General features: G+C 41.7%; 1 protein-coding gene across 3 annotated transcripts; it reads right to left on the bottom strand.

Annotated features, from left to right (window-relative positions):
- Nucleotides 1-10565: 10565 nt before the first annotated feature.
- Nucleotides 10566-115902, bottom strand: ARNT2 (aryl hydrocarbon receptor nuclear translocator 2). Of its 3 annotated transcripts, none has more exons than XM_086757381.1 (20): nt 115812-115902; nt 91305-91416; nt 83945-83992; nt 80799-80843; nt 77873-78086; nt 75446-75659; nt 55510-55612; nt 53458-53523; nt 52913-52998; nt 43962-44038; nt 42335-42469; nt 41383-41457; nt 37295-37446; nt 29844-29916; nt 29564-29687; nt 25438-25537; nt 22501-22639; nt 20194-20359; nt 17640-17776; nt 10566-15223 (listed from the first exon to the last, which is right to left on the bottom strand). In XM_086757381.1, the coding sequence occupies exons 1-20, from the start codon at nt 115840-115842 to the stop codon at nt 15125-15127; spliced, it is 2196 nt and encodes a 731-aa protein (XP_086613507.1). In that variant the 5' UTR covers nt 115843-115902; the 3' UTR covers nt 10566-15124. The 3 variants fall into 3 exon arrangements, with proteins under 3 accessions (XP_086613507.1, XP_086613508.1, XP_086613509.1); XM_086757382.1 differs by lacking the exon at nt 115812-115902 and adding an exon at nt 97537-97664; XM_086757383.1 differs by lacking the exon at nt 80799-80843.
- Between the last annotated feature and the right edge of the window lie 2206 nt (nt 115903-118108).

Genomic DNA, 118108 nt, shown 5'->3' with positions numbered 1-118108 from the left:
GGTGCAGCGAGGAGAGCCGGCAAGGACAGGCAGAAGAATACGCAGAGGCTCTGCCCGTGCCAAGCGCTGCCTGTGCTGATCCACCCCTGCAAGCAGCGTCAGCGTGAGCCAGATGCTGAGCATACAGCCACTTGTGGCCGCCTGGATCTGGCATCCTCCTCCAGTCCGAAGCAGGGCACCGGGGCAGAAGTATCTGCCCTCGGGATCAGTCAAAGACATGCATTAAGTGGCTGTACCAAGGTGTTTATCAGTCCCTCGTTACTAAAGATTATTCTCCAACGTCTGCACCACTTGCAAAACGTGGAACTGGCTGGGTCTGTTCCTCTCCCGTTCCTCCCAGGAGGTATACGCGCAGTCAGCACTATTTACCCATTCCCAGGAAGAGATGAGCTTTCCTGAGAGGAAATCAGTGTTTCATCCCCACCCAGAAAAATCAGCAGGACTGGATGAAATCTGCAGTCTGAAGTCTGTACGCAGGGACATGGTTAGTGAGCATGGCTCGTATGAGCCCTTTCAGTCCAAATGAAACGTTCATTGAAAGAAAGAAGAGTTTCCGTACATTCAGCATGAAACAGCAGAAGCCCAGCCTGGTTGTGCTCCCCCCAATCCCTTTCTTTCCCCTTGGCTTCCTGCCATTGTCTTTGGCAGAGGTGGGGCAGCTGCAGGAGCCCAGGGAAAGGGGGGCCACTTTCTTCTCTTGGCCACCGTACCAATTATTTGGAAACTTTTTGGGTATTTCCAGCCCATATATGTTCTGCTGGAGTGTCTGTATACACACAGACACGTGTATACATTTATACTTGCACACGCGCCTACTTCAGACATACATTCCTGCATATACACACACGTATGATGACCTTGGTCCTTCAGAAAGTGCGTCAGACTCATTTCTGCCATGCTCATATATTTCCATCAACAAATGTGCAACTCCCACCTCTTTTCCTGCAGAGTGATGACACAGAAGGGTAGGATGAACGCGCCACGGGAGCATAGCCCAGCGCTGCCTCGCATACTGGCACGACAACACAAAAGCAGGGGGCAACGGGTGGCCGAACTGGGCTTGTCTTTGACGGCTGTGTAACACAGCCCGTCACAGCTCAGCTCCTAATCGCTGCCTTCATCCAGGAAGGACCCGAAACACCTACGCAGCTTTTGCAACAGCAGGCCTTCAGGCCAGGCTCTTGGGTTCGTCAGGCCTTGGGTGCCCTGAAGCGGCTTCCAACATCCTCCCTCCCCTCCGGGCAAATCCTGGAAGCAGTTCAGCCCCTGGAAGCTGCTTCACTTTGTGTCAGCCGTACCGGTCCCCTCCGCTGCCTGCATGCATGGTGTTTTGGTGGCACAAACACGTGCCCTTCCCGGACTCCTCTGTTGCTTGGTCCTGGAGCAGGTTCCTGTAACTGTAGATTTTCAGGCTGCTGAGGTTGGCTTTTCTTCCCTTTCCTGTTCCTGAGACAGGCCAAGGCATCTGGCTTTCATTAGTTTTCGGTGCTCTACTTTAGGAAGCAAATTCTAGTTTGAGAAGGACTTTTTGCTTTTCATATCTTGCTTTGAAGAAACTACTGTTTTAAAAAAAAAAAAAGTTTTCCCATCCAATCTCATCACTGGTAATGTGAAAGGCTGCTTTCAGCCTGCTGGAAACTGGCCTCAGGGGGGACATCAACACCTGCTAAAATCCTGCCCTGAGCAGGGGCCTCAACAAAAACCCTCCACCGCAGCCCCCATCGGCAAAATTCAGAGCCAGTCCCTTGCCTCGGACAGCTTATGAAGCAGCTGCGTCCTCTTTCTCCAGCCTCTGCGTAACAGAGCAGAGGAGCTTCACGTGAGAAGGCCAAGTCTGACAGACCCACCAGCAGCTGCCAGCAGGCGCCTGGTTGGCATGGGATGGGTGAACCAAACGTCATCTCCTCGTGAACCCGGCACAGCTCCCCCAGCCCACCCGCTGCACGGCCACACCGCGTAAGGCTTCGCGCCCAAGAAAAGCTCATCTTTGTTCTGGTCTGACGCACAGGAGAGGCCCAGGCCTGCCCACGCGGGTGCAGTGAACAACTCCACCAACCTACCAAGGCCAGGTAAGAGGTTACATCCACTGTGTCGCTAACACCGGGGCCCAGGAGAGCCAGAGTCAGCCCCAAATCCCGGTACACGGGGCACGTATCAATTGAATGCACCCAGAGAGGCATTTTCTCACCCACTGGACAGAGTTACCCTCCAGAGACAAATCCACACCAGAAAGGGCTGGGGATGGGAAAGGAGAGGGCAAGGAAGAAGGGGAAAATCATGGAAGTGATGGTCCCAGCAGGAAACCCAGACAAGAAATAAGCCATGAAAACTCCCTACCCAGGATTTGCTCTGTGAGAAGTACCTGCTCTGAGCCTTGCCAACATGGGTATTTTCTTTATTATCCAACATTCAAATTTTCTTCCTGTCTGCACTAGGAATTCCTGCTTAATTAACATACCTGAACTTTCTGAACCACCTTTCGTTTGCTTCACTAGAAGAGCCTAACACGATAGCGTGAGCAGGGCTCACAGGCTCCAGCACAATCCCACTGAACAAAGAATAAATTAATACATGATCAATAATCAGAGCCATCGCTGAGCTGAGCCGTCCCGCTGTGCCTTTTCGCAGTGCTCGGCTCATTACTTACTGCTGTCACTCAGTCTCCAGCCCGAGAAGATGTCCGTGGACCTCGAAGACCTTGTGGGGTGAGCTTGCTCCAAGTGACACAGACGGTGAATGTTCCTCTTTCGCGTTGTCACCGTGCAGCCGGCAGCACAGGAGCGGCGCGCTGGATCTCCAGCCCTGCACGGGCAGAGCTCCCTGGGGAACCCAGAGAGGAACACAGAAAATACCGCTGCTAAACGCTGCAGAAACAGCGTGATACATGGCTACGAGCACAGCCGAGAGCTGAAACTCGCTGTCACAGCCTGCTCCCACGGATAAAGCTTTCTGCTGCTTTAGAGCAGAGTATGGAGCGGGGAAATGCTGTCACTTAGCACCTGCATTAACACCACAACTTGAAACAAACTGTTCAGAAGGGAGAAATTTCACTGTTGTTTGATGCAGCTGTGCCCACACGCTGGAGCAAAGGGAAGGGATTTGAGTCCTGGAGTGCCTGTGCCACCTGCACAGCCCAGAGAAGGTCCCTTGGTGGTGACCTAGGAAGTGAGTACAGCAGTGATTTTTCTTTTAAGACACACGAGTCCCACTGAAGCCTGAAACATTTTATCAGAGAGGAATCAGCTCAAGCCAAAAATACTGGGGCACTTTACTTAACCAAACCTGCCACTTTTGATCCTCTTGGAGTGGGAATAAATCCTCTGGTTTTTTTTTTATAACAAAAACCAGCAAAAATTCGTACCATCAGATGTTGCTACAACTGCATTTGGGAGGATGGGTCACATTGGTGTTAAATCCATCACTTGTTCTTCTGTACCCTGCAATGCTCAGGCAGAAAAGGGTGATTTTATGAAGAGTAAAGACCTCTTGTTGGGTGGTTGGATGCTTCCTACTCTGGCCAAAGTTTTGTCTTCCCATCAGCCAAAATTAGAAAACACAAAACTGAACAGGAGTTTCAGCCCTCGTTAACTGATAGCTTTGATTCTTACAGCAATGTATTTTCAAGCAGGGGAGAGGTTGTTTGATGGCTGAGGAAACCTTCTAAGGTGAAAAGAGAGGTGCCTTCCCCATCTGCCATATCGGCATCAGCCCACCCGTCCCCAAAACTAGCTATCAAACAAGAAGCCAGGTTGGAAAGTAGAGTCTGGTAGAGCGGCAGAGGCTCACTGTTCAAGGGGAAATGAGCTTGATCATCTCACCCACAGCCCCAAACACAAAATTATCTGGAATTATTTTGGTTTTCCTCATTTCCCTATTTTTTGTTTGCAAAAATATGATTTTGGAGGAGGGGTTTAGGATTTTTGCTTACAAATAAAATAGACTATAACTTGCATAATGGGAGCAGTTCAGTTTTACATGGTTGTCTCTTGACGTGTTTACACAGCTGGTCAGATACCATTAAAACATATTTTCTCAGGAGGCAGTGTGGTCTAGCGGAATGAGCACGGGCCTAGGAGTCAGGAACTCCCACGTTGTAATTTTGGGTCACCAGTGATTCGCTTTGGTGCACAGACCAAGTCATTTAACCCCTGTGTGCTTCAGCATCCCGAAAAGACATCTCCTTGTCACAGCTTGATGTTGAGGATCAATGCGTTAATCCTGGGGTGGGAGAGGATTAGGGTCTTGATGTGGTACCCAGGGTTGAAAACACTCAAAGAAAGACTACGGAGGGGTGCATTGGCTCCAGCTTTCTTCTCCATCTTCACCTGTCATGAGTTTGGGTTAGCCAGTCTCTAAATCAGAACTGATGCACCTGACATGGTTTTGTGCAAGTCTTTCTGCTCCACACTGAGATCATCCATAAGCACGCTGCAACAGTTTGTCACTTTTCCTAGCAGTAAAGGAACACAAGTCGTCTTGGTGAGACCACCACAGCGTGGCACATCCTCAGTGAAGTGAAAAAGTGACCAAGCAGCAGTGCTAACTTTAACCCCAGGAACATTAGTGATTAAAAAGCTTCAATTTCCAAAAAGCTGATGAACGTACTGCGTATTTCATCTGAACAGGAGCTTGCACAGTGATGGGACTGTAAGGGCTGTGAAATGACTGGCTCTAGTTCTAGCTCAGACAGTTAAAAATCAAATAAAACCTAAATTGCTGTTGAACTAGGGCCTGTGCTGTGACACCGTGTGAAATTAGTCTCCCTTCTTAGATTCCTTCAATTTGGGGTACTTCTGCCATAGCATCGAGATTACTGAGTAGACTTCACATTTGACCTAGAAACTGCATGCACATCACTCCATATCGCTTCTGGGGGACAGTGATGGAAGTAATCCTACTGGAAGATATCGTAGCTGGTAGTTCAATTGCGATCTTACCCACTAAATATCCTCGTTGTTTAGTTCTCCCACTGCTACGTCTGGTAACTGCCGTGTTTGCCTTTCACTGTGCTGTTAATAAGGGTTTTATTTGATGGAATATTGGAGATCATCCAGCAAAAAACGCTCCAAATCAGGCAATAGCTATTTTGTTGCTTCACTCTGGTTCCTTTCTTCCCTCTCTCAGTTTCTCAGGGCCTGTAATAAAAAGGAGAAGTTGCTTGTAAAACTCAGAGACTGGCCCTGCTGATAGACTGTATCTCTGGGGTTTTGTCAGCAGCTTGAGGGGATTTTTGTCAACAACTTGAGTCATTTTAGAGAACTGGTCTGCTCTTTGTAAGGCAAATTTCTGCAAAGGAGGATGGGTGTGGGAACAGCTAGGCGACACATCTGACAGGCAGTGTGGCACAAAGCACTTTCTCAGGGCTTCTGGATATGGGGAGAGGATGTGTCAGGGCATGAAGGAGACAGAGCTGCAGGTGGCCGCAGCCAGAGAAAGTCTTGTGGCTGTGTATGTTCAGTCCTGCGGCTGCTCTAAATGCTGAGGAGGCCAGCTGGCCTTTTAAACTGACTCAGGGTCAGTGACCACGTAAGGGTCTCGGTGCCTTCTCTGACTCTGGTTGTGCTGAGGGCTGGAGCTGACCCCGCTGAATCCCGGGAACATTGGAGGTACAGGACCCACAGAGACCACCTCGTCCACCTCCTGGAGAAGCAGGGCTCTCCCCAGTTTGGTACCTGCTCAACCAAGGCTCTGTCCAGCCAAGGATGGAGACAGCAGGACCCCTCGGCAGCCTGTTCCCACGCTGCACAAGCTCTCCGAGTGACGATATTTGTCCGCGTGTCCAAACCGAACCTCCTGAGCCACAGGCTGTGGCTGCAAAGCCTGGCTGAGACCTGCGGTTCAGGAATCAGACCTTCTCCTTTACTGCTGAGGTAAAGACCATGTAGTGCACGTTCTCTTCATGAGAAACAACTGAAAGAAACAGAAAGTGTAATTTTTTTTTTTCCTCTCCCCAGAGAGAGATTGGTCTCTTCTGGATGGCAGACAAAGCAAAGAAATTTGAGCCTTCAGGCTATCTTTAACCCAATTTTAGAACCTCCTGGAAGTAGGAGTTATTAATGGACTTGCTGCTGGAAGCTCAGCTGCAGTGTTTTAAAATGGCTGTGAAACATGCTCCTGATGGGAGAAGAGCACATAAACAAGAGAAAATCAGGAATCTGTTACCTGATATCCCCATCTCTGCTAATAAAGTTCTCTTTTCAATGCTGAAGTCTTGGTTGGTTTTAAAACAGTCCTGTAAAATTGCCTTGACACCTTATTAACACGGGTACAAGAATCTAGTCACCCACACTTTGCTGACACAGTGCTGCAAGGGAGAAAATGGGGATTTTTACAAACCCGTCAAAGGAAATCTGCTGCCTGAGCTCAGAGCGGGTGTACACGCTGCGGTAAGTGCCATGCATATCTGTAGTGATCCATAAATACCAAATATCACCACTTACTGAATTAGCACTTTTGTCTTTTAGTAGCCTTATTTATTTAATTGCCACTTGCTTCAGTGGGTTTGCTCCAGCATTTCATTACCGGATGATATATCCAGGGCAGCCCTCGTAGGTTAGTGCAGAACCCCGCTCCCTCAGCAGGATCTGAAAATTTAGGTCAATTTGCATAACTTTGATGAATCTTTAGAACGAAAATGATTAAAGTGACAGCTTCCATTGACTTCCCGCTGAGGTCTCTGACCTTAAATCATGGAGGTCACAAAAAATATGTTAAGAATCCAAATAAACTCCAATTCAGAACCCCTTTAGAATAAGCATCTCTGTGCAGTGAGGGCATCGATATGACTTAAAGGAAGTGCACAACACTTTATAAATGTCTCAATAATTAAAACTTTTCATAGGAATTTCACAGATTTCAATGCATAGCTTTTTTTTTCCCCCTCAATCCCAACAAATACTTTTTAAAAACATTTTTAAGACAATGGAAAAGATAAACACTTCAGGTTAACAAAGTACCAGTTCTGCAAATTCTTCATAAAGCTGGAACCATCTCGTTTCAGGGTTGCACAGAAGGAAATCAAGACATTTTTCCACACCGTATCGGGAGAGATGCAAGCATTCAGTGTTTGAGCTCCATGGGCACAATGACAAAGGCCCCTTCGTACATCACTGAATAAATCATCAGGCAAGAACTTTTCCTGACTACATGAGACAACCACGATGACACATGTGCTTGGTATTAAAGGAAGAGGCCATGATTAGTTGATGCTGCGTAAAATCAATGTCCAAACCCAGATTTTCTTTTACGATAGCATAATTTGTTCCACTTTGAAGAGCTCTCCAGGAGCTCTGTGGGGCTGAGCAGTCACATTCTGGAGAGCACTGGGGGGAACAGGGAGCTGCAGGGAGGACTGTGAGTCCACCTCTGCAAGCTGGTGCTAAGGGGACTCTGCAAGGGGGGTCAGGAGCTGTTTTTTATAGGCACCTCTGTTATGAAGAAAGATGCTCCATGTGCACTTACACTTCCCATGGCAGATCACGCTGAGGCAAGCAGACTGCTTGCATCTTCCCCTCAAGTGTAAAGACCAGCCCAGATTCCTCAGCCAACCCTAAATCCTTACACAGAGTACTCTGCACTCTTTTGGTGGCTGGGGAAGGCGGTAGGTAATGGAGGAAGGATGTGATGTATCCATCAAGAGTTCCTTTAAAAAAAAGACAATTTTTCAGTCACTGGCACTGTCCAGTGTTGCCTCCTGATGTCTTTTGCTCAGAGTTACGTGAACCAGAAACAAAGCTGTGACGTTTGGTTAAAAGAGTGTGATTTATACGAAGGAAGGCATCCCACAGTGTTTACGTCTCCTCTGAGTCATGTTCTGGTGTCTCTCATCCTTCACACACATTTGGCCCTGGACACATTGAATTTGCATGCAACGAGGGAGATCAAGGGAGAGGAGGGCTGCTTTTGAGATAAGTGCCACAGCACAAATTCCTTCATTAAATGGAAAGTATTACAACCCAGTCTTCGCCTCCTGCTACACGAACTGAAGAGAAGGCAGCGTGGGTTGCATGTATGCGTGCCAGGGCAGCGTTTTCTCGTGTGTTTATTTAGCAAAGTGGAGGTCTCAAAACTACAAAGAAAGCAGCAACTTAGGCCTTCAAAATCTTTGCTCCTCAGTGACAATGGGCCTATCTGGCCAGTAATTCCAGTGTTAAGTGGAAAATAACTATACTGTGATTTTGTTTTGCAGAGCAAAGCTGCCTCCTGTCAGGGCCACACACAGAACTGCTGTGGGCTCCAAGGGTCACAGCAACCAGGGATGGGCAGCGTCTGGCGGGGAGGCTCTGTGAGCATCCAAAACGTGGTTAGGATGATAGGGTGCACCAAAGTAATTCAACGCCGCAGTGCTTCCATGCCTCAAGTCCTGTTTTTAAATGCATTTCAAGTATTTAAAACCTCACCTTCTTAGCTAAGAAGAGGAACTTGCTATTTGCAAGACGGCAGCACCGTGCTGAAGCATTAGGTGATTTAGCCTTCTTAACAGAGTGCGTGCGCTGGGGCAGTTTCCAAGCTGCAGTTGGGGCTTTCTTCTGTCCCTCAGAGTTGTGCCTGTATATTTATAATTACAGCAATGTGCGTACAGCTGTTACATTTTTGTCTGCAAGAGCCATGGTAATTGCACTTAACCATGTCTGCATCTTCCATGTGTGAGCCTTGCGTTGACATTTTTTCAACTGAATCCCAAATGGCACATTTGGTATATTAGTATTTAGTGCCAGTCTATAATTAGAAGATAATTTTTTTTCCAGAGCTAATGAAAAGATGCCCTAGCAACCTCTGGATCTGATCCCAAATCCACTAATACAGTTCAAGTGAGTCCATTTTATTTTATGTGGGCCAGATCAAGAAGTTTGAAGAAAGATGCTGCCAAGTATTTCCAATCAGGAATATGCTGAAACTTGGTGAAAAAAGACAGAATTCATCCTGTATCTGTCCCTGTTACATCCAACTTGGAGAGAAACTGGGAAAATTAAATGAGTAATACTTCCTGAACCATGATGGTATATTGATGGAAATGTGGCTAAGATTTAGCTCCCATGGAAAAATTAAGAAAAATGTATTTCTATCATCGTAATGAAGACTTAAGCTGCTGCTGTTAGTCATTAGTGCCAGTTAATAGAGCCAAAGATGAGAAATGCAGGGATACAACAAGCCTCAACTGCGTTTCTTTCCTGTATGCCAGCCTTTCTGTGTGGATATCTACCACAGCATCCTGCCATGCTGAGCTGCAGCGATTACTTGTCACCAAACATTTGGCTCCATTTCACATCCAGTATCATTAAGTCCGGATTCCATACCAAAATTAATAGCTCCCAGCACTTCCACACGCAGTTGCCACCCTGGTGCCCAGAAGTACGCTTGATTTAGCACATGAGAGCACAGGTTAATGGTGATCAATCTGACAGGAGTGCTAAGAAGGATCCCAAACCAGCCAACGACACCATGCTCTGCTTGGCATCGGTGCAACACCTGTCTTTCTGTTTAGATAATGTTCTTTAAAAGCAACCAAGAGCCTATTAAAATGCACCAAAAAAAAGCACCAAACAGCTCGCATTACGAAGGTACGGTGGATTTCCAAATGAGATTCATGGTCTCGGGCATATCCATTCATCAAAGACTTTCACAAGTATCTGGGGAAATGCTGAAAGAACATCACTTCGTTGAAAACCCAGTTTTCACAGCAAAACAGTGCTAATGGAACATTTTCACTGACCAACCTCTCTCTTTGGGATGAGCACTTAGTGAGCAGAGCCCGACAGAGCAGGTGGGTCTGGTGGCTGCGTCTCACAAAGCACATCCCAACGCTCTGCTCTGACCGCAGGTTTCCCCGTCAGGTCCCAGCAGAGCCCACGTCTGCTCTCCACAGGCAGAGCCCTGAAAATGGAGTAGGAGCTGTGAAAACAGTTGCCCTGCACCAGGAACGCACACCCTCAAGCAGAGTGTGTACAGCTCCTGCCATGGTCCAGTCATCAGCTTTTTGCATTTATTAGCAAGGTAAATCCTGTTCACAAACTACCAGGTCGACAAAGAAACACAGTGTGAATACAATGAAGAACCATTGTGAAAGGCAAATGCACTTTACAGAAGAAAGTCTGAGAAGGTCACCAGAATGTTTGTGGGAAGAACACAAGTTTTTTTAAACTTTGAACAATGAGACCAAAAGGTGGACAAAGAAACCCCTGTGTTACCACCTCGGAGAGTGAAGACAAATTGCCACAGACTATTAATTAATTCTAAATCAATTGTGCCCTAATGAAACCCTCTACAATACAGATACCAATTCACACACCTCAGCATCAGAACAGGGCTGTTAATGAATGTTTTTCTGGAACTTCTTTTAAAAGTTGAGATCTCAAGCTATCATACCTCTCCCACTCCCCTCGGACAGCCTTTATACATGACAGATAAAAGGAAAACTTCTCGTCCATGACCACAGAGCACAGAAGATTTCAAAGACGAAGACAGAATGCCTGATTTTTGGCATGAATCTTATAATTCAGGATTATTTCCTTCTTGATGATTCCCAACTTATCTACAGAAATTACTTATTTACAGAAAGACAGGAATTAACAACAGCTCATGACATTTTTATTTTAATGAAATTTAAAAAGGCAGTTATTAGTTATACATACACACAACTGATTCTGTACTTGTTAGTCATAAATATAGAACATTCAGAAGTACAAAATACACTTTATCCACAGCACAACTTCACATCAATATGAAGAGTTTAAACAGATAAGTAACCAAGTGCCTAACAATGACAGAAGCCCATTTTTAGAGTTGTTTTCTTTTTTTTTTTTTTTTTTTAATTTTTTTTTTTTAAGACCATTAATCTACTCAAAGTAATCAGTGCCCACAGGCATCAGTTCCATGAAATGCACTCTGGTTTAGAGTAGGAAAAGACTGACCTTTTGAAAACAATTAGATGCCATCACCTTTTCTTTGCTCCATTAATAGAAACAAAACAAAGCCCAAATTCTCCTCCTCTCACAGCTAACAACTGTGAAAAATGGGACTCTGGCAAAAATCACCTGAAGCCAAACTTGAGCACTGCCAGGAAAAGTGAAAATATCTGAACTAGAAATTAGTCCACTCGATACCTTGCAAACAAAGAGCAACAGCAGTATGACACCGGTAAGGCATTAATGACAGAATGGCTGTATTATTCTCGAAAAAAGAGTACACCTATGTATAAAAATATATGTCATAGCAATTGGGTAAATCCAACACTATTTAACACTGTGCCAAAAGTAATTCAGAGTTAAAAAGGCAGTACTGCAAGAAGTATTTACAGTTTCCTACTGTACTTCAAAAGAAAAAAAAAGGCAACAAACCTACAAATGGGACTATCTGGTTAAAGCATCACCGTAGGTACTGCCAGTAGCACTTGTAACAAGTAATGTGATGGATCTCTCTTGTTAAACAAGATTGCTTGTCTGAATAAATGAATGTAAATATTTCAGTATCTAAAATCTTCCCAGTCTACATGCCCGCTCATTGAAATAACTCACCCAGACCATTGCTATTTGCAGTTTCTTGCTCCATCAGTTTAAAAACCCAAAGATTCAGTTTCAAGAAACACTGTGTTTGCAACACAGTTGATCAGAAATCACAGCTTTACTTCCAGCATAAAAACCACAAGAATCAAGAAATCCACTACCTGTGAAATTCTGGAAACCAGAAGCCAAAGTGCCAGCAAAGCTACACGAAGGGCACACAATAAAAACGTTAGCATTCCAAATGCACTTCAGCTATAGGATAAGTAAGTTGCTTTAGTAATGAAACACATGACAAAAAGATACAGCACAGCCAACGCTACGCAGCTTTTTTGGCCACAAGACCTGGGCTAAGGCTGTTTCAGAGGAGCAAGCCACTGACACGACGGCAGCACAGGGCGAGGGCAGCGGTAGCAAATGCTGAAATTGCTCGTTGGCTCGGTCGGAAGCACAGTTGCCAAACTTTAAGCCCGTTAAGCTCTCCCTCCTCGCTGGCTCACGAACGGCAACCCAATGTCTCCCACACGGGCGTGGGAAGCACTGCAGAGATGAGATGGCCAGGAATGGGAGGGGAGGTAAAGAAACGTCAAGAAGAAAGCACTGGCTGGGGATGGCAGAGCAGAAACGTGGGACAGTAACAGCTCACAGGGAAAACCCAAACCTGGCACTATCCAGACTGCCCCGTAACAGAGCAGCCATCCCCTTTCCCAACCAGAACAGCAGGAGTGGTCTACAAGGTGAGCAGCAGTCCATGCTCTGACACCTCAGGCATATTGGATTCAAAAAGATAATAAGATAATACTCTATTTAAAAAGAACAACAAAAAAAAAAAAAAAGAGAGGTGTGCTTGAAATTCCTCTAACAGTGCACTTCCACCTGTACAACCAAATTTTGTACATGAGAAGTCTTCTACAGTAGTATAAAAACCATGACACACTGAGGAAGTTATCATTGCTGATGTTAGGAGAAAAAATTACTTTAAAAATTATTTTTAGATTGAATTCAGGAACAGAAGTAAATTATAAACATTCTTAGAGCAGTCTGTTGGGTAAAATAAAACAGAGGAACATCTTTTTTTCAATTCATTTTTTCCCTTTACAGAGAAAATGTTTTTTAAAAATTTTAGAAAAACTGACTTTTATCACGTCAGGTGTCTTCTGTGCAGAGATACAAGCTGCCCGTCCACTGCTCTCTCCCTGGTGCATGTCCTGCTGTACAGACGCTGACTGCCTCGCTCAGCTGGCGCAGGGGCACCTTTTACAGACATCAAGGAATTTCATTCTGGGACAGCAGAGCTTTGCCTATCTAATTCAATGAGCAGTCATTCGTCTGCACAGCGTGAGCGGAAGGAGAGAAGGCTCCTAGAGAATAAACATCCATGTATTTAAAAGAATAGTTGGGTAAGCGTGTGGCTTGCTCACCTAAGAAGGTAATTTCCCAGTCTCTGGGAGAGAAGAGATATGAGGTTTTTTGTTTGTTTTCAGTATGATTTTGGTGAGGCAAGTACAGATCAGGAGATCTGAGGCCTCTCCAGTACTGCATCTAGAGTTATAAAAAAAATTTCTAAAAAAAAGAGTCCCTAGCCTTAATTGCACGTAGGGCAAGAGATTGGTCCCAGACTGAGTGAGAGAAACAGTAGGAAGGACTCTTCCTGGACAGTGAAAACTACATGCTGTTCTTGGAGAAGGCCAGGGAAGCAAAGTCAGATGGAACCACCACCACGTGGTTAACTGTTAAAGTCACACCCCTGGGTCATGCTTGCTGCAGCCCAGCCGCCTGCATTGCTTGTCAGCATGAAACTTGTGTGGCCAGAGCAGGCTGCAGGACAGGGGCCTGCCTGCTTTTCAGGATACCATCCTGACAAGATGGACTGCACGGGTGTGCACAATACCTCCTGTCAGATGCACCCCAGAACTCAAGAGGAGCTACGAGAAGGCAGACCTTAGTGCTTCGAGGTCTAAGAATTGCTGCAGTCATCGAGACCTTCTAGATGGGCGCTATGCCCTGGGGTTGGCTCTTTCAAGGTCTGTGATGGCCCCTGACTATGCAGAAACTGAGGAAGCTGCCCTCTTCCTCCTCTGCAAAGGCTGGCTACCATCGTCCAACCTCAAAGGTTATGAACAGCCTGCATGAAAGAACTCTTGGCTCCTTATCCTTCATTCCTTCTCCTCCCATTCCAGAAGAAATGATCTGGATAAAAATGTTGACCTTACAATCCAACCTCTGTAACTCATCATGCATATGAAATATTGAGTAAAAACTCTTCTAGCACATTTCTGATGAAGACATATGGTAGGTGACTCACCCAAGAGGAAGGTGATTAACTTACTCTGCAGAAAAGCATACAGCATTCAGAACAGTCAAGAGTCCTCAACATACTCGGTAAGCTGAAAATCCCATATTTAACAGAACAGGGTTAACAGGGTTTAACAGAAGTGATTGCTTGGGAATCCAAGCAAAAATTCAAGTTATCACTGTGTACGCAGTGGACAATAGTCCAATTCATATCTATTACCAACTCACTCTAAAAAAAATTATACACTACAAAACCATCTCACTGCTTGCAGCAAATGAGCTTGAATGATTTCCTAGTAACAGGCCACCACCTTGCACTGTTAAAGTGTGAGGTTTCACAGTATAAAAAAGTACTTCACAGAAAGCAAATGCAGCTAATATAGAAAATGCAGTCTTGATGCGTTTACAGTCATTTTTTTTAAGAGGCAATATTTTTGGGAAAGCAAGAACAATAGAAATTAAAGCAGCCAGTGAGAAACGTACAGAGTTATAGGCCTCAATTCAGTGCAAAACCAGACTAATAGCTTATGTAAATAAATGTTTGTTCTGAATAGAGAACCACCTGAATTAAAAGTAAGAACACCTATGTGAAGTGATGGAGACTCTCACGGTATCTAAATCCTCCACATACATAGGCAACCTTTTCAGTACACTCCAGAATGGACCCTTTGTGAAGGCAAAAGAAACCAGTACAGGAAATCACTTCATACAGCACAAGATATACATAAAGTACCAAAATGTACACACATTCAAGTTTAAGTTAGAAAAGGCGGAGCTGAATCTTCTGGCGAGAGAGGCCTACGTTACGTTGCTTAATCTCACATTTAAAGTGACCTAAATACTACAAGAATCAACGAAAACAGAATATTGTGTCTGCTTCCAGAAACTTAAGCTTAAAGCAAGGCATCGAAATTGAGCGGTAGGCACTGTAACAAGACACTACCTTACCTTTTCTCTGTTAGTCATTGTTACTTCATTATCTATTTAAAAATTACCATTCAAAGGAAATATTAGATATCTTTCACATTCAAATATTTAAGACTCAGAGATTTTTTTTTTTAAATCAAGCAAAGCTTTTCATCTCTGAGGTAGATGACAGTAAAATTAAAAAAAAATAATGGAGCTGTCAATGAACACTAACAAGTGCTGGAGCTCCTCAGTCGGCACTGACGCACCCCAAGGAGGAGAGAGCAAGCCCTACACCACTATCTGAAACATGAGAAATCTGTCTTCTGGTTTAGTAGCTTCTACAGAAATGCAACACAGAAAAAGCAGAGCCAAAATTACACTGAAATGGCCTTGGAGAAGAACTTCCATTTCTGCTTCACAAGCTACTCAGAAAATGGTGGAAACATGCCCAGGTCAGCAAAATCTTCAATGTTGTAATTGCCAGTACCCTGCGTCGGATCCCCCGCCATCGGCAGCATGTCCTGCGTGATAAGGAAAAATCAAAGTGAAGTGTCACTTGCTAACGCATTATCCAGACACAAACTGTTTCCTGTTCATCTTTTCAATATCAAACCAGAAAAGGCCAAAAGTTAGATAAATAAGGTGAAAGCTGGACATGTGCTGCTTGCGTTTTGCTGGAGCGTTTCTGAATGGGAGATGGCACTTCAGCAGGGCAGAATTTTTGGATTGTTCCCCTGAATAAGGCACATTTGAGCTGCCCAATAGTCCTCCCAGGCTGAAACAGCTCCCCTTGGAACAGGTAGCTACATCTGGAGAGAAGCAAACTGTCTGGTTTCACTATATGGGAAGTATCCAACATCCCACACACCCCTGCACCCTACAGAAAGGAGCTCCTGCTTTATAAACAAGGGTTTGGAGAGAGTCTCACCACCTCACCAGCAAGTGAATGTATCACTGCTCTTTGACCTCTGAGGAACACTAAAGACTGGACATCCATCCCAGCTAACAAGATGCCCAAGCAGCCTTCATGCACGTACAATGGCAGAGGAAATAGCAGGAGCTTCTCAGGAGAAATAGGATTTCATGATAATTTCTCCCACGTGTCTTGAGCCAAGTGAGGTCCCTGCAGGAGGTCTCAAAAATACTCAACCTTTCCTCTCAGCCGGAGACCAAAGCCACAGGGAAAAGATATCCCTTGCTGAGAAAACCAGAGTTTACGCTTGCTTTTCCTGTCAGTCCTTACAATAATAAGCTCTTACTACAAAGCCAAATTTTGCCAGGGATGGCTCATTATCCTTACAATAAAACAAAACCTAAAGAGCAAATAAGAAGGCTCACAGGATCTGCTCTGTGAAGGAGTAACTACTGAGAGCTGCTGTGTACTGAGAAGTCACCCCAAAATAAAGACAGATTAAAATCCATCTGAGGTCTCTACAGCATCCCTGTCGATGGTGGTGAAAGAGGCTGTGAACATAACTGGCAGTTTCTCAGCTGCCAGGGTCAGCCCTAATTTTCTGCCCAAAAACTTGCACTTTATGTTTTCCCACATTCTTCCCCAGCCAAGGGGAAGTTGTAGCTATCCCCACGTGTTTAAATTTCCATCTCTGAAGGTATTCCTGCTGCTGGGGCCTCTGAGGCAAGGGGGCCTCAGGGACAGACCCGGTAGAGTAGCTCCCCCCTCAAGTCTGCCTCTCTCCGTATGTCCAGCTAACCCAGCGCTGGTTTCAGGCACAGACAGTCCAAGCAACTTCTTGAAGGCCTCTGAACTGAGCTCATCCGAGCTTCTCATGACATCCAGCTATTATCCTAATTCCCTCCCAATGCACAGTCACCTCCAAGAGCTCTGCAGGTGAGCCCCATTCTCCCTTGGCCCTCCTTCCCACTAATTTGACAGGACATTTACTGGGACATAGCACTTGCCCGAGACACAAGCAAGATGATGCGTGGAGCCCCATGTCTCTGTGGGCCACTGAACCACGCTGCCATGGCTCCATCAGAATTACCCTGAATATGCTTTTGGGTTAAAGTACATCCAAATTGATTAAACTTAGTGCTAACAAAGAGAGATGCAATAGTTTAATCGTGCCTGGGCCATGGGTAAGAGTTATTCCAGATGCAGTGATGTTATTTGTTCCTGTTTGAAGTGACAGTTTGCTCACACAGGAATATTTTCAGGCTAATCTCTCTCATGCAGTGTTCCTATGAGCAACTGAGCACCAGTCCAGTCTTGCAGGTAAATTTACTTTCTAAAAGATAACAAGGTGCCCCACTTCTAAACCTTGCTTGAGGCTTCAACTGTCTTTTCTGCATTTATCTGCATTGTTTTGCTGCAAACTGTCATCTTGATCTCATTTAAAAACAGGTTATACAAGGCCAGAGACATTATTAGTTAACTGGTAAAGTCCCACTCCATCTGTAGTGAAGGCCCAAAATTATACTTAATATTACAAAATTAGGCAGTTAAAGAGGGTTGTTTATCAGCTACCTGATATCTGACTGGTTTTAACCTTAAAAAAATTATTGGCTACTATCTTCTAGACAGTATCAGACTCCTTTGATGCTTGAACTATGGAAAAGAATCACACTGATGTCTAATGGACCTGACTGGCAGTCTGGAGGCCAGCAGCAGGATAAGACAGACATTCTATTTGGGACCATCTCACTGCTTCCCTGCTAAACACATACACCCCAAGTATAGGGTGCAAAGGGAAGGGAGAATAGCATTTTAAATCAGGAAAGATGCTGTTTTTCAGCAGAAAAACAAAACCATCTCAGTTGTAGCCAATACCAGCTAACAGCAGTGCAAACCTCCGGCAGCACACAGCAAGAGGGAACTGCTCCAAGCCCTGCTAGCAGCCTGGTAACTGAGGGCCATGGTTTTAAACTCAGCAGTGAGAAGCTGTCAGATGGAATTCGGGCTCACTGAACTCTCCTCACCTGGAAAACCTCGGTCTGACTGGGCTGCGGGTGCGAATGCTGGTCGCCGCTTTGCTGGTTGTGATGTTGGCTCTGCCACTGGGACCAGACTTCAGAAGGTCTCCCCTGGAACTGGCTGCTGCTCTGGCCACCTTCAGCTGGACGGGGGAAGAAAGGGCAGAAGTTAAGAGAGCAGCTCCTTCAAAATGCCTGCGCCTGCTTTTGAGGCTTCATCCATCAATGCTTGTGTCTGCAAATGAGTCTTAGAAAAAAGACAGTGAGTGACCCCAGCCCCTGTGGGGTGGGAGCCAAAGGGAATTTCAGCCCTGATTGCAGACTGCGGGCCAACCCCAGAGCAAGACTCATTGCCGCGGCTGCACAGATACAGCAGGTGAATACAGCAAAATGCACAGTCACTAGAAGACAATTTTCAAGCATCCCCCTATGGTTTTTTATCACTAATAAGGAATATTTGCCATTTCAGTTAAAATCCAAACTGCATCATCTGAATACTCTTTCTCTTTAAAAAACTAATTCTGGCAGAGCAGTGGGTGCAGTTACCAACTCATCGAAGAAACACGCTTTCAGATTCTGTAAGCAGATGCAGAAACAATAAGATCAATAGACAACAGCCTTGCTGTACTAAATGCAGACATTGCTGTATTAAATACAGAGTGTTGTTTGCTGGAGTATCTTGCCCTCCAATATTACAGCTGCAAAATGATGTATTTAACATGCAGCTTACAGCAGATTATTATTATGTCCGTATGGTGATGGTTTCTTTAAAGTCTCAGGTCATTTAGATATCGCAGAGTAACGCGAACAGCAAGGTTTTACAGTAAATACCCTTAAAATGATGATTTCAGGGAGATGGATTTCTTCTGAATAGTCTACCAGAAAAAAACCACAATGCCACACACATTAGTTTGGTCACCCATTACACTGCACTTTCCATGAGTACAGTTACAGGTCACACTGAAGCTGGACTCATTTTACCCTGTATTTCTACAGACTGGCCCTAGATGTATAAAATTTGGGGGTAATTTTCCTTCAATTATTTACATTATTTACAATGTCTCCTTCTAAGAATTAGCATTTTAGAAAGCTTGCCACCAGGCTTATGCTTATCCTCCAAACATTTTCTCCTTTTTTTTTTTTTTTTTTTTCCTTTCTCCTTTCTTTATAACTACTCCTACTATTTTTGTCTTTTTCCCCCTCTCACTGCAGAAAATCAAGCTGGGTAGATCTCGTTCTCCCCGATTATCAATGCCTTCTGCCAATGATGCCAAATTTCCTGTGCCAAACTTCCACACACGTGCTACGTCAGGTCTCCGATAACCAGACTCGATCATGTCAAATCAGTCACTACCCATAGCAACGGCTTCAGAAAATACGGAAACACGTGCTTAATCCAATCTTCTTGGCTACCAGCTAAATCATGCAAAACAGATAAAATGAAGATTTTACAGGAGAGTAAACAGATTGTAGTGACATATCTCTGTCACATCTGAAGTAGATAATTACAGCGCTTCCCTGACCGACATTACCACAACCAATAAGTCTGCTGACTCAGAAACCCTGTAGCCATTTCATGGGCCAAAACAAAATCCATCTAAGTTACCCTTTAAAAGAAAGCTGCAAGTTTGTTGTGTTTTTTTCTTTTTTTCTTTTTTGGAACAATACACTGAAATTAACTCAGTGAGGCAAATGATGCTTCTTTTCAGCAAAATGGTTACTGCCAGCCGGAGGTTCAAGACATTTGTCTCTGTGAAAGCTGTGTTATTAATAGTATCCAAACTGATGTAGGTCAGGAAATGTTTCTCATTAGGTGAAAGGGTTCTTGCCAAGTAGCTTAGGCCTGAAATGCAAGGCGCTCTCATAAACAAATGTACAAAGGCTGGTGGAAATGGAGGCATGAATAAGCTCTGTGAGAAGAGCTCCATTTCAATGCACTTTTTCTAGGCAACGCAGTGCAGGTTTGCACTCCGTGAGGCTGATCTGCAACAGTTCTCTGCCAATTTTATTCTCAAGGGATAACAGAAAGATGGCACATGTTAGCGTGCTGCTACCTATGCTTTTTGGAATTGCACAATGTTATCAGTCAGCAATATTTTTCATGGACTCCACGCATGTTTATCACTGATGGATTAAAATTTTTTTAACTCTTGAACATTATTCCGCTGGTAGAGGGCAGAAAACTTATCAAGGAGTCAACCACTGGGTCATGGTCTGAAAGCCACTAAATGAGCACGTAATAGGAAAAGAAAACCATTTCAAAACACGGCACCTACTCTGATTAGGTTAGTGGCAGTGTGGGTACAAAAAATCCCACCTCCAGCCACCTCTGGGCAAGAGGACACCAGTCAGGGAAGTTGAAAAATGAAAACAATGTAAATTTATGCCATTAAAGCACAAGATCTCAGTCCACTCTGCTCAATGGGAGAAAACAAACCCCTTTCACCCCGGGCTTCACAACCAACTCACCAAAATAACAGGGTGGAGAATTTCTAGTGAAGTTAATGCTGGAGAGTTTCATTTTTAAGTGCGTTTTTGTGTTATGTCATTTAAAACTTACCAAACCCCGTACTTCGGTTTGCTAAGCTGGAGTAGGCATTCCCACTTGGAGAAGAGGTGGCTGGGCTGGAAAGGGGGCTGTATGATGATGGATCGGCTGGGTAGGTGTGACTTGTTCCAATCCCAAAGGGAGATGACTGAGCCTTGCCAGACTGAGATGGAATTTGCTGAGGAATAAGGGGTAAAAGAAAGGAATGAGTTTTATTGTTGAGGAACAGCACAGCAGACTCATTTTTAACAATGTAAAGACTTCATAAATTCTGCAGATGCAAACAGGCACGTTATTCCTGTCTCAGCCATATTTCATTTCTGTCAAAGACAACTTATGGCTGCATAAGGAACACAACAGACTATAAACCAACACTTACAGCTCTCCTGCTGATTAACTCACCTGTACTCAATATCAGAGCTTTTTGGAAAACCATTACTTTCTTCACCTCTATTACAAGGATTAATTCAAACTGAACAGGTATAAAGAATCCACCTTTATTTGCCAGGTGTTTTGATTTTGCAGTGCCACAGTAAAGTCACTGTTATCTGAATGTCTTGCAGAATATATGCAGTTCTCAGATGACCAGTCTCTCCAGTGCTTGGGGATAAATGGTCAAAGAAGTTTCAAAGCTAATGAGTTGCTTCCTCTCCCTAAGAAGTACAGGCAGCAAAGTTGTTTTGCCTTGTAAAAAGCTTGGGAGGGAATGTGAATCACCAGCCCTGGGATGAGGGAAGAAGCAGTCTAACTTTGCTTTTAACTAAGCAGCTGAATTAATTCAAGGGTATTAAAAAACACCTTGCTATCATTTTCATCTACATAATGGCTTCATCATAGGATCTCCAAATGATCACACAAAATACACAGATGATTAAACACCGCAAGACTGCTTTGAGACAGAGACAACATACACTGAGACCAAGGGAGGTGAAGTGTCTCATCCCAAGTCATGTGCTACAGTAACGTGTAATGCTACAGACAGAATCTACTTATAAACCATTTCCCGCATTATGAACAAACCCAGCAGTTCCAATAAAAACTCACTGCCTAACCAATTCCACAAATAGAAATGAAAGGTGATTACATCTCTGGATACTTCTAACGATGTGCACTGTTACTGGCAATCAATGCACTCAAGTGAAGCTATCTTCTTGGGCAAATGCAGGGGAGCTGGGGGAAGAAAACAGATCCCAACAGACATACAACATGATGAAGATGCTATTAAGCCTTCAGCTTAATAGCTGAAGTTCCAAGCTAAGAAATCGTACATTTCTAAAGCTTTCCACAGTGACAGTGGGTGTATGATGTGTCACTTACGCAAGGCTTAACTCTATTTTACTTTACTTATGATGGATGAATGGATTCCAGTTTCCCTACACTCCCATACAAACTCTGACTTGGACAGAATTCAGATAGTAAGAGAGATCAGTAATTTTTTTTTTTTAAAGTAATTTTTAGTATCCTCTGTAGAATTAAAAAAAAAACCCCTTATGTTATGACTGGATTGCAGTAACAGGTATACAGGTGTGACAGAATAACCACAGCACACTGAGGGCTGGGAAGAATCAGTGTTTTATGTGGAAATAATTCAGTTACTGAAAAATTCTTTAGTGCTCACCCCAACATGCCATTCTAGCCTACCGAACAATGGAAAGTCAAGAGTGATTAAGAGCAGCATTAATGATAGATCAAATGTGATTATTTCATATTATTTGTCTTTAATAGAGTTTCAAAACAGTTTTTTTAATTGTTACAAAGAACAAGAGGTGATTTCTGGGCTAAGACTGTCAAGCATGGGGCATCTGATGGAGGGCTGTGCTGTTTCTTCCAGCACACAACACAACTGGGCAGTGTTAACGGGGCAACAGGCTAAGCAGCCTCTCCTCTGAATTCATGCCTGGATTTCTACGCGCCCCTTTCTGATAACAATGCTAACTTTGGGTAACATCACTGGGTGCAAGGTCTTAATCCAAGAAAGACTTAATTCTCAAGCTTAATACTAAAGCCTAAGAGCTGTCCTCTTTTATTTCATTCAGTGCACATAGAAGAAAAAGTGCAGAACCGAGAGCTTTCACTGGGGTTTATGTCAGCATAGTGACTTCCACAAACACTATGACAAACTAAACACAGTTATGCATGGGGCAGCTGTCCCAAATTACTATAATCTGCCAAGGAACAGAAGTGGGGAAACTGATTTCTCTCCAACCACAAATGATAATGACAAAGTACGTTAAATCACAATTTATTAATTCTTTTGTAAAAAGCACAGAGATTGCAGATGTTTAATGACCATGAAAATAAAACACCTTTAATCAATACCTGTCCTGGAAACGGCGGGCGATTTCCTGTCCAGGCAACCTGACTCTGATTTAGCTGGCGAGATATCTGTGTCAGATTCTGGCCCGTTGATGAAGAAGACTGGATGTCGTTCACACCAGGCACGTGTACCACAGATGAACTAAAGGAACAGAAACCTCATTTTTAGGATATATTCTTGGTGCATTGGCATTGTAAAATATCAGTTCAAAGAGGCGCAGAGGGTAAAATTATTTTGAATTAGACTTCTATAATCTCTTTGAAATGACTTGCAAGAATAAAATCAGTCTTACACATGGTGCACGAACACTTCTCTCCATACTAGTTTAGTATGTAATGCATTAAAAAAATCTGCTTGCAGAGAGTATTCAAACAGTATTTAAGCATTTGTTTAAATGCCACCCTATATGAAGATGCACAAAAAGATGCTACTTTGAAGTACTTTATTTTTTATATATATACAAAAATATATATTTATTATTTTACATGTTAAATATAAATACATAAATGAATACAAAAGAAGACACAACATATAAAGATGCCTTTGTGCATCAACTGAAACAGCTTCCTCTTTTCTCCAATCCCTGCCCTAATGTCTATTTTCACAATCATTTTACAGAGAAAAAAGAAAACAGATTGGGAAAAGTAAATACGCCTGAGCAGAGAGGATGCAGGACTCTGGATCCTCTGAGAAGACCGACAAAATCCCCCCCAGAGTGGGAAGCAAAACGTGGCAGGCATTTGAATATGGGAGTTCTTATTCTGCCTTTCTTAAACTGCCTAAGAGCAAATAAGGTGTTTAGAATTTCTCTGTAGAGTTTGTTTTTAATTTTTTTTTAGCTTTATTTTTATTTTAATTTTTTTTTCTTACTACAGAGTATCCAAAGAAGGAAATACGAACCAGAAAGTCCATCTAAATCTGGCTGAACTCAGAAGTGCACAACAGCTACTGGGGAGAGCTGGCCCTACCGCCAACACCCTGCCAGCTGACTGGCAAGTCCCATGGTCTAAGGGGTTTGAACTGTATCTGGAATATATTCTTTGAAATCAGGAGCCTGCAAAATAGTGCCTAAAAGTAGCTCAGCCTCAGTAACTGAATTGACCAGCCTGGAGAGCAGTCAGGAAAGACAGTTCATAGAGGGTGGAAATGCTGACAGATGTGACTGATGGATCGAGAGCAGCTCCTTCTCCATAAGGAGGACCACTTGGGGGTGTTGGTTGATGAGAAGCTCAACCTGAGCCGGGAATGTGCGCTTGCAGCCCAGAAAGCCAACTGCATCCTGGGCTGCATCAAAAGAAGCGTGGCCAACAGGTTGAGGGAGGGGATTCTCCCCCTCTGCTCTCGTGAGACCCCACCTGGAGAAATGCGTCCAGCTCTGCAGCCCCCGCACAAGGAAGACATGCACCTGCTGGAGAGAGTCCGGAGGAGGCCACGAAGATGATCAGAGGGCTGGAGCACCTCTCCTATGAGGACAGGCTGAGAGAGTTGAGGCTTGTTCAGTCTGGAGAAGAGAAGGCTCCGGGGAGACCTGAGAGCAGCCTTCCAGTACTTAAAGGGGGCCTACAAGAAAACTAAGGAAGGACTTTTGACAAGGGCATATAGTGATAGGGCAAAGGGTAATGGCTTTAAACTGAAAGAAGGTAGGTTTAAATTAGATATAAGGAAGAATGTGGTGGTGAGGTTGCCCAGAGAAGTTATGGATGCCCCATCCCTGGAAGTGTTCAAGGACAGGTTGGATGGGGCTTTGAGTGACCTGGTCTAGTGAAGGTGTCCCTGCCTGTGACAGGGGATTTCGAACTAGAAGATCTTTAAAGTCCTTACCACCCCAAACCATTCTATGATTCTATGTGTCATTACTTGATGTAATAGAAGAGCAGTAGGAAAAAAAGCTATAGTTAAACATCAGGAATTAACAAAGGAAACGAACAAAACATACGCCAAACCCCAAGATGACAAGTCAACCATCCAGTAATATACAATATCCAACTAAAAATCATTTTAATTTACTGTCATATCCCCCCCCATTAAAACCATATTCTTGGCTTTAATTTGACAAAACACACACAAGGGGATTTTATTTCTCCCCACTGAGGTTATTAGCAATTATAACTTTAAGAACACATTGATTTAAATAAAATTATCATTTGCAGATGTTTTCTAATTCTTGGAACTGACAGCCTCTGAATGGCTGTTCCTTTACTTTCACAACCTTGGTTGGTCTAAAACAGGAGAATGAAACTTCAGTATCACAGTCCCAGAACAGTAGTATGAAAATATAATCACTGCTACCACAGTCTCAAAAAGTGACTGGAAATGCAGGCAAACACTTAAACTTCAGATTAGCCAAATCTGTATTGCCAGCTGGTAGGCAACAGCATGAATAACTCAAAAATGCCTTGAAAAATGCTGGAGCACCACCTGATGTGTATTTGGAAGGTGCCTTAGAAAACAATTCACGCCTATGTTCCAGTTCTCACCAGGGTCTATGGATGAAGCACCCCTCTGTTCCCTTTACTAAGGGGTTCACGCTGATGCCCTTCAACGCAGCCTGCAGAAGTACTGACAGCTGTAAGTGCAAAACAATTCTTTGCACGTTCATAGCTTGGTTGAATGTTCCTCAGATCTCTGAGCCTGCCCCATCACCTCTCAGATTTATTTCCCTTCATGATCTGTTGCTGCTTCCTAGCTTTTTTCCAATTACATCATCATGGCAACAACTATCTACTTACCAGCCCCTATTTTTTAACAGAGATATCCAAATCACGTCAGCTTGTAAGCCCAGCCTAAGTGTTGCAGGAGTGAAGTGTACACAAAGCGAAGTTCTTTGATGTAAAGAAAGCCCTTGCACCTTAGGTTGGTTTTGTTTTCACTAGATCAAAGGGGCACTGTCTCCCTCTATCAGACAGAAGCCGATACGTTCAGGATCTGGACTACAGTACCTGAAAGTCTTTCCTGAATGTCCTGGCTGAAACGGGCTCCCCTGGGAGTAAAGCTGCTGGTTTCCCGCTGTGGATGCCGAGGCCATCATTTTTTTATCTGCTACAAAAGAAAAACAAATCACAGAAAGAAAAGTTTAGGGGATGAGAAAAATGAAGGCAAAATTAATTAATGAGAATTGCAATGTCTATACGCAGCAGGGATTTTTTCTTTCCTTCTTAAAGCTTTAAGAAGCAGCCCTGTGGAACACATTAAGAATGACACAGAAGGGCTATATGACAATTTAGTATGAAACAAGAGACACAGCTGGTTTGTGTCTACTTCATACCCCCTTTCAGGATGTACCTCATTAATGCTATTGTTTGCACGAACAGAACACTGCTATGTGCCCTCCAGTCACACAGCCCAGACCTTCTCCGTACCCACTGGAAGCTCCTCAGGAGCAGGGGGAACAGGAGACAGAGCGGCTGTGTCTGCAGCAGGGAGTGATGGGTGCATGAGTTCCAGCTACAGATTGGAAAGGGGAACAAAAGATGGGAGAGTCTACCTGGAGGAGTGTCACATGAAACAAGCCTGGTCTGACACACATGCACCTCTGTGGCCTACCTGGGGATGGCCTCAGGTGAGGGTACATTTCCAGCTCCGGAAGAAGCCTCCCAGAGCTCCTGCTGTTATTGCAGCCTCTTTGCACCGAGGCAGCAGCTGAGGGCCCACACCTCGCTGGGTTAAACGTCCCAAGGAAAGGCATCAAAAAGCCCCTGTCCTAACCAGCTGACAGCCTGCTTCCCTCCAGGACAGCTGGAAAGGAGTACCCAACTCTCCCAGGCAGCCTGGTGGGGTGCCTGCAGATCTCAGCGTGAGCACCTGCCAACCTGGGTGATCCTACAGCCTGCATTTCAGTCTGATGGGTGGCTGGAGGCACTTCGCTTTTGAGTGTCTGCAAGACTTACACACCTGAGCTGCAGCAAGGCAAAACGCTGGTCTCTTATGGATTTTGCTGTCCTGTATGTGGCTTGAGGGAGCCATGAAATAGGATTCAAGTATCCCAGTGGGGTGTAAGACAGAATGGCGTAGTGAATAACACACACATGGAGATGCCATTAACTTTTATAGTCTACTCTTAATGTGGCAACTGGAGACCAATCTCTAATTGAACGAAACGAGATTGGGTGAACAGTGCCATTTGGTCCCTTAATTTAATCTTCTGGCACTGGATTATACCAAAGCCCAGGGAAAACTCACTACTACTACTTTTCTTAAAGTCTGCTCCAACACCATTTATTCAGTGTCCTCATCTTCCCCTCCAAGCGCAAAACACCACACAGCTCGCTGATGGCTTTGCAATCATCTGTTGCTACACACCTCTGACAGGCCCAGAGTTACTCTTGCTTATTTTCCCCTTTGCTCTTTTCAGATTGACACTCATTTCACAAGACGATTGCCTGGACACAAGGCCCACTCAACTCTCAAGTAATACAAGTATTTGTTAGTTCTGCCTAGTTTTTGGAGACCTTATGAGTATGGCTCACCAAAGGCCTCCAACACACACCAACTCTTCTCTGTTAGCTAAGTTCTTATGTTATGTTCCTTAAAAGAATCTAAGCTCGCTTTCCCAAAGAAAAAAAGTCACTTCAAATTACCTCCCAGGAGCCTCTGAGAAGGAGAACATATGCCACTGATGCAAGCTGTCATTGCTTTTCCTCTGTAAAGTAGAAATTTGTAGAAATTCCTCACTGGCTACAAATTGCCCAGCACAGACACCAAGTCTGGGCTGCAAACCTGCACTCTCACATAAGGAGGAAAAAAAAAAAAGTAGGGGGACAGAGTCTAGAGCAGGTTGCGTATGTAGTAGGAAGAACTGAGAATTGGTTGGGATATCTCTGAGAAGGACAAATGATTTTGCCTTTTTTTGCAGTAATGTCATTCTTGCATGTGACATCCCATTTTCTAAGGCCACCCTTTAGAGAGACACCAAATTCTCAGGGTTGGAACAGGCTGTGCCAAAATCCTGCGGGTACTTTAGATCTTTGAGAACAACTCACCAGCAAAATTGACAGTGCTCTAAATGAACTGGAATTCCTCAAGTGGAGCAGAGTTGCCATGACAGCTACCGGGGTCTGTGCCACAGGATGAGGCCAAGACAAAGGGAATGGCTAAACTAAATTTAGCAAGCAGCTAAATCTGCTTTAAGATCTCTTTCCTGAGTTACACCGAATGCTCTTTAACCTCTGGAACTGTCCCACATCTCTCCCAGACATATTCCTGCTCAGGACTTTACACACCACTACTCTGCTCTCACCTTCAGTAGAGCACTAAAAAAATCTATTGTGTTCTGGTGTTTTACCTGCATCCTTAGATCTGTTTCTCTTTAAACCCCATCACTTTACTGGCCAATGATATGCCCTTCTCCCAGTAGGACCCAGAACGAAGATCTCCGTAAAAATGGCACCATCCTGTGCCTCAAGGCACTTGCTTCTTCTCCTCATTTTTGTTTTTTAATTATGTCTAGCCACTGCATGCAATTATGGTAACAATCTCCTTATGTCAAACTTGTATTTGTACAGAATGTAGCAGAGAAGGAGACTGGGTATCAACATAATGCAAATGCCTTGCAGGCAGCATGCAGGTTTGTCAATATTGGTTTTGGACAGCGTGCCTCATCTCTAACTGTGAACCATCTCTTTTTACCATTCAGAGAAGACCTTGATCACAGCTCCCATGAGAAACTCAGATAGGGTCCGTGTCCCAAAAAAAGCATAGCCTGTAAGTTGATAAGAATGAAAAGAGAAATGGCATTTCCAAGAACATAACCTCCCAGCTATCTCACAGCCTGCTGGACCCTTAGCCCTAAACCCCTCCTCACAAACAGTTGAGAGCTGCCTGAAAAAGAGCCAATAAGGCAGCCAAAAAGCAAGATGTTCTTGCCTGGAAAAACATATTCTGGTGTTTAACGCTGGAATCTTGCTACCTTCTAATGGACCCCTTTTATGGCCTCAGCTGTTGACTTCGCTGTTAGAGTACACAGACAAGGATGAACAGGAATAACAGAGAAGTCTCAGCAACAGGAGGACAGAATATCAAGTCTATCCTGCAGTTACAGTGCCTAAAGGCCAAGCCAGGCATAAGAAACCAACGCAGTGAGGTCATCTCCCAACACCCCTGGAGTCAAACCCTGTGGGCTGTTTCCTTCACGCACTGCGTGACACTTGCACATTGATTTATTTAAAACAAATGTAAAAACTTCTCTTTTTCATTGAGGACAGTTAAGAACAATAAACAATTAATGAGTTCTTCCACGAGCAGTGGAATTAATGAGCCTCTTTTCCTACAGATATATTTCGGATGACCTCTTCAGCTGCCAGCCTTCTCAATGACTTCTGTCTGTTAGGGCAACAGGCAGCATAGGTTGGAGTTAGAGTCAGCTACATCTGTCTGACAAGTTGCCTGCTACCTCTTGGAAAAGGGCTGGGAAATCCCTCAGTGAGGGCACTCAGTAAGGACTCTTTGTCCTCACAGTAGTTTTCACAAAATTTTGGAGAACATACTATTTCTGAGACTCCTATCACTCTTGTAAGAACTTACCAACAAGTCAAAAAGTTGTGGGGAAAAGAGCAAGGACTCACAGACAGGTAACGTGACTGGAGATACCTCAACTGACCAGAAAACAAGTATATTATTACACTTCAAGGTAGCATATGCCTCAAAGGATCAATGCAAAAGCTGGCGGTTTGATAAAAAAACTGCAGCCCTATCTTAACGCTACATGGTAATTTTCTTAATCCATGTCTATTTAGAGAGATGAACTCACAACTGCTGTTTAAGAAAGAAAATATCTGCTTAGAAACGACAAGTTCTGCTCAGTACCTTTAGTATCTACAAGCACTGCTTAGGGTGCTAGTGGCTCTGGTGATACGAAAGCTGGCCTACCCTCCTTGAATTTACTCCTCATCATCTTCAAGGGAAATATCAACTGAAGGGAAATTCTAGGAAATGTCCTGAAGACTAACACTGCTTGGAAATTTCCCTGCCACATTGTAGTTTCTCTTAATTCTCTCAAAGTTGTGCTCCACATGATGTAACAAAGCTTAATGCAGTATTAAAAATTAAATATCAGAGACATTCACTTACAAGCAGTTATTCCAGCAAACATCTCAGCAAATCTAGGATCTCTCTCTTGGGAGAAGATAGCATCAGGCTTTTCCACAGCTTTTCCACCCTCGTGAACGTTAGCTGGTATACTTGGAACAGGCACCTGTTGAGATACATAGAGGAAGGTAATTCCCTCCATCATATTTGCCAAAAGGGAATTCAGGCACAGTCACAATGTATTTTTAATTTTGCTGAAATCTGCCATTGCTTTAGGTTTAAAAGTTCGGAGGCACAAAAATAAAAACTTGTGAAGTTTCACCTGAGATAAGTCATAGGATGACAGCCCATCTCTTTGATGTACTTCAAGTTCTGCTTGCTGTTGCTGAAGTTGTCTGCAAAGGAGACAAAATTACTTCATTACAAAAACCAATTAAGATACAAAAAGGAACAGCGATGGTCTCCTAGTTTATACTCCGAGTGAAATGTCTCTCAGATTATTTAGTAAATCCTTTCCTGTGAGATTCATCTGTTTTTAAAGCTTTCTCACTGAGAAAGCCTCACCACAGGAATGTCATAGGGCATATGAAGAGTTTTACTGTAACAGCATAGAAATGTAAGTGGGTAAGTGATGGAGGATGGAATGCAACCTCCTTATAAAGGATTTAAGAATTCACTATTAAGACATCAAGAATGTCTTCCTCATGTTAACGATGAATATACCAGACCTCTTCACTGATCCTACAGAAGTAAACAGGAAACCTCCACTAGCATGAACACAGAATTATGCCAGTCAATAAGAAAAACTGATCAAAGCTGTCTGAAGCATGCCAGACCAAATGCACCAACCTGCTGAGTTAGAAAGAACTGCACAGAAATCCTTTTTTGTAGTAAAACCTATTTAAGATGCTTTGGTTCTACTCTGCTTAGGATCCAGGTCCAGATTCTATTCAATTTTTGAAAGCTTTTAAAGCAGTGAACGTCCAGAAATAAATTGCTTGTGCTACTGTATAAAATGAAGACATTACATAAAATCAAACAAATGCTAGAGAAAACACAAGTCTCCTTTTCAAGCTAATCAGAATGGAACAAAAAATATCAGTTTTTAAAATGAGATAAAAATCACTGGAAATAATAGCCTTAATCCATTTATATAAATTTAGGAAAAAATTAGATGTGCAGCAGCAACTAAAAAAATACTTCAAAAGAAACTGCCATAGCCAAGAAACACTGGGGGGCATATGCCAGAATGAAGAACTTTAGTGTTGAAAACTCTGCAGATCCTTGAAATGCATTTGATTTTTGCTCAGTGTCAGGTGCTGTTACTTAACTACGACAATTAGCCAGTATCAACAGATAAAATCATTGGAAGTCGTGAGGATTAACTGACAGGTGACCTGTAGGGACAGCATGCAAGTGGTGCTAAGTCAGGCACAGTCACACTCTACATGTGCAAATATTGCCTATTTATTAAAAGGTACAGATCTTTTATATAGTTTTAGTAAATCTAGCACATTGATCTTCTGAATCCATTTCTTCACTTGTTTTTTTTTTCTTAATTTTGAAAGGACACAAATTCCTAATTTAAAAACAAATCAGAGACAGTTATGTTAATTGTTGCTATTAGAAATTTTGAAGTTACTGTAACAAAACAACTTCTGCACAAAAAACCACTATGCAGTAGCGTTTATCAGAAATAAACCCCAATCCTTTTGAAAAGACAGGCAAAAGTGTTACTGATGCATTAAGACCAGAATTTTACCATTAAAATGTGAATTTATGATTTCTTGTTTGGACTCACACCATCCGCACGTTGGGTCATTAGGAATCTCACTTCTCTGAGCATAGGTTTGTGTGATTGTTTGCCGACAGACAAACCCAGCTTTGTCCCATGGCCGAGCTGGGACAGCAGAGCGTGAGAGCCACGTGACCTTGCCAGCACAGCGCTGGGTTTGAGCTGTGCCCAGGCTGGAGCCTGATGAGGAACAGCCCTGAACAGCATGGCCAAAGCATCACCTTCACTTCACAACTTTGTGCTGACAGCAGCTTGCACTCAACAGGCCGGCTGATACAGGAACAGCTTGAGATTTCCCTGTAAAAAGGAAAGGCTTCGCCGTGGCCCTTGTCTGAAGAAGCATCGCTGCCATGGAGAAGGCAGAGTCCCTTGCTCTGGCACGGGCCAGTCCCACGAAGGGCACTGAACCAGCCTCTAGGGTGAAGCTGGGAGTTTGCTGGCATTGCAGCATCTCAAGGAAGACTGCCTGTGTAATGACAAAAAACCTCAGCAGCTGTGACATTATCTGAATGTTTTGCACTTTCCATTAACAGTTACTTTCTGTCACTTCATCAAAATTAGCAACATTACTTCTGGCTTGAGGATGCGCAGCTAGCATACTGTCTCTGTAAGGCTCTCTGCTCAGTTAGCAAAGATGATATAAACCCCCCCCCCCCCCCCCCAATTATGCCAAAGATCAGAGATTAGGGTGAGACTGGAGTTGGACTGACCCCCCCCAAAAAAAAAAACCCCAAAAAAAACCCCCAAAAAACAAAGCTTGATACTTGCAAATGATACTTGACAGTGGTCACTGATTCTGTGTGTTTCTGGCCGCTTTCTGAAGGAAAAAAAATCACCTAATGGACAGGAATTACACACCACCTGGGCTTTCCCTCACAGAAACACTATAACATGATGAGATTTTGCAAAATAGCAAGATCATGGATTTGAAATTCTGGAAAATTAGGATATATTTTTGGCCACTGGCTTGAATTTTAGATCTTTATCCAAATCTTCTTTTCAGTTTTGAACTAGATAGATCCAAATGTCAAGGGATTGAGAGACAATCTTGCAGACAAAGTTAAATGACAAATTAGGCACAAACTGATGGGAATGTGAGGGACTACTCAAACAAGCTACTGACGTATCAGATTTTTCCATCCCTTGATGCTTTTCAGAAGACACTTTGCTCAGACACCAGCTTCTAAGGCTTCAGGGCAAATTGGATAAAAATCTGAGACTTGCAACAAACAGAAGGTTGGAGTAGATGGCCAAAAGCCTTATGTTAGCCTTACGGTGTAAGAACACATAATTCATAGAATCACTTTTTTCCTATGGGTAATGTGCAAAAAAGAGTCAGTCTTCCAGGTCATCAGAGCGCCATGGATCTTCAACACAATTTTAGCAAACAGAAAATTCCTAAAAATTACCCCTGGAATGCAAAGAAATTCTTTGTTCGCAAGCATAAAACGCATACTTTTCCAAGAGAACGATGGGAGGTAATTTAATCATGGCAAATCTATGGGGAAGTTTTTCTAAATACCACCCTGTGGACAATAAGCACCCCCTGAATCCTGTTGTTAACGTGAAAGCTAATTACACTGTTTCATTTGCTTTTATTACCAGCGACTTGGTGTGTGTGTCAATAAACAGCACATTAGGTCTCTTCTGTTCCGTATAAAGTATGTTTTCTTGATTCAGCCATATACATACAAATGAGCCAAACAAAACAGCATACTTACTAGTTATTTGTTTTGTAGGCACTTCTCTAACTTAGTGCTCCTTTGCCCTTCTCTACCTTTCATCTCTAATACTCGTTAAGCTGCAGTACAATATAAATACCAGAATGTGTTAGCAGCACTGAACTTTGGGAACAACCTCCCAAATCCATTTCCTATGAAAAACAAATACTTAAGTGTATCTTCACTGAACTCTGTGCAAGCTATGCTGCACTTAATTAAGACTGAAATGCCAGGCCAGGTTAGCATCTTCTGCTGTCTTTTGTTGCTATTGCATAAACAGTCAAAGAGATGCTTGAAACCTGAAAGAAACTGTGGAACAACTCATGGACCAGCTGACCAGGGAGTGCTGTTGTCATGGTTGCTTCAGACGTTGCCATCTAACCAGCCCTCTTGACCAAACAGCCAGCACATGAAGGTCCCTTCAGTTACCCAACTGCTAAACTGTACTTGTAGGGATGATACAGAACAAAGGATTATTATCAGTTCGGGCAAAACTCAAACTGCCTTCTGTCTTTGAAATCAAAACCCAAACTATCCTTGGTTTCGATTTCAGTTTCACAGCTTCAAAAGGAGTAAATGAAAGAGAAGTTTCCTGGCTCTACAGGATACCCAATACAGCAAGTAAGGTATTGTCTGGGTCAACAGAGGACTCTGCCTGTCCCGCAGGAATTCCTGGCTCACCCACAGGTTTGGTACAAAACTGGTAAAGCCCTTGGCTTGAACAAGGAATGGTTGAGCAAATCTGAAGGTTTTGATAGTTAATTCAAATTTACTTCAGTAAACGTATTTGGAGGAAAAGGGAAGATTCTGTGAAAGTTTCTTTGACACTGGAGGGGATTTCAGCTGAATTAATCTCTGTCAATGAACACTGAAGTCACCTGTTCCTTTTCCAGGCATCAGAGTAACCAAAAAAGGATTTGAACTTTAAAATTAACAGTCTCTATGGTGGGAGAGAAACAATACTACTGTATTCCTATGAAGCTATTTAATGTAATACAGGCACAGATGCTTCCTGTGTCTTGTCTGGACAAGACGGGAGTAATAAAAGCCTTGGGGCTGCCATTGTAAAATCCTCTTTCAGAAACTCTCAAAATCTCCCTCTTTTAGCCTACAGTTTCAGTGTCACACCTGTGAAAGGGTCTGTCTTACACTGGCCTTGACACATCAGATAGCCCACAGGTGGCACGGCGATCATGAAAAAGCCAGTCTTTAGCACCACGACCATAGACTGGAATTTTATCAGAATAGTTGACCTCTTTAGTATTTTGGCCCATGAGAATCCAAAACAGAAAGCATCTCTCCCACCAGTGTGGGCTGATTCACCCAACAGGCTGCTTCTAGCAGTGACCTGTGCCAGCTCTCCCTGAGACAAGAATCATGAGACTCAGGACAGCTGTAGGATTCATAAATGCACACAGTGCAACATAGGAATTTGGGGCTTACAAAAATGAAACATCAGGATTTCTGCAAAGGTCAGAAAAATATCTTTCTTCTCTCTCTCTCAAAAGACTTTTATATAGTTTTATCTGTCATCATGACAGATTATTTTATTCAAACGCTGCTCTATGTGTACGTTAAATAAACGATGATCACAATTATTATTTCTTTTTGGAAATCAAACAGTCCCAGCTACACAGGAAGATGCAGTCAAGCGGAGGACTCATCTTTCCAGCCAAACCCAGCACAAATGCAAAACGTTAAATGCTTCACTTCTCCAGGAAGTTTCTCTTGGATTACTACACCCAAGCGAAACTGAGAGAAGTTTTCTTTTTTTTTTTTTTTTGCAAGGAACTAAGTGAACATTTGAACCTAATGCTTCATTATGCTTCTGCACACCAAAAGCAAGTTTGGAAAGTTGACTGTTTGAAGCTCCAAAGGAGTATCCTTATTTAAAAAAAAAGAAGAAAAGAAACTAAACCAAACAAACAAACCAAACCACCACCACCACCAACAAAAATCAATTCATCCCTCCACAACTGGAACCACCACTGCCCTCTACAGTCTTTTGGGAAAACGCCGTTCACCGACCAACTCGAGAACTACTCCGTTAACAGATACAGATGTGTGTACTGTGGCTTTAAACTCTCTGAAGTTAAAAACTGATTTAAACCTAGATCTTTTGGCTACATCATCTTTACAATTTCATGCTGAATTTTTAACTCCCTCAAACCTGTATTTCATGGAGCTGGCTAGGTTATATCAGCGCCAGACAAAACTTGTCTCTGTGCAGAACAGCCTACAGTGGAAGGCTGCACAGTGGAAGGCAGCCTGCCTGGTGTCCATGAGAAGCACTTTGCTGGACCCAGAGCATCTGATACCTCCACTGACACATTAAGATGGCCACAAACACTGGGGTTGGTGCTGAACAACCAGTTCCAGCAGGCGCATAATGAGGAGGCGGAAATCAACAGTTACGATGACGTACAACTCCCCAGGGCATCTAGGAAACTGGAAGTCAAAACATGACCCTAGATGTTAAAAAAAAAAAAAAATCCAGGATCAGGCAGGAACAGCAGTACATTACAGTAAGTCCTCTTTGGAAATCCGTCTGAGAAGTGGGAGAGAACAGGGGGAAAACAGAAAACAGTTTGAATAATGCATTCTTTCTACTATTCAAAAGCAGATGTAGAATGGGCTGTATCTTGCCATAAGACCAGAACTTTTTCAACACGACAGGAAAGACGGAACATCCTCTGTCAAAGTAGCAGCAGACAACTTCCATATTAGGCCAGCATTTCTGGGTTGTTATTCAAACCTAATAAGAGAGATATAACAAGAGCTAGAATCTGGCGCAGCCCTACTCATCACAGCAAGCACTGCGATGCCAAGCTGAACAGTATAGTGGAGGCTCGGAAAAAAACATTCACAGAGTCAACACAATGTAAGTCTACAGCCCCACTTTTTGATCTGTGGACTCATAGGATCAAAGCACAATTAAGCCAGCCTGGGACAGACTTCAGAAGTCACTTTTTATTGTGCAGGCCTGTTTTTGCATACACAAATTATTTGGAAAAGAAATACGGGCCAGCAGAAATCTGGAAGTATCTATTTTGATGCACAGTGCAGACAGGGAAATATTTAGCTGTCTGATTTCAAGACACATTTGCTTGTTTTCAATGAGCTTAATTATTCGGTTGTTTAGGCCCAACTTTTTGGGTATGCAGAAAAAACCTAAGCAAAACAATTGTGATGCTGGCTTTCAAGTGAGTGAAAGCACAGCCCTTCTAGCTCAGGTATGTGTCAAGTCCAAAGGAGCAAGTTAAGGAACACTCAGGGACACCTACTAGACTTCTAAGTTGAAATGCCGAAGTCCCAGGGGTTTGGTTTTGCAAGCTCTCAGCATGCATCTCCACTAGAAGACTGCTTCTTCAGTATTTCCATTATAAAGTCTGACAGGTTGAGATCTTAAAACCAGTAATTTCCTCCCAGCTAAAAACCTGGCAAAGAATCTTTGGTTAGACCAGAAGCAAATTTTGTTTTAGAAACAGCCTAAGTTTAAATTGGGAAGAAGGAATATTTATAAAAAGACCCCACACTATATAGCAATGGCTTTATCAAGGCCAGATTAGCTTCTGCAGTTACTGGCTCAGAACTCGGGAGGCTCCAAAAGCTCCTCTGCTCAGTGTTGAACCTGCACTATACTCCTACGGTCCCCTCCTCCTAGGGGGGGTCCAATGACAGATTTTTAAAAATACTAATTTAAAGACAGGATGATTTAATTCCCTTCTTAAGATAAGGGGTCCCCATAGTTGGGGATATTCCACCAGATCTTAACGGAGTATCAGGAACCCCTCCCACTCAAGCCTACTAGGAAATGATTTTGCCAGCTTTCACAGCCGTAAGAGCATACGCAGCCCACGGAGAAGATGCTCAGGATTACAGAATGGTATGATCACAATGAACACAGACACACAATTTTCTCTTTGGCTTAGGAATCAGGCTAACTTCCCTCCAGTATCAGGACAGCTGGTCTGTGCTAGTTTAAGGCAGCCTGAACTGAGATCAATGGGCTTATCTAATGACAAAACAGAGAAGTGACGTTTCTCCCCCAGTGCAGCCATGCCCTAGAAGCACTGCAGGATAACGACACAGAGAAACAGCTACACTGTGAGACCTCATGATGCAGAAAAACCCTGTTACAGAGAAATAAATATACCTAGAAACAGGCTACCAAAAAATTGGAATGCGCTTTACAGGAAAAAGCAGTGCTTAAATTCTTTCAAAACCATGTACGTGAGCATCTGGAAAGGCACATACTTTACATTAGTGTTGGTGCAGATGATGTATTCAATCTCATCCGAATAAGGATTCTGAAACGTGAAGCTGCTGGTTCTGATCAGCATCCATTCCCGGTTTTTGGTACGAAAACGATACATCACAGACAGGACTTGACCTTTCAGTTTCACAACCTGCAAAACCATTTGGAAAGGTTAATAAAAGGAGATTGCTACCTGCTGTGCAAATGAATAGTGAACAGCAGTAACTGGTGTGTTTTAAACTTGAATTACAGAAAGCTATGGACACAGCAGGGAGATTCTTAATTTGAAGAGAGTAAGCGAAATCTGATTCATGTTTGCAGCTATTTCCTTTAGAGTGAAACTCACACTTTGTTGTATAAAAATGCCATTTTCCATCCTGCATGTAAGAAGAATACAGATTCAGTACAACCAACAGGTTGTGCTGTTATCCCAACAGGAAAGCTTTAAGAAGGTTTTAACATGGAATGCTTATCGAGAGATTGACAGAAACCAAACTGAGGATCTTTAAATATTTATATGTAAACAGTAAACCAAACATTGCAGCTGAAACAAAAACCCACAAGAAAAAAAACATTTTGAGGCTGACTATCTGCTCTCCTGCTTGGGTACCCAGCTATACAATTCATGTATGTGATACACCAAATCACACATCAGCATCAACATTTAGAATAAACATGATGGCGTTTTGTTTGTTTTGGTTTTTTTTTTCAAGACACCATAGGGTGGCAAAGTGCTACCAAGAAACACTGGCTTCTGGCTTTCAAAAGCAGAAAGAGTGAGCCAATGTTTGAATGGAGAGAACACCAAGAAGCCACTGTCCATTTTAATAGTATTAATGAAAACAGAGAGCAAATTGGTTGCTTGGACAGCCTATTTGTTTATAACTAAGAATTCAGATGTCTGTCAACACTCAGTTCAAACTCTGGTTTTGGTAGCTGAAGTTTTGCTGAAGTCAATAGCTGGGCACCAAGTGAGAATTAAGGAGCAGCCAGCTAAAGAAGTATGCTCAAAACAATACTTGCACCCTGGCACTGTAACCACATTTTATGTGTTGTCTAACAATCTTGGTTTAAGTCAGAAGGAAACTTACATGGTTTCAAGTCTTTCAGCTGGCACTTACCTGGCCTATCTGTGTTTATTTTTTATTGCTTTCCCACCAAGCTATCTCAGAGGTGCCTCGGGGAAGGAAAAGGAAGGTCTATTGTAAATAAAGGCCACATCTCGTTGTGGATCCTTAATCCTTATCCACTGGAATTCATTTTTAATTAGCTACCTGCAGCCTGTATTCTCTAAAAGTACAAATCCCAGTATTTACCCTCTGTCTTTATCGACATGCAATTGGATTAAGAAAAATGCTCCAATCCTGTTTTTTTTCTTTCAGAGCTCTGCATTTCAAATTGATCAACTGAATACAGGATTAAATGGAAAGAATGCAAATAAAAGACACAAAAAACTTTAGCAACGCCTAGGAAAGTTCAAAATAATACTGAGGTAAATGCCTTTTTTTTTTTTCTTTTTCTTTTTTTTTTTTTTTAAATGCTTTTGTAGTTTGAGTTCAGTGAGCAACACACTTTTATCAGCAATTTTCTACTACCACACCCAGGGTAAAAAACACAGAGCTTGTATAAAAGTGTCCAGCCTGAATAGCATCTTACTGGATATCAAATAGCTGTATTCTGGATCCTTTGATACCAAACTCTATTTGTTGATCTTGGCCTTGAGACTATCTTATTCTGGCCTGATTTTCCCACCCTGATGAATTAATTTATCTTCCCAAGGAAGTAAAAGCTTTGAGGTGGATACTGGCAATTGACCAAAAACTGCAAAACCCTCCCTCCTCTGTTATGCACCAACCTAGTTCTGATACTGTCAGCAAATTAGAAATGTCAAATTTTCACAGGGTTGTTTTTTTTTTTTTTTTTTAAATAGTGTTTATTGGAAATCAGTTACCTTTTTAATGAAGAGATTTCTAAGGCCAAACTAACAATAATAAAACAAACTGCAGTGATCTATTGTCCTGAAGTCTCAATTAAGCAAACACTAATTCTATAATAATATATAAAGCATAGAAATCACTGGTGGGAAAATCCTGAACTGTCTTATAACAGTGCACAAAAACAAGACAGCCCAAAAAATTTCAAAGTTAATGTTTAACCTTTACTTTCTTACATTCTTTGGAAATAAAAACCACCTGGTGCATAGCTGAACTGTTTTCTTCAGTCTTTTATTGCATGATTGAAATAACAGCCCAAATCACACTGCTACTGTACTGAAGAAAAATACACCGAAGGAGGAATTGCCTGCTAAAGAAACAGCACAATATTTTCACAGGTTGGACACAGGTCAAGTGAACAGGAACTTTCACTTCTAATGTGTATTTTTTTCCTGCTGTCTTTTTGTATGACCTTAAGCAAATCGTGTAGGTCCCCGATCCAGCAAATCATTTATGCACATGCCCAACAGTGAATGGTGACAGTGGAGTCAGGGATATGCTGGCAGCCTCCCACCGCCTGATCTGGCTCTCAGGGAACACAGGGAAGACCAAGTCGTTAATTTAAATGTTAGTTAGTTAGCCCTTGTGAGCCCCAGGCAATCACTTCAGAGATGTGTTTGACGTGCTATTATCCAGCAGCTCTCTTGTCATTGTCTCTTGGATAAATTAGTGGAATCAATCATTTGGGCATCAGTGAAAAACAGCGTATGTGTTCTTGCTGTTCTTGTGCCACTGATGTGATCAGGCACAAGTTCAGGGAGCTGAACCAGCTGAAAGCCAGTCCCACACCAAAGCAACCAGTCCCTTAGCGAGCCTACCCAGCAAGTCCCTCTGTGCCAGTATCAGGACAGTAGGAAGGGTGGGGAGAACGTCAGGGAGAAGAGTGGGAGTAGGACCCGACTCCTGGCGACAGCTACCCATCAGGTAGGTTCCCGACCAAGGTGGGGCAGAGATGACGACCTATTTCAACCTAACTCTCACAGGCTCCTGCCTGTGAATCGGCATCCCAAATACAGTCTTCAGCTGCTGTTCGAACTCAGTCTATCCAAGGGACATTGAAGTGGATGCAGAGCGCTCACACAGTCATTTCCCCTAGCTCAGCAGTGGGGCTGGTAGTCTCTGCTTGGGAGGTGGGGTGTGAGAAATAGCTTGGAGTACTGATATCTTACACTATCTCAAACACTTCTGCTGAGACCATAACCTCAGTTTCACAATCTATTCTATGGGCACAGAACAGCATTTAATTGTTTTCCCCAGAGAGGCTTTTCAAGCTCTGTTTTTGCATGCCATGCCTGAATAAATAGTTGGCTATAAGAATTATTTTAGGAGTCACTTCATATCCATGTTTCACAGCTGAAAATACATCTCAGCATCCAAGGCAAGATGGATCAACAAAACTTGTTAGAGCTATAGACTGTTGTCAGAAAAATCTGGAACCACTTAGATCAACTGAATCCCAGTAACCAGTTAAACACACTATGCTGTGCTTTCCAGGGCAGCAGGGAAGGCGCTGAAAAGACCAGCAACAAGTAGAAGGCTCAGAGAAAGCATTCCTACTGTATGTCTCAGACCAATTTGAAAAAATCAGCTCTACAACAAAATATATGCCTTTGATATAGCAGATGTAAATGTGGCCCACTGTAAAAATCAATCCAAATCAGTAACTCTTTCCATATGTACTTTGTTACTTCTCTCTGCATTTCGATTCTTGCATTACAGAGGGGTGTAACTACTTCCAAATCAACAGCCCATCTTGGAAGGTAAATACTTAACACACTTAACATCTATACAGGCATCTCCAAAACAGCTCTAACTGTGCAATGAACACTCATTTAATTTTTTGTAAAAAGAAAACAAAATGTATAACTAGGTGACTTATTTCTGAAAATACAGCCAGCGTGTGCTGCAGTTTTAAGTACAATTTATGCAGCTTAGCTTATTACTAAGCCATCAACAAATTGTTTCGCATCTCGCCACTCCTCCTGCATTACAGAAAAAATACCTTGAAATGTAAAATAAAAGCTACTTCTCTGAACAAAATAATAACAAAAATAATAAATAAACAGTGGAAGAAAAGGAGCAGGACGCAGCACCTGTTGGAAACTCTCTCTCAAATGGCTTTGATCTTCAGGATGGCAGAATTCTAAAATGTCTTTGCCCAGAAGATCCTGGAATAAAACATAAAGCTGTGTAAAAAAACCCAAACCACAACAGAAATCCCTGTGCAGATCTGCAAGTAATCCTTGCAGACACTAGATCTTTTACCCCTAATGGGACTACTCAGTTAATCGCGGATGAATCATACAAGCAAGGTTTGTAGGCATCATGTCCCACATTACATCTGTACTGTTATACAGATATACATATTTAAAAACAAATTTTAAGTCCTTTTTAAAATATCTGTGAAATGGTGTCTTGAAGAGACTGACATCCTCTACTACAGCTCATTTTATGCCACTAATTTTTGTAAAAAGTTATTACAAAGCTACCTAAAATCCAAATAAATGGAAAAAACAAATGAGTAAGAAAATATTTTTGCCTCTAAATTGCAACTGTTGAGAGTCATCCAAGAGAGAGTTGTGGTAGTCAGGAGTTCATTTACTATTCTACTCGGTTCTGTGGCTAGCCTCCTATTCAGAGTAGCAGATGGAAGCCTAAAGGAAAATAGATGCCATAAATGATGTTTGCTTACTGTTCAATAGATTGGCAGAAGGAAAGATCTGAGGACTAAAACTCTCTCCAAGCACTGTTAACCCTCTATCACAGAAATGTCTTCGCTGGAAAACCGTGCAAGGTTTAAAGCACCTTGCTGTTAGAATGCTAATTGGATCCAAAAGGTATAAAAAGATATCCCACATAACAAAGGGGAAAACTGTAAATTTTAGAGAGGAATAAACAGCAAAGAAAAATGAACAGCATTTACTGCACATTGTGTGAGTTGTCAGCTACAAACATTTAATGTTTTGCCGCTTTTGTTTTTAATGCACAAATAGAATTTTCTTCACCAGCTCTAACCAGTCTCTGCATTTCCAGTGACTCACTGACCTGGGGCTGGTAGCCAATGACGCTGATGCACCTGGGGTCAACGAAGGTGATGACTCCATCAGAATTGTGCCTGGACAGGAACTCAGTGGGCACTGACATGCCGTTCATGTCCATGCACACTGGAGAGCTGGTTACCTAGGATCAATGAAGTCCACAGCATTTAGTCCACAAAACAGTCACCTTAAGTCAAATTTGATTACATAACTAAAGAGCAAAACCTGTTGGCAGACTGCTAACTAGTGAAGAAAGTCATAAATAAAACAACAGTACAGATAAATGACACAGAACAGTCTTGGGTCTAGGTCACAGGGCAAATATCTCACCCCACGGCACCTACCTAGGCTTAACAGCACAGCAGGAAAACAAATACAGCTGAAGTTCCCAAGGAGGAGGGATATAGTAAGGATATAAGCACAAATGGATTCATCTCACTTTGTGGCACCTTATTAAAGTTAGGCATCTTGGTTCCTAACTGCTGGCTTTTCTAATGTAACATGTTTTGACACTCCACTAATGTGACTTTCTCAGAAATCACCTTTCTTTGGCAGCTGTAACATAGGAATCCCCATAACTTCCTTCTCTCCAATAGCGGAATATCTTACCCTTGATTACAAAAGCATGATTAACCTAAAAAACCATCATGCAACACTTTCATAGCTCTGCCATCGCAACAGAGACACACTGCAGAAGTGCTAACACCTGCAGTAACGTGCAGGCTGTTCACTGCAGGTAAGATGGGTTTGGCACTTGTGCTCTAACAAAAAGGTCAGGCTACCTTGTCAGAAGGAGCGGTGCCATCCTAGCAGATGGCAAGGAGTGCAGGCCAACAGGAGAGCATGCAAGAGGCTCAAACATGTTCACCTATGGCAGAATTCCCAGACCAGGAAGATAAAAATTAGCCTCCCTGCTGCGGTGAAGGAGATTCACTGCAACTGGTCTAGCTCCTGCTCAGAACTCTCGTCAGCAATGGACAAAGGAAGAAAATGTAATACAGCGACTGCAACCGTCTGGACAAAAAAGAAGTAAAATTTTTATTCTCACAGTTCCCTTGACTGACATCACATCTGAATGCACAATACAATACACACTGAGAACAACGCTATTATCTGTGAAATGCCTCTTATCTACCTTATCTTTACCATTTTCACAGTAACTCCTGCAATCACAGGTTTTCAAGTAGTTGACTAGCCAGAGAGACAGAATGAATTAAAGAGTAGCAGGCAGCACATCACTGGCTTTGGGAGCCACTTTAACCTACCATCTGCAGCACCTGTACTCCCACATTTCTCACTGTCTACAATATCCCAGCACTATGCACCCTAGAGAATGGCAAGTCTGTAGGTGCCCATCTTCCAGGAGGATCTTTGCTGCTGTTATTGGATTAAGTACACATTTGCACCAAAATCACATTCTCATTTGGCTCTGTTAACATGTTCTAAATAAGTCACTGGCTGCACACAGACATCAAGGTGCTTTATATTTTGGAGGTGTGTTAAACGGTTAAACGTTACGGTCTAGTACCAGAACTTTGTGAAAACTAAAAAAAAATTGCACTATATGAAAAATCCTTTAAAACGAAACCATTTTGCTTTTGGAAGCAGTTTGTATAAGGAAAGACTGGCATTACCTGAAGCCTTCCTATTGCCACAAGGCAGTATTTACTACCTTGTCCCACATCAGCATCTTCTTCTGGTATAGTCATTCCTAGAGGAAATGAAAACAAATACTGTTATAATTAGGAAACTGGGATGAGCATAGATGCTGCTGGCCTGGTTCTGTACTATTCAGATGCTCTAAATCATACAAAATAACCTGTCTTCTCTGGGATTCAGGCATTATCTCTGGGTTCAGATCAGATGATCTTTCTCAGTCGTGCTCAATCCTACATACCTCACATGCACATACAGTACCCATAGCAGTAATTTTGGCTGCTGAAGACAAAGCAGATACAAAAATTCCATTATACACCAAGATGGACAGGAACGTTTCCATGAGTACTGCTCTGCAGCATGTTACTGGAACCATGCGGTCATTTAATATGGTGAATGCACACTATGTTCAGTTTTCTTTGTGAATAATATCTTATAATGAGCCTCAAAAACAAGGCACAGCCTAGCTTATTCACTAACTTCGTGCTCATATTTAACAGCCGGTTTTATTTTTTTCTATAATGGACTAAATCTGGGTCGTTATGTTGAAAGATTGAAACAATGTGGATGCTTTGCTAACAGTGCTTGTTTCACTTGTGTAACAGGAGTAACTATTATAAACACAGGAATAATTTCAAAACATACATGTGTACTGTTTTCCATCTCTGTTTCACAAATAGGAACTCTCAGATTAGCAGTGTTTGCTTGCTAGTTGACTAAGCCTTTAGTTAAAGCTTTCCTATTTCCCAACTCCAGGTTTGAGATAGTAATTTCCTATGAAGCACTTGAAAAAACAACTTCCAAGAGTGACAGTGCTGACTTACTTAAAATGATCTGCAAACTCTTTCACAAGGCTTTCCAAGGAATTTGGTCACAACAGGCAGTGAATCATCTAATAGGCACTTTACAGCATTAAAGAAATTAATTGCGAAGGGGCTACCAATTATGAAACAACAGCCACTTAATTCTCAAAATTTATAATTCCCAATGTAAGTCAATCTTCGGACCGTGCAGAGGATGACAGCATACAACCTTCTTAAATGAGGCCTTTGAGAAATGACTATAAATGCTGCTGAATGAACTGAACTAGTGTCTAAAGGAAGTTATTTTGTATCAAAATAATTGAATCTTATCTGACAATCAGTGTCTAAATAGCACTCTACAGGTATTTTTCATTTCTCATTGAGCTATATAATAAAATAAAATATACAAATTATGAAAGAAAAAACTCCGTATTTTTTGTATAATATATTCAAACATTATTTGCAATGGAATTCACAATTTTGGGGGCGTAACTTCATTCGCAGCCCCCAAGAGATAACTAGGATCTTCTCAGGGAATCCCAAGAGCTTTACAAAGAGGAGCATTATTGTCCTTTTTAACACATGGGAAACTGAGGTGCAGTATGAATTTCAAGGACACACTACAAGAGCTGAGCATAACCCCTTTGTCTTCTACACAATGATCTCGCTATCCAGAGATACAAACATGGCCCTAAATAACTCCTTCGCTTCTAAACCTACATGATATCCCTCACCAAGCGCTGGGATACTCTAAAATGTTTTCTTAGAAGCTGTATGAGAAGATCAAGGTGGCAGCATGTTGCCTTAGGAGTACATGTTAAGGAACCAATTATTAAACGTGTAAGTTAAAAATAACAATGAGTGGAATTGCCACATTGTTTTGCAATGAAACATTACTTTGTGCTTCTGACAAAGGTCCCTCTTGTGGGCTACCAGGAACCTAAACTTTCACTCAAGATCCTCCACCTGATTTAGAACATCCTTGAAATGAAGACAACTTGCCTTTACTGTCCCTGCAGGACTGTTTTGCACTGCCTGTAGTTTATTAGGTCCTTGAAGGAGTTAAATTACAAAACCCTGTTTCAGTATTTCACACACCGCTATTCCAGTCTCTTTTCCGCTACACACCAGGCAAATCACAAACAAGATCCCAAACACAAATAAGTCCCATGCTCTGAGACACCAGCATGCTGTGAAGAGCATAAACCACTGACATGGTTAACTACAGTTAAGAGATTCACATTACAGAACTATTTTGTTTCCCCTACTTCTTGTGTTTACACATAACTATTTCTTCAATACAAGACTTAAAAATTAGCTAACAACAGCTCCAATAGGCAAAGGAACTGGATTTGGCTGCCTCTTGAGAAAAAGAGAGAAAATTACCCTATAAAAGCAGCAGCAAACGTATCTTACAAAACTAAACCTAAGCTCCTCCACATGAGCAACTTCAATTTTAAATAGATAGAAAATGGTCAACTGAGAATTGTGTGCAGTTGCAGGGGATGAGAAATAGAAGACAGCCACTTGATCTGACGAAATCGTGACCGGAGGCGTGAACTGAGAGCCGGACAAATTAAATGATGCAGCAGTTCAGGAAGGAGTCAGAGGACATTGACTCTGCTATGAAAGAAATGCAGCAGTGTACAAAACCAACCATGGGAGGAAAGCAAGCACAGGAGCAACTGAAATTGACCCAACACTTTGGCTGGAAGGTGTCAGCAGCGACTGCATCCCTTTAGGAGATGGATGAGGAGTCTCTCGCTCCTCAGCCCTGAACTCGGTACCAGGGCAAACCTGCAAGTTCAACCATCAGCTGAAAGCACAAACATTTTAAAAGCTAGTGCCTGAAGCAATCATGGCTACATTCAGATAGCTCAGTACAGGTGGTCCGATTTCAGAGACAGCGAATCCTCCTTCAAGAGGATTTTCTTGATGGATGCCTGGTACTTCTGGGAGTTAGGCCACACAGGGGCCTGAGTGCTGTTTTAAGGAAATAATTCTAAGCATTCCAATTGGATAACTTTAACCAAGAGAGCCCTTTTAAGCACAGTTTTCCATTTGAGAAGGACAAATTTAAAGTATTTTCCCTTGACTTCAAAAGCTTTTTCAATTGCTTCCTTAGCAGCACAGTGCATTGCAAAGGACAGCAAAGACACCCAGCTGGATGGCTTCCACTTCGTACAATCTTTTTTCTGCAGCTTTCAACAACGCTTTCCTTTTTAGGAACTTAGTCCATGCTTGCTACTACCCAAATAAACTCAAAGCAACATAAACAATCTCCAAAATTAAACCTAGATAAGAAACATTATTTCTGATGTCACTCTGTTGACAAGGGAGGCTCTTGTTCTCATTTTCAGCTTTTTTTTTTTTTTTCCCCCCCAAGGTGGATTACATTTGGTCTGTATATTGCACTGGAAAATGTATTAGTCGGGTTATCCCGCAAGACACCCTATGTTTAAAAAAAATAACCTACCTGGAATTAATCAATACATGAGCCAGTGAATTGCTAAGCTTTCCCCTAAAAGTGCCTAGAGTAAAACTACGACTGTCTGCTCGTTTGCAATGTAGATGCTATTACTGACAACATTCCATAAAGGGAAATTGTTTTCTTTTCTCTCTTGCTGATACCAAAGTTTCAGCTGTGGGTGAGCTTATGTATGAGACACATTCATAGACTGACTTTTGATTTAGCTTACTTCTTATTGAACATACTCCAGTATGGACAGGTAACTACAGATATGTCTACTGTGCTTAATACCAGTTTGTCCAGCTCCTAACGTAATGTAATACTGGCTCCTTAACATCACTAAGCACCATCAGTATCTCCAAAAAAAAGTTGCAAAAGCCTCCAGGAAAGCAGCCATGAAACTGATCTTTAGGAGGCATCAACAAAATAAACATACATGAGTTATTCACATTCTTTAACTGTAACCCTGAGAGAGGATTTATTTCTCAACACCAAATATATGCTCCTCCTGAATAATAAATAAAGTGCTATGCTTGTTCAAGTTAATATCAACAATTTGCAAAGCTAAGCCTGCGACTGAGCATCACAAATAGAATGCTATGCTGCTAGAGGTTATATTTAATTTCCAAGTGTCCTTTACGCCAGCAAACAGTTTCCCACAGGACAACGGCATGTGTTTGTGTGGACATAAGGAACTTTTTAGTTTTCCCAATGAGCTTGGCTCTAACAGTTGGCTCTAACAACAGAACAGCTTCATTTTCTGCCTTCTGTCTCTATCCTTCTGCCCCATATTTTCTGCGAGGTACAGAACAGTGTTAGTGAATTTGTGGTTTTACTTCACTACATTTAAAAATAAATTATTTATGAGTTGTTAGAAGGATGTAATTTAAGTGTCCAGTGGTCACCAGCAATGCCCTGTTAATGCCTATCTCCACCAGAACCATTACTGATAGTTACATGCCCGTGCCTGAAACTCACTGTGTGACTTTATCTCTCACACACAACAATGGAAAAAGGCTTTCACAAAAATAGACTGTGGATGTTTACAGCATACCAAGGAAAAATCTTGTGAAAAATCCCAAAACCCTGAAATTGTTTTTTTTTTTTTAATTAAAAAAAAGCCTTAGAAATGACAGTACTGCAAAGAATATTCAAGCAACTATTTTATTTTGTATTGGAAGAGGGAGTACTTCGCACAAACGTCCAGATTCTGGCCAAAACTTTAAAATAACCTAACAGCTTTGGCATGCTGTGGTTAAGACGTTACCGTAAGTCTGACTTGGAAGACTAAAATGTTTCTTTTTTTAAGATAGAAAACTAAGGAGAAAAAAAAGATTTCAACACTACTTTAATTTAACATTATTCTGGGACTTTTTATTTGAAGTTTTCGAAATAAGTATCTATCTAAGTCTTTTCTTCTCTATGTGTTTTTCTGCAGGTCCTGGCTTTCATTTACAGAAAACTAGCAACATCCTGACAGACTGCATCTTCTCTCTCCATCAAATATTTTCCAACAATTGTTATGGCATGAAAAAAAACCTATTAGGAAAATATCATATGGACCACATAAGATTCATTTCCTTCCAGGAATGAGATGCTCACAGGGAAAAAAAAAAAAAAGAAAGAAACAAAGAAAGAAACAAAGAAAGAAAGAAAACCAAATGCTTGCTTAAGTTGAAAACTGAATGATCATGAGAAGGTCAGTATTTCTCAGTTTTGTGAGTGGTTAAGAACTTGAAGCATTCAAGTTCAAGTCTAGGCTAAGGATCACCAGCTGCTTCACTGGGAACAGAAGGACAAGGCTGGAATTGGTGCTCAGCCAGTTTCAAACAAGGGGTCTTTTTACCTCTTTCAAAATAGTCCAACACCGCACTCTCCTTATTTAATCTAACATACACTCCACATAAGAAATGAACAACATTACTGGCTGGAACATCGATCTGAAATATCTGACTCCTTTTTCCTTTGACTTCCACATAGATTTTACCCCGATTACTTGAGACCAACATATAATTTATAGGGATATAAGCATGTTGGTATCATATGCTGGGTTTTGCACTTGAGCTTAGTCCTCCTCTTGCAGGCTCAATGGAGGAAAATGAATGGACCATTACCAAACACAGCCTGGATGGACACGCTCCTCAAAGTGGCTTAGTCTTCTCCCCATGGCTCACTCACCCAGAAGAAAACACACTGCATTAAGGGAATGGCCAAATAACTCCTTTTCCAGGGGAACACAGGCCGGAGCACTCCTAGGCCTGCTTTGCTAAAAACCTGCCCATGGGTCCTGCAGGCTCTGAGCTCAGTCCTGTGTGAAGGACAAGGCATGATGTTTCCTCTGTCTTCTCTCCCATTTCTCTGTGAAAAATGGGTTAAAGGCAGTCTGCCAATAAGTGAGCCTTGCTGCTCCATAAAGGTAAGAGAAAAGAAAAAAATAATTTAAAAAAAGGTAGGCTAGATGTACAAGTGTTCTCATGCTGACCACAGACCTGAGCCATAACAGAACTTGCTTTCTACTTTAGATCTCTGAAAAAAAAAACCCCAGTCCTTAAAATATGCCACCATACTGATGCCAGCTGTCTGTGGTTTATTTGATTTCACCTGTTTCAAGTACTCCAATTACTTAAGAGATTTAGCATAGACTATTCACAGTAGCAGCACTGCCAGACCTGACAGTCTTATCACACTGGTGATGATCGCAGAGCGGCTCGTCTTGGTATTTCTGTATCAATACTGATTGTGTTACACTCGGTGTGGGACTAAAAAAAAAAAATTAACATATTGGCCACAGACAATACAATGCAATCCAGAAAGACAAAATATCAGGTGCTAAACAAATTAGATCAAGTATAGAGTAAGTGTATTTGCTAAATATTTGTTATTTTGTTGATGAAAGTATGTTTTCTGTGTTGGATACTGGTTGTATAATGCACATCCCAAATTGCATGCTCTGAAAGAAAAGGATATGGAGTTTTTATTAGAGTTGGCAACTGAAAAATAAATCAAAATGACCCTTCCCGTAGCTGAATTTTTAAACAGTTGCGATTTAGCACAAACCCAGTTACTCCCAAGAATGTCGAGATGATGCAAAGGCCCTGGGCCTGCTACTCTCCACCTGATTTGAACAAAAGTAATTTTATTACAGGGTAGAAAAGCCTTAGCAAATTCAATTACTGCCGCAGTCATTTCATTTGCTTTGCAGATTATGGTTGAATTACCATTGCAAATCAGAACAAATGCAGTGATATTGCCACTTATTTACCCAAATGTACTAGGGACCAGTTCAGCTCATGGATATTCCCATGCAACTCCAAAAGTCAATGGATACATGACAATAACCAAGACAAAGTGAGGAAGACTGGGAGGGCAAATAAACACTCCTGGAAGAGGCCTTGATTCAGTACTATATGCCCTTAAAAAGGCACTCAGAGATGATTATTATGAGTAATGATTTGGATGGTAACACAGAAGACCACTGAAATTCCACTGAGGCTGTCAAAATTGAAAACATCCCTTAGGATTGTGCTATAGTTTGGAGGCATTAACATTGTGGAGGAGCACTGGGATATCATAAGGGAGCACCATGTGATTTTGAGGAGTGGAGCAATAGAAATGGGATGAAATTCAACATTACTAAATGCATAAGCATGCACTTGGGGACTAGTAACAGTCAAACTACAGCAACAGAAAGGAGATGAAACTTTGTATTACTAATTGAAAGATCACACGATTCAAAGCTATTTTTGCTATGAAATGGAAGATGTTGAGTTGACAACGGAGAAAAAAACCAGTCTGATATGCGTATGAGGTGATCAGGAGGCCAGCAGGATGCACCATACAGAAGTAGGCTCTAACATATACTGCCAGTCAAGACGGGAAATACCATTTTCATTATACGTCACTGCAATCTCATCTGGACAAGAGTGTAGAGTTCTGGTGACCCACATTTTGAAAATGTAAGTGAAGACATGAACAAGCGTAGAGAAGAGACACAATGGTAAAGAAAAGAGAATGTGTTGTGAGAGTGGAGATTAGAAGTGGGCTGGTTTAGCTGTGCAAAGTCCAGGCTGGCAGGATATTACCTCCTTCTGGAAATGTACTAAGACACTGGAGAGATACACAAAGCAGGAAAACTCCTGCCAGATCTTTGGTGCAATATAGTCTAAGAACTGGCATAAACTTCTCATAAACTAACAAAGACTGGAAATTAAGAGGTTGCTAAGCATGGGACAGCAGTGAAGTTTTAGAAGAGCTGGAGACAGGGAAGACATCTCACTAATGTAAACTGGAACTTACAATGGGATACCTGGCAACAGGGCAATCAAAGATCCAGAAGATGCTTTTCATCCCATGCTCCTGCACTGCAGTGCCTGCTGCCCTGCAGAAATGGCGGCTGGAAGTCATACACTGCTGATGTTGTAAACTAGCACTGACATGAGTTCATGCATTTGCAGCTCTGCATCAGCAACATACACCCCTGAAGGGTTAGATCTCTTCAAATGTCCCATAACACGCAGTAGGCTTTTATTTCCAGCTAAGCAAGCAGCTAAAAGAAATCTCATTTGACCTGCCCCTTTCTGAAGAGAAGTCTCCTATATCAAGACTGAATTAAATTATGTTTGGAATTACCAATAGAAAAGTTCATCTCTTTGTGGAAGAAAACAAAAAAAAAAACCCTTTCATTTTCATAGAGCAACTTACCCACACTACACTCTCACTCTTTTGAGATAGAAAAGAAACAGAAACATTCTGATTCCTACAGCACACTAAGTATATTAAATCTTATTAGCAACAAGAGGGGAGGTTTTCCTCTGCTTCCGAAACTGCAGTTCAGCAGGAAATGACAAGAAGTTCACATCCACATGCTGACGGCTGCACACTGCCATACAGACTGGGTGCAAACAACCTTTTAGCCTTCATAATCCACGAATAAATGTGATTTATGCTTGTGGTATACGACCGCAGAAGGGCAGGACAACTCATGGTTTGATTCATGCCAGCAGGCGCTGTCATACTGCGAACGGCCTCTTCAGCTACTGCAGATGCCAAGGTCAACGAACGCAGCTCATGATGATGTCTGGATGAGCTCCACTGTCTCCTCTTTTCAAAGGTAAATATTCCCATATGTAATACTGGGTTACAGTAGGTAAACGTTTTTCTCTGCAGTTCAAAGCAATATGCCAAGACCTGTTTCCCAGAAAAACAGCCTCAAAACAGAACCCATTACCAAGAGTGAACATTCTCAACTAAGACCACCACTTTGAAGTGAGGACCTAAGCACCGAAACTGAAATTACACATACATAAGCATTAGTTGGTGTTTTCTAGAGGCACAAATGCTTTGTGTTTACCTTCTTAAAATTGGCCCCTTTTATTAGATCAAAAACTTTTGGCCCCAGCTGCTGTAATCCCATATTACCCACAACTCCACTGCTGTCTTTGTAATGAAATAGAAAACGTTTTCACATGGAAAAATGGGGAGGCTCTGAGTAACAAAGCTGACTTCTTGATATCAAAAGCTTCTCAGTATGAGACTGAATGGGTTACCCCATTGAAATTCAGCCTAGTTCTGTACCAGCAAAGGATCCTGAGCCAGGTTTTCAACTGTCTTGCAGGTAACGCAGTACACACCACCTTCAAATGAGATAAACACACACCTGCTGGTGGCCAAGCCTTGATATAGCCAGTGCAATGAACAACAGCATACTGTGCTTCGCCTTCTTTTACTGGGCCGAGGCCATTCCTAAATGAAAAGGAAACATGAAAATATATTGATTGACATGCAGAATAGCTTTATGTTTTTAAACTATGACTACTAATGATTTACCGATATTTCTAAGTTATGTTAGAAAGAGCCAACCGTCAACCTAGAGTTCTGCACAATGTCAGCTCCATTACAGTGCTATTCAAGCTGTACCTGTCTTCCACAATATTTGTCTGGGAAAAATACTGAAGCTTATTTCAGAGATGGAGCTGGTTACGACAAAGTTGAGTGACTAGCTCAGGGTTTGCAAAAAGATCCAGTGATTCTGCCCCAGCTGGATTTAGTGACGAGTTCTCCTTTCCCGAGACCCAGTGCTATCTCACACTGTGTGCTAACGCAGACGTTTGTCCAGGCAGTACTCCTTGAGTGAGCATAAGCCCAGTGGAAAATGAGAGCGCTTATGGCAACTAATTGTTGTGACAAATTAAGTAACGGTACCTGTATCTTTTTCTCATGGTGGTTATTCTGTTCAGAGGTAAATGATCCAGAGGAGCATTTCCACACCTAAAAGTAAATTCATATTTGAAATGGCTCAAAAATGAATATAAATACCCAAAATGAAAATGCATTTTAAGATTTTTATTAGTATATATAAGCAGATATGGATATTTGTTTCTGACAGAAAGTCCCAGATTCGTATTTTCTTAGAACTTGCTGATTGCACAGGCTGAGCTTTTTTTGGGGTGTGTTACAAATATTTTCTTTATCTTATAAAGAAAAATAGAAGAGACTACTAAAAGATTCCCTCTTGCCCCCCGCAAACCTAAAGACTATTTGAAACAGATATTCCAAGAGGGGGTAAAGGGTAGATACACTTCAAGATACTGTAAAATAAGGGTGAAAACTAGAGAAGAATATAAGTCAGGCCCCAAAATATCCACACAAAAAAAATCTCTACACAAAACAATCTCAGTATTTCAGTAGCTCCCTTGGACAGACTGCCATATACCAGCTACAATGTTAGTCGACATTAAACTAATGTTTGCAAGAACAGACTATTTACACTGTCAAGTGACTTTGTTTAACACTTGTTCATGTATATTTTGTGCTATTTCTAACTGTGCCTAACTGTATAATTGTAACAATCCATCTGAAGCTAAGTAAACAGTTTGAAGGGTAAAACTAGTTCATTTTCAATGGAAAAAAAGAACAATAACAATGAAAGAAGTAATCACAAGGAAAGTTCACAGTATTTGAGGCTCATTCTTCCCACAAGGTTTTTTAGATTTTTTTTTTTTTTTAATAACAGTCACTGCCAAGGAGAAGGAATGAACAATTAAAATAAGATTTAGAACCCCAAAAATATGTATAAAATTGATCTCGTGCACTGGAGTATACAGAATCAGTGTGCTAGGAAATAACTGCAATCTGAAATGTTGTTTTGAATGCTGGGGAACAACTGTAAACAGAACATGCATTTCTTTAAAAAAAAAAAAAAAAAAAAAAAAAAAAAAAAAATCTTTCTCACATGACCACTATGTGCAGCTTGAAGGAAGAGAAAGCAACATTCCAATGGTTTCTCTGCCAGGCTGTATTTCACCTCCCAGTTAAGGGGTGAAAAGGAGCTACAGCTTTGAAGTCTAATATTGCAGGTATGAAGTATACACAGACCTTACAAAGGCACCCAAGAGCCATACATTGAGGAATTCCACCACATAACCGAAGTACAGGAATCTGTTTTTAACATGCCAAATATTTTGCTTTGCGTGTTTCATTCCATAACATATTTTGTACCATCTGTTTTCAGCACATATAGGATATAGGCTGCAGATGCAATTACGTACTTTCCCTCCCTAACCACACAGAGAGAAATTTATTGCAATAACAAGAGGCATTTTATCCTGTTAGCACTACAACAGAAGTACCCACAAGCCCCAGTTCGAAGCACTGGGCAGGCAGATCTCTTTAAAGAAGCTCAAGCAATGCAGGAGAAGTTGGAAAATTGCAAAATAAAAACCCTCTAACAATTACTCATTTATCTAGCATCAACCAGCTGACATCTGGTTAATTGATACCAGGCTTAGGTTAATTCTTATATAGCTGGCAAGTCTGTAACTGAATTCCTGTTTGTCTTCAAGATTCTTGGAATATTATTGGTTTGCTGAAAAAAATACACAGAGTTGGCCCTTCATTACACTTGCGAAAGCTTTGTTCCCAAAGTATCGGTTTGAATAATTTGACTAGAAGAGACAATGGCTTACATTCCGGGGGTGAAGTTGTCATGAAGTGCTCTGGGGAAAGCATCCTACACCCCACACTGATAAAAATAACTGCAACGCATAAATGAGGTGTTGTTTCGTCACTAATCATAAAGGAAGACAGGTTTCAGTTTTACTTCAGTGCCAAAAGCAAGCATTCTGGAAATGCTTAATGGGAGCGTGTCATTACAGCTTTGTTTTTTAAGCAAGGTCAAATTAGTGCAAGAAAATGCCTGAAGTCTAATCTGAGATGGGACTGGAACCATCACAGGAATACAAGGTCAATGCGTACCTCATCCGGCAAATGAAAGAGCGCCTGGATCCCATGCACATTCTCATCGAGGACTGCTGACCCTCTTTCTTTACTGTTCCAGTCTTCAAGTCCAGGATTCGTCCTAGAAAAGCCAGGGAGAGCAACTGATGTTAAGTACATAAATTTAATTCCATTTACTACAAACTGAGACGACAGTAAGTTCATAAGCTAAATTTCATTAGCCCAGTTACAGGAAAAAATAGCAACAAAAAATCTTGATCCTGCTCTCATATCGGTTATTTGCTGGCTTAACTAATGATTTCAGCAAAGCTGACCTGAGTCACAGCACTGACGGCTCTTTTCTTGGTTGGCCCAAGACCAACTTCCAAGGCAGGGTCAAATGTCTGGAGGCAGAGAAGACAATGACAGCAAGCACAGCTATTTCACTGATCTGCTCACTCCACTCTTCACCAGAACTGTGGATAAAGCAACAGGTATCATCTCCCTGACAGCTGCTCCTCTTTCACTGTGCTCTCGTGTCTATCCAGAATGCTCTCACCGTAACACCACCTCATATATTCAGAGCTGCAATGACGGTGAGAAACACCTAAGATCAAGTTTTTCTCCTTGATGATACAGGAGATGTCACAGCAGCACTTGTGGTGGGGCCCTTTCAGAGCTGATAAAAACCTGACATGTCAGCATATTTTTAAAGTTAATTTTCAGCCGGATCAGTGAGACGATCTGACTATGCAAGGTCCATGGCTGGACCCTGCTGATCAGCATAAGCTGACTAGAAACCTCAGAATCTCACCCGACAGACGCAGCATCAGAAAGGGATGACAGCTACCAAGTCATCTCGAGAGAGGACAGGACAGAGGGAGCACTGAGCTGAGACTCCTACAGTAAGCTGGAAGAGGTCTTTATTAAAAAACAAAGGTAGCAAGGCAGTAATAGATTAATCTTTCCATTCTCCTGAGATAAAACAAAAAGGCAGTGATTACTACAGATAGGTTTATACCAGTGATGGCAAGATACAGGGTATCACCTAAAATCCTATTTTTTAGCACCAAAGAACCAACATAATGGACTTTTGCATCTACAGCTCAATTGCTAACAGATGACTACAAAATCCTGCACATTAATAATACGGACTAGAAATGAATCACTGGCCCAGATCCACAGTGCTTCAGGGCTGGATATAGCCACAAAAGTGACAGTGACCAAAAGAAATGCAGTGAAACAGCTGCTGGACAATTAAATGACAGCCACCAGTGCTGATGACACACAACCATGAGGAAACCTACATGTTTAAGGCGGGCATCTTTTAATAACTGAAACTACAGAAGCCTAAGTTTTTACTGTGACATAACTAGCCAAGTTTACAGCAATATAAGATACATGATACAGCAATATAAGATAGGAGACACTGTGTGTAGTAAATTGAAGAAATCATGCAGAATACATTCAAAGTCTCCCTCATCAGATTTACTTAAAAGTCTCTGTCCAAAAATTAAGTTCTGAAATAACCCTACTGTCAAACATTAATTTCAGAATTACTTTAACTGAAAATACTGACCTCCATCCACGAATGGGACTAAAATCACTACAAAACAGCTTAAAGATTAGTTTTTTAGATAAAAAAACTAGGCAGCAGCATTTTGTTCTTAAGGGATAACCACTTCTGGAGGAAATCCGTCCTTGTCTACAGAATGTCAGGTGTACCTCCAAGGTGTATCTCAGATGGTTAAGAAGTTAGCAAGCCTGGGAACAATTCCTAAAGAGGCTTCAGTTCACAGCACGGGACTAGATATTAATATTGATGTATGATTCAGGTGTGAGCCAGGAAGAAACCACACCACCGTATTTCCCAACTCAGTGACGCTGACCCTCTGATGCAGGATGGATCTGAGGTTCAAACATACTCCCCTTCCCTGCATCAGAGAGTCTGTCTCGCTGTCTCATTTTCTGTAGCCAAGTCAGAGTCTACTTCCCCATCACCTCAACGAATAACACAATTTAGAGAAACAAAATATCATCAGGCAGGAGGCAAACTGACTCACAAATGAAGGCAATACATGACAAAGCAAATAAAGCCAGAATGTATGTGCAGGACCCAATGGCTGTCCGTATGAGCATGCAAGCCAAATCAAACCACTAAAAGCATTTTTCTCTCCGGACACAATAACTTTGTCACACACACAAACAAAAGAAGAGTTGTTTACTGTGCACTTTTTGTTCCCCATTCCAAAACAAATTCTTGAAGTGACACTAATCATCAAAAAGTAGTGACAGCAAACGTAACTCAAAGAGCTAACAGAAATTTCTCAGCTTCTATCATCCAAGAGCATCTATAAAAATAAGTATACTTCAGAATTACATGGCCACTAAGTCTAAAATTGCTGACACATGTTCCTTTGGCATGTCTGGAACTCCTGACAAAAGTAATAGTTTTTAAATTTAGCTTTTTGTTTTGCAAGGTCTTAGAAGTATGCAGCAGATAACAAATAGTAGTCTAAATTTTGCTGGGACTTACAAAATCACTGCAGGGGGTATGTGAGGGTATGAGTCAGACAAATGTTTGGTGCACAGACATTATGACAAAGCTCTCTGAGCAGATTGTTTCAATAGTCTGTGGTGTGTGTGTTAACCTGGTCGAGCTCTAACAATAAAGTGCAGATTTTGATGAAGAACAAGCAGTTTGCTTCTCATGTATTATTAGATGCTTATGATCAAACTATACTAAAAAGAGGAAGAATTATAGTTGAACAGACCAAGGAGAAAGCTTTTCATTTAGCTCAAGCAAGCCTGTCAGTACACTCCTTGGGATAACAGGGATCTTCTAAGACAGAGCGTACCAGGGCTTGTATCTCTGATGGAGCTTTTAAGTTAATAGCATTTTCAATTAATAACAGTGTCACCAGGTATGTAGAGTGCATCTAGCAGACTAAACTGGGAAACAGCCCACTGTGAGATCTGTATGCAGGCAGTGTGGCCGTGCAGCACAGGTAAATGCTAGCTTTGGAAAAAGAAAGAGCATAATACTCCCAGGTGCTTGCACCCCGTGTCTGCCTGCAGTATTGCACAAACACTGCTAAGAGTTCTCCTGTTTAATGACGGCATTCTCAACACGGTGTTACCCCTTTTTATTTTCATACTAACTGCTCAAGAAAACATCTTAATTCCTAGACCTAGACTTACAGCATTTAGGTCTTACCAAATAATTCTAAAGAAGTGCAGAGAGACGGAAAACGGTGAAGTCAGGACAAGCCGGAGTTGTATCACAATATTTGCTGTGAATTCTCATTGCTATGACAATCTGCAGCTGTGACAATGCAATGTCACCTGGTCTCAAGACAAAACTCACAGCTGTTTCTCCCCAGGATCTCACCATTCCACACTTGACTCTGAGAAGGGGATGGACCAACACTACTCTGCTTCTACCAGCATGGAATTGCAAAATCATCTTCTACCTGCTTTAATATCATCTACAGTTCGCTGCAGGTGCTCATGTGAAGAATCTTGGCAGGTCCCACATTGCAGTCAAGCAAACTGCCATAAATCGCAACTCCGTCTCATACAGACAGCTCAGTTCAAGGAGGCTGCACGCTCTGATGACAGCTCTGTCACAGAACCATAAAACATTCGTATCTCTGTGTATTCCTGCATCTTTTACACCGGTGCTGCTGCCTTGGTGATAAATACTCATTCAATTTTCTCCACAGTAAACACAAACAAAGTACATTTGATGTAAAAGTTGGTGATTATATTCTTATTAATAAGAAATATTCTAGGATGCTGTGACAACTTCTGCTAATTGAATAGTGCACATGTGCATTTTCAAAATTTCTTCTTCTAGTTTCTTCAGAAGAACAGTTTGAACAACCCAGTGCCACCACCAGCTGGATCCTTTACGAGCTTCCCCATAAACTGGCAATTGCATGCAGCTCATTTTCGTGTTAAACTTTTCTCCTCTCCAGCTCCAGGCACAGCCCTCAGACACACCGAGTGCAGGGTGCGTGTCTCCATCACAGCACTACCGTGACTGACGCTGCTGTCTTATTACCATCTGCAGCAGCTGCACAACTCGGAGGAAACCAGCTTACTCTGCTGAGAGAGAAAGCAAAGAAATGAGCACAATGCATACTAAGACCAGCACACAAATCTCTCCAGTTGGTCTGGGTACGATTGATAATTTGCTGAAATCTGCCCACTACAGTCCCCAGTTCAGAAGACAGTATTGCTGAAACCTGTAATGAACCACTTGTCCTCCAAGCAGGAATCCACCATGCGATCCAGGTACCTGATGTCAAGCTGTCATTACAGGAAAGGGTTGTCAATGCGACCACAGAGGTGAGGACAATGTGCAAGAGATTAAATATTTGGGTAAAATTAGAGAAGCTGTATAAAATTCTTGGCACTAAAGAGATTAGTTAGCAACCAATTCAAGTACTGAGGATACATGCCCCATCGTGTTACGCTGCAGCATGTTTTCAAAGATGCTCTAAAAAATTCCCATCAAGGGGACAAATGTTCATATTGGCACTGACATGCCCCTTATGTGTGCCAACAGTGAACAAATTACGCATGAACCTTCCCCTTTTGGATCTCCAATTGCTACTGTGAATGTTCAAATACCTTTTCTGTGCTTGCAATGTTTGAGATGAACCTAAGCCAAGGATTGGCTTGGGCCTACTGAAGTTCATGGGGTTTCAAATCTGGGAGTTTGGCTCAAATCCATCTTTACACAATAGCACCAGCCTGTTAGAAAATTTGTTCCTCCATATTTAAGCACTGCACACTAAGGTTTATAGCCTGGTAATCAAACACAGTCTGTTCTTTGTTACTTTTTTCATTCTTTTCTTTTTTTTTTTTTGGTGGATTCAAAACTCCATAAGCTTCAATACCTAATTCTACCACAAATGCTTTCTCTGCTGGATTTCCAGTTCCTAAGAATCCTACAGTCTATAATTAGAAAGAACGGTTGTTACCCGAGAGCTTTCTTTTACAAAAATTTCAGTGCAATTTGAAATGGCTGTCTCTAAAAACAATCATATGGTATTCACATCCAGTTTGCAGCATGGAAATAACCCTCTTTTGCAAGAGAAGACTACAACCTGTTTACAAAGATCAGAAGAAATTTGTTTTGGCCTCATGCATACACAAATACTGTTGGCAAAGTGCATGATACAATTTTCCATTTCCCTTTAACTCATCAGTAGATGGACTGCTGTCTTGCACAGAATCTTGAACCCGATAAGGAAACAGTCTGAATTAATATATGAAGTCTCACCTCGTCCTCAATACCTTCAGCAACTCAGCAAGCTTCACGTTGTAGTTGATAGTGTCTTGTCTTACAAAAATCAACTTGATATTTCATAATTATTCTCAGCCACCAGATTATCTACATATTTCCTTCCAGGCAAAATAAAATACAGGATAAACTAAGTTTGGTTTGGACAAGATAATAAAAGATGACTTTGTGCTCATCAAAAATACTCCACAGGCTACTCAGGGAAGACAAACAGGACACAGGAATATTGACCCAAACATCCTTATGAAAACTAAAACCATCTTTATATTACTAGAAAAACGGAAAAGAAAACAAGACAAGGATGCGGGAAAACAAAAGGAAATACTTAAAAATAAAAGCAAAGTGATGGTCACGGTACTGATGCTTCTGGACACAGCTCCAAACGTAAGCTGACCCTCAAACTGAAGGGTCAGAGAACAAAGGACGACTTCTATGGCGATGCTCTCTACTAGTATGCTAAGTCTTTAGAGAGTCGTGGTAGAGATCAGCTTAAAGACACGTGTTCTCAACTAAAACCACTAGCTGCCAGCCCCTCACGCAGAAGCGTAACACTGCAAACAAACTATTTACTATTCTTTATTTCCTAGGGAGGCAGCACAGGAAAGTCCTTATCACTCCTGAGTGCAACATCAAAAGCCAGCTCTGTTACTGTACCTCAGGACATGGAAATGGTGCACGAAGACAGCAATCGTGGTTGGATACTGAACCCACAACAGCTTGTACAGATGTAAGACACAGGTCACTGCTTCAGATCAACAATAAAGTTCCAGAAAATGAAGTTAAACTCTTTTTTTTTTTTTTTTTAATTTTTCATTTATCAGTTTACACATATGCACTGACTACAGGTGAACATCCAGCTTTACACCAGCTGAGGTATTCAGCTGGCAGAGTTCCTCTTGAAAACAATGGATGTATTATGAATAGATATACAAAATATGTTCAATAAGATTAAACAGCCTAAATTTGACCAATTTATATTAACTTACTCTTGATAAGCTCATGCCAGAGCAAAGCAATTATTTTGCATTAATTCAACAACTAAAAGAAAATAAAAATTGTTAAAAAATTTATGCCCTTACAATTGTATCTCATGTTTAATGCTGCTCAGAAAGCGCTTTAAGCTCTATTAAGTTTAATAGACATACATCCACCTCATGCAACTCAATATGAAAAAAATTACAGATGATCTAAGAACACATTAAGAATCAAAACTGAAATGCAAACACAGTATTTGATGGCTCTCCTTCCAGGAACTCACATACAGATAAACCAGAAGCAGCTCGCAATATCCAAATAAAACAATATACACATAAAAAAAAAATCATGGTCACATATCTCTTCTCTCACAATTCTGGGCTTTATTATTTACATAAAGGTAATGTTCATAAAAGCACCAATACATCTATCATGTACATACACATATTAGAGCACACAGTTCCTGTCCTGAAAGCCAAAGTCCCTGCCCTATAAACAACAAGATGTCTACTGGAGGGTTGGTGAGACTGAGAGCAACTGTCCTAGCACAGAAATACACTGCTGGTGATACAAATATCCTCCAAAACCAGAGCATCCCTTCAGTATCACACCATGAAAGACAGGAACTATGTGGAGTGAATGCACCAAGTAATATAATCCTAATAAAAGTGTACCCATCTCCCTGGCTCTTCATCGAGTGGAAAGTAAACGCATCACCAACAAGAACAGCCTGGACACTCAAAACACAAGTGGACTTAAGAGCATCCTAACTTCATATTACAAACTAAGGGCAGAACCACACAACTGGCACCAGTTACGCTGCGCACCTAAAACCAGCACTGATTTTACACTACGCTTCCCGTCCACATCAGAGGTCACACTACAGCTCTCCCAGGCAATGCTTGCTAACCTGGTGTTTATTTTACCACCACTACTTCATAGTTGCTGAGTAGTTAATGGGCTTTAAATATATGGCAAAAAGACACCAATACTTGGTAACATTTAAAAGATACTGAGAAGTCACGAGGCATGCACAGCTCTAGAACATAAGAGCCTCATGAGATTGTTTTCACAAAACAAATTTGCTAACTCATGATGCTTAACTCACTCACCAAAACCCCTGCTTATTCACACACAACGCCAGCGTGCATGCACCGGCGCTCCCAACGCGCTCGTCTTCCCCTGCAGCACGGCCGCGCGGGACCGCTGCCAGGGCTCGCAGTAACGCAGAGCAGATGGGCTCGTCACCAGGCCAGCGCGCTTTTCTCTTTCATACTCGTTTTGCATCAATCCGAAGCACCACAGCTGCACTGTTAGCTGTGTACGAACAGTTTGAATTCACACGTGGAAAGGGTCTGCTCTCCAGACTGTCTCACCTGTGGGTGCAGGAGCCCCTGGGTTCTGCCTGGAAGGTGTCTGGTAGCACAGGTCATCCCTTACTGGTATCACAGCCTTTATGGACCATAATCACAACTTCAATCCCTGGCTTACAGGAAGCTCAAGACACAGCACGGGGGGACGCATGTTCCTGACCATGCAGAGATGGCTGATGTGATCTAAATCTTTCCTGATATTAAAATCATGATCCTATCAAATCTTTCAAGGAGTAGGTCAGTGGGACTTTGAGGGAGGCAACACTGTAGGTGGGAACAGGGTCTCCTCACGCACACCTCCCACCCTTGCTTCCCAGCTGGTCTGACTGTATGGAAACCATGGGATCTTCCCACAGGAGACTGTGCCCTACCAGCAAGGCTGTACAGCAAGCCAAGATTTATACCTCTGTCCTCTGCCATACAGGATTTTGTGCCCAGGCCTGACTCCTCCAGAAGAATGAAGCCACAGGGACACTGGTATACCAACAACCCTTGAGAATACGTTACAACTGTGAAATCAGTCAGCCTCATGCAGCCTGGAACAAAATCAGGGACCACACAGGACTTCCCAGCTGTCATTATACTGCGCGCGTATCAACCACAGAGCTCGCGGGGTGGCAGGGATAAAATGCAGTCACTCTTGCTCCAAAGTGCCTTCCACCCAAATGTTACGAGACTGCTTTAGCTCTCACAGGCTGGGGCTTCACTGCTCTCGTGCACTTGTTTTATAGCAGAGCAGCAAGGGGCACCACACCCCTACCCCACTGCACGTACCGCAACATCACAAAGCATCGCTGATGCACCGACAAACAAATACATCCGTATAGAAAATAACTGCCTCCAAGCAGGTACTTGTTGGCAGACCTTAAAGCAACTTTCAGAGGAGATCCACAGCTTTACTCCTGTTTTAAAGATGAGAACACTGAAGCCCAAAGGAATGATTTCTATTGTTTGTGGTCAACCAGCAGTGGAGGTATAGCTAGGACCACGATCCAAGCTCATATAAGCAATATGAGTTCTCAACACACTCTAGCTGTAGATAAAAATCCTCAACAACATAATCCACAGTGATCCCCAGAAAGTCCGTAAAAATCTCATGACAATTATATTCTTATCGGGGCATAATCATTCTAAATGAGATATAAACATGATTATGCTCCCAAAAGAAGACGATAGGCTGGGCGGCTGATTTATCTTTCTTTATATCCAGTGATAACCTCTTGATACACCAGTACAGAACCTGAAACAAATTAGCCCAAATAAGGAAAAGAAATTTCACTTGAATCAAATGCTCCACTTTCATGATGCTGCTTAGAACAAGGACATGCACTCCACTGGTCATTTTTCCCCCCGCACTCATGAACAAATTCCTGGACTACCTATCTCCTAATGATGGCTAATGTTCCACTTACAAATATAAACCATCAAAGCTCACTCTCCGCACTAGCCTCGTTTCTCAGGGGGACTATTTGAAGTCTCTAAATATGTTAAGGTTTACATCATCTAATTGCAAAAGGCGTTGTATAAGCATCAGAGTCAAGTTATGACATTCTTACAATAGAATGAAGAGTTGATCCAATCAACAGCAAAGTTAAAAAAAAAAAAGTAGTAATGCAATTGAAATGCAGCTATTTTTAAATCTCTAACTCTCCCCTGCTCACCAATAGGAGAAACTGACCTAGGCTTTCTCACCCCCTCTTGTTTTTCAATAAAAAACCCCTCGTGTTACACAGTTGTTTGCTTAATATAACTTTTTATAAAAGCTCATGAGGCCAAAAGGTCTCTGCTGTGCCTGCCTTCATGTTTGACTAACCAGTCTGCATCATTTAATTCTCCACAGTGTTGGGCAAATATGCATCATTTTAATTAAATTAAAAAGGAAACTATGTGGGCTTTTGAGCCTTGCTTTTGAGTTAATTTTAAGGGACTATCTGAAGGGATAGTGCTACAGATCACATGCAAGCTTCTCTGCTGATGGATCTGGAAAAACCGGACATAAAAACCCAAGCAAATAATTAAAAGCACATGTTGAAAGTTAAGTTATAACATTAAAAAAACTCAAAACATTAACAGCCAAATGGTTTCAACAATGGTTTTCTTACATATGGGAAACATACTAAATAAAATAGCTTACTAAATAAAAAAGCTTACAGGAGCCCATACAGATGTGTAAGCACTCCCTAGACATAAATACAACAGCATCTTTCTCCATTTCCAGTTCCCTGTCTGTAAAGTCAGACGATGACCCTCTCTTCTTTCACCCTTGCGTTGTCCATTTAAGCTTTTGCAGCAGCAGCTTTACCTGGCTACAGGTTTCTCTAAGTCCTGGCACAGCCGCATTCTGATCTCTGCAGGTACTTTCAGGCTTAGTCACTAAACAAATAAATATCACCAAATCCACTGTTCCAGGAGCTGGGCAGTTAGGGTAGCCCTTCCGGTACAACTATCAGATGTACTTGAAGGAAAGCCTGAGTGGGAGAAAATTACCATACCAAGGCTTGCCAGCGATCCAAGATACAAAGAGCTCCTCAAAAGACAGAGCAGACTTTCCGTAACTAGAAACGGGATGGGAAACCCCAGAAACAGCTACTCCAAAGCACCATCAGCAGAGACTCCCATGACAGGATAGCTCTCCAAAATAACTCTGCAATATGTAATTTATTCTTTTACCATTCATAGCTGCATTCAAATCAATACATAAAAGTTGTAAGTAGCTCTTAAATTAACCCAGTTGTTTCACTTGAGTGCTCAGCAGGAAGCTTTACTAAAAAACACTTCTGCCACAAAAGTGTCAGCTCCTGGCATTTTGTATTACTTGTACTTAATTATCAAACTCAAATAACTGTGATAGATGCTCTATCAGTAAATACTAGAATCAACTGGTTCTAAAATTTGTCTGTTTTCTGTTCCACACGAGCCAGTGACACACCATGGAACAGTCCATGAGAGGAAATAAATAATGACTGCAAGATGACTTTGAGATTTTTTTTGCTGGGGATAGAATTAAACTTAAACACAAGAGGAAGGGAAGAGGGTGAGTGAGAGAGGGGAGAACAGAAGACCCAAGGATGCTGTCTGGTTGTTTTTATAGGCTACTCCTTCAGTTCTATCAAAATAAGGTGTGTGGGGCAAAACATCACTATATGTTTTAATTCTCTTTCTGAAGACTCAAAACAGTAAAAATCACATGCAAAAGTCTCCATACTACAAAAATAAAAAGAAGAATGTCTGGTGATGTAAGTTCAGATCTAAGGCACTGCACAGAACAGATCAAACCTCAGAAAACTGCTAGCAGGCCACGTCTCCACTCTGGCTGTGTGCTGCCGTATGGGAGGCTTTTCCCTCCGCGCAGCTCTGTGCAGGATACCAGTGAGAAGCAAGTGGGTACTGCGGTCCCAGCAAGCTGGTGGCATGTCAGGAAAGGGACAAACACCATGGGAAGTCCTGCCTCTGCTGTTCCAGTACTACGAAACAGGAGAGCTCCAGCTAAGGAGAGAAAGATGGCAGCAGCATGGGATAAGTCAATTATTCCTCTTTTGAAGCAAGCACATACTCAGGATAGAATACTGTCACGCTCAGGCACCACTCCTCCCTCTGCCTTCCTAGTCCGTTGCTACAACTCACCATATAATAATAAAATACTTCAGCGCATTGTATTAACATCAAGACAACACAACATTCAAATCAGCCTACAGGAAAAGCTCGTTCTCCACAGAGCAGATGCTAAGGCTAATACCGCATCCTCCCAGCATCTGTGGAGCTCTCATCAAAGCAGTGAAGCATCTGAGATTTACCGAGGGTTGCAAGCAGGGCCAGTGCCAAAAAGCTCTGAGAGGCACGCTCAGACTGTTTTATTGGCAATGTGTTAACCAAAGAAGTTGGTTAGGTATTTGTGGAACACTAGCATTTTTTAAAAGGTGGGAAAAGAATCACTAACTCCATATATTTCATCATGTTTAACAAAACAGAGCAGGTTGAATAAATATTGAACATTTAAAAAAACCCCACCACCCTTGAAAACCAACAACTGAAAATGACCCAGTCAAACATCTGTGATAACAGACCCAAGTACACGGCAGTTTCCAAATGAGAAACTCATGGTGAACACTGTAAGAGAAGAAAAAAAAAAAAAACCCCCAAAAAAAAAAAACCCCCACAAACCCAAAAAAAACCCACAACCCATTTGCACACACATGCCCAAACACCTGAAAATCCATCCTAGAAGCATTCTCTAACGCTCATCAGGTGTAATAAGTCTGTCTCAGAGTACTAGGCTAAAGCTGCTTCCTGATTTTGGTAAAAACATGTACCGATCTCTTCAAACCACCATTATAATTAACAAAGTAATTTATGAAAAATGTAACTTATAAATTGTCACTAGTTTTCCTTCCACTACTATCCATCCAAACAGAGCATCTCGGCAGCAGGGAGACCACTGGGTTACTGTGTTTGTGTAGGAGTTGCTTCATGAATTCTTTTATACATAGCTGGCTTTCCCCAGTATTTAGGATTTCCCCCCCGCCCCCTAAAAATGGCCCTAGACCAAAGAAAACCAAAATTCTCTTGGAATAAGTTAAAGAGATTAAAAGTACCATACATTTAAAACATGATCATTTGAAAGTACCTATTTTTTGAGAGTAGACTGAGTTTTTCTTATTTCTGTGGTATTTTCAGTGTGTCAAAGGGCAGGAATGGCCCTCTATGGCCTTGAAGTCTTCTTTGTCACATAATAACATAAAAAGCCAAATTCCAGCCTCCACATTATCCTTGTAAGATCAAAGGACAACAGTCACTGGTCACACAGCCACAACTGAATGAAGGATTTGTTTCATTCACTTCAACTGAAAAACAATCCACTTCGCAAAGGAAACATTATCTCATATCTGTAATTTAATGCACGGAATATTTAAAACTGTCCTTGTCTTCCTTCTGGAGAGCCCAGCACATTCACAGACTTGGACAGCTCTCACTCACCCACTAAGCTTTTTTATTTTGTCACACAGAGCTGGCAAACTGTGCTTGATTAAATAAAGCAACGATAGAAGAGGAGCTGAAGACACAGGGGCTTTGAGCAGCACTGAGCACACAGCAGCAGGACAGCCGAGATGTAGATGCCATACAGACCCAGCTTCTTTGTTTCCTGCTCCCAAGCATCTACTGCACCAACTCACCTGCTTGCAAACCAGATCAGGATGGGGGAAGCAGAACATTAATTTCCTGCATCCTACATATAAAAACCCCACCAACTGAACAGACTAAAGCTGAAAACCCATAAATTCCTATGCTTGGCACTGCCCAAATTCAAAGGCCATCTCTTGCTGGCACTGCTGCTATGAGAACAAACAGTCCACAAAAATGTGGGCAGTTTTCTTCCTTTTGAACAATGGCACAGCAATGGGCTGGTGTGTATGGAAAGTCTTACATCTGAAACATCCTCTTAACTCTCCGCAATGCCGGTGGGACCACATAACTTTGCTGAAAAACAGGTATCACATGGTGATTTGGTAGTTGTCAGTAACGAGCCAAATCTCTTCCAAGATTTCACACTTAAAATAGGAAAAGATGCCTTGCCAAAATTGGCTTTTTCTAGAGTAAAAAGCAGACTGAAACTTGAAGTACTCTGTTCACAGGAATCACTCATATATATTCTGTACATGGTAGCATGTTTTAAGAATTCATGTCCTGAAAAAAGAGGGGACAACCTCAGTGCTGAAGCTTCTGTTTTCAAAAATCTCTCCGTTCCTTTCCACTGCAGGTGCAGTAATGCTGGAACAGCTGTCTCCAGCCTCCACCCTTCTAAGGAATAAAGTGGGGGGTGTGCGGGTATGTGTGTGCGGGTGGGTGGAAAATCTCATAAAATATTAAGAGTCAAGTTTCAGACAGTTATGCAGAGACATAAAAGATTTCAGGCCATCTCATATCACGTGTATGGAAACTTTCTCTCCTCCCCATCCTGCCTGCTTTGCTGTCCTGCCTGCTTTGCTGTGCGTTGTTTATGGAACGCCTGCTTGTCTTCACCCTACAGGTAGTTATGTTTCATGGACATTGAGTGAAAACAGCTGATGGTGAACCACTGTTTTATCCTGGGATGAAAAACACAAGTAGCTATTAACTCTCTCTGTAAACAAAAAATCATTCCCTACCTGCCCAGAGGCCAACAGTCTTACTAGGTCAGTCATCCTGTGTTAAAATGTTAAAATCTAAAATACTGAGATCTGGTTTTAATTCTCTGTACTCTGACTTCCTAAGTTGCTGGGCTGGGCACGTTTCAGAGACAGATGGTTCTTTAGGGTTCATGTACTTAAAAGAGTTCACAGACAGAAGTAAGAAAAATAAAGAAATCGAGCGCTGTCAGTTGAAATGGCTCTTCACACGCAGAGTACTTTTCCAATGCGTAAACCTCTGACAAATGTACTCTTCAGAACCAAAGGCTAGAGTCCCAAAGGACTTTTGCTCCAGCTCCTTGTTTTGTCAACTGTCTCAGCAAGGACACACTTCCCTGAACAAAAGGAATTTTTTTACAGTTCCTCCCTCCAACCCCATCAAGGAGAGTTAAGAGAGCTCTGGGCATAAAAGCATCCATATTAATCTTTGGCAAGTATCTTCATTTCTACAAAAGACACGGGGAAGACAACAGAGCATAGGACAATTCTTGGTATAAGATTTATGGCACCAAACCTGGACCAGACCTTTTACTTCTTTTTTTTTAAAAAAAAAAAAAAAATGGGCCAATGAGAAGCTCCTTAGTTTGCTAACACAGTGCAGAAGTCATCCTATTACTTAAATGCTTTGACAGTATATTACTTTTCATTAGACATGAGTTTTACTGTTACTGATGATTACATTTAAAACATAACAGAATACATTTGCCAGGGCTGAGTTTCTGGTCATGCCTCAAGTTAGTCTTTGAATTTCTTCGTAGAATTTTGCACACAAAGCCAAAAAGAAGTCTCATCCAGCTCTTCTCCGTATCAGTTGGAATCTCTCCTAAATAATTCACTGAAGTCAAGAGTTCAAAACAGTGATCATGAATAAGAGCCACACTTGCATTCACTGCCTGGCTGCCCATATGAGAAGAATCCCCCTTCTTCCAAGAAAGTTCATGCAGAAATCAGAGTTGGAAAACTGACATGGAAATATAAGACAGCTCATAGCACAAAAAATCCTGTGGTGATTTTCAGGAAGAGTATCTGTTGTAGAGAAAAGTTACCCCTAATTTCTCTTTCACATGGTTATCTACCATTTGTCAAGCACATTTGCTTCTCCACTGGTTTCTGGCACTGTCCTCTTTCAGTTGAACACTACTTTTGTCACTTTTACAGACAATTTGACTCTATCTACAGCATCTGCATTTTGCGGCTGTGTCTACAAACTGGGCTTGGTAACAGAAAGCTTTGCAGCCAGTCAGAAAACTGCACATGCTGAAAACATCATTGCAAGACAACACATTATTTGAAGGTTCCATGAGACACGTTCCTCAATTCAAATCTGTGCTTGTGCTTGTCTCTTGGAGTGATGTTTCCATAATATTCACCAACCACAGTGAGTTGTCACACAATGGCCTTTTCTTCTAAAAAGGTAACTATCAGCTCAACTTTTGCTGTGGTCAGTCACCATTTCCATCATCAAGTTCTACTTCTTTATACTTATAAAATATGGCAATAAAATACCACGCCAAGATTAAACTTGGCATACAATCTCTGTCCAGAAGTAACCTCAATTAATCTTTTTCAGCTAGTATGTAAGTTGACTTAGTAGTTTTTTTAAAATCGCTTGAAAATGAAAGCTGTAGAGGTTCTGGTTCTCATAATTTTCTTGCAGTCACAGGTCTGCAGTTTCAGCACCCCTTAACTGCTCAGCTAGAACCGTTTGCAAGGACTCCTGAACCTGAATGGCCTGAGGAGGCTTAGTGCCACAGACAGGACTGCGTACGCTGCTCCTTGCCTTGCCTTAGCTATTGACAGGGAGGCTGAGGGAAGACATTACAGCTGGGTTACTACATGCTCTGCTGCCTGGAGCTCAGAATTGAACACAATAAACTTGAGTGTTTCCCATTTGCACCACTGGACATGCTAGCTGCAAAACAGGGACCTCTGCCTTGACAAGGGTATCTCAGACAGACAATGGAATCACTTGGGAGAACTTCCAGGCAACCATACAGAGGTATCTATACTCCTCATTCTACTCTTTCATAAACTGTTTATGGAGAATTAGATTGGTAGAAATCAGTCTTGCAAAGTGTTCTGGAACATAATTTAACAAAATGCATTCTACTATAATACTTGCTCAGTCATTTTCTGGAAAGTAAACATAGTGGAAGTATTCTTCAACAGTTATTTTTCTTTGCACTTAAAGTTAAGTTCTGTCTGCTCTCTGTGCCATTAGAGATTTGTTGTGTGTAGCTGTTCAGAGGCATTCGCTTGCATTAGGATTCCACCATGCTGTGTGTTATTCGGCCCTTCACAACTTCCAACCCTGAACCTGCATCTGAACCCAACATCCATCAAGTTTCATCAGTGCATCCTAAGTGCCATGCTAATGGATTTTACTGTGGGATCTGATCTTCATCCATATTTGAAGTGATCTGTTTTCCTATCTGCAGATTTCCAATAACAAATAGGGAAAAAAAAGAGATATTATTCTCAATATCTGCCCCATTCTGATTAATCATGCCCACAACACATGTAAAGACTTGCTGGGAGCGCTATTTGTTGCTATCATCAAGTTTCAGCTGCTCTCTTTCCTAGAGCATTTCAAACGGTACATATACTTCACAGTTCAGCTTTCCTGTTGCTGCAATGTGTTAGCAATTAGTGTACAATAAACAAGCAGACAATTGTTCCATTTCCAGGGAATAAAACCTCCAAGGATATAAAATGGAATAGAAACTATCCATCCTTCCCCATGTCCTGAGAGTTAAAAATAGAGCAGGCAATTAACTCCTCAGACACACTATGTGATTTAGGCCACAGCTAAACAGCCACTTCAATCTGGCATATGCTTTTACTGCTCCTGAAGCCCTGTGCTCTCCTTACCCCAAACCACTCACTCCCTGCTTCTCCTTGGTTAGCACAAGAGTTCAAGCAGCTCAATGGTAAGGGGGGCCAAAGAGCTGTCGCTTCCAAAACCAAGTTTTTTTTCTGCTTTGCTTTGCTTTCAGCTGGGTCAGCCCCCTTGACGTGACTCACTGTAGTACCACATAAATGCCAAAGGAGAGGGTGAGATGAGGTGAGGATTGCATAAGCTGGTGTGACTGCCAAAGAAATGCTCACGCAACCACAATCCCAGTCCCAGGCTCATTCCTGGGGGCAGAAATGCGAGAGGGAGTCTGCTTTCTCCACCAACTTGCTCTGTCGCTCCCCTTTGGCAGCGGCAGCTTCCCAAGTCCTTAGGGTCTGGAGCAGCTCCTCTGGGTGGCAGGATTGCTAAGGGGTGCTGGGAAAACTCCAGCAATGCAGCGCTCATGATCAGCACTTGTAACAGGACAGACAAATACAGTCAAAGGACATTGCTTTGATCTGATGCAAGGCAAGTGAAGTTTCTCCTTTGTCAAGGTGCTGTCATTGCTTCCCCAGTTCAAGGGCTGAAGGAGGAGGTTTATAGGGGTGAAAAAATGGATGCTGAGAAGATGAGGAAAAGAGTAAAATTAAAAATTGTAACATTTCATTACACTTCCACCTGCAAATCTCTTCCTTTCCCTAAGCAGATCCTATGCTCAAGAGCCAGAGGTCACTAACAGATGAGGATTTTCCTGCTGCCTGCTGTGAACTCCACTTTGAGCAGGAAAAATGTCAAATGCAGCTGGCTGGCTTGTGGTTCGCATCTCTTTCAAGCTCTGCATTGCCCTTTGTTCTGCATGAAATATAACTTTGTAAAGCCAAGAGAGACCTGGGACTGCTCAAATCATTTGATAAACACTGACTTAAAGGAAGTGCATTTGCCTACTTGACTTCTTTTAAAATGTCACTAAAGCACCCGTTATTTCTGTTCACTGCAATATTTCATTTTATTCCTACCTGTAACAAAGCTGCTACTCTCAATATGGCTTGTGTAACAGGAAGGAAAGTGTAACTGGTTGAATGGATTCTAGAATCACTCAGATGAGTAAGAACGATGCTGCTGAAGTGCATGCTGTTTATAAGCAAACTGACACTGGACTGACACAAAACTGCTTCTCTTATTTAATGGTACCTTAGAGGGTCAAGGAAATGCAAGTTTAATACAATAAACCCAGAGCTTTTTGTTTATCTATATGCTCCTCAGACTCACAAAACTACTAGTATACTAAGTAAATGTACTTCACCAGTCACATCTTTAAAACAAACTCAAAAAGCAGGACTGTATTATGATGTCACTTGCTTTACACCAATTTTACTAAAAAGCTAGAAAAATGCAGCAGACATCTTAAAAATCTGTTCTATGATGATCTTAGAAGATATGACGTACATACAGCTATGCCTGATTGATTGAGAAGTAGACTGATGATTGTGTTTATGGCTTGTGAGATGTTCAGTTGGTCAAAAAAAAAACCAAAAAAACCAAAAACCACACTGTACATGTAACCACAATAACCTTGTAACGGAAAACTTGCACAATGTTGCCCATATAGTTTGGACCAATTACACACTGTTCTTATTTGCACTTGCTTGGAACAGTTTTAACTACACACATGCTCCAGTGCCTAAAAAGCATCTTTCTACATCCAGCCTGCCTCTGCACCTTAAGGAGCGTAGCTGAGCAAGCTACCCTGCCCGTAAACAGGCTGATGCTTTCCTCCTTCCTGTCCCTGCAAAAATCTTCAGCTGCCCATATACTGCAGATTTACGAGTCTTCTCTGTCAATCTGCTAACTCCAAAAGGCTCAGGCAAGGAAAAGATGTAGCCCTAGAAATACTATTATTTGAACTTCTCTTTGCACTGGCTACAGATGAATTCAGTGTAAGAGAAACGCACATAGTTAAAGCTGAAAAAAAAAATACAGAGTTGAGTTTTCACAAGTGCTCCGTGTTTGTCTAGTCCTGCTCTAGTTTGAGCAGGTTCAGCCCCATAACTGAGCGCTTTTGGCAGTGGAAACATGACTGTTCACCAAGGTTCTGGAGTAACTGCTTCCTGGAGGAAGATGGTATGTACGTTAAAATGTATTACACGCTACATAATAAAAACAGAAGTTGGGCTCTTCAGCAAGTCCTGTGGTATGAAACTCAGCTGTTTTGCTCTGCACAGGTTCCCCTAACTGTTCACTTGGTTTTGATCCATCTGGATTTTCACCACAGAATTTTGCTTTGAATTTCCAATTTGAATACAGGAAAGCTCTGCCAAAACCACATCACATTCAAACCACAGGAAATAATGGATTTTGCACTGTTTTGACATGGAAGCTGTAAACAGTGTGCAGGTTCACTCAAAACTGGATCACTGTCCTTTGAGTTATGAAACACAACAAAACTTCCAGCAAACCAGGTCAGAATTCTGAATTACTAAAGCAAGGAGAAATTATGTGACTTTTGCATGGATCGAGATTTTGTTATAAGTATATTCCCCTAGCTTTTTTCCTTTAGCTATAAACATACTATGTGGAAAATAAAATGAGAGGTAGAGTTTCCTCCTTTCCAAGTTTGAGTTAAAACAGGATTCAGCTAATTCTCACAGCTCTAACATACATGTATCCCATTACAGACAAGGGTAGTTTCCCATTGACAGTCTTAAGCACGAATGACTGTGAAAGCCACAGCTGTACTGAAGATACGAATATTGTTTAGTTTTATGTGCAAAATGATAGGGAGTCAACTTACAGTTAACTTACACCACCGCTACCGGTGCAAGCCTCCCGTTTAAATTCCACTAGCTTTTCAGCTGCCAAACACTGGATTTTTTTTCCCCAGGATTCCCGTTAGCAAACCACAAGGAACTTTTATGAAAATGGAAAAGTCTAAAGTACAATTTTTTGTCTTCAAAATAAACACTGTCCTAAAGAAACACAGATTTGTAAAGAAGTCACAAGTTCATTGAGGAGGAAAGGAAAACAATCTAGATTTTTCCAGAGCAAGCCTGAAAACAATCCAGATTCCAAATCTACACAAGCGAGAAGTTTGAACGCAGAGCTACATGAAGGTGGTTTGACTGAAGTCAAACAAATAGGAAGCAAAATATAGTCATGCAAAACAAGATTTATATTACTGCACTGCCTGCAAGAAAAAGGCAGTTTAATCTTGCTGAATATCTTTTTCACCAGATTTTTATACCAACCATTCTGAATGTCAGAAAACTCTGCAGGGATCTGTAACACACAGAACCATACATCGGACATATCTGACCTGTCATAGAGTTTTCGGATGTACACAGTTGCTCTCGCAGCTTTTCCACGTCGTCTGGATGAACCTGTTCGTACAAAGTGCTGCCAAACCATTCAGACTGCGGCTGGTTGAGCACAGGAGTCACAGAATCTGATACATAGATCACTCTTCCAGTCTCAGCTGCAACTACAAATAGGAACCCATCTGCAGCCTCCAGGATAAGATGTTTCAGTTCCTTCCAAAGAAAGGATTTGATTAGAATGCCAGCAGAAAAGGGAATTAAATACACATCTGTCACTGCCAAAGAATACTGTTTTCTTACTATCTTAGTAGCTAATCACAACCTAGGCAGAAATTTTCACCGTAGTATTGATATAACACCACAATCAAACTTGCAGCAAGCCATAAACTGTTGATTTTAATAACAAACACCACTGTTTCCCTTTATTGCCTTTCATCTGGCGATCTCAATGCACTTTAGGAAAATTAAGTAACTAAAACTCACTGCATGTTGTCTGATAGGCATCTAGCATTAAAAAAAAAAAGTTATTTAAGAGTATAAACAGAGGAAATGAACAGCTGTAACTCATATGGCAAACTCATCCCTTAATTAAATGTCCTGCATAATTTAATTGGAGAGAAATTAACAAGTGTGGATTGTTTGTTTGGGGGCTTGGTTTTTTTTCCCATTTGTTTTAGTTTTCTCCTCAGAATGAGCTCTGTTTGTAAATTAAACAGTCACTGGATAAAAGGCAGAAAGCATAATAGGAACAAGGACAGGAATCCCTAACCTCTCATCCCATTAGGGGGCCGGAGCCACTACACAAGAAGGTTGTATCACTTCTTGCTTTCTTTTTCCAGCCTCTGAATAAGAAGCCTTGGAGATCCAAAGGGTGTGGAACACCTCTGTCTTTGGCCTTTTCTTTACATGGTTCCCTGGTCATCATCCGGTGTGCTTGTGTCCTGAGACACCCACACATCCACCTGAGACACAGCACCCAAGGGCCCGACCCCACCTGGGGACTGGAAGGGGGACCACAGGCCTTTAAAGCAGGGTACTTCTGTGCCTCACTTTCAGACACTGGGTCTAGACACCCAATACCTTGAATTGCACCTGCAAACAGCTGTTTACATGCATCACAAAGAAACACTACCTTTGCTTAACAGAGCTTGAAAACCTCTCAGGGGAAAGGATGACAACTACCACTTCAACTCCTGCAAAACAAGCTCCAACAGCCTCTGCTTGGTGGCTTCAGTGACCACCAGAGCTTGTAAGATACTGCACGCGGAACTTAGATAGAAAGCTTTGGACAATCTGAGTCCCATTCCAGGTCAGACAGCTCAGCATAGCTGGTGTGCAAGTGGCAGATATTAGCTGACAAATTAAGGACCATAATCTGGTAAATTCTAGACAAGTAATGGATAACTCATCTCAAGCAACGATCTGTTCAGTATTAACTTCTGCTACTTTATTGTAGAGAAAGCATATCAAATCTGAGCCACTTACTAGACAACAAAACCTCACTACATAGCTGTCTGCTCTATACAGAGTGTAATTAAACCTGTTTTGCATATATTATTAACAAAGATGAAGATAAACTCTGTCATTCTGCAGGGTTAAAAAAAAAACCCAAGAAGTTGCAATGAGAAGTGACTATGGTGCCCTATCGAAGCCAGTGGAATGGCACAGTCCCTCCAGAAACACACTTCAGGAAAGCCAGAACCAGTAGAGACAGGAACACCGAGAGGTCAGCAGCTGCTGTTTCTCTAATAGAAAGAAGTATCGCCTCCAGCCACAAGTTACATGTGTAAGTGTTTAAATTGTTCAGACCACAAAAATACACATTACGCTCATGGGACTTCAAAAACAACGAAGGTGGTAGGAATTTCCAGTGCGCTCAGTTAAACAGTTTTCTTTCAAGTACTGGGTGCATCTTCCCTCTTCCATCAAAAATGTAACCAAGGAAGTACCTCAGCCAGTACAGATGGCATTCATCTCTGCCTAGTTCAGCTGCCAGGAACTTAGGCATTAAGACTAAACAACATTTTTAACCTTCTTCTAAACCCAGGAGGGAGAGGCAGGTCTTTCCAGACTCATTTTAACCTATTTTAGAGAATCATTATTAGGATGGGAAGAACTCAATTCTGGAGGTGAAAATTCCCTTCCAGTGAGAAGAAGCAGCTAATGACTTGTACAGCTTTTCAGATGTACAAACCTCAATAACAAGAACGCCCATTTTGCTGCTTCAGATGAAAGATTTGTCATATAGTTAAGACCAAGTCCAACCTGTCACAAAAAAATTATCTGTATTCACACTTTGGATATGTAGATTGTACCAGTTATTACACAACAGCAAAGGATCAAGCTGAGATATCACTCCTCTCAGCATTTCCTCACATCTTTTAAGACCACAAAACAGAGAAAATAGACATTTGCGAAAAATCTACCTGTTCTGTAAGAAACGAAGGCTTGTAAGCTCCATCAGTAGATTTGTTTCCAGTGCCCCTCATTGATTTCATGTGTGAAACGGCCATCCGAAGAATTGTCAACTTGTCAGGCTTACGAGCCAACGCGCTACAAGTTGGTACCATATCAGAGAGTTCGGTGATGTACTGTGTCATCTTATTTCTCCTGCGTCTCTCAATTTCACTATGATTCTCCCTGAACATTTAAAGAAACACCAAACCAACAGAAAAGCAGACATGATCAGTGTAAGAATTTCAATTGGAGAACAAATCATAATACTTCACTCGCTTTGCTGTTTTCACCCCAGGAGAGCAAAGTGCTTTTCAAAGCTAAGCACTATTATCCCTCAGTTTATAGACAGAATATCCAGCCCACAGAAGTATGATATGATTTGCCCGTAGCTGTGAGAAGAATCTGCTTCTAGCTATTGGCTGGTGGCCTTAATCTCTTAACCAGTTTAATCTCATGTGGTTTAAGAACAAAAAATGAAGTAGAAAGGTGTGAAGAACTGACAACTGTCAACTCCAGCCAAATTCCCAAATTTGCTGTGATGCATCTCACAGCCGCCAGTCCTTGCTCAAGGTGTTAGATCTGCTTATAAAAGGTCTCTTTTAGAGGAAACCTCTCACTAACAGCTGGATTAGGTCAGCAGTAAGTGTCAGCACTGACTTACAAAAAAACCCACTCAAGACAGACCTCCAGTCCTGTAATGCTGTGTAGAACGTCCTGCATCCCTGTAGGGAGACACCGCATGCCTACAGAATCAGACTGCAGAACTGGGACCATATATGGTGTAACAGTACATACAAAAAAACCTCCAGTAAACACATAAAATGAGTAAGAAAGACAGCAAGTAAACATCCGGCTTGTCAGACATAGATCAGAATTTATGTTCGAGAACAACCTAGCACAGCAGGGAAATGACGACGACAGTACTTGATGCTGCCCCACTTTGGGCTGAGCTCCAAGGTTCTCATACTTTATAGCAAACATATGATTGAGCTAGTGAGTCAAACCTGAGAATTCTCTACGTGGACAGTCACCAAAATCTTTCACAACTGAAGATCTGGGAGGTCAGTTTCCCCATACTGTAAATCACCACCGCTTGATCACTATTAAGCAATTACACCAATATATACACCTGAAATGGTCCAAATGGACCTAGAATACTTCAGTGCTCAGCACTTATTTTTTTCCCATACTGTACCTGTCAGGTGGCAGCTAAATACAAGTACCCAACAGGTACATGATGCTTCAGATGTCAAAGCAGCATCTTCTACTGATTTCAGTGAGCTGTGCACGGCATTCGCTTGTGGGATCGCCGGCTGATCCAACAAGATGTGAAAGATGATCACTTGGAGAGTCCGCCAGCATTGACCACCAGCATGATAACACAACACTAAAAGAGACTGTAACATTCTTTGGAGCTGGCTGTTATGAAGACTGATCATGAAAGTAGAAGCTAGGCTTGGCATGCTTTCTGGCTGCTTTTAGTAATGGAGCCTTTTCTTACAATGCAGGAAAGGATTTGAGTTGTAGTATGCTGCGTTCTGAAACAGAGGAATGCATGGGCTGGCCCTGCTTTAAAATGTGTACCCTGCCCCTGCACATACAGGTGTTACACACACGAGGCATTGTCTCCAGAAATACCACTTGTTAAGGCTACATGCAGGGTTATCCCTCCTGCTGACGTCTATGCTTACTACCTGATATTCAGGAAATTCCGCTGTTGGTCCCTGCAATGACAGCCCATGGTCGTTCAGCAAATTACAGCCAGTCCCTTGGTTAAGGTCACTATCTACTTAACTACCTATTACACCCTAATAGTTAACCTTTGCATTTCAAACGGCTGATAAACAGCCTTTGTGTGGGGCTGCACATCCCGAGGAGGGAACAGTGCCTGTGGGAGCTGGACAGTATATGCATATGCAAGTGGAACTGCTTGTGTGACAGTGCGTGTATATGTAAGAGCACACACGTGTACGTGGGAGTTGGACTGTATACACAGACAGAACAGCTTGTGTGACAGTGCACATGTACATAAGAGCACACGTGTGTACAGGTCAGCATATACATGCAGATGAATATGGACAAAGGGAAGAAAAATGTATTTTTACATGATGAAAACTTGCTCTAAGTTCAACATTTTCACAGAAATGGTGATCAAGAAGAGACAGACAAAGAACACACATATTCAATATGTATTTTACATGTATATGTCTGCCACTGAAGCATTTTAATACTCCTAAACATTGAAAATTATTATTGTAAAGAGTAATCAAAGAGACTGCAAAACTTCCTGAGAAGAAAGAGAAGAATATCTAACAGTCCATTTCATTTATGAACATAAAAGCAAATGGTATGTTAATCAACTGATCATGAAAATGTTCAAGGAAACAAAACCCTGAAGTTTTTCTGAAACTAGTTCAAATTTAAACCCTTAAAAGAAAAAGAGGGGCTGCGCTCCTCTTCCAAAAGTGTCTGCCCTAGGAATCCTGGCATTCATAAACATGTATACAGAATGATGTCCTAATTCTGTCATCTCTAACTTTGGTTTTTATATGGAAATTTTGAAGGGATGCTAAATTTTGGGAGACAGTGGGAGCTGATCCAAACCCACTCACATACAGAGTTAGTATTTCTGATTTAAAGCATTTTTGTATCAGCCAATCCTCCCGACTTTTGATCATTCAGAACAGCATCATATAAATAAAACAGAGGCAAACCATATTTGATTTTCCTTTTTCCTACCTGGCCATCCTTTCTGTGTCAGCAGTACTTTGATCATTGTGCCACCTAGAAACAAAATAACTAGCTCTCTAAACTAAGGCACACGTCCTGAGATCTCTTGGACGCGAACATCTCTCTCTTTTCTCTCAGCAGAAGAGCTCTACAGAACACGCCTACCTTGCAAATTTTTCCTTATCACCAGAGATCTGATCACCATCATACCTAGAAATAAAATACAGTAAGTAAATCCACAAGGTTTATGCATTGCATGATAGTCAACACACAGCAGAAAGCAGAGGTTCACAATTGCAAACTATTACAAATAACAGCAAGAAAAACGAGGGCATAAGAACAATAAAGCGAAGAAAACATAGTGTGTAATGAAACTTCCAAGCCATGCCTGATTCAAAAGCTTCATTTGTATGTTCAAAAAAGTTGGAAACACATTTCAGTGGATTTATGAAAACACTTTGACATACACTTGGGAAACTTAACAACCAGCACCATTACAGGAAACACCACTGAGCTTTTAATCGACAGCAGCCCACAAAATATTCATTGCAGTGTTGGAAGTGAAAGAGCTGTATCTTTTCCAGATTGCAACCACAACTCACTCCATTCAGCAGAGGGCACTGATGGTCTACAGATAACATGGGAGGGCAGAGACACACACTTAAGTGCAATGCATCATACAAGGATGCCTTCAGAAACAAGCTCTGGTAAGTACAGACACTGTACTGTCTGCTGGGAAGACTGGCAAAAGTCAGTCAGGCAGATGAAACTGCAGAGTAAATAGAACTGAAATGAAAACTGGCTTAAATCCCCAGAAGTAAGAGGTACCTCATTCCTACCCAAATGAGCAGAAGTCAGATGCCCACACAGGTACATGCACTGCATCAGCAGCAATTTTATGGAAGAAATCCTGATCAATGGGACTTCTATCCCCCATAAGATTAAAGCTTCACTGTTTCTGAAGCGTTGTTCCAAAGACAGGCAGCAATGTGACATTTTACTAAAAAATGACATGTTGCTCCTCCTTTCCTTTTCCTAGAAACATACTAATCCTCTGAAACTAGATTTTGCTAGAATAGTTTAAAAAAAGACACATTTTTTGAAAGAGATCTTACTTTTGGAGCTGAACCAAAACGCTTGTCCCAAAACAGGAAATGTAGGTTTTAAAAAATACAAAAATAAAGCTAATGGCTTTTCTAGAATTTAAGGTTATTACTGCTCAAGAATAGTCACGTGATATTTTGTATTAGAACTAGCTTTTCCAAAATGATGTCATTTATTACAACAGAGCCTATGAAGCCTTGAAGCTTCCATGCATTAGCTAACAAGGTAATACAGCATAATTAAGGATCTTTTTTCTTGAAAACCTAAAAATTCCCTTTTTCCCCTTTTTTTTTTTCTTCTCAAATGAATGAAAATTAATTTTAAGTACCCCAACTGTGCAAGTTCCTCTGAGGCTTCATATTTTCCTTCCCCAGTCAGACTCAGTCAAGCTCTGAAGAGAAAGCTTATGCGAGGCTTGAGCTGTATTTCTTTCTACGTTGCATTTAACACTAGCATCACCAGAAGAGTCAAGTGAAAATGCCACTTTCTTCCACTTGACTCTGCCTAGAGAACAGACTGAGCCCAAAAACTTTTACACAAAAAGACAGATTCAATGAGGAATGGCAACATGCCTTTATGTGAGAAGTACATGCATACGCCTCTATGCGACAACAATGCCATGCAGAGATACCTGAGCTGGCTTGGAAGTCCCTGAGAAGCAAGGAGTGTTGACTCATGTGGAGCACCGGACTAACACCACTACCTCCTGTGCTCCCACTAGCCTGGGGCTTTCCTACTCATCCCTGTCTGGTTGGCTGGGCTGAAGATGTTATCGCCTCCAACAACTGTCTACTCCCTCCCAGTCTCCCAGCTGACCTCTCTGTGTGCATGCTTCTTCAGGCACTTCAGTCAAAGCCAGCTGGGTTAGCTTAAAGATTTAAACAGCAGTTCTTTGCCAATCAAGTAATTTTGACCGAGACAAGCTAGGAGTCAGTCACGTGAGCAATCTGGAGAAGGGAAAAGTCCTAAAAGAAGAGCACAACTAGAAGAGGATGTCTCTACATGGCCTTGGGCATCTCTGCGCTGTTTTTCTGTACTCTCTAAAAGCAGAACAACCTGGAGTTTTTTTACAACATTTAAGATTCAAATGTCAGATTTTGATCATTACCTCTCCCATAAAAACAATGGAACTACTGTCTCTCCCCATCACCACACTTTGAAAGGCTGAAGCCAGGATGGAGACAGACAAGTGCATGTGCACCACTGTGCCTAGAACCCTGACACTTATGCAGACACAGATCAGGTCATATTCATCACAAATCTTGTTCCTTTAACGTGTATCTTCCAGCAAACATTAGGACCAGCCCTCAGATCACCAGTTTTAACACCAGAGACTGGAATATCGTTTTTGTAAACCGTATCAGTGAAACAATGGTGCTGCTGGTCTTGCCTAGCAGGTTATGGTACGGTGTTACAGCACATCTTCAGCATACTTATTTTTTAAACTGACTAGAAAGATCTTCTTAAACCCCTATGGTGACAGCTGTGTTTGAACATGGCTGCTGCCACAGAGCTGCAGCTACAATTTGGACAATCAGCAGTGATCTGCAGGCCTCAGAGTATCTACCCCTCACTGCAGCTGCTTGTTTCTAATGAAAAAAATGCAAACAGTGTGACCAGAAAAAAAGGAAAAAGTGGAAAAATGACAATGATGCTTTAATGCTTGTTTTAATTTCTAGCCTAGAATATTCCACATTAATTAACATTTATTTTGGCAATTTTTACTATTCAGTCACACCTAATGGTAGATAATGAGCTTTTATCTTTAAAAAAACCTCAGCAGTCCACATCTCTGGGATCTGCCATATTATCTTAAAATGCAGTTAACATCTGAAATAAATTCAGAATAAAATTAATTTTCAGTGGCAGAAAGACAACTTCAGCAACACCAAATAACCAAAGTTCACCTACAGCAGTTGAAATAGTAAGTTAAAAGTCACAAATTTTCTCATTTGACAGAGCTGCAGAGCAAAATTATGACACAGGCACTGTCAGCTTTGTAAGCCAGTAACTACAGTAGGCAGATTTCTGCCAGGATGTCTAATCTGCAGAGGAAGCCGATAAAAACAGTTACTAGAATTTAAGTCAATTTGTTGGCAAGTTCTTCAGCCCATATTCACACTGACTTTAAAGCATCAGTAGTGAGACAGTTGTTTTTCTCCACTGAAAGAAGTCAGTGATTTGGCCAACTCTTTGTAAATGCTCACCTTGAAAATTTGCTGGGCCCCTCCCCATCTTCATCATCGAAGTCCATTCTGTAAAAGCAAGATTTCCAAATCAGTAATCATGACACTGGCAATGGTGACATGAGCATTCAAGCCATCGGTTCTCAACCTTGTTTGATTTATATTTTGACTGGAGGTGTCAACGACTACAGATTCCAGTCTTGCTTGTATTCTCCAGAACCCCTAAGAAGCAGCTCATCAGTTGCCAGGGATACAAAGAATATAAGATTTTTTAAAAATAAAGTAATAAATCATTGTTGTTCTCCACATAAATCTGCACTGTTAAAATTAAGAAACAAAAGGAAATATTAAACAAATGCAGTTCTTGTGAGATGGTCAGAAGTAACATCTCTTAGGCCTGACAGAAGTTTACAGAAATCAGTGGGCACTCTATGTTAGAGGTCTGAAATTAAGGCTAAAGATAGTAAAGTTCTAAAGCTGTGCACATAATAAACACCAGACCAGTATTTAGTCCCAGTCTAAAGAAAGTATGTTAAAGGTAGAGCAGAATAAACTCCAAGCCTCTCTGCTAAGAGGATTATCTACACCACCGCTATTGATTGTAATTGCGGTACACTCTTTAGACTTGCCCTACATTACCAATCATCTCACACAAATTACCAGTCAGTCTGCAGATGGCCACTGCTTTGTGGCACTGCTGTGGTCATTGCTAAAATGACCTACGGGTCCACCATGCACCTCACTTACCTGGTTTATGTCCCAGATTTTCCTCCTAAGTCAGTGGAAGAGACGAGCTCTTCCTTGGGCCAGACCCCAGCCCTCCAGCTAGGCTCCCTCAGGGAGCCACAAAAAGCAGGAACCTCTTGCTTCACTTCTTGCACAGAGAGATGAGGAAGATTAACTTCCTAAATTAGCCACCTAAATTATAGTTGGGCAGTGTGATTCTCTCCTTCTCATTGATATTAAGTCACTACAAAGTTACACAATAGTATAATTTCTGAAGCATTTTATACATTTTTATACCTTTAAAAGAGATGGACAAACATATAGATCAATTATAAGAGGGTGAGTCTGCTACTAAAGGTAGACTAAGAACCAAGCATATACAAAATTACCATACACAATTATCGTATTAGTGTACTTATTTTAATAAGAAAATACAGTACTACGATATACAGATCTTGATCAGTCACTTAAGTGTAATTTGTGTAGATAGGAAATCATGGCTTTGTTTTGCAAACACTTTTGTCTGCTTTCTTTAACACTCCAAGCTCTCTAACATTTCAGCATAATACAACTTTATACAATTACAGATCTCATGTCTCTAACACTCTTCATATTAACAACAATTAACAACATATATAAGTCATACTAAAGACAAAAAACCTGCAAAGTGACAATAATATTTATCTCAGTGTTAAAAGAAACCCCTACCAATTAAAAATTAGTATTTGTATGTTCAGAGTGTGGGAAAATGATGTAAAAATGCTCTTTGAAACTCCATCAGCGCAGAGAAGTATGAGTGCCAGTCAGGCAACACTGCCTGCTTCCTAACTCTGATAACCAAGACAGACTGGTCTGTAAAAGATGTGTCTGAGTGTCGTGGTTTTGTTAGTGAGGGGGGGCCTAAGGTGGCAGCTTCTGTAGGAAACTGCTAGAAGTCGCTCCCCTTTGTTCAGTGGACTCGGCCGGGCCTAGGGTGGACCTGCTGCTGGCCAAGGCCAAGCCGATTGGTAGCAGAATGTTCCGTGATAACGCCTCTGCGATAACGTATTTAAGAAGGCGAAAACAGAAAAAAAAGAGAGGAGAGAAGATGTGAAGAAGCTGAGCGGGGGCAGAGGCGCAGAGGGGGAGGCGCAGGCCTCATGGGCCTTGCAGGCCTCACCCTCTGGCCTCTCGCCAGGCAGCCGACTGGGCCCGACTCGGTCCAGCCCGGCTGCAAGAAGTGGAAAGGAGATGAGAAGTGAATAAGATGTAAAAAGGATCCTGAGAGACATCTACCAGCCTGTTGTGAGGAACGGCTGCAGACGCCAAGGTCAGTTCAGAAGGAGGGGGAGCAGTAATGCGGCTCCTGGCCAAGATTCCCCTGCAGCCTGTGGTGACGACCATGGTGGAGCAGGTTGTCCCCCTGCAGCCCATGGAGGTCCACGGAGGAGCAGAGATCCACTTGGAGCCCGTGAAGGACCCCGTAGCGGGGGAGGTGGATGCCTGAAGGCAGCTGTGGCCCGTGGAGGGCCCGCTGGGACAGCTGTTCTAGAGGGACTGCACCCCGTGGAAGAGATGACCCACGCCAGAGCAGTTTCACGAAGGACTGTGGCCCGTGGGAGGGACCCCACGATGGAGCAGGGGAGGAATGTGAGGAGTTCTTCCCCCGACCATGAAGCAGTGGCGTGAAACAACATGTGATGAACTGACCGCAACCCCCATTCCCTCTTCCCCCCTGTGCCGCTCGGGGGCGGGGGGGAAGGTAGTAGAGATAATGTTAAGCTTGGGAAGAGGGAGGGGTGGGGGAAGGTTATCTTGCTCTCTGTCTCATTATCCTGCTCTTTGTAGTAATAAATGAATAGTTTTCCCCAAGTCGAGTCTGTTTTGCCCATGACGGTAACTTTAAGGATTTCTCCCTGTCCTTATCTCAAGCCTCGAGCCGTTTTTCCTTATATTTTCTCTCCCTGTTCTCTCGGAAGGTGGAGGGAGTGAGAGAGAGACTGCGTAGTCTGGTCCGATCGGGGCTGAACTATGACACTGAGTCACAGCAGTTATGTACAATCAGGACAAGGGCAGCAAATACGCACAGGAATTGGAAACGCTATTAGAAAAGTCATGATAATATTTTCCAGATGTTAACAGTGATTATTTATTTCTGGAGGAAGCAGAGGGAAAACCATTTTCCCCAGAGTCTGAAGAAAAGATGTGTATTTAATTTGGTTGAGTTTGATGCAATCATCATTTTCACTATAAATCACATTTTTGCTCACCTAATCAGCACTCAGCCCAGTTTCAAACCCATGAGCCCGCAGCTGCCGTGTGCAGGCCAACGCTGACCTCCAGCGCCCAGCACTCTCGCTCCTGCCACCGGGCCTGCAGCCCAGCCAGGGCCCAGCGGCTGCCCAGCACCCCAAACGCGCCCTTCAGCGCTGGCACCAGCGGCCTGAATTTCCCCAGACCCGCTGCGTACACAACACTCCCAGCAATTTAACATTTACACACTATCATCTAACCGAAGGTCTCCTCTGACCTACCTTGCTTCTTCCCCACATGCAATAACATGCCTGTAGGTGACATTCCAGAACAAACTTCCGAGTTATTTCAATTGCAATGTTTCTACCTAGATCAAAAATGTGGAAGTCAATGTTACAGGAGAGCTGTTTGTTTACAAGCAGAGGGCACACTCATGCCAGCACTGGGTTGGCTCCACCTGAAACCACTCACAACAGCATCACATCAGGCACATCCTTCACTGGTTTCACTGGCAACACAACTGAGAGAAACCTCCAGTTTCAAATCTGGGGGGAAAGGGCTGCAGAAAACATATACACCTATAGGGAAAAGCCTTTGCTTCAGTGATTTAGTAAGACACTGCTTTAAATTTGGGATGGATTAATTTTGTAACTCCTTTCCTTCTCCTCCAATACACTGCAATCCCATGCCTTGGTAGATTTTCTTAGCTTCCAGCCAAATACTCCAGCTGAGCGCTGAGGCAGATTTTCCCCCAAAAATCAAATATTAGCTCTACTGCATTTAGTCTAGTTTATTATTACTGGAATATAATGCAGAGAATTACAGAGAAGCTGATGACAGTTTAAGGCTTGATCCTGCTGCCCGCACTGTACACCTACTTCCAAAGGATTAAGTAGCACTAACACACCTACTTATCTAAATGGCTGGATATCAGCTCATCTTACAAGATCTTGATGGGTTAACATCTGTAGGTAATACCTACCACATTTCCAGTGGGCTCATCACGGCAGAACCTGAGTGCCTAGGGTGCAACACCAGACTGTAGCAGAGTAAATCTTTAAATAATGCATTTCCTTTGTTAAACTACCTAGAAACCCTGACTTTATTTCAAATGCAAGATTATTAAAAAAAAAAATAAGAAATTGAACATAAAGTTCATTAAAGATGTCAATACTTGTAGAACCACCATGTCTGCTTTACGGCAAGGCGGAGTGAAGGATAGGGAATCAGTTGTAACCTTCAGCAGAGCACAGCAGAACAAATAAAAATAATATTCCAACAAACACCTCATACCCTGACAGATAAGATATTCTGTTCAGATAGAATATATTGCACGTTAGTAAAACAGTAGAAGCAGCCTCCAAGAAGAAAAATTACATCATTTCAGAAGTTTCAGAAAGAGTATCTTTTATCTTCATTTAAAATTCCCATTAAAAACAGACTTTAAAAAAGAGCTGCACTGTGCTCTTTTGTTTTGAAGAGACAGCATAAATCTTGTTTTCCTCCTTCATACTGTTCATGTCAATCACGAAAAGGCCTGATGTATGAGGTACTTACTGAAATATATTTTCCTCAAAAGATGTGTGGGTACCATAAATATCATGACAGAAATATTTCTTAATTATTTATTTTTAATTAGAGACATTTTCATCCAAAAAACCCCTCCAACAAGGTGGGCCTACACAGGTTAAAAAATTGAGATGGGAGAGGATTTGAATATTGCAACAAAATTATTATGTAATGTTCCCAAGAAATGTCAAAAGATGGCTTGCCATGGTTACCCAGCATAGGAAGGGGGCAGGCAGGCAGGATGAGGAGCAGACGCAGCGGAGAGGCAGATGGGGATCTGTGCTACAGCCTTTTGTCAGTACAATATCTGGGGTACAACCGGGAAGGGAGGCTGGTGGGCTGAGATCTCTTCCTCCCGTATCTCCCCATATCTCACAGTTCTGGATCAGAGAAAAGACAAGACTATACATCAAACTGAAACAAAACCAATACAACTGCAAACCAACCAATCAAAAAAATCCCACCAACCCTCCCTCCCCAAGTACACATAACCTAGGAAGGCAAAAAAGCCCCACATCCTCTAATAGAGCAGAGCCTAAAAAAAATCCCGTTAAATAAAGAACTGACATTACATTAATCTAAGCTAGTCACTGACCACTGCAATGCATTATCTTATGCTGTCATTTTTTTTTCCTATAAAGTACTCGGTACAATTTATAGAAAAGAAAAAATATTTTTCCAAGCTGCCAATGAAGCTGAATGCCTGCACGGCAGAAGCCCCTTTCTGGGTAGCCAATGAGTTTAAACTGATCTACATTCAGGTCCATACAGCAATTATTCTGCCAGCTTGCCTCAGCAATTACGAGAAAAGAAACAGTTTTCAGAGACAACCGAAGCTGGAAAAGATGACTGTGTTCACTAGCTACATTCCTTTATGTTTGACACAAAGCATTCATTTCTAAAATGCCCAAGGATTTAGGTGTACAAAGATGTATCACCAGGACAGTAATGAAAGGACCAAGTGTTAGTTGCAACTTTGTTCAAAGAGAAGCTAGGAGGAATTAGACACAGCAGGCATTCTTTCCTTCAAGGTCTGAATACATACACACTGAACAAAAAAAAAAAAAAAGCAAAAAAAAAAAAGCACTCTCAGCTCAGGCGTGGAGAAGGGCTTTTAGTTCAGAGCTATGCTGCACAGATAAAATACCAGCGTCTGGGTACAACAGCAAATCTATACTAACTTACTCACTGAATTTGCATGTTAAATACATTTAAAATAATTTGATTTTATGTTCCTCCCACCCTCCCCCCACTCCACTTTCTTGCAAATAGATGATGATATTTAAAATGCAACGGTTAAAGCACAGCTTTCAGTTAACATCAAGTCAGTATTTAATATAATCAGAAAATTTCACAGTCAGCAGCATCAACCCTTGGTAACAGTAACTTGCAAGCTAGTATTTGTAGTTGACATGGTTTATGATCAAAAAAAGAGATCAACTATCCTGCAACTCAAAAGTATAAAAGCTTATATACGTTATGTAGCAATGAAAAGGCGTTAATGCTTTGTTTTCTCTTTTGAGTGCAAGTTTGAAAAGGCTTTTTCATTGCACATTTTCAAAATAAAAATGTGATGCCTGTCAAAGGCAGATTTCAGGCGTTTCTCAGACCAGTTTTATACTGTTAGCTCAGCACATGGAAGCATACTCAGAGGGGGTAAATCTCCAAATTGTCCTGTCTGAAGGAACTCCCCTCAAACAACCATCCCAAGTGTTCACATCACACCAACTTAACTCCATGTCCAAAGCAAGGTCCACCTTCTCCCTTCTTAATTCATTCCAGGAGTGAGACTCCAGAACTGTTACTTGAGTAGACACCGAAAACTGGCCACACGAGCTCTCACGAGGAATAATGTCTTCTCCTTAGGTGTCCAGCAGTGAAGATTCTACTCACACTATTGATCCTGTTAAGCCCTACCACTGTCATATTTAGGGCTAAATGTAAGACTAATCAATCTCTTTTGCAGGCACTCTCAGATCAGAGATATCTCTGAGAAAGGATCACTTAAAGACTGTTATTTGTGATCAACTTTTGATAAAATCAGGGTTTTTTTTTTTTGTTAACACTAGAGAGTAGTTTTCCACCCTTCTGGAGCTATTGATACACTCTTCTTATAACACAGAGAATTAGTATGAGCTGCCACAGAGCAATTTGATGTGGACAAACTACCTTTACACCACACCAACCTCTGAAGTTCAATAAACAAATTTTCTTCTTTAGTAGAGCCCTCAAGTTAGGGCTGAACTTGATTCAGGCCCTTTCTCCCAGAATCAGAGAGACCACGCTGCATCTCCAGTGCGACCTAGAACATCCTAGACAACAATCTCTGAAAAGTGACTGCTTGTGCTATTTCTGTACCTGGGACTATAAAGAAAGCATTTTTAACAGAAGGCCTCTACTTGAAAGATTCCAAGTGCAGACTTCAGATGAAGTTGGCTAAGTCTGCACGCGCAAGTAAGAACACATCTTGCTGCCTTTATTCACAGGATAAACCCTTTTGAGATTAAACAGATGTAGGCAATAGACGTTCGTTACATGTGTAACAGCCATGGGATACAAACTCAGTTTCTGGGTGCTCTGCCAAACCTGAAAGTCTTTTGAAGCACATAAAACAACAAACAATAAACTTATCAGCAAGTTTGATCCTGCAGGAAGAGCAGATACATTGGAGAGAAAAACAAAACATCAGTGACTCATGCCATAATGTAGTTTACATACATAAACATTACATAATAGACAAACACATATAGGTACATTTCAGTTTTCAGTTTTTCAATACCAGTCATCTCCAGTTTCAGACTTGAGAAAAAAAAAAAAAAAAAAAAAAAAAAAAAAAAAAAAAGAAATGGCTTACCCAGAGCGGCGCTTTCCTCCTCGGGAAGGCATGGACCCTGCCATTCTCACTTGTCCACTTGCCATTGGTGCCACTGGCAAGGCCACCGAGCCAGGAATATCTGATGCCATTTCTGCAATGTAGAGGTAGGGAAAGAGGGGTGCAAAAAAAAAAAAAAAAAAAAAAAAAAAAGCCTTTAATCCATTACCTTCAAGGAGAAAACTGTGATGACAACATTAGAGAAAGGCCCATTCAAAAATAAGCTGAGAAAGTTTTCCTTTTTATTTCTAAGGAAAAGTAAAGCTCTTAAAGCTCTCCTATCAAAGACCAGCAGATTCACAGCTCCCTTAAAAGAAGTCCAGTTCTGTCACTAGTGCCTCAGGAGACGGAGAGAATGGCAGGTAGGTACCTCTGTATTTCAATTTACATAATGGTTCTAATTTTACCTCTCAGAAGGGCTGTCAGATGAAGGCCAACAACCTTTTACAATAGTTAAACTGCCCTGTGGAGAAATGCAGAGCTGAATTCCCAAGACAAACGAAGCTGTGGATCATGGTACCAGGGTACCAAGAAAAATAAAACTCAAAAAACTTTTCAGTTTGCCAGTGAGATCAAGAGTTCAGAGCGGGGGTGAATTATCAGGTGACACTGTTTTTTACTATGTATATTCTGGTGGCATTCAGAGGGCTAAACTGAACTTAGCAGAGCTGCAAGGCTTCCTGTATTTCTGCACGGTGCCTTGCAGAGCAGAACCGAGCCCAAAATCCAGGCTGGTATTCACCCCTGTGCCAGTGCTCCGGGTATAACCACAGGTTAAAGCAATCTCCAAATCTCAAAACTTTGATCTGAGGAACAGCAAGAGCACACCTTAGACAACGGTTTTCAGATTGCTAATGGCAAGTACTTTTACAACCTATTAATAACAGTTCATTAAACTTCAAAAAAGCAAAGTGGAATATAATGTATTTATACTCCTTTCTCCTATCCCATGAATTAAGTATGTTTTGCCTCTGTACAACTCTTGTAAACTATGTAAGCAATTAAAATGTTTTGAATGTAAATATACTTTATTCACTCTGGAGGTAAAATCTACAGTCACAACATTTAATTATCTTGAAAGAAAATGCATCCTCCTTCCAACTTTTCCTTTTTTTAAAAAACTTGGCAGAATATCTGGAGCTACAGATAAATATATTTACTAATGGACCGCAAATCTGTTTAAAAATCCTGCTATTTTTTCCCCAACAGATAAGTAAAAAAGAACTTCAATTATGCAAACAGGAATCCATGTTCTTCCATTATGTCTGGAGAGCACTTAATCTCTGCCACACTTTATATAAATCCATTATGCAACATTATGCATTTCAAATAACAACATGTTATCCGTTCACTGATTTCACGTGTTTCTTCTAGTACATTTACTTTTATTAACTCCTTTTCAAGTAAAAAGCCACAGAGCAAAGTACTCATCCAATATTTTTCAACAAAGTGTGCAAGGACAAACAACGAGACCTCTGCCTACAACACCACACCACGGAAAGTCCCGCTGCGAACACTGCATTAATGTATATCAGCATATTTCCATATAAATAAAAGCATGAACATCTAAACAACTGGTAAATCACTGTTTCTAGAATAAGATCCCTTAGCAGTCTAATGCCAATAATTGACTTGGAACATTCAAACTCACGTTTCATGGATAGAACCCAAGGCCATTTTGCAATGCTCTGCTCACTCGTTTATTAAAGCAGATGGTAAAAACCGTAACACATCTACCTTCGGAGGGTCCCTGTCACTCAGAAACACATTTCAATATAGATCATCAGGGAGATCGGATTTTTTTTGAAGTAGGAATTGTAAAACAATTTCAGATCAACTCTGAGCAGTATTTTAAGAAAGTAAAACCAACACTGTATTTGTAATTGTGACGAGACATTCTAGTAACCTCATCTTCCTAAAACAAAGATGATTAAAAACCTGACGAATGATTGAATTAATCTACTCTTAAAAGTCTAAAAGTTGCAGCTAATTATTTAAGGTAACTTTATAGATGACTAGAAGGGAAACAAAGTACGATCCTTGCACTACAATGCATCTCACACTTAGAAGTGCAACCAAAATAGGTTGAGTAACCTCTTTGTACAGGTCCCTTGCTCTGGCCACTGACAACTCAGGGAGACCTAGATGGATGGTTTTGATCAGACGTCCAGTTTAGGTGGTTGTGGCTAGGCAGAATGAGCTGGTTTTTTGCTCTTATGTCCAGCCTTTAACGTATGAAGACATGAGAGGCAAGGGTAGTTAGCAAGTTATGAGGAGTAAGGAAAAAAAGAAACAACATTTTTCATAAGAAAAAAGGCTAGAGGAACAGCCAAACCACAGACTCAGTTATATCAGTGTCCAAAAACACCTGAAAGAAATAATTCTGAAAAAAAAATAGATTATCTATCAGGGTATAAGCGGAAGAGTTACTCTGTGGGTATCTTGAATCTCTAGAACGGTATGTCAAAAACAGCACAAGGAAGAATGTAACTTCTTACACCAAACAGACTTCAAATATGCCTTCACAGTTCAGGGAGAAGAAACCAAGCTCATTGAGCTGATTTCTCTAAAAGGATGTCTTCAACAATTTCCATTTCCAAGATACAAGCACAAGAGGAAGAAAAAAAACTAAAAAAAAAAAAAATTAAATAAATCAGGTGATCCACACATACTAATCCACAAGGAAGTTCAAGTAAGAGGGAGGAAAGCTTCAGGCCCTTCAAATCAGAAGACTTTCCATTATGCAACAGTCTGAAGGTGTGACAGACCTGCACATACATCCACGTGCAAGACACCCAACTTACCTTTCCACTTCAGAGTTTCCCATGTCAAAGAGACACCAGACAATTGTGTGACCTATTGCTGCTTTCATAACACCCTCAAGGGTGGACATACACTGCTAACAAAAGCAGCCAGCTTTCCAAGATTTCCTTCTTGACACAACAGAACAGAGTTGTGCAGATGGAGAAACCAAGAGGGTTGGGTCTCTTTCAAGCCACGTGGCAAAAACAGCAAAGAAAGCAATTCCAAGAGCAACACCACTGTGGAGCATGGAACATGGAGAACCCAGAACCCGAGCTGCCTCGGTGAGAGCAGCCAGAGCAGCAGTGAAGCACCTCACTCACAATCTCGTTGTACAAACAGTGACACTGGAGAACTACAGGAGGACTTCAGGGACAGAACTGACAAAGTGACCCCATTGCTCAGCTGCAGGCAACCGGGTGTTGGAAGCCATATCAAAGTCAGTTGTGCAGAAATATGAGCACTAGATTGTGGCTGTGAACAACCAACTCAGACAGAGCAGGTCACTGCTTGCACTGATGCAAGAACTTCTGGGGAGACAACGGAACGGATCTGAGCTGCTTTCCAAATTACTTCCATCTCTACTCATCCACAAGCATCTAAAAGGACCAGATCTTTGATGATATTTTTACATTTATTAAAAAAGGGCTGATCAGAAAGGCAGAAACATGTTATCTCAAAAAAATGAGGGCCAATCTGGGAAGGCAGAGCCAGAAAAAAAATCTGATGGAACAGCCAGCTGCTGCTCTGACTGAGCACCTGAGAAGTTACCTGCCTGTGCACGCTCTGGGAAGGAAACAAGAGAGGCACAGGAAAAAAAGACACCCATAGACTAGGATCTCAGACAGAAACATTGTGGTAGAGAGGTACTCCAGGGAGCCTATTACCATTACAAAAATTAAAAAAAAAAAAAAAAGTGTGCATTAGACACATACGTAAAGGAAAAAAAAAAACAAAATCAGAAGGGTAACCTGCAATTGTGTGAAGTTACATCAACATAAATTTAGGACAGCCTCTTGAAGGTAAATAAAGCTATTCTATTGTAGCACAAATGAGTACGAAAGCCCAGCACTGCAAAAGCAGGTGTCAAGTTGGTTATATAGATTAAAAAAAAAAAAAAAAAAAAAAAAGAAAAGAACATGCTGGGTCAACAATCATAAAGATCACATTTCCAGGCTCATCTACACCCACGTCCAGACACATGTTAACACTGATGTTCACAGAAGTGCTTCAGCAGCAACAAACATTAGGAAACAAGCTGTTCTCTTTCCGAGATTGGACCCTCTGAGAGCAGACCCTCCTTCTGTCAACAGAAATAAAACAAGTGTTGCTTACTTTACCCAAAATTAAAACATGAACATAAGGGTATAATGCTCAGAAAGTAAAACAAGGTCAGGCTGAATGTTCATGAAAATGATCTATAACCATCAAGGCAGTGTTCTGAATAAAAACTATTTAAAAGAAGTTCCTTCATGTCAAACAAAAATCACTTTTCTGCTGCAGAAATACACAAAGTATTTAATTTCAAAGTTAGAAAGTTACCTAAAGAGCTGCCAAAGAACACAGAAATGCTATTAAAATAAAACCCAGCACAACACGCAATCTTTAGCGGACATTCCTCCAGTTAGATGACACCTACCAGCTCTTGCCTCACCGCCATCACGCCGGGGCGCAGGCCTGATCCTGCCACTAACACTCAGTTCATCTTGGGGATCCCCGAGGAGCCGCACTAATCCAGGGACAGTGCCAGTGCTCCATGTAAAAGCAGCAGAATTAATCCCTCCATTTCTGTCCAGAATTAATTTCACTGCTGAACACTCCAAGCTTGAATATTACCCGTTCCTCCAGCAAGCACATGTAGGTTATCCCCAAAATATTCAGGGATCTTTTTGAAATAAAAAACAATTTGCAAATGTACATTTAAAATATAGGAATAAAACAGAAGGATTTATTCCCAATAAATGCCATGTTCACCTCAAACTTTGTTGTAGAGATCTGTACAAAAACCAGCTACTGTGTACTTCACAAAGCAAAACACGAAAAGTAAGCTAAATGCTGCACAAGGATACCTTGAAAGTGCAGGTGAACCACAATCACAGCAAGAATTACTGGACAGTGCAACACACCAGGATGATCCTGGACTTCTCTTTTTAGGCAGAGGACTACTAAACCACGGCTCTTAAGCCCAAACTTGAAATCTCAAGCCCCACCGCAGATCCACTGCCTGAAACGCAGCTCTAACTTGCCTCTGACACAAGTCTGTGACTTGCTGAGACACTGCTCAGGGAGGTGCAGCTCCTTGGCCAGGCATCTTCACAGCCTGCTCCACACAGTTCCAGAGCTTCCTGCTCTGCTCCCCTCCAACAGCCACAGCCGCTCATCTCGCTGTGAAGCTTTGAAATACAACCAGACGCTGTGCATGACAAGACTTTTTAAGTCCTTCTTACAAAAGGTCCTGTTAACCACACCACTTTCAGCCACTGGGGCTATGCTCCCCTCCCCTACACGCGTCAGACAGGGACAGGGCCAGCTTTAAATCCAAAGTCTGCCACAGAAATGCTTTTGTCGACTTCAACGGACTTTGAATCCCCCACATTAACTACCAGTCCAAGGTTTGCTATACATGTCAGGTACCACTGAGCAGGCTCTCCACAGGGCTCTTCTATCCTTCAGTATCTACTGCAATAAATGGCATTAAAGTCAGACACCAGCATCCAATTAAATGCATGAGATTCCACTTTTATCAATACAAACGCGACATTTCCAATCGCTAATCCATAGAGCAACCGAGACGTCAATCACCTCCAAGTAAACGTCGATCTAAGGCTAAATCCTGAAGTACGAACGTGCCCTCCTCATGAACAGCCTCATATACAGATTTTAAATGTTCTCAGAAAGCAGATTTCAAAAACTTATTTGGAAACTGTATTTTTCCATATCCTGAAGTCATACGGGAGTTAGATGCCTCTCAGCAAAAAGGTTTTCATTGCAGGCAATTGCAAAGGGGATTTTCTGCCTAGCACAGAGACATTTAAGAATACACTAAATCATATCTGTTACTTCACAATATGCCAATGAAAACATGAAGCCATCACGTAGCCAAAAATATTTCACAGAAAGACCTATACTAAAAATCTAGCTGCATATTCAGTCATTGCTTTTACATGTTTACTGCAGAGATTATAAAACTGAGCCCACTCTCAGAGAACACAAGAAATAAAACATTTTCATTGTTCCCGATAACTCTGTTAATACTGTTTTACTTGTATTCCATTGCCAGACACTTTAAATAGACTCCACATCAGAAAGATCTACTGTACAGAGAAGATAGGCAGAAAAGCAAAAACATTCCTTTCCATGCTCTTAACAGAATTACGATAACAAATAAATCATGAAATATAATAAATCCCACCTTTAAGAAAGACTCTTACAAAGACGCTGTTTCTTTCCTGCAAACAAAATCTTCTTGGAGAGAAATTTTATCCGCATATAAGAAGTGTCAGAAACCTCTGGGAAGAAATGTAGTAGCATTGGTATTCTGCTCAGAAAATGTCATCACAGATCTGTTTACCTTAACTGTGGACCATGATTCAGCCGGTGACAACCGTCTTGCATACTGATCAATTTATTTGCAGCAAAATTACTAACATTTTCTACTTTAACCATTTAGGTTCTGGAAACAGCTGCTAAGATAGGAAGGGCTTTTATGGATAATATATAAATCCTATTTAATTACAAAATTTCCCCTCCACCACGATGCTCTGTACTTTGGGGGGGCGGGGACGGGATGTGGGGGGGACCCCCATAATCTTGAATAAAAAATTAGGGCATACAGTGAGTGGTTACTGGAGAAACACTCCCTTTTTTAAAATTTAAATCAGAGCTTTATCATCCATCTGCATCACAGGTGAATGTTAAGTATACACGAGGCGGGGGAGATCACAGAATCATAGAATCACAGAACGGTTAGGGTTGGAAGGGACCTTTAAAGGTCATCTAGTCCAACCCTCCTGCAAGGAGCAGGGACATCTCCAACCAAATGATGTGATTAAGCTGATCGTTTGAGGGGAGACTGGCTGTTCAGCAGAGACAGTGACCAACCATTTTGGAGAGTGGCCTAACTGGAGGTCTAGGGGCCAAATCCAGTTACATTGCTCACTGCGCTTTCTGCTGTGACTCTGGAGGAGATGGCAAAGTTAGCACAATGTAACAAATCTAAGAGATATCTACCATATATCCCATCAGTAGACCGGGAGAGCAGGTTTTGAAGCCAAAGAGGTGAAATCCTCTACGGTGCCTCCACACTTCACCATTGCGTTCACACAACCCATTTGTGGAGTCCTGGAATCACATTACAAACCATACTTTCTTTGCACGCCCTGTAGTTCAACACCACCACAGGGATGTGCAAAAGAAGGTGGGATGCAGATACAGAGTAAGAAGTAAACCTTGACAAAGAGAGTTTCTGTCTGCTTTAGGGAAATTCTTTCTATAAGTGCTCAGCTTGAGGGACAATGCGAGACAGATCCCTGCATGCTGAGCAGGTGACACTAAAAATGAGGATCCTCTGAAGCATCCAAAACTAGGCGTACAGAAAGCATGGCACCCAAAAACTCAGTTGTGAAAACGTCAATCTTATGATTTGTAACACCAAAATTACTTCATACAGTACTCCTAAGTTATTTTGAATGCTTTTTCACAATACTTCTTATTTTTACTCCAAATTTTCATGCTAATGACTTTGTTCATTCCAGTCATGTCTGGTAGTTCCATCCGTCCAGGTTTACCCTTGTGGTCAAGGCACAACAATTTCCACAGACATCAAGACAGAAAAGGATGCAGACTGCATTCATGCTCACTGCCCTATGCCTTCTCTGCCTGAATGACTAACGACCCAGATACAACTGAATAACCTCAGAACAGCCTTTGGCATGATGTAGAAGAGCTGGAGTCACAGCTTCGCACCTGCTGTAGTTATTATTATAGACTAAAAATTCAACTTGAAGCACAAGACAGAAGACGCACATTACTACCTAAGGTTAGGTTGGGAAGAAGGGAAAGGGTAGCTGCTTCTTCAACGAACCTGGTGAGTGTGGCACCAATTCACCTTCTCACATATGCCCACGCATTTTTCCCTAGCTGCTTTTCCACTTCTCATTCATAATTCCTTGTAATGTCTTTTTGACCTATTCAGCCTCTGGCTTAGATGAACTAGTTCTTGCACTCCCTCTAATAAGCCAAAACATCCAAATGCTGACAAGTCCTGCCACACTATGACCATTCCCCTCAAGAAAAAGAGGTTGCTGGAATTAAAAATTAGGAGGAAAGATTAAAAAAATAGGCCTTAATGGCTCTTGTTCCAGAAGTGTCTCTCTAGTACTGGAAAATAATAAACCCCCTCAGAATTAAAACAAGGCTTGTATCTGCACTGTAGAATGAACTTGAAGATTGTCACCTGAACTTAAGCATGTGGCCTGCCTCTAAAATTTGATAAATCTTTCTCACTGCAGAAGCAGGGGCTTTAACTCAAGCAGAATAGCATCTAGGTCTACACCACGATTGCAATGGACAGACGCATCAGAAAAAAAAGCACTTCTCACATGTGAAGTCTGTAAGGGCACCAAAAAGTGGGCTAGGACGGACCTGGACTAGCTTTGCATTGAAAACACAACCTAAGCCTCCAACGCTTGGCAAGTCCCTCGGCTATAAACGGCCCCAAGTGGGAAAGTGCATGTGTGAATCAGGCAGGGGAGTAGAGCAGCTATGGTAAAAGGCCAGTTTGCAGAGAGGATGAAAATCTGGCTTTGAAAGGCTGTTTCAGGATTAATGGAACATTTATTAAGAGAAGAGAGGCAGGTCCTTAGCTTACATGAAGGGTCAGAGTGAAATGCCAGTCAACAGCAGTAGGACCATTCAAGCTGTCTGAATGTCTCCCTACCTGGTCTTAGGCCATTACGTACATGATCATGCGCTGATACAACATAACTGTGCTCTGCCTTCATTTGTCCTGGTTTTATTGGTATTATTTCAGCTGATATTAGTGACACACGGCAAAAGTACTAAATCAATTACAAAAATTTAGGCACCCTAAATGATGCATCACTTCCATTCGAAATGAATGGTGATCCTCCCTCCTCCTCTGACATTTTGTATTTGCCAAAAATAACTGCATAATTATAAGTTGTGTGCAAGAAACAGAAGGTAACATTCAAAGTTATTTTCCATAATTTTCATTTAGCGTCAGAACTAGCAAATACTGTATATGGCTGTCCTGTTATGCAGAAGTGGCCAAAGCTAACCCACTGGTGAACTCACAAAAACTGCAGAAGCATACACCCAGCCTACGCAAACAAACATGATGAAAAAATAATAAAGTGTAATGACCTTCCTTCGAATTTCTCAGAGACAGATCATGCTCAGTCCCATTAACTCTTCATTTAACAAGTCGGTTTCATTTAGCTTGTTTTGCTTGGCATTCAGTTAGAAATTCATGTACAGGACATTTTTTTCCCTTTTTAAAACAGAACACTTGTTGTATTTTACCCCACAAAACACCAGGAGGTAAGGTGGAAGCTGCAAGACAAGCTAAAGCTACAGTGAAGTCAGGCAGAATAATACTGAATTAGGCAAAACACCTGCACATGGCCCTGCCCCACAAGATTGTTACTAATTGTTTGTTAAAAGGGTGCGGTAGGATTTGTTGCTCAGTAGAAAAGCAAAGAGCCAACTGGGTAACTCTCAATTTGTTCCAGTGCAAGTTAAAAAAAAAAAAACAAAGCAAAACAAAAAACTGAAAAACCAAACGCACAACATCGTATCATCAGCTTTACTGTAATTCCAGTTACGGCCAAGTCCTGTCGCATCTGCCTCCACACTGCTAAGACTTGCTGAGATTGGACTTCCATCTATGCAGAAAGAAACACTCTCATTTCCTGAGCCCACTCCTCATTTCCTGCCTTGCTCAACGTTATGTCCCTCGCTGGCTGTCCTCACCATTACATGTATAAACCAGAACACCTAAACTGAGATTCCTTCTCCCGTTGCATTGCCTGTCCCCTCCTGGGAGCCACCTCAAGCCTGCCCACTCCTCAAGGGCAATGTAAAACTGTGTCAGATACTGTCACACTGTCCCACAACTTGTCCCTTTTCACCTTTTTTATCTTCTTGCACCCTTACTACTTTTGCCAAGCCTTCCTGACCACTCATGACTATCTCCAGACGCCCCAAAGCCGTGCATGCTATTGCCCAAAATTCTGGAAAAGAAATCCACCGAGCGCTACAAAATACAATGTCATTCCTGGCTCAAGAAGCCTCTGAGTCACACATGGCTGGAGGGTGGGAGGCACCCAGGGGAAGCATCGTACATGCTTGCTCTGATTTTATACTCCTTCAAGCACCTGCTTCTGGCCAGTGCTAGAAAGGGCTTGGAAAAAAAAAAAAAAAAAAAAAAAAAAAAAAATTTCTCGTGGGACAGGACAGCCAGTTTTTACATCATGAGCAGGGGACAAAACATTTCTCAAGTGTGCTTCCTCTACAAAGGGAGGAAACTACCCAACTAACATTATTAACTTATTTAACAATCAAGCATTTTCCATAGCATGCCCTTGCTCTAGATCACTGATTATTAGTTTTATGTCATCACTGCTCTTTGTCCTTCTCCAAACTTTTCAGCTTGTTTCATTTCCCTGTTCTACCAGATAATTGTCAAAAGATGTTTACAAGCTAATGTCCTTCAATAAATTCCTATGGAATTGTTTTATGACAAATCAATAATAAGTGCAGATAAACTACTGTGCGGTTACTATGTCATCATTTGAGACTTCATTTTTACTCATTCATCTTCAAATTATTTACTTCAAAATAATACTTCTGTTATCTTCTATCCAGAAGTCTGGCTTTCTACCATCTATCTAACAATTTTCGCCAGCAATAGAAGCTGGTTTAGATTGCAAGCAAATACCAGTGCTTGATCACAAACTTATTTTGTTCATGTACAAAATGAAACTGCTATTAAAATATTCAGAATGGTATAGACAAGAAAAACTCCACCAAGATGGACTCCACCATGGTTCTCCAGAGTTTACATCATAACAAGATGACAGTGCTTTAAACTCTTACCAACTACATAAAACATACTGAATAGCTGTAAATATGCAATGAAAGAAAGGTAGCGGGTAATAAATCTGTCTACAACATTGACCAAATTTTATCTTAACCAAACTAAGATCAGCCCGGCTTTCCTAGGAATCCAAAGCCTTCTCTCTACTATTTTACTTTTCCTCTCTACCCAGAAATGCACAGAATTCACATGAAAGTCATTTTACGTGACTTGAGAGCCAGTATCAGTTGATTCTTGTCCGTATTTTCTGTTAACTACAATAGAAGGCAGCTATCAGATTTCATCAGCACACAAGGCAGTGTTTGTGACTGTAACGTGGTTCAAGTCAGAAGAATTTTGACCAGATGTTTCTTAAATAACAAGTAGAGATATTTCTGTGAATGAATTCATTCCTGGTCTCCTCTTATAAGTGTTTCACATAAATATTCTTACAATGAAATTCAATTTTCATTGAGGTGGACAAAAACAGTAAGCATTGTCTGTTCACAGGTGAAAACATTTATAAAATTTATCTTAAATTTTAAAATTTGAAAATCCAAGGAGCCAAACCAAAACAGAATTGGTATCTTGCATCTGACCTGCGTACTACACTGGGTCAATCACCAGAAGAAATCACCTCTGGTAGTCATTTTGTTGAGCCAAATCATGGAGAGGCTGGGAAGGAAGACCATGAAAGATCTGCACAACGTATTGCTGAGGTAGTGGTGACTGTCAAACCACATCAGACTAAACTGACCACTACTGCTGTGCTGGTGGCCCACAAGCCGCCCTGCAAGCCACTGATCAAGCTGGGGTCAAAGACCTGAGGTCCCTGTGATGCAGTCACACACAGGGAGGCATCCACTCCCCAGCAGCTGCAGAAAGCTCAGGAACAGCAGAGTCCAACTACAGAGATGTAAAATTTAGTCCACTCTGATTTAAATTATTCATTGAAAATTACTTGCTCACGTCCTTCAAATGCCTTTATTATTTTGTACAAAGATTTTTTTTTTCAAGTGTGCCTCAAAAGGGTATGTTAATTCTAAATTCCAGTCAGAACAGCAACTTGCATTACCAAATACTTAATTATCAGTATATTTACAGTGTCCTTGGGCACTGCTGGGTAATCAAAATGCTATTGTTTTCATTAAACAGTACTTTATTGATAGCACTAATGACTTCAGTTCTGCTTGATCAACAAGCAAATGATGCTGATTTGATGTTATGATAATTAATTGGCCTTTCAGGTGTTTCCACAACCCAATTTATTACCAAGAATAAGAACATTTATGTGAAACACCCTAAAAAGAATATCACTATGCATCACAAAACATGTTCTAAAAACAGGGTGTGGTTTAGTACTTCTCCCTTTCCTCACAATTTCTAATGTAATGTTTTCAGTCCAAAAATTGCAAGGGGAAAAGAAACACATTTAACTCCATTTTCAAAACCCAGCCTAAGCCTTGCATATTAAATATTCAGTTCATTTTAACAGGAAAGGAAACCTTCACGGGCATATAGCAAACATGAAATACTGCTATGCTCTGCTGCAGAGAATTCCATAGTGTTACTTTAGGTTTACTACACAATCAAGAATTTGTCGTGAATTTTGGAAAACTTGTTCTGCCTAACTTCTTCAGAGAGCTGTCTCCTGAATAGCTTTTATAATACTGAATCTCGTACCTTGCTTTTTAAAATTACTAATTTTAAAATAAGAGAGAAAATGATGCTTCCAGGTAAGCTCTGCTAGGCTTTCAAGAAGTGATCAGCTGTGATGGCCATGCTCTTACTGCTTTTTCAGAATTACAAAATACAAGCATTCGCTGGATGTTCTACCACTGACCTACTACATAAACAAACATATAACCACAAAACATTATTTTTTCCACGTCCTCATATTAATTTTAAACATGATTCAATATCCATTACAAGTCACTTGTTCCCAAAAGTATACAGACAGTTCTGTGGATACATCAAATACAGAAGCGGAGAACAACCCTGGAAAAAACCTCACTATCAACAAGCTGGATGTTTGTCAGAAAACAAGCTGAGTATTTGTCTGTAAATATTGACCAAACCAAGTTTTTTTTTTGCTTTGGTATTTGCTGACTGAAGAGCAGCATAGACAAGTACAAAGGACATATAAAATGAGTTTGAATGCCAAAGTGGGCAACCAGGTTTCAGCTACTACAGGGACTCTACACAACAAAGCAAACAACTAGGGGCAGCAAAATGCACTTACCAAGAAACCACTACAAATACTATGTTCATGTGTATATTTTGTCAAGACATTTAAAAAGCACATTATCCCACCATCATACCTACTGTACAAAGAAAATACGAATTAATGGTTATTCATGTGCCTGGAATAAATAATATCTGCTGTTTCCAAGGAGAAAGAAGCTGTATGTTCTGCTTTTTTTATCTCTTCTTCTTCCCAAAAGGGAGAAAAAGTCTTTGCTAATCCAACATAAACGTGGTTGCAATAAAATTCTGTTACTGAAACATTATCAATTAGTACATCACAATGAAAAAAAAAATATTCTCTGCCTGCTCCAGGATAGGCACTCCACACTCTCCTACAAATAGGTAATTTTATAACAGACACATATGAAAAAAAGCATCTCAGAATACATAGTCTCATAAGTTGAACACGCAAACTGAAGGTAAGAGAAATGGAAACAAAAATCAGATGACTTAACTGTGCTACAGGGATATTGCTTGTCAGAGGTTAAGCAGGAAGTCTGCAGTAAATTTGAACCCTGTCCAGTGCCTGTACCACAAGACTGTCTTCTTTCCCTGGTCAGCTCTCAGACATGAGGTGGCCAGCCAGCGATAAAAGTGAAAAATGCAGGCAGCTTCTAACAGTCAATAAGTTTCCTGCACAGTGATAATTTATTTGCCTCTGAAATTCTTACTCATAATTACCACAGTCGTTTTAAATTTAGCAATGATGAAAGAACATCTTGTCCTTAAGATCATCTTGAAAAACAAATACCAACAAAGGGGTTTAGGTGGAGACACAATGAGCTCTGGAGCTGAACCTGGATACAACATTATTAACCTCCACACGTAACACTCCAAGAGATGGAGTCATGACTCCATGTACCCTGAAACATTTACCACATGTACACCCTTCCCAGAGCAAAGTGAGGACTGGCATGTTGCCTATGTCTTATTCACTTCTGCCAAGGGCAGAAAGGCTTTTGCACATCATCCATAGATGAGGCAGAACCAATTCCTTAATGTCATATCAACCTTTTCATCAAAGGAGTCAGATACTACTTTAGAGAAGGAATAAAAAGGCATGTGCCAGCTATGAGACTAATGAATAGCTTTCCTCAAGCAAAACATAATTCAGCATGAACTTCATGTTAATGTTCTTTCCACCCACTCACACATCTTCAACTGATTCTACTCAACCAAAATGCCAACAAGTAATACCACCCATCTTTTAATTCACCTACTGTATCCCAGCACTAAGATTTTGTTGTACAGTGCCATCCTACAGCTGCTTAATCTCAAAGATTACTCTCATATTTACATGCCCTCATTTTTTAAAACACGCATGGAATCTGGAAGGAGAAACGCAAGTAACAAAAGGGAAAAATTTTGAGAGCCAAAGGTATTCAAACTGGCAGCTTTCAATAAAATGTTAAAAACCATCATAAGCCTCAGTCCCATTTATAGTACAGAACTAAAGGACTTAAGAAGCAGAAGGAGAACATCACTGAAAAAAAAATAATTAAAGTACTGAGTCAGGAAACAATTTGGAAATGTATGATGTTAGCTTGTTCGAAGAGTGAAAGAACATCAAGATACATTTAACCAGAAGACTAGTACATCTCAGAAAGGCACAGGCTCATTTGTTGTATCAGGAAGACATCACAGAGCATAGCAAGTCCAGAAGAAATAAAATCCACAGCTGTGATCATTCAAGAACCAAGTCTCAAGCTTGAATAAACTACAAGGAGCCCTAAAGACTTGTATCAACCTAAGTACTTCACAATGCCCATCAACAACAAAGGAAGAAAATTCTCTATTGCAGTCTTATTCTGTAAGTATTCATAATGGAAATTTTATTCTTTATTCTAAAATGCCTGTGATGGGCTATTTTTGGATAGGGGTTCAATGCAGCACGTCTGAGCTAGCAAGTTTTGTTCTTAGTGAGAAGCCTATGTAACAAAGAGAAACTGTTTCACTTGGAACAAACTTAACTCATAGATGCTAGAGAATCTACAGAGACATTAGACAGCTTTTAAGGACTTGTGTAGGAACTGTGAAATTTGGATTCTGCAGGCCTCAACACGTGGCATTTGGGGAAGATTGCTACGTTCATTTAAGACATTCTTAATTCCAGCAGTCCACCGTCGTCTTTGCTGGAGATCACCACCATGACGTGAGCGCCAGGAGAACAGAAGATGTGCTCAACACCTCAGCTGCTAACGGCTGTCACTCAGAGGTGCAGCTCAAACCCGCTCCCACCGCAGGGCTGCGGCGCGGCCGCGCTGGCGCCCCGACCCCGTGCCCTTTCAGCACCATGGACGGCAACCTCCGAGCGCCACCCCAGCTACGCCCCGCGGCCAAGGAAGCACGGACATCCCCAAAGCCATTTTCCCGGAAACTTCGCTCTCAGAAGGTGTCTACAAGAAAGGAGCCGGCAAATAATTATTAGGACTTTAGTCTGCCTTTTAAACGTATCCATGCATTCAGAAACTAGGTTTTTTTTCCAGTCCTCAGAGTTTGAAAACGTTCCTGCATTTTTCTTAGTGATGGTTCATTTACTTTAATTTCAACAAGGAAAATGCGTACTTCAGGCTTTCACTGGTAGGCAAAAATACAATGCAGCTAAGATGCAACTGCTGCTCCCACAAACTTGATTGCACAGCAAATTAACTTCTTTTTTTTTTTTTTTTTACATAAACCAGAAAAATTATCTGTTTTACCTGAAAAGATCAACAAATTAGCAAAGGAACATTTATCCCAGAAACACTGAAACCTTTACATAGCTCCAATAATTTGCCATTGTATTCCTAAGGCTGCTGAAAATATCATAAAACTAAAGGGAAGTTTTCATTATACAGTCTTGTTTTCTACTGGTCAAACCACTGCTCACTGCAGAAAGTGCAGAGCGTTTTCAGGCTGACAGAGCTGTAGCAGAAGGCCAGGTGACCTCTTAAAAGATGCTTTAAAAAAAATAATTAAATCTGATGAAACCATTGGTGTCCCCATATACTATGACATGAACATGACTCACAGGAGTAGTCATCAGAGTGACCTCTATTTTCTCAAACTCTCTCACATGGCCAGCCTCCACAGATTGCTGTTAAATGAGCTGCCTCTCAGTGGTTGGGAACGCAATAATTTAGCATTGGAAACCAAGCTTTTCTAGCTAACAGTACTTTTAAGTCTTTAAAGTTGAACTCAAAATTGAGCTAGCAACTTTGCCTGTTGGACACTAAACAACGGAAATCCAGCTTGTCCATGGCCATGTTGTTGGCTCTGCAGTACCAACAGCAATAATTTTTTTTTGTCAATAAGCAGATCAAAGATGACTCAGAGAGCAGCGACACACAGTAGCTAGTGCCATTTTATACCTAATTTTATGATTGTAATCCACTTTCCACAGCTCGTGTTAAAATCAGCACTTAATTTCAGGGGTTGATTTCTGCCACGTGTTGAAGGTCACTGCGTGGTGGGCAGATTAACCACTTTCCGTGTGACAGAAACTTAACAAATTAAATACGAGCCTCATACTGACATGCTGGTCAGCCACTTAACTTCACCAGCCTGCCTCTCCTCAGGACATTACTGAATAACTGAGAGGCATACCAGATGCAGTCTGTTTTCACTTACTGCATGCAGTAGTATCTGGAGATTGGGGATACACTCTGCAAAGGACCATCCAAACAGCAGAAGACAGTCTGCATCCTCAAAATAATTAAACTGTAAGTTAAATGAGATCTGAGACTACTGATGTGATCTATTCATAAGAAGTTTCTTTAATTCTCCTTGCATTCAATCCATTTTATCCTAAGTTTTAAAAGCATTTGGCATTCAGTTTGATCTTCCATCCAGATATTACAGGCAACACAGTTTTAAAAATACATGCATTACAAGGGCACTTAATAGCACCCAGATGTCCACCTACCTTTACTAACAGAGACAGCAGTAACAAGTTCCTAAAATTACCTACTTCCACGAAATTGTGTTCTGGATTATTACTGGGAAAGTACTGGAGATCATTTTTCAAAATCAGGCCTGTATATTGCACAGAAACAGGTTTTGCTTTTACCTCTGAGGAATACAAATATGCAGTGTTTTTGTTCTTTGCAGCTCAGTGATTTACTGGCATGCCTCCTCCCATAAAATATTTGCATATATCTGAGAGTCAAACTATTCTGATACATTCTGTGTTTGCCAGGAAGTGAACGCTTCAGTTCAGTGCAACTGAACATTTAAACAAGGACAGGCACCAGGACAAATGGCAGTGTAATTAACATACCAATGAAGAGCCAGTTGTTAATTACTATCCATTTCAGGCATTTTGTACGAACAACTTACCTGATAAGCCTTCCCATCTGCATGCTGGCAAAGCCAGTAATTAAACAATTCAACACCCCTTTTGCCTGATTAGAGGAAAAAATTATAATTATTTTATATTATTCTATTTGTCACAAGCAGTTGACATTTAGATGAGAAAAACTGCAGGAGCCCAAATTTAAACATTTGAAATGAACGTTACAAGCCGTCCTTGAACAAAACAGCAACATACACACACCCAGGGCAGATGTAAGCTAATAGAAGCTCTTAATCCAGCCAACTGGTTAGACCTTACAGTACCTGCTGGGTTACACGGAAGGCAGCTCAGTTGCTACTGAGAACAGAAAAATGACCACTTTTCTTTAAGGGGGACTTCAGATGCTGCCTATAGAACGGAATCTGAATTTATAAGCTGTTGAAAGAGTCGGGAGTAGCACCAGGACAATGCCAGGATTCATTTCCATTTGAACAACAGTAACTGAAGTCAGCACCCAGCTCAGCACAGCGCCGCAGCTACAACAGGGCGGCCACAGGAGCCGGGAGAAAGGTACAGGCAGGGAAGCGGAAAGCAGGATGGAAACCGTAGGACAGAAATCCTAAAACCAGGCAAAACGGAAATAGAAGCGGACAAAAAAAGGAAGCATGAAGTTGAGAAACATTCATCAACATGTAGAGTACAGAAAACAAAGGATTTCTCTTTCTCCCTGTGCAGATGGCTTTGCCCAAGGAAGACTAGTGTGCTTTGGGTACAAAAAAGAAGGAAATTATCTTGAAAACAGCTTCTAATTCTTTATCCAGCACATGACTGCCACCATTAATCCACGTAAACAATAAAACCAAGATCCGTTTGGAATTTTGACTATCCAAAATAAAGTTTGAATCAGCTCTTGTTAAAAAATTGGCATTCTATGTTTGGTACTGAAGTTTCAAACTGTGTAATTTATGCACTTTAAAGATCAGATTTTGCTGAAATCCTGTAACATTTTGTGACAAAGCAGTTCCTTCTGGAGTAGCCAAAAAAAGGGTATTTGGTCCATATGGGTTTATCCAATCAATTCATTTTAATTTGGATTTTTATTTTAAACTATGGAGAAAATGAATGATTTTTTTTTTTTAAGTTTTTTCTTTGCTAACAACATGCATCTATCTTATTTGGATTATAATCAGAAGCCATCTAAAATGTACAAACACAGCCTTATAAAAATCTTTCTTTTCCTCATTTGACAGAACAATTGATACAGATGGGGTGACAGGAGATGCTTTGCATCTGAACAAAGGAAATACTGTTGGCAAGAAGTAAACTGCACCAATTGTTTATACAGCAAGTGCCCAGCCAAGATTTCTGAAATTTCAACTTTTTTTTTGCCTGTATCATCCAGCAAATCTAATTTTTTTTTTGCACAAATTAGCTTACAGAATGGGTGAAGGAGCACCTGTACATTTGCAGATTTCTTTCTCACATCACCTTTACTGAGCACACCCTTATCGTCAAAAAAAAAAGAATGTCGCTTGGGTTGCTGCCTGCACACTTCTGCACCCAAGGCAGCGTCTCCGCGCTCCACAGTGCTGGCGAGACAGAACAGCTCATCCAGAGCTGATTCATCTCTCTCGAAATACTGCTGGCCACCCAAAGACACCTTGCTATAGATAGACTGGAAAATCTGCCAGAGATCTACAAGAAGATCTGAGATCTAAATTCCCATCTCTTAAACTCAAGACCCCTCTTTCCCTTTTCTACTGCAAACTTTAACAACACTGTACATTCTGCAGGTAGCACTAAATGAATGTATTTTCCATTCTTAAACTTGTCAGTTATGAAGCAGTAAGCCCCTCAAAATTACCCTAAACGACGCACGCATCTGATATTCACAAGCTATTTAAGCACAATCTCTGAATACATCTTCATAATGACAGCCTCATTTCTGTCCTTTTAATAACAATAATCACTACATCAACAGTGTTATTTTGCCTTGACTCTTTTGAAAGAACTATTTTTCTTTTCCTCTGCTACCTAATCTCTACAGCAATTTTTCTTACTGGAAAGAAAAATCAGCAACACCATCCAGTATTGCAGAAATCAGCAAGATCTGGTTTGTTTTGAATTTTTATTAAGGGGCACAGGAAAACATCATTCTGTTTAAAAAAAAAATATTTAGAACTAACCACAAGCTACATATGCAAATTTAAATAAATATTCTATAATAGAAGAGATATCCTGAAATGAAATCTTTTGTATGCCCTATATATTAGAAATATCAAAAAATGCTATTTCTTCAGCGCAAGTTACTGTTCAGTACACAGTGCTGATGGACAAAACATCATCCCACAACAATTCAAGAGGCACTACTATCTCATACCACAGTCTGACTGAAATAAGGACCAGCTCTGCAGCAAAAAAGATATGAAAATAGGAGAAGAAAAATATCTGCAAGTTAAACCTCCCACTAGCTAGTGAGTGCTCAATGTTTGAGACCTTTGTTTTAACATTATCTTAGAAAGAAGACTACTTTTTACCACATCCCAGAAACAGCAGAGCTCATTATAACCTCCATCACCAGAACATTCCATTTACTCCTCAGGATGCCGCTAAATTGATTTTGGAGTTTACTGGATGCTCTATATTGTAACGTACAGCAAAGCTGTTACTACTGTTGCAATAAAACAAACAACTTTTGGGCTCTGTGTTAAATAGACAATTTTTAAGTCCGAAACACTGAAGTAGATGGTTTTTTTTTATCCATTTCAAAGCTAAAGAACAGCCAGATTGCCAACTTCAGAAAGCCAATTCCTTTTGGGAATATGGAATGGGCAGCATCAAGACAACTCATCCACAGCACCTAATATCTTAGTAACTCGAGTGCAAATGTAAGACTGGCTAACAGATGATTTGATTCTCAGAATGTCCAGCTGAAATAGGAGAATGATTTATCTCCACTTAACTCCCAAGTCAAACAAACACACACAAACAAAACCAACTCCCAGAACCCAATGCACTTGCCTAAAACAAGAGCGCAGAGGCAGGGCTGAGTTACAAGCGTTTGCTGATACACCACAAAATTTGCTGTTAACTCACTATAAACAGAAAGTAAAGAGAGCATCTTTAATAATCTTTCTTCAAGGTTCAACCTTGGTTTTTTTGTAACCCCCCTCAGCTACTGTGGTTGTAACAGTAATGTCTTAAGCCACGGCAACTCGTTTCTCTCATGTCCCACCGCCTCTCTCTGTCTCAACACATATCTAGTAGATGCCCTTCTAGGGACATTTTGTTCTCCACATCTTTAGACTTCAAGCATTCTGCTTAAAAATAAATCATTATAGGAGCTTAAGTGATTATGTGCACAACATAATTATTTTTTTCCAATTAAATATAAGAATACAATTCTAAGGATACACAAAACCCTAAAGCAGCCAAAAATGCATCCTAGGGGATCCACCCTCCAGTGTAACTCTAGATAAACTCTGAAATCTCATGATTTCTTCTGACTCGACTTACCAGTTTGTGGCATTTGGCAACACACCTGTGGGCAGTACTCAGGGTGGCCCTTCCATCTAGGGATACCTCACGAGGAAGAACTGAGAAGATACAACCAGTTTATTTCACATCACCTGACCATGGCAGAAAGTTGTCACTCTGGGACCACCCATCAGACTGAGCCAGATTGGAACTCGTCACCCAAGATAATGTCTCAGGAAAAGACAATGTGGAATTCATTAAGAGTTTTATGTTTTCATCCCAACTTGGCTAATACAAGAATCACCACATCAAGTACTGCACTGAAGTTAAGCAAAACTCGACCCCAACGTGGCAACAGTTACAGACAAGTTTGCATTCCAAAAATATGTACATTTAAAACAGACATGGCACTCAGTTACTTTGCCGCAAGCAGTAATTTATGAAATGCTTGTTACACCTCCACAATTTTTTTTGTTCTTAAATCCCATTTAATATGCCAATCTCATTTCAGGAGGAAATAAATTAACTCTGATGCTTTGTGCCAATGCAGATGAGCTTCCCACACACCTGTATTGTGTTTCACACTTCAGTTAGTCATCCAGATTACGACAAACGAACAAAGTACTTCTAACCACATCCATTCCCAAGGTTAAGCATGTGGGAAGAGGAAGAAAGACGACTTATCTCACAGAGCCCCTGGGTTTTGTCACTGCAATGTCTACTTGTAGCTACTGACAAACACCTTCACCAAAAAGAACGATCAGTTTAGATCTAACACAGCCCAGAAAGCCCACAGAGATGGCCTTACCCCCACCACAATTCAGTCCCTGGCACTGCAATTCCTGTGAGCCCTAGCCTGGACAGGTTGCAAACTGATCCCACTCCCATGAACTTTCATAACTTAAACTCTCCATTAAAAAAGATCAGTGGGAAAATGGATAAATCTGCCTCTAACACGAGAAGGAGATGATGCTGCGGAGCAGCGCACAGTTCTGTACCAGGAGATCCCACTCTGAAAGACTTTCACATCCAGAATTACAGAACACTCAGCTTTTCTGTCTCTGCGAATCCCCATGCCACTATCTAGAATATGACTAAAATCACATGTATTTGTACTGTGGTAGCTGCAAGTTAATGTCCTGCCTAAATTATCAACTGTTATTAGAACCCCAGACAATTGCTTAATAAAAATTTAATCATATTGTAATTTCTAATCATCATTAAAGATGCTTAACAAGTTAATCTCTCTATTGTGCTTCCCTAACATTGCAGATCAGAAAGTCAACTGGTGTAAGGCAGCACAGCGTCACCAATACTAATAGGGCTGCTTTCATGTTACTCCATCTGAGGATCTGGCCCTAAGAGAAAAGAGCAGCGTTAAAACCCTCTCACAACAGCTTTTGGTTGTTTCTCTGCATTGCTTTGCAGTTGATCCAGAAAAATAACAAAAGCAATAGATTATGACTTTAAAAAAAAAAAAAACACAGCATAAACCAAAGTGTTTCACACAGCTCTATCTTCTGCTGCCCGTGGTAGAGCAAAGACAGCACTACACTACAGAGCAAAGGTCTCCTCTCCTCTTCACAGCTCAAAACCTCATCTTGACTTCATCCACGCACAGCTACATTTGTCTGACAGCAACGCTCACGCACAGAAAACGTGGGAGGATCATTAGCAGCCAGTGAGTTTGTCTCTCAGCTCAGATCCGTTCCAGCTGCCTCAACGAGGAGTGAAACGGTGCTCTGCAACCTCAGCCTTGCAGAAGTAGGTATTCGCTCACTTCAGGAAACCAACCAACTCACTTCCTCTTCCTTCCGGTGGACCAGCAATCAGTGCTTAAGAGAGCTTGAGGACCACACTGGAAGTCAACTTTAACTATGTCAGATGACTGCACGTACAGCCAACACACTTGGCTCTCATTTCCCTCATATTTTTTTTATGTTTCTTCATAATCCCACACCACTTTCTAAATTCATGAAGCAGTCACAGGAGAACGGCTGTGAAGCTCTGAGGCTGCTCTGCGGTACCTGTGTACCTGTGTGCAACCACATCTTCTTGTGGCTTCAGCTGCAGGCAGGAGAAAACAGAAAGCAGAAACGGTCGGTGCACAAGGGCCACCAGGCTCTACTCTAATTCAGCAGAGACCTCTAAGTGGTCAGGGCTGATCCTTCCGCGCATAGCTTGGAGGAGCAGGTAGGAGAACAGCAAACCAAACTTAAGTCAAAAAAGGCTGTTTGTACCCTACTTTGTCCATAGAACAGCTCACCGATTCCAGCTACGTGCGCACGCAGTGAAACTCTCCGTTACCATGCGTGACACGGTAGCCTGGAAGCTAAACAAGTATTCATTTAATAACTTTCCATTAAATATTGATTTTCATTTAATATGCAGAATTCTGGTATTAAAATTTAATCTGATTGGTAAAGATCTGTTCCTGCCTACTTTATTGACACTTACTGAACCAAATTAATTGTTTATATCATAATATTTACTTTCAGTACGACAACTACACAACCAGGTACAGCAGGATTGAATCTGAACAACAACCTTCAAACACTAGCTGGCACTTACTCAAGCAAACCCTTAATTGTTAGAATCGAACTCAACTCCACGAAAGATGAGGCCACATATTAAAACAAGTAAAACTGGAATCCGCCTTTTATAAAAATATTCTTCATTAGCATTGAGCCCACTGCAAGATCCATTGTCCAACTTATTTTTAGTGCGGGATACTTGTTGATCCAACACCAAGTTGACCCACGTACATCTCCAAAATACATGCTATGACATTTCCTCCAAACTCCCTTTACCCCGTCACGCACTGAATAAAATAGATGTTGCATCTCACAGTCACGTAACACAACGTCAGGCAACGTCTTCCCTCGCTAAAACTTCGAAGAGAAAATTTCAGTAAGTTTGTTCTCTTAATAGATGTGGCATTAACAGGAAGTATTTATTGCATCCTTTGGCAAGAAAATAAACACGTGGCAAAGACCCTGCACACCCCGAGGTGCCCTGGGTCAGTTTCGACACCCTGAGCCGGTTCCAAGTGATGCTTCGCAAGCTGGTTTTGCTGCCCGACAAAAAAAAAAAACAAAACAGCCAATATAGAGGCAGGGAAAGCAAATATTCCTACCAATTCCCAGGGCAGACGCTGCCCGAAACCCACCGCCCCATCCTCTCTCCTTTCCCTGCCCTTATGACCGCGTATGCTTATGCAAAACTGTTCATTTCTGCAGCGCCTACACCCAACGGCAACAACCCGGAGCGAGAGGAGGCGGCCGGACCCCCGCAGCCTCACAAACCCGCCGAGGGCTCCCCGCGGCGGGCGGGCGGGCGGCCCGGCTCTCCCCGCCGCCGGTACCGCTGCCGAGCCCCGCTCCGGCCCGCAGCCAGCCGCCCCCGGGGGCGCAGGGAAGAGCGGCGGGGGCCGCCCGCCCTCGGGGCTGCCGAGACCGCGCCGTCCCCAGGGGTGGGTGTGTGCCTACGGCGGGGGAGGGGGGAACGTGTTGTGCGGCGGGGCCACATGGGACCAGACGGACTCCCTGCAGCGCCGGGGGCGACGGCGGCAGCAGCAGCAGCAGCTACTCACCGGGAGGGTTTACCGCCGCCGGCGTTGCCATCTTGTCTCTGAGAAGAATTAAGACAAATGCAAGGGTGGGGGGAGGAGGGATGCTCTGAGCAGCCCGGGGGAGGCGGGGGAGGGGAAGGCAGCCGGCGCCAGGGCGGGCCGGGAGGCGCGGGGGCGGCGGGCTGCTCCCGCCCCAGGGCCTGGCGGCGGCGCTCCCCGCTCCGTGCGGGGCGGCCCAAGATGTCCGATGGCCCCCGCGCCGCGTCTGCTCATGCGCCGCGCGCAGTGAGCATGTGCCGGGCGGCCGCACATGTGCGCTGTGCCCGCGCCCGGGCGGGCTGCGCACACCCCCGCGTCTCGCCCCGCAATTAGGCGTGCGAACGTGCCCTTCGTCCCGCTCCCAAACCAGCCGCCCCGCCTCGGGGCTCGAACCGGCGGCCGCGGTGCTCACGGCTCCCCTGAGGGAGAGGTCTCTGGCGGAGGCCCGCGCGGCAGCGAGAGGGGCGTGGGGTGCAGGTGGGGTGCAGCCTGCCGCCCCCTAAACTGAGAAAGGGGGGTTGGGGTGCTGTCTGCTGCCCGCAAAACTGAGGACTGGTGATTGGGGCGCTGCCCACCCCCACCTGAAACTTCGGAGAGGGAGGTTGGGGTGCAGCTCACCACCACCCAGAGCCGAAGGCAGCGCTGAGGGGGTGCAGGAGGGGAACTGTTAGAAACCATGAGCACCATCCCTGTTGTCCCGAGATGATGACATCTCATCTCCCCTGAGGCAGGGATATGTCCTCTGGGACGTGGATGTGGGATGGAGCCTCGTGAGTGCGTACGCCTCCAGCGCTTCCTCTGCGCGGGGTTCAGGACTGCCATGTCTGTGGGTTCCCATGAGGTGAGCCCTAGAGCTTCTTTAGGGAAAAAAGAGGAGCCATGGTGTCATCTTCACGTTACAGATACACTGAGTGTATGTCTGAATGTAAGCCTTGGTGCTTCAAATGGATAGTGCTATGCAGAAACATCTTAGTCCGTTGTTAATGAGACTAATTTCCTGGAATTATAAAGAAAAAATGTAATAACTCTTGGAGTTCTCTAAAAAAAAAATCCAGGAATTCAGAGACGGGTTATTCTGCGCTCCTCCGGGTGGAGTTTAAGAACTGTAGCATCATACCCCTCCAAAACCAGTGCTTTACCTCATGCTATGTTCATGCTGAAGCTAAGTAGTGCAACAGAACAACTGATCCTTGGTAACTCAGCTCACATTTTAAGGCTTTCCTTTACAAACAAAAGGACTAAAAATACACTTTCAGTGAAATCTGATCTTTTTCTCATAATCTCCTAACTCGAACCTTTAAGGGAAAAAACCTCAGTGTCACAGAATTAATAAACAGCAAGATTTGTGAAAAGCTACCAGTGTAATAATTGCAGCAGTCACGTGTAGTATGTATGTCCTACTGAAAAAAAATATATATTTTGATGGATTTTTCACACCGCCGGAACGCTGCGAAGGCCAGTTAATCTTTAAACACCTCCCCGTGGCTGTGCTCAGTTGCCCTGAACGGCCCTGCAGAAGTTAATGGAAGCACTCAAAATGAAAAGTTGCAAATCAATCCCTTGCTTTGCTGAATAAGTAACCTGAAAGAGTTTAGCCATTAAGATGTAAATTGGCAGAAAGATGGAGAAAGCATGGAGGCTGTGTTTACTAATTTCCTGCAGATGAGTTTAATCGGAGCAGCATTAAACGCTCTTGCTTATCTAGAAAGTTTACTTTATCGTTGATTTATTGTGCTTTTGCCTATCAGATCTTGAGCTGTTTTTCTAAGCATCTTACTGCCTTAGTGCCCTCTGATGCTGTGGAGTTTTGGATGCTCAGCAGGCATTCTTAATTCTTATTTTAAGACATTTACCCTGGTAATAATAGCAGATTGGGTTAACATTGGCAATTTTGTAAATACAACTTATTTTCAATCAGATAAAACTATACTTTTGTCATTTTAAAGAACCTTGGTCACAGTATTTCTGGATTATTACCTTTAAAGAGGAAAGGAATATTCAGAGTGGCTTACCCTGCTGCAGGAGACAGAGCATAGCTCTGTTCCTTGAGGTTTCTGTAAAGTCTTGTGTTCCGATTGCACAGGTAATGCTGCTCATGAAAGTTTTTCCATGAGCCTCCGTTATGTCAGTGTCCGTGTGTGTCATATACATACATGCATAAAGGTTACAGGGCTAAACCCCTAATACTATAATGTTAGTACAATGTCTTCTAAAACCGTAACTTAAAGCATTAGGCACTTCTGAAGTGTCTTCTGAAGGCGTTCACAAGTATTCATGGG

The sequence above is a fragment of the Chlamydotis macqueenii genome, chromosome 12 (genome assembly GCF_036417535.1).
Source record: "Chlamydotis macqueenii isolate bChlMac1 chromosome 12, bChlMac1.mat, whole genome shotgun sequence".
Taxonomy (NCBI): Eukaryota; Metazoa; Chordata; class Aves; order Otidiformes; family Otididae; genus Chlamydotis; species Chlamydotis macqueenii.
The sequence above is the reverse complement of the archived record's forward strand: the minus strand, read 5'-3'. Positions and strand labels throughout refer to the sequence as shown.

Excerpts from the sequence above, each read along its gene's own strand:
- ARNT2 (XM_086757381.1), bottom strand. The coding sequence starts at position 115,842 with ATGGCAACGCCGGCGGCGGTAAACCCTCCCG. Across the intron at positions 78,087-80,798 it reads GATAAGGAAAAATTTGCAAG|GGAGAATCATAGTGAAATTG; the intron begins GTAGGCGTGTTC and ends TTAAATGTTCAG. Across the intron at positions 75,660-77,872 it reads CTTCGTTTCTTACAGAACAG|GAACTGAAACATCTTATCCT; the intron begins GTAGATTTTTCG and ends TTTCTTTGGAAG.